At 36.5% G+C, this 144,179-nt stretch overlaps 6 protein-coding genes and 1 long non-coding RNA gene across 11 annotated transcripts; 3 read left to right on the top strand and 4 right to left on the bottom strand.

The window, feature by feature from the left end:
• Nucleotides 1-6,496: 6,496 nt before the first annotated feature.
• LOC109087378 (glutaredoxin domain-containing cysteine-rich protein 2) lies at nucleotides 6,497-13,055 on the bottom strand. Its single transcript, XM_042764466.1, has 3 exons — nucleotides 12,700-13,055; nucleotides 9,551-9,715; nucleotides 6,497-7,738 (listed from the first exon to the last, which is right to left on the bottom strand). Exons 1-3 carry the CDS (start codon nucleotides 13,021-13,023, stop codon nucleotides 7,487-7,489), a joined length of 741 nt encoding a protein of 246 aa, XP_042620400.1. The 5' UTR covers nucleotides 13,024-13,055; the 3' UTR covers nucleotides 6,497-7,486.
• A 19,064-nt stretch (nucleotides 13,056-32,119) lies between these two features.
• LOC109105920 (PLAC8-like protein 1) lies at nucleotides 32,120-40,157 on the bottom strand. 5 transcript variants are annotated; one of them, XM_042764387.1, is made up of 5 exons: nucleotides 39,867-40,157; nucleotides 39,430-39,478; nucleotides 39,092-39,296; nucleotides 34,344-34,480; nucleotides 32,120-32,803 (listed from the first exon to the last, which is right to left on the bottom strand). In XM_042764387.1, the coding sequence occupies exons 3-5, from the start codon at nucleotides 39,264-39,266 to the stop codon at nucleotides 32,672-32,674; spliced, it is 444 nt and encodes a 147-aa protein (XP_042620321.1). In that variant the 5' UTR covers nucleotides 39,267-39,296; nucleotides 39,430-39,478; nucleotides 39,867-40,157; the 3' UTR covers nucleotides 32,120-32,671. The 5 variants fall into 5 exon arrangements, with proteins under 5 accessions (XP_042620321.1, XP_042620320.1, XP_042620317.1 ...); XM_042764386.1 differs by having other exon boundaries at nucleotides 39,430-39,585; XM_042764383.1 differs by having other exon boundaries at nucleotides 39,092-39,270; nucleotides 39,867-40,156.
• Nucleotides 40,158-40,614: 457 nt separating this feature from the next.
• On the bottom strand, nucleotides 40,615-67,527 carry LOC109087311 (leucine--tRNA ligase, cytoplasmic-like). The gene is made up of 31 exons (XM_042764389.1): nucleotides 67,388-67,527; nucleotides 66,661-66,782; nucleotides 66,493-66,580; nucleotides 66,338-66,418; nucleotides 66,126-66,263; nucleotides 65,843-66,004; nucleotides 65,613-65,725; nucleotides 64,857-64,920; nucleotides 64,716-64,783; nucleotides 64,361-64,586; nucleotides 63,409-63,496; nucleotides 62,898-62,974; nucleotides 62,683-62,736; nucleotides 61,790-61,930; nucleotides 61,496-61,573; nucleotides 60,084-60,232; nucleotides 59,902-59,984; nucleotides 59,446-59,584; nucleotides 56,400-56,612; nucleotides 56,037-56,094; nucleotides 55,472-55,535; nucleotides 55,053-55,236; nucleotides 54,135-54,225; nucleotides 53,745-53,885; nucleotides 50,926-51,066; nucleotides 45,516-45,626; nucleotides 45,008-45,118; nucleotides 44,267-44,371; nucleotides 43,631-43,726; nucleotides 42,305-42,437; nucleotides 40,615-42,196 (listed from the first exon to the last, which is right to left on the bottom strand). The coding sequence occupies exons 1-31, from the start codon at nucleotides 67,391-67,393 to the stop codon at nucleotides 41,991-41,993; spliced, it is 3,531 nt and encodes a 1,176-aa protein (XP_042620323.1). The 5' UTR covers nucleotides 67,394-67,527; the 3' UTR covers nucleotides 40,615-41,990.
• Nucleotides 67,528-68,579: 1,052 nt separating this feature from the next.
• On the top strand, nucleotides 68,580-85,021 carry LOC109087316 (RNA-binding protein 27-like). Its single transcript, XM_042764467.1, has 19 exons — nucleotides 68,580-68,803; nucleotides 69,371-69,489; nucleotides 69,685-69,803; nucleotides 70,193-70,272; nucleotides 70,768-70,967; nucleotides 73,323-73,628; nucleotides 74,934-75,155; nucleotides 76,809-76,955; nucleotides 77,042-77,183; nucleotides 77,274-77,427; nucleotides 77,602-77,805; nucleotides 78,019-78,161; nucleotides 79,152-79,278; nucleotides 79,403-79,477; nucleotides 80,074-80,241; nucleotides 80,419-80,523; nucleotides 84,515-84,712; nucleotides 84,807-84,890; nucleotides 84,986-85,021. The coding sequence occupies exons 1-19, from the start codon at nucleotides 68,745-68,747 to the stop codon at nucleotides 85,019-85,021; spliced, it is 2,688 nt and encodes an 895-aa protein (XP_042620401.1). The 5' UTR covers nucleotides 68,580-68,744.
• Nucleotides 85,022-85,054: 33 nt separating this feature from the next.
• LOC122134632 lies at nucleotides 85,055-87,338 on the top strand. Its single transcript, XR_006160873.1, has 2 exons — nucleotides 85,055-85,135; nucleotides 85,289-87,338. It is a non-coding gene; the product is annotated as an uncharacterized LOC122134632 (long non-coding RNA).
• A 28,039-nt stretch (nucleotides 87,339-115,377) lies between these two features.
• On the top strand, nucleotides 115,378-117,940 carry pou4f3 (POU class 4 homeobox 3). The gene is made up of 2 exons (XM_019123711.2): nucleotides 115,378-115,642; nucleotides 115,925-117,940. Exons 1-2 carry the CDS (start codon nucleotides 115,547-115,549, stop codon nucleotides 116,825-116,827), a joined length of 999 nt encoding a protein of 332 aa, XP_018979256.2. The 5' UTR covers nucleotides 115,378-115,546; the 3' UTR covers nucleotides 116,828-117,940.
• A 5,074-nt stretch (nucleotides 117,941-123,014) lies between these two features.
• On the bottom strand, nucleotides 123,015-124,413 carry LOC122146204. Its single transcript, XM_042764468.1, has 6 exons — nucleotides 124,394-124,413; nucleotides 123,958-124,156; nucleotides 123,703-123,843; nucleotides 123,542-123,586; nucleotides 123,225-123,356; nucleotides 123,015-123,135 (listed from the first exon to the last, which is right to left on the bottom strand). The coding sequence occupies exons 1-6, from the start codon at nucleotides 124,411-124,413 to the stop codon at nucleotides 123,034-123,036; spliced, it is 639 nt and encodes a 212-aa protein (XP_042620402.1). The 3' UTR covers nucleotides 123,015-123,033.
• Nucleotides 124,414-144,179: the final 19,766 nt, after the last annotated feature.

Raw genomic sequence — 144,179 nt, forward strand, 5'->3', positions numbered from 1 at the left:
CCCTGTTATTTCCCCATGTTATTTAGATTACTTAAACCAGCGGACAAGAAAAACAACCCGCGGCACAGTGTTAAAGTAGCCCAATTTGACAACACTGCCCCCAGCGTTTAGTTGGGAATTTCCAAGGTATGAAAGTGAAATTAAAGAAAAGAAAATGACAGCTACAGTCGCCGGCGCCTACACCAGATCTAGTTGCCAATCTACTAAATGCCTTTTTCAAGGCACTCTTTTGCAGGGTTTTGTGCGCAATTTCAAATATTGCAACTATGAGTGGCTAACAGCTAGCACCGAGCACAACAAGTTATTTGGCCATGTTTGCTTTTGAATACGAGTAAAGGGACATGGAATGACAGACGCACAGACTTTATTTACAAGTGACAGGTGAGTGCTTTATTATTTGACAGGAATTTAATCATGCACATTGTTATGGAGGTGTACATGCTGTGTTGATAATACTGTGGCGTGGTGTGTGGATGTCCAGCATTTGTACAGTTTTGCTGCTGTGGGCGGTCGTCATTTTAGAGTGACATGAATGTTCATAGTGACCCATGTATTGGTGGATTACTTTTACTGATCCATGTAGGGAAATTCAGCTGTCAATGAATTCAATGATCAGCTGTCATTGTTGTTGAGAGCCTGTGTGTGGCATAATATGTGAATTATTTGCATATGACTGCGTTAGCTTTTACAGAGATGTGTAAGATAGATGTGTAAGGGTATGTAGCCTAGGTTACAGTTGCTTACTGAAGGCCCTGACTGAAATACCCTGGTACGCTACTGCACATATACGTCTATATATTTTAGTATTGAATATAAAATTACAAACATTATGGAATATAACTATTATATTTATTGCCAGATGTTTGAATATCAAAAGTGCCAATTGCTTATGTATTGTTCAATATTTTGTAATTTTAACACAATATATTGTTCTGTATATTTTCAATATTAACATTTACATTGTCATTTTGCAGATGCTTTTATCCAAAGTGACTTACATTTGGGGGATACATAAAGTGATTCATCTTAAAAAGGGCAAACAGACACTGAAAGTGCTAATAATACCAAGTTGTAGGCATTGCTCAAATAAGTACAAGCTAGAAAGAAAAGGAATAAATGAAGAGAGAGACTTTTTTTTTACGATGAATTCAAGCAGCTTTGAAAGAGATGAGTTTCCAGCTGTCGCTTGAAAATTGTCAGGGATTCAGCATTCCAGATAGGGGTGTAAGATCATTTCACCAGCCAGAAATGGTGAACGAGAATGTTCTGGAAAGTGATTTTGAGCCTCTATGTGATGGTGCCATGAGGCGTAGCTCACTAGTGGATCTCAGACTTCTGGAGGGGATGTAGATTTGCGGTAGTGATTGGAAGTAGGCTGGTGCTGAACCTGTGGCTGTTCTATATGCAAGCATCAATGGCTTGAACTCGATGCGAGCTGCAACCGGTAGCCAGTGGAAGGAGATAAAGAGAGGTGTAACATGGGCTCCTTTGGGCTCGTTGCAGACCAGTCGTGCCCCTGCATTCTGGATCATTTGTAGAGGTTTTATTGTGCTTGATGGAAGTCAAGCAAGAAGAGCATTGCAGTAGTCCAGCCTAGAAATGACAAGGGCCTGGACAAGAATTTGTGCAGCACACTCCATTAGAAACGGCCTGATCTTTCTGATGTTGTGCAATGCAAACCTGCAAGATCAAGCAATGTGGTCTTTGAAGGTCAGCTGATCATCAGAGATAACACCAAGATTTCTGACCCAAGTTGATGGTCTAATTGTAGAAGAACCTAGCTGGATGGTGAAATCATGCTGTAGAGTTAGAGTGGAAGGGAAGACAAGAAGCTCAGTCTTTGCCAGGTTGAGCTGTAGGTGATATTCTTTCATCCATGCCGAGATGCCAGGCAGCCTGAGAGCCGTGCAGGTACTGTTGGATCATCGGGTTGAAATGAAAGATAGAGTTGTGTGTCATCAGCATAGCAGTGGGTGCCTGTGTGATGGGACCCAGTGATGTTGTGTATATGGAGAAGAGGAGGGGTCTGAGAACTAATCCTTGAGGAACTCCAGTGACCAGTAGATGTGCTTTGGATACTTCCCCTCCCCAAACCACCCCGAAAGACCTACCAGTGAGATAGGATTCAGCCCAGCGAAGTGGAATCCCTGTGATTCCCAGTGATGAGAGGGCAGACAGGAGGATCTGATGATTGACAGTGTCAAAAGCAGCAGATAGATCCAGCAGAATAAGAACTGATGATTTGGAATCAGCTTTTGCAAGCCACAGTGCTTCCGTGACTGACAGTTTGTTGTTCTGTGAAAGAAACAATGATACCTGGTTGAAAACAACTCTTTTGAGGGTTTTCATTATGAATGGAAGGAGAGAGACAGGTCTGTAGCTATCTATAAGTGAAGTTTTTTATGTAGTGTGTAATGTAAATAAGAATTTATTTTATTTTGTTTTTGTGGAAGGGAGTCTAACCAGTTAACCACTTTAAACAGCATAGAACAGCTGCCAAATTCCAAATCCACCACCTAGAAAGCAGGTGGTTTTAGCCGAATTTCAGCACTATTAAAGCAATTGTCTTTTTCACCAAAACGAGAACAGCTGATTAGTTGTGGAGAAGAGTGTTGGTAATTACACTTGGTGGAGAGATAGCTTTTGTTATCTGACATGTAAACGTCATCAAACTTAGAGCCAACCAAAAAAAAAAAAAAATCAATGTTTGCTCTTAAATTGCTGCCCACCAAATTTCGGATCATGCCCCAAACCCTCAGTTTGATCAATCTTCACATATAACAGAAAATAGAGTTTTGAAAAATACTTTGAAGTTTTTTTTTTTTTTTTTTTTTCATTTTCAGAAGTGTCATATTCATGTTGATGGGGTCTAAAAGGGGTGGATTTTGGGGGGTTCTTAAACAACCCGTTCTTAAACAACATGTACTGTACAAATAATCTTTCTGTCAAAAAACCAAGATCTGTCTCATTCTACACAAACCTGAGTGAAACACTAAAATAACACATTAATGATATTTGTTGGTGTTCCATTTAGTCGTTTGACTATTTACAATATTACAAAAGTGAGACATGGAGCATTTCACTTGATGAACAGTTATTATTGTTTTTTGATAATAGTCAAATTTTATGATCTACACATTTAACAGAGAGCTGCTGTTCAACTCTGCAGTTCTGTGACCAGTTCACCTCCAATATTTCCTTAAAATGCTTTCCTATAATGAACAACATGATGTCTCATCTAGGGAGTACTAGACCGGAGGCGTTTAACCAACAAAACAACCACCACACACATCTGACCACCTCTACCCTGTCAAGCACACACAATTAAGCAGAAATTGAAGTACTGTAGCATCTCTGATCCTTGACACAGCATGACTTTCTGACATCACAGAGACCTGTCAAAACATTAGCCGCAGTCTCGCTCACCCCCGCTCCAGACTGTTGACATTCTGTACACTCCGCTGCTGCCTAACTAGACAAAGTTTGGCTTGGATGGTTTGAGAAAATCCACTTCTTCAAAGCAAAGAGCAACCTGACAGCCTTATGTTCATCTCTCTCTCTCTTTGTTTTTTGTGTGTGGGGGAAGAATGATGTTGAACAAACTTAGCGTTTCATTGACATGTTGACTGCTTTTGATATGAAAGGTGGAATTTCAAGAGATTTGTTTATCTGAAGATGGTAGATTTCAGCAGGAAGCTGAAATGCTATGGGTCTAATGCTTTCCATTCAATTCAGAAAGTCGATTTTTCCTACAGTGCACTGGGATGTTATTTTAACTACTGGGTAAATCCATTGCAATTTTGTTTCCCTATAGGCCTTTATCATCTGCTGAGCAATCAAACTACCTCATGAAATGTGAATACAAAGGACAAATATCTCAAATCTGGCTTTACATGAAATATAGCAAACATTGATGTGTTTTGACTAAACTACAAAACTGGAGTTAGCAAGATCCTACAGTATCCTGCAGAATCCTAGCCCCCCTTGTGCAAAAGAAGTGAACTTAACTGTATTGAATGTGGACAAATTTTAAAAGTATATATAAAAAAATAAAAATAAAAACTTATAGATAATACACTAATAAAATAAAAGGCCACTTAAGTATACAGTACTTGAAAAGAGTACACATTCATGACTATGTTTCTCAACACACTAAATTACACTTTTCATAAGTGTGTGTAAAAATGTGCATTAAAAATATAACATGAAAATAACAATTGAAATCAATGTATTTTAATAATCTTGTCATGCTTTTAAGTACACATATTTTGATGTTGACTAACATACGAAACCACAGTATTTGATTATAATTTTAACTGTAGTGTATCATTTAATAGTACATTACTATATTTTAAATGTATTAAATTCAAACTTCAACATTACAAATGTGCGATAACAAATATATTTAAATACATACAATTTTCTGTAACACTTTATTTTATGGTGTCTTTGTTACACGTTACATGTACTAACTATTATAATAACCATTAATTATGCATAATTACATGCAAGTAACCGTATTCCTAACCCTTCCTAATTGCATGTAGTTAATTAATATTACTCAGTACCTAAATGTATAATTACACTGTATCAAGGAAATCTTAAAATAAAGCGTAACCCAATTTTAAATATGACAAGTATATTTTAGTTTACAATAAATGTTTGTCAGTACATTTGACACTTAAGTTCAACTGATTGCATTTAGTATAAATGTAAACTATAATAAATTGTCATTTAATTGTAAATAACATGCATTTAAGTGTTCACACTTAAGTATATCCTTTTACAGGTTATTACGTCCATAATAACTACTCTTTTTAAAGTATGCTAAAGTGTACTTCTTTCTCAAAAGGACACCTTTCACAATGTCAGATCAAAATGTTGCACCCAGTTTAGAAATCTTGTTCTAGTTAACAGTTATTCTTAAACAGTTAGTGTTATGCTTTAGGCTAAACTAGTAGGCTAAACTGTTAGCTTTCTAACTGAAAACACACACACACACACACACACACACACACACACACACACACACACACACACACACAAACAACTTTTTCAGTTTTTAAATGCAGTGGTTGCACAACACTGGCACTGGGTATGTTTCACAGTATTTTGACTTTAAGTTTCTAAGAATAAAAGTTGCTTTTAGAAAATCAAATACTTAATAAAAATACAAAATAAACACTATTAAATTGAGTCAGGCTCTGAAACTTTATGACATTGATTTCTCATTCTGGAAGCTTGCACTGGAAGCCCTTACATCCATCATGTCAGAAAAACAGTTTTTACAGAATGGAAGAATAACTCTAGGTTTGCCTGTGCACTGCTCAATAGAGTAGCCAAATAATTTAGGCCAATTATGAATATCTTCTTTAAGCCAAAATAATACAATTAGTTGTCTGGTCATTTCGTGCGGGTTTTACCAGTTTTTGGCATATGGCATTGATGCTTAGACGAGCCAAAATGCAGTCCCCATTACCAGTGCTTTCATTTAAATTCATTGGACCCAGTACAACATTTTTATGGATAGGGCTAATGAATAGATTATACCCTAGAGAACCTAAGTGGGACCCCTGGCTGTCCCCTCACAGATAATAGGGTGGTATGGACTCTGCCTGTTACCTTGCATGTATAATGTGAGAATATGAAAAAAACATCATCTAAGTTTGAAAAATAAATAAATAAATAAATCCATATTTTTGTCATGAGTTTCAGACTGCCTGGCTAACTAAAGATGTGTATTTATTGCAAATTATGTAAAATAGTTTTAGCACAGACTCAGAATTTACAAGCAACCTGCATGTCACCCACACTGAAACAACAGAAGTAGCATTCTTGTAATCTGAAAAGATTTATTAAAAAGCTCGTCCTGCAAGCTCCAATGCAGCTTTATTCAATGATGTGAAATCTGCCAATATCTGTGTTGTTATTAGAATTGAAGGTCAGAACCTTTATTGATTAGGGCTCTGTGCTGTGCAGCATGAAATCTCTCTCAAAAACAAAAGCTGAAACCTTTGAAACCATTTCAGATTTAATAGCAATACGAAACAATAATGGCCCTCAAGTAATATTGCATTTTTTTTTTTTTTTTTTTTTTTTTTGAATGTTCAGTTAATTTTAATTTGTATACCAAGAAATCTTACATTGAAATTAGTTCTAGGAGTTACTGAAATTAAGTTTAATTATGCATGACAAATCAAAGAGATGTGCAGTTTAGTACTATAAAATGCATTATAAACCTTGATATCAATTCAATCTTTTGCAGTATTGCCTTTATAAAACTAGCAGGCTTTGTAAAGACAACAATGACCACAGTATGAACAAGACGTGTTCTTAATCAGTTTACAGCAAAGCCTTTAATTGCTTTATATGGAAAAATGGCAAGCTGTGATACAAACACACACCAGCAATGCATGGTCATGACTGTTCCATTTATGTTTCTGCATTTGAAACATATGTAACATATATGTGTTTTTGGGTGATTCTTCAACAAGGGAGACTTTTGACTAAGGTTTGGTAATTACACTTAACAAAGCTACTATTTGATCATGACGTGATACATTTTGGAAATTCAATTTTTCTTTTAAAAGCTTGGAGTGATAGTTACAGTATATCTTATTGTGTGTGTGTACATGAATATCAAATTAATTTAAACTACTAATTTAGGAAAATTTGGAAAAGAGGCACATTTCCATTTTTTTCCCTTCAAAATCAGGGTTACAGAAAATTTACACTCATTGAAGAATCATCCCTTTGTAAAAATAATAATAAATAAAATAGGTTATATATATTATAGTAGTTATACTGTATACTGTAGCTTGAGTTATAGTTTTGTTTATGGGCGGCCTTTTCCTCCACTAAATAAAAATATAAAAATGTAATTATGACTTTTTATCTCACAATTACGTTACAAACTTGAAATTGCGAGTTATAAAGTCAGAATTATAAGATATAAAGATGCAATTACCTTATTTATTTATTTTTTCAGAGGCGGAAACAAGCAATTCTGACTTTATTTCTCAGAATTGTGAGTTTGTATCTCGCAATTCTGAGAAAAAGGTCAAGAACTGCAAGATGTCAACTCGAAATTGTGTGGAAAAAAATCAGAATTAAGATTAAAAAATTTAAATTACCTTTTTTATTCAGTGGGGGAAACAAGCTTCCATGTTTAATTTGTTCATATCGAAAAAAATATCCATGTCAGTATCATTTGCAATGTATATCTCTCATAAAGCAATGAACAACTCTCTCTCTCTCCATTCCTCAGGTGTTCCTTTCCTCTCTTTGAGATTCCAGTTCCTTCCTGATTTCATATCAACTGTTAACTGGTTGTCTGGTGAATCTGTATTAACTTTCATCGCAGTACTTTCCAGCAGCACATTCCGCCCTCAAGCGCTCATATTTAAGCACTAATCCGAAATGCACTTTCGTTCACACCTCAGAGGGTCTGATCTCCATCCGACACAGCTTGACAGCAGTAGATGTGTTAGTGTGTGCAGGACTGGCAGCGCTGTAGGCCGTGGGGGTTGCATGCTGGACAGCGCAGCTCTCTGATTGACTCGTTGAAGCGGTTGGCCAGCATGGACAGTTTGCTGCCATGACAGAGTGAGCACGGCGCACAACCTGAACCTCCGCACTGTCCACAGGAGCCTGCTTCCTGCTGCACAAACAAAACAAGTAAACAAACAGAAAACAAGCATGGTGCACAAGCAAGCAAAATGATGAAGCCAAGTGCACACTACAAGCCTGCAGCTTGTTGCCCCTTCATGTTTTAAAGGTAAAGTTCACCCAAATATGAAAATTCGCACATCATTTATTCACCCAAATGTTCCAAACCTGTTTGTATTTCCTTCCTCTGTGGAACACAAAAGAAAATATTTTGAAGAACCCTGGGGCTCAAATAATATTGGACCCAATTCACCCTTCACCAGGAACTTGATTGACAGGAAATCTGACCAATCATAACAGTGAATCTGCAATTTTGTCTGACAAACAATCCAGAGTAGATTATTGTTGATGGATTTGAACTTGAAAAATGGTGTGTTGACGTCTTTCCATGGTTGAAACAAGACACCTTCTGAGGTTCTTTCATGTTTATTTTGTGCTATAACTAGTAAAAAGGAAGAGATGATCGGTTCATGTGCCACTTGAACTGAGGAGCTATAGTGATTTTTTTTTGTTTGTTTGTTTGTTTGTTTTTTTGATGATCAACTTTTACGATCTGTCACAATTGACCCTTGTGTCTGAAGGGTCAATTAACTGCCATTGTATAAAAAAAAAAAAATAAATAAATAAACTTTTGTGAAAGGCACACAGGTTTGGATAGACTCATTTTGTGTACTATTTAATTTTGCAAAAATAAGTGTGCTTAATTGTATTGAATGTGCACTTGCAGTGTACTTTAATTCTTAAAAATATATGTTTAAAAAACTGTACTCACAGAAATAATATAATTGAAATTAAATTAGTCTTAAGTGTACTTAAAGACTTATCTAATCTAACCTAATCTAATAATGCCTAGTTGTGTAATTACATCTACATTAAATTACATGACTTACAGGTCTCAATATACTGTAGTACTTTAAATGCATGAATACAAATGTGAGAAATATGTTGAGTCCTACTTAAGTGGGTCAAAAAAGCAACAAAGGTTCAGAAAGTTCAACTAATTGCATTTGATAAAATTTCCAGATCCACTTCATCATATTAAGTGTCTTTAACTACTATGTACTTACATTTAAATTAATCATCCTATGTGTAATGTACTTATTGTGTACATATTTATTTTAAAATATACTTGTATTTAAAAATACATCTTTGTATTTGTAATTTCTGTAATTACATCTGTAATTACACACTGCTGACCCTACCCCTACATCATGAACACAATAGATACATTGTAAGTTTTATTTTTATTTGTTTTTGTATGTTACTATATATTTATTTATTTTTAAGTAAGTACGTAGTCGTTAAAGAAACCTCATAGAAAGTTGGAACACATTTTTATTTAACTGTAAATAATGCAATTAATTTTCAGAAAATATTACATTCGGTTTGCACATTTTATACTATATTATTTACTAAAGTATGCTAAAGTGCATGCTATAGAGTCATTATCATATACTCTTTTTGTATGATCAGTTACAGTTTGAAGAGAATCCTGCTGGCAAATTAGTTAAAATGACTTAATCTTTTGACTTTATTATATAGCTGAATAACAGAAACAGTTGGAGAAAACTCTATTGGTTCATTGAGTACTGAGGTTTATTACCACTTGATTCTGGTCTTAATGTACATTATTATATAGCTGAATAACAGAAACAGTTGGAGAAAACTCTATTGGTTCATAAAGAGTCATTAATGGGTTTCAGCAGTGTCTTAATATGCAAATGTTTTGTAAAAGACAAAAATAGATCAGAAAGATTGATTTGGACAAAGAGGTAAACGATTTTTTTTTTTTAAACAATTTCTGAAAATGAAATGTACAGTATACAAGTATGATTCATGGTCATAGTTCATTTATTTTCAGTGGTGTACCTTCAGAAATTGCGTCTGGTCTGCTCCCTTTGCTCCGGGACTCCCGTCCTGGTGAACTTTCTTTCCTGTCCTGGCTGCGGTGAGGACTCCTTCCAGATTCTCCTCTTCTGTGAGGAGCTCGAATAATCTTCAGGTTGCTGGTGTAGATAACAATCTTTCCAAAATCTAACACTGGTGCCTATATGAACAAACACAGAATCGCTATTATACTATTATACAGAATCGCATATAGTCTTTGATATGGTACTCCAAGACATGGTACTTGAATATGGTAGCCATTCAGTACCAAAATGCAATGGTATTCTCACAGTAGCATGTACCCCACATTACTATTTCATAGAATTTAGTGCAGTCTCATACGGTTCATGGATTCATAGCATTTGTCGCTATGTAATTACACATATATATAATACTAATGAACTTACTGTGTTATTATTTTGTATATCTGCTTTTAAAATCATATTTTTTTCACTTAGATTTTTGGGGTGTCTTTGAATTCAGCTCTCTGTAGGTTGATCATTTTCATTTGCATCAAACAATGTGGCATCTTTTAGTTCCTAACACGTTACAAGGTCCATATCAGAATAGATATCCAGCATGATATTTTTCATCATTGAGATCTGATGTGTTTTCAAAGTGTTCCATTAATTTGACCAATGTATATATTGCGATATATCATTATCGTGAATTTGTGATGATTACATAGAGCAAAATATGATATTGTGGCAGCCCTACTGCAGTTACATAATTGTATTACATTATGTTAAATAACTTTGTTATATCTTAGGTAAAACTATGTAAAATGTTACTCGTATTTACTCTGGATCTATTTAATGGAATTTTTAAGTCTTTTAAGGACAGGATGAGTCAAGAGAAAAAGGAAATCACTGGGGCAAGAGATGTGAAACAGGATTAGGACATGACTCGGGTCAGACTGAAACCTACATCCCCATGAGTCAAATGTCCTTTTTGCGTCACGAGCCTGTGCGTTACCCACTGTACCATGGCTGGCTTTTAAAATTCTGAGACACTCATAGATTTGATTAGATTAAATGTCGGGGATCTGATGATGAAAAATGTGATAAATATCCTGTCCATTTTTTTTTTTTTTTTGACATGCTGATATGCAAAACGGAGGATCTTTGACAGTTTAGTCTTTCAGCAGCATGTCACAGGTGACATTTTAATGAAAATGTAAGCTTAATACAACACAAAGAAGCAAATTAGCCTTCAATCTTATTTAAAGTTTATGTTTGTTCAGTCTATATATTTGAGTGATGTTCTTTTCTTTTTCAGATTTGAGGCAGAGAAACACAACACAGTTCACAATGGAACAGAAAACTGAGAATTTCTATGCGGATGAGATATAATTGCATGCCTATGTTTAGAAGCTGTGTTGGAGTGTGGGTCTATTATTAGATCCGGGAACTATGAATTAGTAACAGTGAGGCATGAAAACTGAGACTTCATAAATATCACTGTGACCGCGGACTAAGACAAAAGAGAAAATCTGGCAAGAAATGTTTTGTTTTTCAATGCCAGAAAAAAAAACCTAATGAGGAGGACAATAAGGAATCCTTACAAAACACACATTGTGTTTCGCCTACAACAAATGACCGTTTTCTAAACTTCGCCCACCTTAGCTACTTTTGCAAGATTTGCAAAATGTCCCACAGGAATGAAATGATGATTACTGTGAACAGGGCAATTTCCATTTCTGTGTGCTCATAAAATGGGGAAAAAATTAATAGATACGTGGGCTGGAATGATGTTTGACACTGCAAAGCATTATCAAATATAATGAAACATTTATGCAGTAAATGATAAAAGCAGCAGACACTGTGAATCTGAATCAAGGCAAACACTTATCAGTCAACTGAAAAAAAAAAAAAAAAGCGTCTTTTGAAAGTGATGATATCATTAGTGAAGAGAACATCAGTAATAACTGATTGTTCAGTCACATTTTTAAGGTTCTGATTGGTTTATAGGACTAAAGTCTCTTTAAGGCAAGTCATTTCAATGGGGAAACATCAAATTCTCCAAAACTCGTGGCCAAGCTTATGAATAAATTACCTATCTGATATCACCATGGAAATCTAAAGGTAGCTGCAGTGATGCGATGACTTTGCCAATTAGCGATTGGCTCTTCCCACTGCGGAGGCGGGCACATTGCACTTTCTTCCGTTCATAAGTAATTAGGAGTGCACCGTCTTGGTATATCTGAAGTCTTTTATAGGGGTTTGTTATGATGGTCTAGATGGTTGCTAGCGTGTTCTTGGTGGTTGCTACATGATTGCTGACTCGCTCAAGTCAAAAAAGCCCCAAACCATATGCTATTCAGATCTCTAGATATGACTCACATCCCACCTTCAGTGTAAGTTTATGGAATTATTATATTATATGTCTCCCAGGCAAGAATTAGAGAAGCAGCAATTGCAGTGTTGCGCAATAAGAGCTATTTGAGGTTTTGTTCATATCCGTAATGGGAACAGAGGTAGGTTACAAAAATGTAATACTTAGCTGGTGGGTTGTGACAAGCTGAGGGGGGGGGGGGTAATTTATAAATACCATTGCACTTTTTGGGGCATTTTGCAGGCTGAATTAACCTTGAATTGTTAATAAAAAGCTCAGATTATCTGATGTGAGTTTATAGACTGACCTTGACAGGCCTCTGTATGATATAATTTAATTGAATTTATTATTTTTTTTATTTCATTTGATATTACATTTATTTTATTTTTCAGCATATTTCTGCATGTTGGATGCACCAAATGACTTTTTGTTTGGAACACGTGGCTTTAGATTTTTTTTCTTTTCTTTTTTTTTCAAATATTAATAAGCAGATGGTAGTTTTTATTATTTTAATGAATACTATTATAATACAAGACTATGCCAAAATATGTAGAAAAGTTTTCTTTTTTAGAATGTTAGTGTTTTTATGCTTTTTTTTTCTTCCTCCTTACATATAAGGACAGTTTGAAATTAAAAATATATGTCACAGAAGAGGCTTACTTTAGTCAATGTAAGTACTGTATGAATGTATGTACCATGTTGATCTTTTTAATGTTTTTTTTTTTTTTTTTTTTTTTTTTTTTTTTTTTAATAAGTACCAAAGTTCAGACCAATGAGAGCAATCTAGCTTTCAGTGCAGTGTGTTCTTACTTTATTATCCCCTTCTGGAAGATCTCCACACGCCAGGGAGTTGCATCCCGTCACTCCTCGATAGACGTTTATTCTCTGAGCGATCAGGCCTGTTGGAGGGTACAAACTCTGGTCCTGCATGTCTTCTAAGCCACACAGATGTCCCATCTCCATCTTGGTGTGGATGAAGCTGTGAGGGTACTGCTCCTCTGGACTGTCCAGCTCCTGTCCATCTTCATACACGTGCTTCAGCACCCGGCCACTATACGACGAGGCCAGCTTGAACCTCACCTTCCTGGGCTTGCCCTCGATCAAGCTGTCTGATTGCATCTGAAGCTCCTCCATGGTCTCTTGCGGCTGAAATTCCCAATGGTCTTGTAAAGAACAGGAAGAACTCTAGAAGAGAAGTATTGAGGAGAGACTCAGTCAGTCCAGCTGCTTTCCATAGCCCTGATGAATTATTGAGCAGGGGATCTTGTGTTCAACGGGAGAGTTGGAAATTGAGACCTCACACTTTCATCAAATAATGATGGTTGAAGGAGAGAAGCAGGTGTGCCTCTGTATTGCTAATGCATTAATGAATGTCAATTCCTTACTATTACTATTACTATTACTATTATGCTGAGTGTTGTTATGGGTGCACTCAGTATTTTTCCCCCTAATTGTAAAGATTGAAATAAAAGGTACTATATGTACTTGAATGTATATGTGTGTGTGTGTGTGTGTGTGTGTGTGTGTGTGTGTGTGTGTGTGTGTGTGTGTGTGTGTGTGTGTGTGTGTGTGTGTGTGTGTGTGTGTGTGTGTGTGTGTGTGTGTGTGAAATGAAGTCAATATCTCTTTTATTTTAAATGCCAGTTGTTGGGTCATGAGGACAGACTTGTAGAGATCACAGATGAATGCTACTCATGCTATGTCATGTTTTCAAAGTTTGATTCATTCTAGTGATTTGGTTCATCCTAAATGCTCATCTTTCCTACACTCCTATAGCTGCGTCCCAAATGAGACACTATACACTATGTACTTATGCACTAATGCACATTCATAACCAGAGTCTGAAAGCCCCTCCCCTCCACTAATTTAAGCTGTGACAGTAGAGTGTATGGAGTATCCATCATTTGCTGGGTATAGTCCACTTTTTTACATTTTAGTGTGAACATACTACTTGCACTATTTATACTACAAAATGACATAGAATAGTGCTGAAGTATGCAAACTGGGACATACTTTATGTGAGTCTGATTCATTCTAGTGAATTGGTTCATTCAGAAATCACAAAAAAAAAAAAAAAAAATCTTGATTCCCTGTACTATGTATTATATTTTCAGCTTCTTTTTTTTTATAAATTAAGTTGTTTTGCTGTATTTAAAATAAATTTCCTTGTTCAATTTTGATACAGGCACCCTAAGATATAGGTTTTACTTTTAGTTTCAAATTTCAAATTATGATTAGCTTGAACAGTGTAATAAATTAATTGTGCCAAAAATTGTTTCTACAATATAACTGATGTAACTGATTTTTTTTCTTTCTTTCTTTCTCTTTTCTTTTTTTAAGGACTGATTGATGACTTAAATTGTTAAATTGCTATAAATACACTCTGTATTTAAATAAATAAATAAATAAATAAATAAAATAAAAATACATTTAAAAAGTAGATTAAAAAGTTATGTACAAAATATTTCCAAGAAATGACAATAAAAAGTTGCTATTAAGCAATTGTATAATAAGATTCTTTTTTTTTTCTGTAATGATTGATTGACTAATTAATTGATTGATTTATATTTATTTATTTATTTATTTATTCATTATACGGAAATCTCTTAACATTTATTATGATGACAGGAGAATAAAACTCACACACTAAAACTCAAAAACAAATCAACAAAGTTATGATTATACAGTGCAGACTATCTTGGAATTGAAATTAGTTTACAACAGATTAGTCACATTCCTAAACACATTTGATGGTATTTTTTTAATAGTTAAATGCTATTAGCATCTTTTCTGTTTCTTTCTGGGCAGCTTGCAGTGTGTAAAACAGCAGAAATCCCTGAGATCAGCCAGCAGGGAGCCATTTTCCTGAGACAGAACCTAACAAATGGCTGACATTAACCCTTGTGCATTCCAACATCCATCTTGCAATTATCCCCCTAGTTGACTGTTATTGCATTCTAACCAACTGCTAAGATGGTTTGCCTCTTTTTCCTCCTTATATTCATATCTGCTATTACTATGAAATCATTCATGTGAGAAATTGTTTTGTGTGCCTCTCAGTAAAAGACTCATTGAAGGTGTCAAGTCTCCAACTAGGCTGTACTAAATGATTATTAATCTGCATGCGTGCTTGTTTTCAGCTGTCACTAGAGACTGTATTTTTCTGTGGGGTACCGCCATTGGGACATCATTTTTCTGAGTGCTTTAGATGTTGTCTTAATGATGCCTCTGATGATATGTCATCAGTTCCTTATTTTCCAGATGGTCATAAAAGCACACGCCGCTGGGCAAAAATATGTGATGGCATAACCTTTCATCTCAGGAAAAGAGTTAATTATTTTCGATGCAAGCTAGAGTATCTGGTATTGATGGAGTGTCATGCAGTGTTTGTTTATAATGGACTCTATGAATTTAAAGTGTGCATGAGCTCTCAACAGTCTATTTATCTGGAATCGGTTAATGAAAACTACAGTGGCTGCAATTTTCTGATCATTTAAATCATGCTTAAAAAATGTCGGAATGTCATTACACTCAGATACACAGTAGCAAACCTATTAACTTCTGCAAACAAATGCTGCAAGAGCTTCTCAGGACTAAACACTTTTCTGAGCCATTTTGCAATGACTTTTAAGCAACTTGTGTGGCTGTGAGAGTAACCACAGGTGTAGATCATCACACACTCTCAGAAATAAAGGTTCAAAAGCTGTCACCGGGGCGGTACCTTTTCAAAAGGTACATTTTTGTACCTAAAGGGTTTATTTTGGTACCTTAAAGGAAACATATTAGTACCTAAAGTGTACATATTAGAATCTAATAGGAACAAAAGTGTACTTTTACAAAAGGTATTGCCCCAGTGACAGCTTTTGTACCTTTATTTCTGAGAGTGCATTAATTCATTTTGAAAATGGCACTAATGTTTGCCAAACCACACATTTTGAATTAATTTTACAGTATATCTATTGATTTAGTTGATTTTAAATATTAGTTTTCCTGTGTTACAAAATGGTTATTACAGAATTATTGAGTCAATATGTAATACATAAAGTGTGCAAAGTGTTCATAAATTTATGTTTGGTCCAAACATTGGGAATTTTGCTAGAAATCAGAGTGACAGTATTATTCTGTTCTACAGGCTGATGCATTACACATCACAGGTGATTTGTTTGAAGGTGGCATGTGTGCTCACACCATCCAACAAACCAGAGGCGGCTGTTAACTCTGCTCTGCCTGCAGTGATGAAGAATACAAAGCAGCTGCAAGAGATACAAAATATTCATGACTCTGTCAGAGTAAACTGAGATGGTACACTGTGATTTTGTACTGGTAATCACAGGGGTTGAGATGTGTTTAAAGTATAAAGTTTAATGTTTCACTGTATACATTTGAATGATTGAAAGTATCATGACTTTTCTATTAATGTGCATTAAAGGGATACATCAGCATAGCGCCATTTTGGCGAATCTGAGCTGAAAGCAGGCAGTGTATGCTCTTCTAAGCTAAGCTGATGTGGAGTGACACAGAGAAGACAAATTGTTGAATAAAGTCGTTATTTTTGTTTTATCTGCATGAAAAAAGTATTGTCGTCGCTTCATAATGTTACAGTTGAATCAATGATGGCAGATGGACTATTCTGTCGATAAATTTCATACTTTTCTGGACCTTGACACTTTTACTTACTTGGCAGTCAATGAGACAGTCAAAAGCTTCCGGTTTTCATCCAAAATATATTAAATTGTGTTCCGAAGACGAATTAAGCTTTTAGGGGTTTGGAACGACATGGGGGTAAGTGAATAATGACAAAATTTTCATTTTGGGGTGAAGTATCCCTTTAACAAATCTGTAATGTTTGTTAATGACCTATTAAAAATGTCAAGGAGGTCAGTGCCACTTTTTTTTTTTTTTATTATTATTTTTATTATTATTATTATTATTATTATTATTATTATTATTATTATTATTATTATTCAAGCACTACCAGATGTCTGTTCTGATTTTTATTTTTATTTTTTTAATGGCATGATTAAATATTTCAGCAATTTAAAAAATAAATAAATTAACTTATGGAGTTGCTGCATAACAAAATGAAATAAATAAATAAATAAAACTTTAAAGTAATTACAGATCTCAGAACTTGGATGAATTATTATCAAAAACATATTTGTGAATCCAGACCATGTTAAATTATAATTTTAATTTCAAGTGTCTGACTGATATGTATATTTTATTAGGAGATGAAATTGCCATCCTGCAAGTCTTTTCCTCTCAATTCACAATTCATTAACTTGAGGAAATCCTCTTGAAGAGGGATCACATTATTTTTTTAATTTTTCATTTTTTCCTTAGCTCACCCCTGCTCAGGAAGAACCCTGCAGCTTTTGTGTTAACTGAACAGTCCAATAGCTTTTGGTAAAAATAAATAAATAAATAAAGCTTGAGTGTGCACAATGGTCTTCAACCTCTGAACTGTCTTCCTTTGCCCTGGTTTTTCTGTAACATTCACAACACCTTAATGCTCCGGCCTTATAGCACCACTGCACCTGCAGCGAGCTGGCTGTGACTGAATGGATAATGGCAGGTCAGCTGCCAACGTTAGACTTCGTCAGAACGAATCCCGGTCTGCCACAAGTTTGTGACTCTGTGAGATCACAATGCTTGGCTGCTCTTGGGCAACCAAGCATTTACACATACTGTAGCAGTTTGGTTATTCCCCTCAATACCTCGCTAGTCCATTATGGGAATGTGGCCCATCAGCCCATCCATTTGGCATTCTTCCCCTAAACAAGCAGATTTACTTCTCTGCCTCATGTGTTTCCTGAGATAAGAATAAAGACACGGGGAATCTGCTTAATGACATTCAGATTAGTACAGTGTGCCAGGTTAGGCAATTACAAACGGTCAAACGGTCGTCGCTAGAGCTTTTAGCTATAACAGTGTAACAGAGAGTGGCCAAATTTTTTTGAGGTGGCCTCAAGGTGAAGCCGGAGACAACAGGAATGTAGAATAGAATAGAATAGAATAGAATAGAATAGAATAGAATAGAATAGAATAGAATCTTGATTATAAATGGATAGTTTCAACTGTAAATTCAGACTGGATGAGCCAATCAGTTGCTGCGTTACTTGGAAACCGTAAACAGCCCAGAATTAGGCCAATGAGCTGTATTACATGGCAGAATAAATTTATTAATAAAATTGTTAATTGATACAACATAACTTTATGTAACTGTATTGTTGCAGCTGCCATTTTATAAAAGCAATCAGCCACTCGCATTTTATTATTATTTCAGTTTAGAACCTGTACTTGTGGTAAAACCCATACTTTTGGTAAAAATTTATCATTCAATTTTTTTTTTTCATTACAGATTTTTGCAAAATAAATTGTAACAAAGCAATGAGCCACCAACAAGTTAGGATTGAATCCCAAAAAAAAAAAAAAAAAAAAAAAAAAAAAACTTTATTGTGAGGCATTATAAACTCTACACTAATAAGTGCCAGTAAAAGATGAAACTGAGCCTACTGTTTATGAGGTTTAAGGTTCAGAAAAACACATTCTTTTCCACATACTGTACATTATTGTTGCACCTTTAAGCCCCGCCTTTCTGAAATGCATTGATTTTTACAAAGCTCATCGTTCTGAAAAGTGAGGTGTACGCTAATTGGCCAGCTATCCAGTGTGTTGTGATTGGCTGAATACCTCAAGCATGTGACGGAAATGTTACGCCCCTTACCATACTGTGATGCCATCTCCCGGTACGACGAGACAAAACCAATAAAACCCATTATAAATGAGGCATTTGTTGCATCCAGTGGGGACATAATTACTGATTATTATGACTTATTCTGTATCTTTACGCTTTGCGTTGCATATCGCACCACGTAAACATAAAACCATGTCAGCATTTGTGATCTGAGAAACAACAAGCAACAAGTGCTACTCTACACTGCTCAAAGCTCGCGTTTGAATCATCAGTGGCAAATTCTTTACATATGAAAACTTACTAACATGCTCTGAGTCAGAAGCACCAGACTGTCCTTGCAAAGTTGGAACTACCCCACTTTATAAAAACAGCCTTTGTGCACAGAAACACAACAGGAAACAGTCCTTGTTTAAACAAGGCGTTTTAGGAGGGCGTGGACGAGTCTAAACTTTTATAAAGAATATCAATTTGGGTTTGAGACTTTAGTCTTTGCAACTTTAGGGATTTTATCTATGCACGAACAGCTTGTAACACTCCAAAGAGAAAGGAAATGTTTAAATTGCATCATATGACCCCTTTAAGGCTAAGCATATCCCATCACTCATCATGTTCAGGAACACAGGTGCCCCAAAATTGCAAGATGTCATTGAATTGGTGCAGAGATGAATATATATATATATATGTGTGTGTGTGTGTGTGTGTGTGTGTGTGTGTGTGTGTGTGTGTGTGTAAAACATACCACAGTGAATAAGGTTAGGCATCTGTATCTATTATATTTAGATAGTATGAGTATATTTAGAAATATGTACAGGATGAGCAGATGAGAAAATGTGTTGTCATTGCACAAAATTAGAAATTTTAAAAGCATTCCACTATGTGTTCAACACGGCAGGAGCCAGGGAATGAGAGGAAAAAAGATTTTTGTGTAACACTTAAGGTTACATTATTTAATGTTAATGTATGAACTAACATGAACAAACAATGAACAATGCATTTATTACAGTATTTACTAATCTTTCTTAATCTTAGTTAATGAAAATACAGTAAAATCTGTAGAAGTATTGTTCATTCTTAGTGCATGCTAAATAAAGTATTTGGTAACACTTTATTTTAGGGTATCTTAGCTAGTTGCTTATAAGCATGCTCATTACTAGAATATTAGCCATTAATTAGTAGTAATTACGCACATATTAATGCCTTATTCTACATGATCTTATTCTACATCCCTAATCCTGCTCAATACCTAAACTTAACAGGTACCTTACTAACTAATAATAAGCAGCAAATTAGAAATTTATTGAAGGAAAAGTCGTAGTTAATAGTGAATAAGAATTATAATTTGTTCCCTATTCTAAAGTGTTACCATGTTAACTAATGAACTTTATTGTAAAGTGGTACAATAGAAGTGTTACAATAGACCTTGTGCTGTAGACCTTAAAGTTCAAAAGTTAATAGCAGAAACATGAGCGCAAATTTGGCCTTTTGCTTGCACTAGAGAGTTTGAGTTAAAGACTCAAGAAAATTTGCTGTAGTGAATAATGAGACTGTCCTCTATGTGTGTGCCAAATTTCAAAATTTTCATAACTTATTTTTCATAACACAAGTTTTTCTATAAGATATAAAAGATTCATATCAGTACACTAAATCATTTGTAAAATGCACGATCAAAATGGCTTACATAAGAAAATTGGGTATTGTTTGATTCCGTATCCTGCTATGAATCTAACTAGATCAATCTTATGATTTTTGATCAAATTGTTCTGAAATTATAAACAAAAATGTATTTTATTTTCTATATTTTGACCAGTAGGTGGCACTGTACTGAAACTACTCATGTGCCCTCAGGTCTTGCTTGGTAACACGTACCAAGTTTGGTCATAATCTGCTAAAGCTTTGCGAATATATAGCTTCATGTGCATTTTTTGTCAAAATTTTCATCAAATTTATTAGCTCACTTTATGAAAATGGTTTGGTCTATCGGAAATCTTTTGATAAATTTTTGCCAGCATTGTCTGAAGAGCTAGGCCAATTTTAGTGAAAATCTGACTAAAATTTTAATTTTGGTATGCGCTAAAGTGCTTGAGATAGAGACTACAAATTTTCTATGGTTAGTATTGAGACTGTCCTCTATCTGTGTGCCAAATTTCATAACTGTCCCGCAGTCAGTTGTATGGGCTGCCATAGACTTCCAGAGCAGAACTCTCCTAATAAAACTATTAACAATGCCATTCAGGACCTTTTATGCCAATTCTTATATATATAAATAAATATATAGAATGAAATATGTGTCCCATCGAGTAGTCAAAAGTTATACACACCTTAATTGAAAAGTGGATTAAAAAAAATATAAAAATAAATAAAATCCACATTCACATAGTAAGCACAGTAAAAAATAAATAAATAAATAAATAAATAAATAAATAAATAAATAAAATTCTAAGACAGGATTACATATTAAAAAGAAATCAATGCATATCAGCCCAAACAGGCCTTCGTCATGGGGTTATACACACCTACTTGAACTCCTGGTCCAAATACTTAGTTGAAAGACCACAAGTTTGGGTACAGGGACTCATTGATAGTGGCAGCACCTAAAATATTCAACAAAGAAATAAACTTGCTCTGTGAGTTATTCATTAATAGTATCTGACCGACAGTCAGAAAGAATATTTGATTTGTAGTAGTCCTTTGTAGAAAACATTGCTTTGTAGTAGGGCGTCCCTAGCCAACAAAATCATGTCTCAAGCATTTGTGAGACTATCAGCTTATGGTATAGCATTTATCCTGAAAGAGGTCTATACCTGGCAATTGGTTCAGACGGCTATGCTTATTAAAAGCACGGGTGTCGCCTACACACTGCGTGCTCATTGGTTGCTACCCATGTTGTAGAGACGTCCTGCAGTGCCGGGTCTGGAAAGGCTAAAGATGGAGACTGCGATGGGGAGAAAAGCACATTTACACACTGGCAAGGACTAGTGCATCACGCTGAATTATTCACAAGCGTCTGGCTCACACAGATGGAGAGGGTTTTGTAGAAAAGTGCTCTGGACGATACAGTTGAAAGTCTTGAGTGGCAGAGATGCTGAATGTTAGAGTTAAGTGCTGATGTGGGAGCACTGTGGCTTCATGCCGGATTATGTTTGGGGTCAAAATGAAGATAGCAGAAAGTGATCCAAAAAAGCATATTATTTTGGAATATGCAGCGTTTATTTATGCATGTGTGTGTTTACCTGGTATTTCCTACATTATAAGGACAAAATGTCCCCACGAGGATTGTAATAAGAGTGATTTGACATTTTTGGTTATAAATCTAAAATAGCAGAAAGTTTTGTGTGTCAAGTAGAAGACTGACAGAAAAGTTGTCTTGTTACTCTGAATGATTAAGCAACTTGGGAACAAAAATGCCATTTATTTTTATGACTTTTCAGCTGTTTGTTAATTAGCTGTATAAAGCAAGTATTATTAAGTAGTATTAAGCTTACTATTCTCAAATGAGTATTATACGGTAACACTTTAGTATAGGGACCAATTCTCACTATTAACTAGTTGCTTATTAGCATGCCTATAATTAACACATTGAAACAAAAATCATGGTTTGTCAGTTGCGAAAAATGAACCTTAAAATTTCACTATTATGCCTATAGAACTTACTTGTCATATTTATTTTTTAAGCATTTAGAATTTTTGCCTGATAGACAGATACATTCACAAGAAATCAAGTATATTTAAACGGATGACAAAGGAGTGGCAGTGAATTCAGAATTTTTTTCTGAATTTTTTCTGAATTTACTTATTTGCTTGCTTGTTTGTTTTAATTAGACCACGTCCAATATATGGATGCCTGAGCTACAGCCAAAATATTTAAATGCAAAAAAAAAAAAAAGCATAAAAGATTTTTCAATTTAAAAAAATATATATATGATTGTTAGGTTTCAGAAACTGGACATTTTGGTTATCAGTCTTTCTGGAACATGCTTTTTAAGATGAAAGCAGTTCTTTTAAATTGTAGTAATATTATTAATTTTTTGGTGACTTTTATGCGTAATGCACCTCAGCACACAGTTACCCCACTCTGTAACATTATATAGTCTTCTACTTTGTGACTTGCTTCTGTTCCTAAATGATTCCACTTGCCAATAACACCACTTACAGTTGACTGTGGAATATCTAGCATGAAAATCTCACAAACTGAGTTATTGCAAAGATGGCATGTTTGTAAATGCAGACCTCATGGCTAGGTGCTTCATTTTATATACAATATGTAGTGTGTGTAAAGTTCGGAATGTTCTTTTAAAATAATAAAACTCAGACAAACCATCTAGCAACATGCTTAAAACAACACCAGCTCTCTTAGAAAGGCCTGACCTGCTCAACAGCTAGCTACAAATATAATAAATGCATTTATTTTGGCTGTTGTTGGAGAGTGTATTTCTTTATTCTTTTAAAGGAAACAAGCAGAATGACAAAAGGTTAATGCATTGTTACTTTTGGCATGTTTGATATAGTGAGACTAAAAGCCCCCCCAAAAGTAATTACTGAACTTTTCTTTGTAGAATGGTTTAGATACATCACACAGGCACTAAAAAGGGTCGGTTTCATGAGATTTATTTTAAAACAGCATGACAAGTTATTTGCATTTTCGAAAAGCAGCCGTTGATTTTAATCATATTCTTCAAATGACTTTGAAAAGTTTTCTGAAAATAGCATTTACACTGCATCCTAATAACAAACCAGAAAGTGAAAAGAGCAGAAAGAACAGGTACTTTTTTGGCCTAAACTTTGAATATTTACTACAGAGAAGTATGCTTATAGGTTGTTACAGATTTAGGGCAGGTGTGTCTTGACTTTGGTCAGCAGTTATACAGTTTGTTTGGTCAGTTTTGGGGTTCCTTTGGCTTGTCTCACAACGATCGCAGCCTAATAAGGACCTGACAGGGGACTAGGGCTTTAAATTTACCAGACTAAATTGCTAAATGAGACTAACGAGAAGCACCTGGAAATGATTAACAAACCAATAAAAGGCAATGAAAAGAAAAGTACAAAATGAAAGACATTATAAAACAAGCACATGACCAAACCCCCGGAAACCATTGCAGTAATTACAGTACAGTATGAGAACAGTAACTGAAAAAGGGAGAGGTTATCTAAACGCTAGAATAGATGTGGACCTACAGAATTTATGTTATTCTTTCTTTATATTCTTTCATGAGGTGATTGTTTTATATAACCCCTTTGTATTATTATTTTGGAATACTGGACAGTTTGAGGCAGGTATAAGGTGGTTGATTCCCTTCTTCATTTATTCATTGATTTGTTCACTTATTTACCTATTAATTTTCTTATTTATTTTTATTGTAACACTTTAGTATAGGGACCGATTCTCACTATTAGCATGCCTATTATTAACATATTATATGTTTATTAGTACATATAATGCACATGATATGCTTGACTATATTCTACATCCCTAATCTTACCCAATACCTAAACTTAACAACTACCTTACTAACTAATAAGCAGCAAATTAGGAGTTTATTGAGGCAAAAGTCATAGTTAATGGTTTGTTAATAGTGAGAGTTGGACCTTAATAAAGTATGAAAATCTGTTAAAAAGTGTTTAGTGTGTTAATATTGACATTGGTGACAGATTGGATGATTTTTCATGCACTGGATTCACATTTACACTAAAAAAAGCACTAGACCTGAATTAACCACAGTGGAAATGTATTCATGCAGGCAGGGACATTGCAGAATTTGCATTATATTGTTACCAACTAAGAGCAGAAATCAACACATAAGCATGTGTAACTTTTAAAGGAGATACAACTGCTCAAATCTGATGTATTTTATTGAAAATGCTATTTGTAGTCTGGAGAGGACAAAGTGTGTTTCTCTTGCTTTTTCAGGCCATGGATGGTTGAGCAGTTCTGTAATGCATTATACTGCATATAAGAGGGTGAGATGTTGCAGAACTCTATCTTGAACCTGACAAAATACTGTACACAGTGCTTAAAACACTATTTTACCTCTACAGCAGCAACAGTGGTCTTCCAGCAAATGCACATTTTTATAGTCCATACACTCTCATGGACTCTCTCTCTTTTTCTCTCTCTTGCTCTCTCTCTCTCTCTCTCTCAAGTGTGGACTACAAAGGACTAAGAGTGCCATTTGGGATAAGGCCCATGTTTGTATGCTTGGTTAGGCTATTACATAAGTTTACACAGTTTACATGAGAATTCCTTACTTTAAACAGCAAATAGTGTCTGATATTTGGCAGTTAGTGACCTAATTAGGTGTTTTTTTAGGCTGTTGTTGGTGGTTGCCAAGGAATTGATGTTTTTTTTGTATGGTTAATCAAAGTGGTTTTATTCAGTTGTTCTGGAGGTTAGTAGAGACTCCAATAAATTGAAACCTGAAATTGGGGTGTCTGAGAAAAGAGAGCAAAATGTCCAGTGTCGGGGTGCCTCCAGGAACAGGGTTGGGAACCACTGATCTAATTAACTCCCTCTTGCATTTCTCTAGTAGTATGTTGTTACTATTGCTTATGCTTCAAGTTAATGATTTGAACAAACTCTTAACCTCATTCAGTCCTGTTACATAACTCAAAGTGCAGCGTTTGTGCTGCAGACATGGGGAATACATCACACTGTGCAGACTTGTTGAGGAATGTACAGTTAGACTTTTTTGCCTTAAAAAATCCCATAGGCTAAAGCCAAAAGTACATTTGCTTATGCGCACAGTTGAGCACAGCTTTTCAAAGTATACCCCATTTGACAGCGGGTGCGGACACAGGTTATGAGTGATAAAAATGTCTTTATACTCCTTTAAAATAGAGCTGTGGATGACTTTTAATCTATTCACCCATGCATTTGTCAGTGTGGGCACTCTTGCTATCTTCAGTAGTTTGTTTAGAGATGGTCTTACTATTGAGAGATGCGAGGGTCTGTACTTACCATTGGAGAAAGCATAAGGGTCGACTTGGATCACGTGTGTGTTGATAACCAATCACATTAGAACCTTATTGTCACTGAATTTCAGTCAGTCAGTTGTGCGACAGTAGATCACCATTTATGGATGCCATAGGAATGAATGAGAAGTGCATAAACTGAATTCTATCTGTCGCAAAAAGTGTAAACTCTAAAAACAGTTTAATCTAAAACTACTGTTTAGTGTAAAACATGTTGAAGACTAGCTGACAGGCTGTCAGTTCATTAAAATGATAAGCTGTGTCCTCACAAAAGCTGTTTAGCCAATGGTTAGGCATAAGACGTGACCAGCCAAATGCGCAGAGATGGTATGCGTAGGTGCATCGGCATACTTCCATGTTCATAACATCATCCCAGTTAGTGTTTTTGAGGACTTGTCTCAAACATCAGAGGTGGAAAATGTCAAATTTTCAAGCAATGGTTTCTGTCATCTTCTAGGTCTCGCACGCATAGGTCCCATCGGCACCACGATTGTGGCCAGGAGCCGCAGTTTAATCTGCAGAGTGAGTGAAGGCGAGTTCCAGATTGGACAAAGTCATTGGCACATGACAGATGCCTTGTCGATGCGGCAGATGAGGGAGTTAACACTGCCCAAATAAGAGAAGTTTGCAACTTCCTCCACTTGTTTTCCATCGATTGTAACCGGTACTCTTGAGTTTACATAACTGATGTGAATGACTTTGGTATTTTGTCCACTAATTCAGAGTCCAGCGCTGGCCACTTGATTTTCTAGGGCCATAGTGAGATCTCATAGGACAGTTTGTGTCGGGCTGAGAACAACGATAACAAGGAAGATGTTGTCAACTGTGCAAGGTATGCTGATGTGTAGATGGTCGATGGAGTGACGGGCAACGAAGTCAATGATGAAGAGGGATAACAACGGCGAAAGCACGAAAGCTTGTTGTACGCCAGTTTTAATCATGAAATCAGGTACCCCTTCTTCCATCTGTACATAGCAGCGAGAGCCTTGGTTAAGGTTGCAAAAGATGTAAACAAATGGAGATGGAATTCTGTAAGCCCGGGTTATCTTTCATAGTGTTTCTCTGTGAAAGGCTTTGACAAAGTCGATAAAGTTTAGTGAGATCCACTGTTGGTATTCCAGCAATTGTTCAATCACTTGTCGCAGAACAAAAATCTGCTCAGTGCAGGATCGTCCACTTCGAAAGCCCACTTGTTGATCTCTAAGGCAGGCATTGACAGCTCTTTATAATTGATATTCGCCTGAAATGTCATGTAAGTTTATGTAACAGAACAATGTGTTTAAAGAGCGTTAACAATAATATAAAAAAAATCTAGGTATATTCATCCCAGGGATGATGTTCTACACCATTGTACGTCAACGTTGTAGTCATGTCGCTGAAAATTTTGTAATTACTGTCTCAATGTGTAGTGATCCAGGGTCGTTACCAGTGCCTGGATTCGTGTACACGATATGGGAGCTTATTGAGACCCTCAGAACATTTTAACGACAGCATTGTAACACTCTGACATCCACCCACAACACCCTAAAGCATCATGGGCTTCTGTTTGGACAAGCACTCTTTTGCTTACTCATCTCTTGCTCTAAAGTTTTGTCTTAGCCCTGCTCTCTCTCCCTCTTGAGGTTCTTATACACACCATGTTTCTCCATACCTTGCTGAATGGTGTTTTCTTTTTTTTATTATTCTAACTGTACTCCTTTTCATTCACTTCACTGTCAGTTTTATCACATTCTCTCTCTGTCTGTCTTTTTTGCTAACCCATTTCTGTTTTCACATCAGTGCTGGAGAGCTGATTGACGGCCACTAGCTCATGTCTCAGGACCTTCTATTGTACCCTGACTCTCATGTCATCTGTAAAATATTTTCATTTCTCTCGTATGCACCCCTAAAGCATCGCCCTATTTTGAGTCCAGTGCGCTTTCAGGGTTATGCCTTGCAATTTTTTTACGAGGCTTAGACAAGTGTTGTGTGCAGTTCAGAGAACTACTTCCAGGAGAGAGTTAATAATGTCACTCTGCATTTCATTACTGTCTCTCTTTTTAATGCGTATTATGTGCTGTGGCCATGGGATTTAATAGGCTGTGCTTATCGTAGCATATTATAAGTCATTTCCAGGGAAAGTAGCTCGAGCCTTGAAAACCTACCAGGGTGATATGAATGTTCCTTGACCTTTACAGTTAACTTCAGCCTCTGTCTATAAGGACTTGAAAAATCCTAAAAGTCCCCATTTCACTTTAGAGGGATGTTCCACCTTGATGTTTGGAACATATCGTATAGAGAAGCAACTGATATCCGCTGAAATATTCACTGGATCACCCACGGTGCGAGAATTGAGATACTGGGTTGATGTCACGTTGAGGAAACTTCAAAGCAAGTCTTGCTTTCACATGAGAGGAGAGCTTCAAAAGGACCACCGACCTGTAAGGAGATTCCTCTTGTCAGCCAGTCTTAAAGGTGGATGATATGATAAGCTCACCTCTTCAATACTGTGTGAACCCTTAAATAAATTTGACATATACTGTATTTTAAAGAGCTCATATCACACATTTGTTTACCATGGTTTTTCATGACCATTTTCATTACTTTTTTATTTTGCAGCTGTGCCTTTAGAATTGATCCTCCACTAGAATAACATTGTGATAGTCACAAAACATGCTATATGCTAAAATGTGCATATAAACCTTTAAGATCAGACTAAAAATGCAGAGCAGTAGGTGCTACACAGCAGGAAAAGCACAATGTTATGATAGAGTTTTCTTACATTTTACTATTAGTTTGTCTGTTTAGGAAAAGTAGCATCATCTATTCTTCCTTACATTAAAAAATTAACTAAATGAATGAAATTAACTCATCTGACATCTAAATGTGTTCACATCACATCAAATCACAGGTCTAGGTAGTAAGCAGTGCTTCTTTAGTCGCTGCTGGAGGATGCCGTATAACTAAAAAAGACACAAACGTCATTTTACTCTACTGGCAGAGAAAATATACATTTTTGCAAGCAACATAAAAATTGCATGTATTACATCATATTACTGCAGATATTTTAGGGCTTATATTCGTGTCAAATCTCGGGGTTGGATAGGATCTACATACGTTCTTTCAAGTCATATACACACACATACAAATATATATTAAGCACATTTCATTACAACATGTTCTGTTGTACTGTATACTACATATGGAAAAATTTTGTAGATTACCTGGTTACTCTGTGCATACAGAAAATGTGTGTAGCATGCTCAGTATACAGTATATCCTACATACTGCATAATTAATTAATAAAGCCACATAAACAAGTCACAGAAGATTTATATTATTTTCACTGTTCAGTGTAAACACTTTATGTATTGTACTGAGCACATTATAGTGCTGAACCCAGATTCCTTGTGTTAAGTGGCTGAGAAATATTAGCTGTCTCCTGTTTCCCCATTTGTGTGTGTGTGTGTATGTTTCCTCATGATCTATTATATCCTATCATTGTTTGTCTTGTTCCGTCACTAACCACTGGGGGTTTTTCTTTCAGCGCTCTATTTTCAGTGAGCTTGATGCATAGCGTCCAAAGGAAGGTCACTATGGCACTGTGATGCAGAGAAATAATACCCATAATTCATCTCACAAGTACATCAGCTGCAACTTCATTTTCCTAGAATACTGGAGCTGATCTAGTTAAGAAAATTATCAGGCACAAAAATGAAAACAAACGGTTAATATCGTACAGTGTTTAAGATATGAGAAGCTTTCACGGCAGCTTCACTGGGCTTTATCGGAAATCATTCCTTATCAAGATGAGCAGTGAAGAGACAGCACTGGGGGACAGCTCACAGAGACAACATCCTTATCACTGATGACCTTGACTGAATACAAGTACCTAACTGGTTTGTCTTAGGGCTCTAAACAAATAAACTTTTTCATTATAAAATAAAAGCAAAACAACATATTTTATTTTATTCTGTGGAAGATTTTATTTGTCCTTACAATGGAAGTCAACAGGGTCCAAAGTTGTTTTGGAACTAGATTTTAATAATGACTTCATTGGTTAGACAAACCGCTAGTTCAACCACAACCTCACTTCAATGATATTACATCACAAGTGAAATGTCCAGTGCGCTAAAAGCATGACCAGTTTTCACATTCAAACAGATGAATGTGAATTTGGCAACATTTTATTATGTTGCTTGTTGTCTGGACATGAAATGTCCAGTGAGGGGTACTAAAAGGTTAATGCTGTATTGCATTTAAAATAACATACCACCTACTCCAAACCCTATCTTAAACCTAACTGATAGTGTTAAAAGCAAACATGAGATAAAAAGCACATTTGCTAAAGCAATCACATAATTTTAGCTTGCTGTTTGATTTACAGGATCTATAGCTCAACAAAAGGTCTTCTGAGCAAGTTTACTATGTCAGAAAATAATTGGTCATAATGTATTAGTTCACAGTAACTGTATTTTAAGGACCATTTCTCACTAATAACTACTTTGCATATTACTAGCACATTGGTTGTTTAGTACTTATAAAGCACATATTAATGCCTTATTCTGCATGACCATATTTTAGATCTAATTCTACCCCATACCTAACTTACCAACTACCTTACTAACTAAACTATTAATAAGCAACAAATTGACTGATCCTTCAACGTCTCATTCTGCAGTGACACTACACATCTATGCTGAACATGATAAAATGATATTTTGTATTTTTTGCTGAACAGATCCAAGCTTCGGGCACTCAAACATCTAGCTGGCCGTCCATCAGCTGCATGCTGGACTGGATGGGATGGTTCCGCCTCAGGTGCCCGAGCTGTTGCTGTGGATGGGGCTGTTACCACGGGACACGTGGCTGCTAAGGAGATACACACACATAAACACTGAGAGACATCACAACATCTCTCTGGGGAACATGCTCCATAAAGTGCCACAGATGCTCGTAGATCCTTATTCTGATTTTAATCAGAATAAAACGAGCATGTCTGCCATATTTATATATTTTAATGGAAGATTTTAACCACTACTACAATGAAATGAAGAGCACATAAGGTGTGTAATTGATGCGATACTAAAAAATTTTTATTTGGCAAATGTGTCTCTATAGTACAGTAAAGGGGAAAAAAAAATATTTTAATGTGGTCTTTGTATTAATGTTGATTTGATATGTATTTTATATGGTTTTCATACTCAAGAAGTTTAAATTTAATCACCCATCTGAGTATACCGAGATACAAAGTAATCTTTTAATTATTAATTACTAAAAATAATGTTTTTGTGAATTCACACCACATATCATATTAGAGCAAACTTGCCTAGTCATACCAGAAAAAAAAGGAAAGAAAAGATAAAGATAAAGAGATAAAGATATGCTAGCTTTAATTTGATGGACAAACGGTTTTTCAAATTTTAATAATTAGTGCAGTTTTGTTTAATGTATTTTGTTATACTAATATTAACAATAATACAAGATTATTCCAAACAAATTTTTCCCCTCAAGAATTTCATACTTTTAATTGGGCTTTTTTACATTATGACTGATTTATGACTTGATGCCTCCACAAAACATATCAATGACTTTGAATTGAAAAAAAAAAAAGAAGAAAAAAAAAACCCCGGTTATTATAGAGAGTGTGTATTCAACTCATTATATGTATGAATACCATTTAAAAAAAATCTTTAACCCAGTTCCACTAAATAAGACAAAAATCATTAAACTTGAAAGAAACATCTCTTTAATTTAATACAAATTTTATATTTCATGATCGGATGTGAGCTTAACAGCATTCAAGAAAAATAAAACGTGATTAAATCTCCTTATTCCAAAAAGCCGCATATAGGATCTCAATGATTTTTGAGAAAAAAAAAATTCTGCTCCTGTCCTCATTTTTCACTTTTCTGGTTTTGTATCTGCAGTGCTTAAGGCTCCGGTGGCCTCATGTCCCCCAGGGGCCTCACAGAAAACCCTTGACGGCAACCATACACCTGTCGTCTTCCACACGGACACACACTCTCGCTTTACTTCACCCGAGGACAGTGTGTGTGACAACAGTGCCCTCTACAGAAATGCACACACACACACTTTTTGGACCAGGAGAACAGGGAGAATCCAGGGTTTTTAGATGACATACAATCCTTGAAAACCAAATTATATATAGGGGAGGTTGCTAGACTTTTTTTTTTTTTTTTTTTACTGCAGTGAATATGTCTCCAAGTAGACACATATCTTAAAGTCTTGGTTGTGAGGGATGGAATGGTAAAGAAACAGTGTAGATCTGTGTGGATGGATAGATAGTTACTGAAATATTGCCCTTGTGACAACTAGCCCCAAATGTTTTGACATTTACAAGTATAAGCATTTTAGAAAACAATTTACTGCTTTTTACATTTAATCTTTTTTTTTGTTGTATATTAATAATGTTAATATTTATAATGTTCTAAATTATGCATATATTATATAATGTAATATATGTAATGTATATATGTATGTATGTATGTGTATATATATGTGTATGTGTGTGTGTGTGTGTGTGTGTGTGTGTGTGTATACATATATATAATAAATGAAAACATAAATATAAATCACAATCTTTAATATAATTCTAAAATGTCAAATTTAATGGCAGCATGCATCATTTATTTATTGTTTATCCCAGGCTGATCATTTGCACTGCATTGCATATAAAGTGTTTCTTATTCTTATAACACACCTTTATTTTAGATAAAATGAGAGATGAGATGTCACATCAGTTTTGACCGACTTTGAAATACAATTAAAAAAGTGACACAATCCAGGCTGAATTCATGTAGCGAAACCTATGTATATGTACCATGAGAGAGCAATCTGAAATCAAAGCATACACAGTCCCAGAAGCCATCAGAAACCTCTTCTCCACTCATCCGTCTCTCCACCCATCTGTCACTCCATCTCTCCGTCAGTTTGAAATGTCAGCGGCATCAATCTTCAAGCAGAGAGTCACTGATATGTCTAACCCTGCGTGAAGTTCAGGACCCCGCGTAATAAACATCCTGACAGCTGAGACGGCCCTTCAGTCTTTTAGCATTGCCAAAAACATGGATGAGAAGAAAATCTGAGCTGTGCACACACACAGACACACACAGTGTCTCAGGAGCTCTCCAGTGCGGTAGAAACGGTGTAGATCTGTGTCTTCAGTCTCTTCTTCATCTCTCTGATCATCTGACAGAGGGCCAGAGGGTAGCAGCAATACACCGCAGTCCAGTCCTCACACACACTGCCCTAGAGACACACACAGGACACTCTAATGTATTCTTAATGTAATATAGCCAGAGTTTGTAGATTTCTAAGCAAGGATATGTTTCCCTGATATTGATTTAACACCCCCACCTAAGTCAAGGAATCTAGTTTAAGGAATCTTCATCTAACTGTCAAAACTGGATGTGTGTTACTTCTTAGCACGAGAAGCTTATGACAAGATAAATCTCTACACCTTAAGGAAATATTGTAAAACAGGTCACCATAATCCACTGTTCAGCGGAAACTCCAGGCTACAGGAATATCTGACTTGAGTTGTTGGTTCTTGCACTAAGGTGAATTTTTTGGCATGCACATCCATCATAGATTGAGCGTAGCTGGCACATTCCCAGGAAACGTTGCCATTTATGCTAATGCTCATTTTATGCTGTTTTACTTAAAAAAAAAATAATAATAATAATAATTTAATTAATTTGAAAAGGTTACTGCTAGCACTACATTATTGTGTGTGTGTGTGTGTGTGTGTGTGTATACTGTATATATTCAAGGTTTTATTAAAAAAATGTTACGAGGTTGAAGGTCCGTACAAAAACGCAAAAATTAATATTCGTCTGAACTATTAAATATTGCTACTTGATACCACACAGCATTATTATTAACTAAAACTAAAACCTTTAAATAAACAAACCAGTGTTACTTTAATCAATCAACTTTAACTGAAATAAACTATATATATATATATATATATATATATATATATATATATATATATATAAACTATTTCAGCTAGTTGCCATGGAAACATTTCTCATTTCTGTTTAACTTGAAGTATTAAAGAACTAAAATAATAATAAAAAACTTTATTACACATTTAAAACACACATTCGATTTCTAAAATCAAAGTGAAAACAGAAAAAAATAATAAATGAAATGAAATCAAATTCAAAATATTAACGAAAAATATGAAAGTATATCAATTATACTAAAATAACACTGAACGCACAGACTACTCCGGGTCAATGTCTACAAAAAAGTTAAACTAGTTATGATTGATTATTTATATTTCCCTTTTTGAGCTGATTCGCTACAAAGGATATAAAGTATCACTATTATATTATTTTATACACTCTATTAATTATTAAATTAAATATATAAACATTTTTAAATAGGGGGGAAATGTCATTGCATAAAGTTGAACAGAATGTGTAGGAACAAAGCCAAATTTTCCCTTTTTATATATGATTAAAGCATTTATATAAATATATAAATAAAAACTCCATAGGCAGTGAGAGCACGGTATATTAATTATAATAAAAGTAAAATGATGACGAATGAGGACATGCATGCATAAGATTTGTTACATACATTAGTGTGCACAAAAAAAAAAAAAAAAAAAAAAAAACACACACTAAAAAAAAAAAAAAAAAATTTTGGTAGTATTAAAATAACAATTTTTTTTCTTTTAGATTTTTGATTGAAATTGAATTTTTTATAAAAGACTATTGATATTATCCAACCACTTTTTCTTTTTTTTTTTTTTCTCCAGTTACTGCTGAATCCTTACCCTGATTTTAAAGCGCTCGCGGATGCCCACCCTCATGGCGAACGTGGAGCCAGGCAGCAGAGGCAGACACATGCATTCTCCGTACTGATGAGCCAGACTCAGGTCCAAACAGCACGGCACAAACGCCCCCATCAGAACTGCACAGAACAAACAAGGGTTGGGATCTGTAGCATGAGCTTATCTGCAATTAGTTTAACACTGCTTATATTGATTGACTACAAAAAAAGGATTCAATTCTGATAAATATGGCTTTGAAAGTTAAATCAATGTCCTTGGAAAAAGCTGAATTTTGTGTAATGCCCATGTTTACTTTAAATTAATGGAAAATCATTAACAATTTATAATTATTAAGGAATGTCATTAACTTTTAATGACAACGGTGAAACGGTGCACAATCACTGGATTAGGAAAACAACCGTAATTACTTTATGCTTCTAATGAATAGTAATACATGGTGGAGTACTAAGCCACTGTACAGCTGTAATTAAAAAGAAAATGATTTGTGTGTAATTTATGTGGTTAAGTAATTTATGTGATTTGTTAAGTATTTCATCTGAGGAAGCAGGATACTCTGTATCTTTTGAATAATTTTATTCATGGTTAACTGTGACAAACTACAGTAATACAATACAAAATCAAAGTATTTAAGGACATATTTTATAATTAACAATGCAATCAAGAAATGTAATAAAATAAGAGCAGCACTTCAGTTTAGGGACCAATTCTCAGTATTAACTAGTTGCTTATTAGCATGCATTTACTAGCATATTGACTGTATATTCATTACCTATTAAGAGCATATTCTGCATAACCATATTTTAGATACCTTAATCCTAATTCTTTATATTATTTATTGTTAAGAATATATTAATGAATATTTATAAGCAGCACATTAGATATTTATTATATATATATGTGTGTGTGTGTGTGTGTGTGTGTGTGTGTGTGTGTGTGTGTGTGTGTGTGTGTGTGTGTGTGTGTGTGTGTGTGTGTGTGTGTGTGTATGTATATTCGTTTTTTTTTTTTTTTTTTTGTCATAGTTAATAGTAAGAATTCAAACCCAAACTAAAGTTTGAGCATTATGGGTTTTATACTCAGGAATTTGTTTTCGATATTTTTACACACTACCAAAATTTGATTGCTATGGAGGGCCAAATTACTCAAAATTAAATAATTAAATAAATGTTGAAATATATAAATAAATTGTGAAACACATAATGAAATAATTAAATACATAAATGAATGCATAAATGCCGAAATAAATAAATATTCATTCATTCATTAATTCATTCATTCATTTATTTATGTATTTATGTTTAATTATGTATTTATTTATTCATTTATTAATTAATTTATTTCCTCCCTCCACATTTCATTTTTAGGGTTACAGTTGTGGGCACGTCACTCAGTGGGCAGCGTCACCTTTCAAACTCGATTTTCTTTGGTCTTTCTAATTTAGGCACATTTTCCTTGTTTTTCACATCATGAGCTATGCCTCTAGTTTTATTAATTTAAACAGGCCTTTTAAGTTTTGGCAAAAACTCGCAGAAGTGATGTGTTTTCATGCTTTTTATTTGTGCATATGGTGATTGTGAAACATGAAATGTGTTATTTTTCATGTTGATCAGGTCAGTTTTGATCAAGAACAATACTGCCGCCTCTACTGTGAATACTCTGAGGGCGCTGAAAAAAAGTGCGCTGCTTACGCTCTGTTTACTCTTGCAGTTAATTATTATTTATTTATTTCTGCATTTATTTATGTGTTTAAATATTTCTTTATGCATTTAACAATTTATTTATATATTTCAACATTTATTTAATTTTGAGTAATTTGGCTCTTCATAGATGGCAAGGGCCCTCGAGATATAGATATAGATATATATATATGTGTATTTTTTTAGAGAGAGAGTGAGTGTGTATGTGAGTTTATAGATAGAGAGAGAGAGAGAGAGAGAGAGGAAGAGAGAGATGTGAATTGTAGATAGATAGATAGATAGATAGATAGATAGATAGATAGATAGATAGATAGATAGATAGATAGATAGATAGATAGATAGATAGATAGATAGATAGATAGATTGATTTATCCTAAGAGACAAAGATTCAGTGTGCAATTTGTGTGCAATTTGTCAATTAAGTTCAGTCTCACTTACTGGTAGAGAGGCAGAGGCTTCATGGACAGACTTATAATAAATAAGCTGCTGCGTTAGATTTTCTGAGGCTATAAATATATTAGTCCTGGAGTTCCAGGCCAGTTTCATTATTTTGATATAGGAGAAAATATATATATATATATATATATATATATATATATATATATATATATATATATATATATATATATATATATATGTATATATATATATATATATATATATATATATGTGTGTATATATATATATATATATATATATATATATATATATATATATATATATATATATATATATATATATATGTGTGTATATATATATGTGTATATATATATTTATATATATATATATATATATATATATATATATATATATATATATATATATATAATTTAGTTTTCTCCATTACCAACACTGAAACAAAGGAAAAGTTATTGTTCGAATTACTGTCTTAAAAATGATGGAAGTCTGTTTTTTTTTCTGCCTAAATAAAAGAATGCAACTTCATATTTCGACTTTATATCTTGCATCTGTGTCTTAGTTTCTCACAATTGCCAGCTTATACCTCTCACAATTTACTAAGAGCTTATGTCAGCGCAAACAACACTTTTGGCATTAACAATCTACTGTCAGGATTTACTAAAGACAAGAAGTGAAAAATTTGTAATAAAAAGGCATGAACAGTTTTTTTTCTGGCTGACCTCATTGCTTATGCATTTGTAGGTGTTTCCCTTTCAGACACAAAATTTATTAGAAGAGAGTATTTAAATGAATCATTGCAAGGTTTGTGGTAGCCAGTTTACTGGTATTTGTATGATTTGTATGAGTCTGTTGTTAATAAATTACCCGTACCTTATCATCATTGGATTATCATTTGCACATTGTCAGTAGATCAACCATTGAACCTTTCACTTCCATCCGTGCTTATGGGATTGTGGCCTCACACTAATTTGCCCTGTGAATTGTGCCCTTTATCTCAAAATGCTACTTTATGTCATTATGTCAATGTGACTGTATTTTGCAAAATGTCTTCAAATTTTGCAGTTGAGACTTTGCATGTCGTAGTTGCAACATTAAGACCCTCAATGAGGATTTACATCTTGCAGCATCTACTATATCTCAAAACTTTGAACTTTGTTTCTTGCAAATTAATTTCAATTTAAATTTAGTCATTTAGCAGACACCCAAGGTACTTACAAATGAGGACAATAGAAGCAATCAAAACCAATCATAGATCAGTATGTAAGTGCTGTGACATTTCTCGGTTAATCTAAAGCAAGGTTTTTTATGTAATAAATAAAAAGAAAACAAGTAGTTACAATAAAAATAGAATAGAGAGCGCAAGTGTTAGAGGGTCAAGTTTTTTCTAGTAAATAAAAAGAAAACAAGTAGAATAGAAATCGAATACAGAGTGCTTTTGTTAGAGGGTCAAGTGTAGATGGAAGAGATGTGTTTTTAGCCATTTCTTGAAGATGGCTAAGGACTCGAATTGAAGGCTGCTCGAATTGAGTTGGGCAGGTCATTCCACCAGGAGGGAACAGTTAAGGTAATAGTCTGTGAAAGTAATTTTGTGCCTCTTTGGGATGGCACTTCTATGCGCTGTTCACTTGCATGAAAGCATACTTAGGACTCTCCCTGTTTTGACTTTCTATCTCAGAATGTTAATGCAAGTCAATGCAATTTTAACTCCTAAATGACTAAGTCTTGTAGATGCAACTGACAATATTGCTTTATATCTCACAATGTGTCTGTTTTTCATAATTGCAAACCTAAATCTCTTCCAATTTTTACCTTATATCTAACAAAGTTACCTCATTGTTAGATATAAGGTCCTGCAAAGTTAGTTGTGACTTTTTAACTCACAATGTGACTGTTTTTTTTTTTTTATATATTGCAACTTTATAACTTTCAACTGTGACTTTGTTTCTTGCAATTGCAAACTTATATCTCTCCCAATTTTGACTTTGAATAAAAAAATCTGACTTCATAGCTTGCGAAGTGAGTTTAAGTCGTTTAAGTCAGCTGAGGCTCTGTTGCTCATAGTTGGCACTTTGAGTCTTGCAGCTGCGACTGACAATATTGCTTTATATCTCGCAATGTGGCTGTTTTTCATAATTGTATATTCCGATTTTTACTTTATATCTCACAATGTTACATCATGTCACAATACAACTTTGAGTCCCGCAAAGTGAGTTTTAGTCTTGCAGTTGGGACTTCTTAACTCTCAGTGTGACTGGTTTGCTTAATTGCGACTGTGACTTTGATTCTCGTAATTGCAAACTTGTTTCTCCCAATTCTGACTTCAAAATTTCACAATGTGACTTCATATATTGCCAGTTGAATTTGTCGTGCAGTTTTGACTTTTTTCATAGTTGTGACTTCTTTATTCAAGTCACTGGTTCTCACAATTGCAACCTTATATCTCTCCCAGTTTTTGATTTTAAACCTAAAGGTTGCTTTATACGTCACAATGCGACTTCGTATCTTGAAAAGTGAGTTTAAATGTTGTATTTGCAACTTTGTTCCTTGATGCATTAACTTGTAACTCATAATATGACTTTATATCTCATAATGGCATTATCAATGCTCTCTTACATGTGCTGGTGTCACCACACACGTCAAACAGTCCTGTGCTCCAGTCTCCTCCTGTTTGAGTGATAGTGGTCACTGTTGTCGTGGTCACTCCGAGGCCAGGTTGAGTCAGAACAGGAAGTTCCATCTCATTACCTGTTGGTTTTGCTTCAATATCTTTTGCACCAGACCCGTCCATTTGGCTTTTAAGGTGATACACAAAAAGCAGCTTCAGAACAAATACGCAGACATACAATCGTATAAAAAGGTAAGTAAAAAGGAAGTCCTTACATGACCTGAAAGTTTTGACAGTATTGTGACATTAAACAAATGAAATGCATACTAATGAGGTGAACACTTACATGGTGAATGTCAAAATGGCTCAGAACAATCCCTCACGATGACAACAGACTAAAGGAAAAGACAGTGGTGAGTTTCCTATGGTGACAGTGGTGTGTTCTTTCTGATAGCCGCTTGGCCAAGAAGCCCTGACAGAAAGCTGCTGTGAGCTGATAAGCCTTCATACACACACACGACACACAGGAGAGCCCCACACAAATTAAAACACCTCTCAAGTGCATTCAAATACTAACTCAAGTCAAAAACAGAAATGTATTACACACAACAGCAGATATAATTCAGAATTCCTCTCAAATACAATTTTACAACATACAATCAAGCACTTTTGGGACTGCAGGCCTACTTACATGTATCCCACTGGTTTGTGCAACTCACACACACACAACAATATTAAACAAAAGCTTGCAAATGACACCTCAAGCACGCAACAAGAGCTTACCAGTGATGCAGCCTTAGTGTGATGTGACAATGCAGAATTGCACGTTCTCTTGAGGTTAATGTCTCAAATCACTTCCTTTTGCACCGCAGCTAACGCACATCAAACTGGGTCACATCCACTAATGAAACATTGCATGTAGCTGTCATATGTAGAACGGCTCACTTATATGTTTGTCACCCAAGTCTGCACAAATGCATGCAAGCGTCCATCTGAACGTGTTTCTTTGTGGCTGATCTCGTCTCCACTTGCATCCGACTGTAAAAATGAGCTGTCTTCATATCTGCTATGGCCTGCTTGGCTGGAAAATAGATATATCCCTCATAGTGCTTCCTAGTTGGCACATTTTCAGTGCTATTTGTGTCTGAACTTTTTTTTTTTAAACATATGACCTTACCTTAGTGTCAAAATACCATAGCTATAACAACCAATATTGGGAGACTATCGATTAGTTATCATCCAATATGGTTTTATCAAAGTAACCAATAGTTATTTATCATTATTAACCCTAAAGAAAAGTTTTTTTTTTCTTTTTAATCCAAAATACACTAAAACATTAATTTTGTGAAATATAAAAAAAATGTTATAAATATTTTTTCCTCCTTGGTTGTGGGAACACTGCACATCAAATCCTGCATAAAAAAACATAAATTTCAAATATATTTTCAAAAGCCTGGCGATAACTCAGAAAACATTTCATGTCTGATTGAACGCTGTACACTACACCATAGTGAGATGCATCGAAGAAGCATTAGCAATGCATACATTTATTTATTATTTTTTTTTGCATACATGCATACATACATATTGTTCCTTTGATGCAATGATTAATTTTCAGTAGCATTATTCCAGTGTCACACGATTCTTCAGAAATCATTCTAATATGCCAATTTGCTGCTCATTTTTTTTTTTTTTGCATTCATTTATTTGAAATTGAGATACTTTGATATTATTTGTTCAAATTAATGCATCCATGCAGAATAAAAGTATTCATTTCTTAATAATAATAATAAAAAACACCTACCAGATCCAACTCATAAATTAACAGAGGGGAAAGAAAAAAAAAACCTTGCAGTAAAAATTTTGTTGTTATAACACAGAGAAAGTAAGTCTTTCTTAATGTCACTGTCACAAACAAGTAGTTACAAGTAGTTAAGATATGCATAACAGGTTGACAAGAAAGTGCTGGGACAAAGAAACATTCTATATTTTATCATAAAGTACATGAAACAGAAAAAAAATACTTATTTTGAATTCAATTTAAAAGAAAAAAGTTGTTAATTTTGTTTTTCTGTTGTTGTTGGTAGCATTTGTTTTTACCTATATTCTTAGAAATATAAACAAAGTGTAACAGTGATGAATAAATGGCTAGCTATTTAATTCAAGTGATAGTTTATTATATCTAAATAATACTGAGATTAACTTCAGTATGTGGCATTTTTCTTATTAATTATATCAGCACCAAGTAATGAGGATGAAAATGCCAGCAATTCTCGATAATGATCCAGATTGGCATTTATGTAGTTAAAAAAAAAAAAAAGGAAACGAATATAAATTTCACTTGCATTAATTTATTAAGTGTTTACTGAATACATATCATTTTACAGGGGGAAGTAAGGAAGAAAACAAAGCTTCCTTTTAAGGTTTTACAGTGAAAAGACAACATCCTGAATTGGACTACTGTAGCTGTATGCAAACTATTTAAAACAACGGACGGATTTTAAAAATAAATTCAAGTGAAAACCAATAGACTGTTATAAACATTTTGAAAGTACGATAAGACCCTCAAATGTCACATTTCCACCAATTATGAATATTTCCAATGCCATGTATGTGTATGAATGGAGTATACAGTACTCTTTTACTACTTAAAAAGCTAGAAAATGGATAGAAATATATCATGGATGTTATACAGACACTGCAGACCCTTAAACAGAACGCTTACCAAATGCAGAGAGAGGAGTTCACTTGATGCACTGAGACTAAATGGCAGATAAATTAAGCAGTCAATATCATCAACACTGTTTGCAGATGTATGTCAACATAATTATATGGGGGGAGCGGCAAAAAAACAAAAAAACAAAACTTGTAACAAAAAAATAAAAAACTACTTGTACGTCTCAGATATCACTGGACCAGGTATAGTAAAGTGTCCCCGATGTCCATTTTCAGGCCGTTATCACTCATATGAACTTTGTTTTCTTGCAGGTTGATGTGGAAGACTGAACTGTTTGAGATGGGCATCTTACCCTCCTCTTCCTTCCCCAAAACTGGGATTCTCCGAGGTCCAAGGAGTGGGTCCTCGAAACGCATCAGCTTCACTTTGGATAAATCTACAAATTTTACACCAGCATGCATTTGGATACTTCAGTTATACATTCAAATGTGTTTTTTAGCTTGTAACAGCTTCAACAGCTAAAATAAACTCAAGTAATCTTTACCCTTGATGCCTCTGTTGACGCGGGATAGTCTGCGGATGATGCTGTCTTTGCTGTCTCCCTGTCGGATGTCAATCCTGGTGGAGAACAGACCGTTGGCTGGCTGAGGGTTCACCAGTGACACTAACACTCCAGGCTACGGGAGAAACAGACGTCACAGCTGAAGATGATGCTACATCATACTGATCATGAGACATGGTTTATGAGACACTTTCTGCCTCATACACAAGATTCCCCAAACCATCTGACCAATATATTTTTAGTGGTCCATTATTATTAGATATAATTAATATAAAATACAGATTTACATTTGTAAAAAGCACAACCTATATAGGCTGTCCTTTTGACAAATATAAATCATATTATATGTAATATCTATAAATTCAACAAGTATGCATTGCAATTGATCAAATGTATTATTACTACTACTACTACTATTATTATTATTATTTTAAACTCAACTGTTTTCAGTTTAAATACAATTTGCTATATATATATATATATATATATATATATATATATATATATATATATAGAAAACTTTTATTTTAAGTTGTAATAATATTTCACAATATTACTGTTTTTTCTGTATTTTTTGATCAAATAAATGCAGGCTTGATGAGCAGATGAGACTTCTTTCAAAAACATTAAAAATAGTAATGTTTCCAAACGTTTGACCTGTACTGTTAAAATAATTTTCTTAAAATAAACATATACATACACACACATATATATATATATATATATATATATATATATATATATATATATATATATATATATATATATATATATATACACATATAAATACATATACATACATATACATACACATACATATATATACATACACATACATATATACATTAATATACATATATTATATATATTATATATTATATATATATACACATACATACATATACATATATACACATACATACATATATATATATACACACACACATTTCCATGTCTTTCTAGGTCTGGATATCACAATTTAAAAATTCTTTAATATTTCCATATTAAAGAATATTTTTTTCTCTCTCCTTGGTTGTGGGAACACTGCATATCAAATCCTGCATAAAAAACATATCATATTTCAAATATATTTCCAAAAGCCTGCCGATAACTCAGAAAACATTTCATGTCTGATTGAACGCTGTACACTACACCATAGTGAGATGCATCGAAGAAGCATTAGCAATGCGCAGCATGCTTCTAAAACGAGTCTGCCTCGAGCTGCATGCAGCACAGGCCAGACCAACCATTAAAAAACAGAAGCAATAGATGGTGCAGCAGCTATGACAGGGCCTCTCTCATCATCACCTCGCATCTGAAGACACAGAACGGTTTCCCAGGGCAACAGTCCTCCTTCACTTTGTCATCCGCTTCTGAGGCGAACACAACGTCTGTCTGATCCAGCTGATGGAGGAGAGGGAAGGAATGACACCGGTTATCATTTAGCTATTGACTGAAACATCTAACAAAGAGATCAGACCAAGAGTCAGCTAATAATAGTGCTTTCAGCACCGCGGCTTGGTAATTACAAAAGAAAAATGGCTTAAATGAGAAGGAAAAAAAGAAACCTTTGCAATGCATTTTAGAGTAAAACACAATATTCAAATGAAAATAATCGGCTTGGTTTGAAGCTGTTGCTTTATTTTATTCAGCAGGAATTTTGGGGGCTGTGATATTATTGGATGATATCTGTCCTGCTCACATGGCTTTGAATTAAATCAACAGAAATGAAAAGTTGTTTAGGATGCACAAAACATTTGAGTTATTTTTCTTGATAGTATTGTGTACTGATGAGTCATGCACAATAAGACCAGGGATATGATTTAAGCCATACACAGTCAATTTTGATTGAGTTACAAAAGTTAGGGTCTTTCTTGTTTTCTGTCCTTTGGTTTCGTAGAACTGAACATTTAGTAATCTTTTCAAGTAGTTGTGCGCTATTACCTCAAGTGAATTAGTCAAATAAACGATGTTCTCCAGTAGCACAGCACACTCGTCAAACTCCAGCTCTAGATCAAGAACCCTGGGCCCGTTTTTCTCTAGGTTGTCCTGGAAACACACCGCAAGAGAGAAACAGCACCAATTTAAATGCATATAAATGACACATTTCATTCTATAATATTGCAAGCAATTCAACTAACACCTAAAAAAATAAAATAAAATACATGTATTATTTATTTATATACTTTGCATTGCTGAAATCCACTCTTCAGTGTGACAAAAATCAGAAACCATTTGAATATGCTGATTTAGGGCTCAAGAAACAGTTCTTATTATCATTAATTTTGAAAATAGTTGCGTTGCTTAATATTTTTTATAGAAACACACATGCAGTATACATTTAAAAAATATTTACATGTATATATATATATATATATATATATATATATATATATATATATATATATATATATATATATATATATATATATATATATAAACATAAAATTTTTCTTAAATATATACATGAATGTGGGTGTATTTATATAATAAATAAATATACACAATACACACACATATATATTATATACACAAAAACCTTTTATTTTTGACACGATTACTAACGATTAATTGTTGCACAGCACTATGCTATTGTGAACACAGCCTTTGTTGATGCTTTGACCATGCTCTTAAATCTAAGACCCAGTTTTTACAAGATCGTATTGAAGGACCAAACTCTTCTACCTTTATCATGGCTACAAAGGGCATCACTCTCTTCATGTATTTCTTCAGCTCCGGCATGGCACCCAGCTCCATGGCGATGACCTTATTGTCAGGAAGAGCTCCATTGTTGCTCTAGAAATGACAATGGAAAAGAATTGCTGTTTGATTGACAGCCTATCAAAACTTAACACTCCGAATTCAAAAATGACATTCCGAGTAGTGCCAGAGAAATGTACCAATTGCTTTCTGTTATGAAAACTTTGTGTATTGAACAAACGAAACGCAATTGAATCTGGACTTTATTGTTAATTTGAACCTTTAATAACATAGTTATGTATGAAACGACAGGTGTATTTTACAGCATTAGTTAATAGAATGTTGCACTTAAAAAAAATATATATATATATAATAATAAAAATAATAATATCAAAATGAAATTGGTATCAACAAATCGATTCATGAAATATGTGTCAAGCCCTATTAAATTTTCTACACTTTGATGTGAGAGACGTGATTAGGGTGTTTATACCTTGTAATGTTTGCCCAGCAGAGAGAGGGCGCTGTGCTGCCACGGCGGGTAAGTCTTTGCTACGTAGATGGTGCAGTGTGTGGGCTTAGCTGGTGGTTTGTTGTCTCCCTTCTGTGAAAGACAAAGGAAAGCAAAACTTAAAACTAGAAATAAGATGGTGTAAGTGCAGTGACATTATAAAGTATTATTTTTAATGTAAAGAATTTGAAACACTAAACATTTGAGGTTGTGATATATTAATGTATTCCTAATTATATATTATATTATATTATTATATAATTGTATATTGTTATTATCACTACTGCTGCTACATAAGAAATATTGACTGGACTGGAGAAAGCAAATTAAACTTTTTTTTTTTTATTCTCCAAGAGTTCATTAAAATGTTAAACTTATTTAATTTCATAATGTACAAAGTGTACTATTATTCTATAAATGTAATTTTTTTTTATATACATAAGATGGTAGTGATATACTATTATTATTATATAATAATAATAATTATATAATAATAATAATAATAATAATAATAATAATAATAATAATATTTTCAGATTTTATATTTTCATTTTCATTTTATTTTTATTATTTTATTTTGAAAATGTTTTCAAAATATACTTTATCTATGAAGGTTACTCTGCTATTAACCATTTATTTACTATTTTGAATTTTTACATAAATGTGTAGTCATATATTATTTTTACTATTATTATTACTACAACTACTACTACTGCATAAAATCTTGACATCTTTTCCCCAGAGCTTATAAAATATTTGAACTTATTCTATTTTATAAAATAAGTTTTTAAAAGTATACTTTAAATCTATGAATTTAACGCTAGCCTTATTTTTATATCCAGTTTTATATTCTTATTTTTATATCCAGTTACAACCAGTACAGTTTCCCTTCACAGTCTAAAACCTTCTAAAACACATCAGCACAACAACTCCTTATTCAAAGCGACATCCATTACCACACGGTCCCAACAACAGGACTGAGAAAAGCCTTGACTCATAACGCTTACATAAGCCTCAGCATACTGTAGGTAGAAATAGACTGCAGGGAAACCGTCCCATGATAAAAGCGAGGGATAATGCACTACTCTTCTGTCAGGGGAGGTCTGGGACAGCACTGAACTCACACTACATGACAGCTGTCGACTTGCTTCATTCTTAATGTCAATTATGTTTGGGGGGGTTGAGCTGCATGCTGGACTGCTGGGGTCTGGAGGTGCAAGATATCTGTCTAATAGATTAATGCTACAAGGATTTTATGAACAATGCTACTAATTTCAATTCCAACCCCAACGTGTAGCTACCATAAAGTAACCTAACACTAGTTGCTATGCAACCATGCATTCAATCCAAGAAATTAGCCACTGACCTTTCCTGAGTGCAAAGTGTGGTGAATTCTCACCATAGAGATAAAAAGTTTGAATCGTTAAATTGTGTATTATTATCATAATTATTATAAATATAGCTGCAAGCAGCAATTGCAGGACCAAGCACAACAGTGCAGATATGCTGCGACTTCCACACTACTAAAAGAGTCACCAGAAATATGATTTTGGAATAAACATTTCAACAAAAATAGGCAGAAAAAAATCGCCAATTTCTGCCACTAGGAGGTGCAGTTCCTAAAGTTCAAAGGGACCCTAAAGACTTGACACAATATGCTGATGACCAGACCGTCATTGAGCGTCTGTCAGCACAGTTTTTGCTATTGACTTTACGGCTGATTAAACATGTTGAAATGTCGTCGGCGCAGTCATGAGAGATTACTGTGATTGGCTATTCGGTGAAAATAAGCAAACGATGACACTTGTCAATAAGTTAATATGGCATTTTAGGGCTGGGCAATAAAACGATAATGATAATTATTGCGACATAATTTTCCTCGATAAAACAATATGAAGAGTTTGATTAATGTTTTCTATAATATTTATGCGCCAAAAGTGTAACGAAAGACCACTAATCATTTGAGCCGTGCCAAACAGACCATTAATCCACTCGGCTCAAAGCAGCTCAGCTCACTCAGAGATTGTCTTACTATTGGGAGATGAGAGGGTCTGTAGTATTTAATATTGGAGAAAGTGTAACGGTCAACTTGGATCACGTGTGCTTTAATAACCAATCACATTACAGCCTTGACGTCATTGTATTTCAGTCAGAGTTGTGCACCATTTACGGATAACATAGAAATGAATGAGAAGTATCGTACGTAGAATCCCACCTCACGCAAAAAGTCATGACATCTCGTACAAAACGACATTGTTTTTTTTGTTTTTTTTCTGCAAACTCTTAAAATAGTTAAATCCAAAAGTAATGCTTAGTGATTAGCCAATAGGCTGTTGATTCATTAAATGATAAGACGTTTCCTCTAAAAAGCTGTTTATTCAGTGTAGTGAAGCCTCTCCTCCATTGACATCCATCCATCCATTCAAAAAAAAAAAAAAGAGGCCTCTGGTCTCCTTTCCGTTAACATTAGCCATTACACTTTTTTTGGTAAAGGTTGCAGGCTTTGTCTCACAAGATCAGATGTGTTACTCGCTGATGAGTGAGTCTTGGTCATGCCATCACTAAACAGCGCTGTGAGATCCAGTGTGAAGCGCTTGAATTCAGCGAAGAACACAAATGACAGTGATTTAAACTAGGTTAAAGGCAGATGAAACAGCGCTGACAAACAGGAGAAACACTGTGTGCAACAATAAAGTCGGAAGGCTTTTCAATCTACAAATCAACATCATTTACCATGGATTTACTGTAGTAACACTAACTGCAAAATGTTACCGTGTCGGAAATGTGGGATATTCATATCGAATTTTGTTTTATTAACGTATACATGCATTAAATGTTTTAAAGGAGTAATGGAATATAATTACAGTATTTTTTTTTATGTGATTAAGCTATAATGTTTGTGTATTTAAACTAAATCTATGTAGATTACCGTTTTTCACACAAATACCTAGAAACCATACAGTTACATTTTTACCATGGTATTGAGGTGCCATATGTGTGGGTTTTAACTGTGGTTATCATGATCTAAATGTATGCTACTATGGAAGACCTATGGTTCATTTTAATAAACTCAGTCGGAATAATTAAACTTCACCATTTAAAAATAAGGTTGTCAGGATATATATATATATATATATATATATATATATATATATATATATCAAGCCACTACCACTGTCAACTCAAGCTATTGTCAAATGTGCATTTCTAAGAAACAAAATGTAATATCATTATTGATATGAACATTTTTATTGTGATAATTTTATTTGGTCATATCGCCCAGCCCTATGGCACTTACTCTTCTCGTTTCACATCTTCATCTTATATAAGAATTCCAATGCGTATATCCGCAGTCCTAGTTTTGGTTTCCCTTCTTGAATGATGAATTGAGACTACTTCCATCTGCTGGAATGGAGAATTATTACTGCTCACGCAGGCCGAGAATGTACATGCTAACTGCCATTTGGCTGTAGCTTTTGTTTGTTTAAGCACAACTTTTTGGTCCAGACACAGATGACGTGAGGTGACAACACGCAGTGGTAGTTTTACCCTGTTGTTAAGAACATTTTAAAGCTGTCACTGGGGCAGTATGTTTGTACCAAAAGGGTTCATTTTGGTACCTTAAAGGTACATATTAGTACTTAAAGTGTACATATTAGAACCTAATAGGAACAAAAGCGTACCTTTTGAAAAGGTACAGCCCCAGTGACAGCTTTTGTACCTTTATTTCTGAGAGTGTAGAGTGATGAGGGTAGGGTTGAGAAATAAATTTATGCATCGCGAATTGAGAAACAATTCAGCATTGCTTATTTGACTTTCCGAATGCATCGCAGTTCTTTCTCGAGTCGATTCAGATCTTAGTTTTGAACAGCAGATAGCACTGCATGCTTTAGAAACAGCCGTACTCTGGTGTTTCCAAATCTTTACACACACTTGAACCCAAAATAATCATTCATAAAATTTGAAAAGGTTGAAGCGAATTACAAGGGTGTTCACAGTGGGCTGTTTATATTAGGGATGCACAATATTATTGGAAAGATATCAGAATCAGCCGATAATGGCTTAAAATGTAAACATTGGCATCAGCCCGATATGAAAAATTATGCCAATTTGCCTTGCCGATAAAACGAATAGCTCACATGTGCTCAGGGTGTGCTAGTGGTAAGATCACGTCAGCAGTGTGGTCATTTATTAAGCGAACATTTGCCTGAATGATGATTAGATTCACTGTTTTGGATCGCTGCATTTAATTTAAAAATGCACATACGGAATAAAGCGTCCGGTGTGCTGTAGGTGCAGTAGCAGCGGCAACAGCCTCCCCCAGGTCCTAATGCCCGTCCAGTAAGGCGTTTTCTTTACTTAGGGGGCGGTGTTGGCCTACTTGTAATAAAATGAAAGTAAAATAAACTGAATAGCATTAAGATTGAGTTTCTGATTAAATAAAGCAGTAATTAATGCCATAAAACAAAGTATGGTTTGATTTAAAGGTCAGAAGCTATAGCTTACATGAATAAAAATCAAACATGACACTTGTAAATGAAATAATTTTATATAAATATGTATTCATTAAAGTGTAATATGCTTTTTTTTTTCCAAAAAGATTATGAAAACCTAAATAAGGACCTCTAAAAGATTTTAAAAGTTTTTACAACTCTTTTGCTTTAGACTACCTACAAATGTTAAATCTTCAAAAAAAAATGTATGGCTTATGTAATGTTATCACTGCATTTATCCGAGAAAAAAATGCAGTTGCTTTATAGTTATTTTCAGCTTTCAGTGTACTCTCATTATAAAAGAACTTCATTAAATGTTTATTTAATTCTAACAAATACATTGTTTGTTTAAAAATAACCAAAATTAAAAATCATTTGTTTATAATCTTTGCTCAGGAGAGACCTGAAAATATACCGGAAATATATCAGTATCGGCATTGGCCAAAAAGAGTATCGACATATCAGATATCGGCAAAAATCCAATATCATGCTTCCCTAGTTTACATTAATCTTTTGTCATAAAAGCATTCTGAGCCGAGGAGAAATTTTATTACGCAGTCAAATGCACAAGCGCTCTTCAGTGCTCTTCTTCATGAGCATTTGAGTGTGCGGATACAAAAAATAGATCAGAGCGTCATCTGCAGTTAAAATCTATTATTAGAAACGATTCCAGAGAGAATCACGATGCATTCAGAAGACCTCAGAATCAATCCACGATTCGATTCTCCATCAATTTATCATCTCAGCCCTAGATGAGGGCAAAACCCAGAAACAAGTTAGCATTTTAGCACTTTCATTCCATCTTCCTGAAGACAATGTTTTATTTTAAATTGGGATTTTGGTCTGCCAATTAAATTTAGACATATTTCAAAATTCATAAAAGTGTGGTTAGTCCATACCTTGGCCTTGGCCGGTTGTGTGTAAGCTTTCAGGCGAAGACGGAGGTCATGGGCAGTGTCCATCAAATACTGTGAGGATCGAATCAAGATCTCATCCACTGGACCGGCTGTAGGCCAGCGAGCCTTCATTATAGAACTGCTCTGTATGGACAGAAAATAAAGTGATTTGTTAGAAAGATTTGTTTTTCGGTTTCTACTAAATAAAAAATAAAAAAATTGGAAAACAAATAAAGGATCATGTTTAGTCAGCCAGTTGTTATTAGCTATTTAACACTAGAACTACCAAGGCAGTAATTTTGACTGTTTTTAAATTTTGAAATGTAATAACTTTGTTGAAATAAAACCCATATAACTATAATACCCTGACATTTCCTAAATGTGTGTATATTTTATCATAACATTGTTATTTCATTAAAGTGCCCCATTATGTCATTTTTATGGTTCCTAATATTGTTTTGGGAGTCTCATATAGGATTCCATGCTTGCAAGATCAAAAAATGATTTAGTTTTTTCAAAATATGCATTTAATATCACCTACTTTTCCAGCAATTCTCAAACCATTAGTTCGAAGTAGTTCAAAGATTCAGTCTCTCTAAACCCCTCCTTTCCGTGAGCCTGCTCTGCTCTGATTGGTCAGATGGCCTAGTCTGTTGTGATTGGATAACGGCATACACCGCGTTTCGGAAAAGATATGTCTATTTCGATAGTTCTGTATTTTGAATGCTCTATAGAAAATATAAACATCTATTATTTATCATACTTTCAGGTTGTGATTCAGCGGAGCAGCTGGTCCAAATAAACAGCATACTGATCTATCTTTCAACAGCAAGTGTTTTGTGAATCCCGTGTTGTTCACGGCTGGCCAACGTAGAACATAGGCACGCATCATGCAAATGTGTTATCTCGTAACGTGTAGCCGTCACGGAAGTGGGATTCGAATAACTAACAACTCATCTAAGCTGTACAGAGTCCATTCTTTATTTTGGAAGGCAATAACTTTATCGTGCACTTTCAGCTTTACAACTTTGCAGATTGTTTACATTCGCATACGGCTATATTACACACTGCATGAAAGGTAATATTGGAAAAGGCATAATGGGGGCACTTTAAAATTACAAAACACAAAAGCGTTCTGAGTATTTCTACCTTGAATGGCCAAGCGGTCAAATTGACTGTTAGCATTACAGATGGAGAATAATTTCTGCGTTTGCGACTTTTTCCTACGACTGAAGATGCATGTCACGGTTGCCTAGCAACTTTTGTTCTAGTTGTTTTTATATTCTATTGTAAAATTCCTGTTCGTAAAAAAGCCGGATGGACACCTCCAAGTCGACACGAGCTGTCATTCAATCTGCCATGGTTCCAGGTATGTTAGGCTGGAAGACTATAATAGCCTACTTCAATGTTATGACAAAATATCCATAATAATAATAATAATAGCTATTATTATTTTTATGCTAGTGTAATGCTATAGCTAAGGCATATAGGCTAATTTTAGCCCCAATAAGACTGATATTGTGAAATAAAATATACTTTTTTATTTTACTAATATTATTAACCATACTATCATAACAGATCCATTTATTCATGGATCACGATTTTAGTGGTGGCTGCATAAAATTGTTTCTGATTCATGTGATCCAAACATTCCATATAACTCCAGAACGTTGTAAAGTACAAAAGTAAAAATGTATTGAAACAAGATGTATGTAATCACTTCCGAAATTCACAAGATGTTTTATCTACAGAAATATTCTGCTTCAGTTCATACTTGTTGGCATTTAAACTTTCAAATACAACACGTACACAAACTTTTGCTTGCCGGACACAAAGCGAGGCACGCACATTCAGGAGCGGTCTACGTAGCTCTTACACAATTAAATATTACAAAAAATATCGTATTTTTTAGGGTGATTACATCATAAAATATGACCATAGACATTCAAATCTTCATTATAAAACCCCAAAAGAAGCTTCGAACGTAAGTATGATATCACAAAAATGGCATTCAGTTCAGTCTAGTGTGAACGGTCAGAATGACCGCTATGGCCATTCTAGTAGTTATAGAATTCCAGTAGTTCCAGTGTTAAAGGTATATAATCTTCGAGCATTGAAATAAAAAATAAAAAATTAAAATTGTGTGGACAAAACATAATAATGCAAGAACGGATATACCACGGATGCAATTTTAGTCTAAATAAAGTATAATATCTGACCCTGGACCACAAAACCAGTCATAAGTGTAAATTTTTTTTTAAATTGAGATTTATATATTATTTATTCAAGCTGAATAAATAAGCTTTCCATTGATGTATGGTTTGTTAGGATAGAACAATATTTGGCTGAGAAACAACTTTTTGAAAATTTGGAATCTGAGGGTGCAAAAATATGTAAATATTGAGAAAATGGCCTTTAAAGTTGTCCAAATGAAGCCCTTAACAATGCATTTCACTAATGAGAATACATTTTTGATATATTTATGGTCGTAAATTTACAAAAAATCTTCATGGAACATAGTCTACTTAATATCCTAATGATTTTTTGCATAAAAAGAAAAATCGATAATTTTGACCCATACAATGTATTTTTGACTACTGCTACAAATTTACCCGTGCTACTTATGACTGGTTTTGTGCTCCGGTTTAGGATTTGTGCCTTTGAAACAAACAACTGGAAAACCAAGGTGTACTGTATATGTGTGGAGAATGCGATTTACTGTAATTCCTCAATAGTATGATTGGCTGTGAAATGTTATGGTTTATGAGTAAGCAGGCAATTCCTGAGTGGAAACCTGTCCTTCAGCGTAGAGGGGGTCTCACCTTCCCCAGCAGGGACCAGGTGTGTTCACACAGGTGGGGGCAGATGGGAGCCAGCAGGAGTGTCTGGTTCTCGATAAACTGGAACACAAGATCCCTGTGCATGCCCTCGATGGCCAACTCCCTGTATTTATCCTTGGCGGCTCAAAATATCAAGAACTTGTTGTTATACACAGCCTCGCTGCCATAGTTTACACTGCTGAAAATGTCCTGACATATCATGGATTGACACATGCAGTACATGCACTCTCTTAAAATAACGTGATGTGTTACTGTTCTTTTTAATTAATATTACTAATGTAAATATAATCGCTCCATATGACTCCACCCCACAATTATTTAGCTAACGGATGTTGATGTGAAGGATGGTGAATTTAATTGTCTATGCATTACCTGGAACTCAAAGAAACCGCTCTTCAATGCCTCTTTGTACATCATTCTCTCAAAGTGCTGCTCTGTTTTAATGATGCTGGAATTCATTTCACTGCAGACAGACATAGATAATCAGGTGGAAATAAATAAATTAATAAAAATAAAGATTAAAACCATGCCTTAATTTTGCAGTTAGGAATGAATGAATGATTGAATTAATATTCTAATTAATTAATATACACTACTGTTCCAAAAGTTTGTGGTCGGCAAGACTTTTTTTTTAAATGTTTTATAAGAAGCTCACCAAGGTTTTATTTATTTAATAAAAAAGTACAGCAAAAACAGCTTTAAGAGCCGTTTTCTTTTTGATTATATTTTAAAATGTAATTTATTCCAGTGATGGCAAAGCTGAATTTTCAGCATCATTACTCCAGTCTTCAGTGTCACATGATCCTTCAGAAATCATTCTAATATGCTGATTTGCTGCTCAAGAAACATTTCTTATTATTATCAGTGTTGAAAACAGTTGTGTTTGAAAAGTTGAAAACAATGCTACTTAATATTTCATAGAAACAATACATTTTTTTGTTTTGTTTTTCAGGATTAATGGAAAGTTCAAAAGAACAGCATTTATTTGAAACATAAATCTTTTGTAAAATGATAACTGTCCTTACTGTTACTTTTGATTAATCTGTCATTCTGAATGAAAGCATTCATTATTTTCATTTTACTGAACCCAAACGTTTGAATGGTAGTGTACCTATTCCCATTTTATTTTCTTTATTTATTTCTTTGTTTTTTTTTCTCTACTTAACAGATCACTTCTATTATTGTTATTATACCACAATATAATAAATTCACTATATTGCTGAATAGAAACAAGTGAATTTTACATGAATGCCTTTTTTGTTTCACACTTCTGTCAGCACTTTGTGTTACCTAATAAATACTCTGTCATTAAACGTGTCCGCTGGTCCGGTCCTCAGGTTGTTCTGATTGGCGATCATCTCTTTCACCCACTCCACCCAGGTAAAGAGACGCAATATTCCCGCATCTGCCATGGCCTCGACGAAGTTAGCATCCTCCACCGTATCCCCAGCATCAGCCAGAGCCAAACGCATACCTACGATACAGACACACAGACAAGGTTGGCAAGGGTTTAATGAGGTTTATGGCTTTCACATTCATAATTCTTCATTACAGGTCACAGAAAAAAAGACATATCTTTTATATGCATACATATAACATTTATATGACTTTACATGCATAGGTCTTAAACCTGCTCCTGCTGCAGTAAGAGTTTGACTGCATGTAAAGTGTTTGGCCTTCAAATGAGCCAGTATTTAGGGAGGACTTACCATCTGCTGAAAACTTGGCAATGGCTTGACTCAAAGTGAGAAAGTTGCCAGTGGATTTGGACATCTGGTGGGTATAGACACCTAATTAGACGACTGAAGAGGACCAACCACAACATGTATGTTCATAAATACAGAGGAACAAACTATTTTGTTATTTGAATGCCACCGCAAAAAACAAAAAAAAACAAAAAAAAAAACCCTGACATTTAGTAATGTTTCCTTGTCAACTAACTGAAATAAAATAAGTTTAATCACTAAAATTACTAAAACTAAAATTAAAGGCAAAAAGAAATATTTAAAACAACAACAAAAGGACATAACATTACTAAAACTTAAATTAAACCAAAGGCTGAAAATATAAAATATATGCTAGATCAAAATGTTAATAAATACTATTATAGTATGGTAATTTATGGACTTTTTGTTAAAGAGATTTGTAAAGATATTGGTAAATATGTGGTCTTCACAATTAAACTCCAGCACAATTATTGTACTGTAGCTAAGGTTAGAGCAAACTCAGCACGTCTTTCCTAACATGAAAGACAGAAGAGGAATATCATCTTACCTTTTCAGAGTTTAGCAAAAGATGACCATTGGCACGTACTGCTTTTGGCCATTTGCCACTATCATGAAAAAAATAAATAAATAAATGAATAAAAATAGCAAAAAGTTTGAAAATGTGTAGCAATGCAAATATCCATCAGGGTGACAGATTGAAATTAAACACCTATATTACTACTAGAATATTACTTTCTCTTCCCTGGTTGATGTAGAAAAAAAAAAAAAAAAAAAAAGACATTAAATTAAGAAGTAATATTTGTGATGAAGGAATTACAACAATGGGCGGGGGGGGGGGGGCTGTGATGAAGAAGAAAAATGTACTTTTTATTGCAATACATTAATTTTTGTAATATAAACTGCAGTGTACCGGTCATCGGGCCACATGGCCACATGATTGTAGAGGTAATAGGAGAGGTGGTTTGGCACCAGATCTTTCCCTGATACTCTCACATCTACAGGGTACCAGAACTCAAACTCCCTCCTGAGCTTCTGCAGCTTCTCCTTAGGGATGTCCGTCTTTGGGAAAGGTGTTGTTTTGAAGAAGATGTAATCCCACACCTCCCTCGTCATCTGCTCGGCTCTAATGGGAGGAAATGTGTTTCTGTATCACTTTTTTTTTGAGGATTACTATTTTTATTCAAGTAATAATAAACATGTGTGGCAGTATATTCAGATGGTTAGTAATGACATTTCTCATGTTATTTTTGTTCAGTGAGTCTGACACATTTTATGTAAGCTTTATATTTTAATTCTTACAAAATGTCTAGCATATTTTCCATGATATATTTGCTGGATTCTTTATCCGAACACTGCGGGGTTGTAAAAATGCAAGCAGATATTACGGTACACGTAAATTTGACTTTTATTACTTGTTAAATTCATTTTAAATTAAATATATTACCTGTTATCTATGTTCTAAAAATCAAATTAAGAAACAAAGTCCATTTGTAAAATGTACTTTTTAATTATTTTACTATATAGAGTCCTGCAATGATGGTGCACAAAAACTATGATTATGTTTTGCTCACAAATGAGCAACTTTTAATAATTTTGTAAATTAAATATAATCGGTAGCAGAAAAAAAAAAAGCTAAACAGACTATAAACAAAACACACCACAGTCACATGACTTCAACGTCACCACCATTAAACATTTCCTAATTAGAATAGTTTGCATGAGTATTATTATATACACAATGAGGTTGTTAAACTGGAATATAGGAGTTTTCCTGTTTGGTGTGATGCAGTTTAATGTCCCTGACCACCAAAGTAGTCCCATTTAGCCACCTGCTAGCAACCTCCTTTTTAAGTCAACAAAAAACAAAAATATCTTGAGCTCATCTTCACCATAGATGTTATTTCAGGCATTTAATCAAAAACCATTAAAAAAAAAAAAAAAAAAAAAAAAACACTGACTTCAGAATAATGGTTCCAAAAGTGCTTAAATGCTTATTTTTGGGTTTTGGCCTACAAAAATCTCTCATCCCTCCAGCACTCTATTTAATCTTTAAAGTGATTGAGTGTTAAGTGTTATGGTGGTTAAATTTTGGGTGTTAAGTTTATTAAATGGGCTGCCCACAAAGAAGTAGGGGTGGGCAATATAAAAACATTATTTAAAAAAAGTGATTTTAAGGCGTTGAAGTAAGAATTGGAAGTGATAATTTTGATTTTTGTGTATTGTAAGTGTTGTGGGTGTGTGTGAATGTGGTGGTTGTTGATTTTATTTTTGTTTTTTTACAGGCCTTGACTGGTTAAATACACACACTTGTATGTGTCCAAATGAGATGAGAAGGAAAACACATGTCAGTGTTTCCCACAGGAATTTTGTGAGACTTGTAGCGGCAGGCGATGTCACATATTAATTAGCATATTTATGACGTCATTGCATCAGGTTTGCGTTCAGACAAGTCTTGCCACTTCGGATCTGTTCTACTCTATGAACTGTCACATACTGTATACAACTGAATGCCCAAAAAAGCTGTTCCCATTTCCTTTTTTCTGTTGTCATACATAAAACAAGTATAAATAGTGACTAAACACAACCCATTGATACTACATGTTAACCAGGAGTCACTCTCAATTTACTCCTTAAATCCTGATTTATAATCGCAACATCATCTGATAAAAATCAACATACATCTACACTAAAGAGCGGCTGTATCTGGTGGTTTTGGCTATATTACTTTTTTTGCCTCAAGCAGTGCACTGCCTGCATCTGAGTAACAAACTATGTGCATATTAACATATAACATATTTATAAGCCCAAACAGTAAGCGTCAGGTGCTTAGGAATGCTTTTTTGTACTCATTTATTGACGAGTCTACTGCAGTACAGCCAAGTGAATGCATAGCTTCTCTGCCGCTCACTGCACAGAACAGACGCTGAGTGAGGGGACGCTGCTCCGGGAGAGTCAGACCTCACGCTCGCGGGGCAGTACTGGCGAAATCCTCCAACTGAACCATAGCTAAGGTTTATCCAAAAAAGTCACTAGGTTTGCCAGTATGTACCTTTTATGGAAAAAGCCGCTAAAAGGGTCTGGAAGTTGCTAAATATAGTGCTAAAGTCACACTCGTGTGTGTGAGACGCTGGAGCTGATGGCAGGTGGCGGTGGATATTTGTGAGGGTCAATGTGGATAAATCAATGTATGGGAAACCCTGCATGTGTAACAGTATATTGGATCCAGGAAGCTATTAAAGTGACAGCAGTCTAATATTCCTGCTGTCTGTCATTAATGTTCATCAAACAACAAAAGAGAGAAACTCTCACTGCTCTTGTCTAGATCACTTTTGTAACTTTAATAAGAATAAATATATACTTAATTTACACAGTGAAGAATATGCAGTGTTTTTATTCATTTGATTATACAATGCATGTAACATTTCTTATTTATTTGTTCTACTGTAGTTTATTTTTGTCCTATTTCTTTCTAATTAGCTTTTTATTATTTAATTGCTGACTGTTTACTTTTCCCTGAGTGAGCTTTTTTTGTTAGTTCATTTTAATTTAGGCTTGTATTTGTTTTTGTTTTTTGTAATACTGACACTGGTGACAAGAATTATGAAATTTCTATGGTATCAAATTTTGATATCAAAGACCTTATTTAAAGCAAAAATAACTTTAGTAATATATATCATTACTGTGAAATAAAATTACTCACATTGTGACATAACATTTAAACCAAACCCTATAAAGGAGGACTCCAGATTCCAAACAATCATTTCAAAATCTTTTACGTTTACATTCTAATGTTTTTCTATCAATCACCTTTCCTCATTCTCCTGTTTAACTGATATTCATCCTACAAAACTTTGCATTATGTAAATTTGGTAATTAGAATTGTCTTGTTTATTCTATAATTCACATCGTTTTGCATTTTTTAACTGTCCTACTTTTTCTGGAAACGCAAGTAATACCTGATTCCCAATGGCGAGGGTCCCTGTCCGTTGAGGACCCCTCCCTGGAGGAGATGTGCCACGGTGTAGTAAGCCATATAGATGGTGGAGTCCGACAGGGACTCAATGAGCCATTGTTCATCCCATGGCAACCGGGTTCCTATGGGAACCAAACACATAAAAGAAGTCCAAAATCAAAGGTTCTCTCTAAGGAATAAAATGAAAATTGCTGATGGTATCGCTGAGTGGTTTGGAGGCAAGGGAGGAGCGAGGAATAAGAGTATTACAAAAGAAATATAGATGGGCCTTGTCCTTACAAAACCACTTTGATTAAGATAAGCTTCACACAAAGGCGGCCATCTGAGGTGATTTCAAATGGATGCATGCAAAGAAAACTATTACAAGCAATTTATTTCAAAAGAAAAATCCAACAGCTGGCAACAAAGCTTCAGTGACACACAGACAAGCCGGTCTTACCTAGCCCATACGATCTGGAGCAGGCATGTTCCTGAAGCCAAGCCAATGTTGCTTCAAAGTTCTTCCTGGTTTCATCACAGAACCTGAAGAGCAAAGCATACAGTCAGTATTCATGCATTCATACAGCCTCTCTAGTAATAACAGAAGCATTTAATTTGATTCAAGATTGAAATTGATTATACATCATGCGTTTTGAGATAAAAAAAAGTATGTAGCATCTGTATGAGAGTGTTTTCTGCACTGACCATTGATCACACAATGCCACAACACACTCGTCTGCAGAACGAGATAACACCTGCTTCTCCGGCTCCATGTAAATCATCGCCTCACCCTAACAAAAGAAATAAAATAGGGTTAGACTTTTTTTTTGATACCTTATGAATAAAAAAAGAAAAATGATTCGCAACTCTTTTTTTTTTATTTTATTTTTTTGACATGACATACAGCCAAGTACGGTGACCCATACTCAGAATTCGTGCTCTGCATTCCACCCATCCAAGTGCACACACAAAGCAGTCAACACACACACACACACCGTGAACACACACCCGGAGCAGTGCTGCGGCACCTGGGGAGCAGTTGGGGGTTCGGTGCCTTGCTCAAGGGCCCAAGACTCTCTAACCACTAGGCCACGACTTCATAAATGTTCAATCATAAACCCTACAAAGCCGACTCTATCATATATATTACACAAATGTCTAAGGCCTCTAAATGATTAAGTCAAAAACCTGTTGTACACAATCTACTTATTTAGCAAGTAAAAGTACTTTTAGTATAATTTTAAAAACATCCACCTGCAGGTTGTGATACAGGTTGTGTCTTTTTCAAATCAATAATGATTTTTTATAAAGTGTATAAACAATGAACAAAAACTATTTTATTGTTATAGCAATGTTTTAAGAAAAAGCAACTTAGGTTTACTTGATTATCCAAAGACAATTGTTAAAAAAAAAAAAATCATGTTTTTGTACATTTATTTGTACGCTCATCTCTCAATCATTGTTGTACTGCATTATATTTTTTGCCCCCACATTAAAATCTACAGAACTTTGATTTAAAAAAAAAAAAAAAAAAAACTTAGCATTTAAATACCATATTACAAAGATATAATTGGGAAATGTAGAGTGACAAGTAAAAAAAAAAACAAAAAAAAAATGTAGAAACTGGTTTTAACCAATATATTTTCCTATATTTAAGCATTTTTCCTTAATTTGATATCGGTTTTGTAAAACTGAACTGTAAATGGATTACAAATCTATATTTCTCTAAGTCTCTAAATTCATTTTCTTATACCCTGGGCTCCTGTAAAATTCATAAGGACTCATCAAAAAACATTTACTATTTATTTCACTAATAATTATAATTTATGTACTAAAAGAATTTGCAATGCTACAATCAGAATGTCACCTTATTTTTTTTGCCATATTTCATGTCAGCTCAGTTTGGGCCCCTGAATGATACTGGGGTGTTTTTTCTTTTTTTTTTCTTGAGTATGAGGTCCATATTGTCCTATGATGTGGGCCATTTAAACTGTTTAATTTAAAACAAGTTCTGACTATTATTTCATGTCATGTATTACATATGGTCCACCAACCTTCTCCACCATCATCTTCTGAATGGGCTTCTTAACATCCTGGACCTTCTGTCCCTTGAAACCCTCCACTAACATGATCTGGCAAAACAAAGCTCAGTAAAGTTGTTCAGATCTTCACATGTAGGAATAAGCTGTCATGTAACAGATATCTAAAGCAAACACACAGTACTCCAACCACCAACTTTAGCATCTAATACAAGCATATTTCATGAAGTGTCCCTATATGCATTCATCTATGGTACTACTGTATATTAGATGAACTGAAGTGATGTTGGTGTTCACAGATTGTCTTACCCCCTCGTAAAAGCCCTTGAGGTAGACCTTCTCTTTGGCCTCAGCCAGTTTCTCTCTGTCATTCTGGCTTTGGATCTTCAGTTCATCACAAACCAGAGGAGCCGACAGGTTTCCATAACCTGGAATCTCAATGATGGGTACCTGGTGGAACAGAAAACCACAAACCACTTCAGACACACAGAATCTAGGATGTTTTAAAAAATAACTCAATCCATGAAGTAATCTGACAGGCACAGCAAGGCAAGCTGTCAGTTGACCAAAGTTGTTGATAGCTAATGCACTAGCTTACACTGCAAACCCAGACTTGATGGCTATGAAGGCAAATAAATTATAGCCACTTTCTTGAAACAGTGTGGTAATCTGTGTTTTCTAATCTATTTTAGACCGCAACATTAATAATTGTAATAATTATATATATAAAAAAGCAAATGTAATGTCTTTACTGATTTGATTGCTACTTTCCCAATAATGCAAAATTGAAAGTAATTTTTAAAAACTAATTTTAAATAATAATAATTAAAAAAATTAAACAAATGATTAGATTTATAAAAAGTTGATAGGCTCCCTTGTAATTTATGCTCTCTAAATGAAAACATTAGACTTTGTCAACTTATTTTGCACACTGTTAATATCAATGTCGCTGCTGTTGTTGGACCAGCATGCCATGGTTTTATTTATTAGTCAGAAAAATCACATTACATTTAGAATTACATTTTTTCCCCAAACTGTGCAGCTCTACTCAACAGTATGGAAGTACTGCAGTACATGTATTGTTAATACTCATTTTAACATTACATATATTAATAAATAGTATTTATTATTAAATGCAGCCTTGGAACTCTCTCAAACCGCCACTGGGCTTTTCTCATAGTTGAGCCTTGGATGGGTCTTACCGGCTCAAACGGTAGAACCATATAATCTTGAATTCCATACTTCTCTCTCAAAGCCTAAAAAAAAAAAAAGAAAAAAAGAAAACACATTAAGGCATTTTTGTATCAGGAACTACATCTGAACATTATCTGAACTACAGTTATTTCTCTGGGAATTTCCTCATTGAAGAAAGTAAATCTAGAAAAGAAAATTACATGCCATAAAGCAAGTACAACACCTGTTTCTTTTTAATATCCCTCAGAGCAGCGATGTCATCAGGAGCATCTGACGGAACACTGGTGACGACTCCAGTTCCTGTGATGACAAATTAGATTTCAACAAACTCCATAATAAGGTAACTTACTTGAAATGCTCCACCTCACATTTTTTGCAAAAACAACATTTTTTCCCACAATCAGACAACCAGTGATCAATATTGACATTTCTGACATATCACTTTGGGGACGTCCCTTTCGGGATGAAAACAGGAGGCCAGGGTATAAGGAAAAGAATTAGGTGAGGAGCAGTTTGTGTTTGGAGTAATGCGGTCGATGCAGCCTCAGGGAACATCCATTATGGACATTTCCATATTCCATTTCTCCTGGCTTCACTGTACTCCGCAATGAGTAACGCCGCTTTCAGTTTGGCTATTAAAAGCATGCAGCATTGCCCTGCGGCCCGTTGAGAGATGCGTCTCGTCTGTGCAGGGGTAATGTGATGCGACGATACTGCGGGCTGCTGTCGGGTACCTTTGTCTTCTTTAATGGTGAGCATTGGCAGGGCATAAATGGTCTTGTATGAGGTGAGGGGGGCACTCAATGCACAGCCGAGGATGTCCTGAAAAAGAAGAGGGAGTGAGTCTGTGAAGAAGCAGTCAGTGTGCATAAACTTGATTCAGTTTGTGAATTAAATCGTGTAATTTCACCAAAAGTACTGAAAATACTTGTCATAGGTTTGGTACAACACGCATTGCATTGTCAAGATTAAAATTATGATCTTTTTTTGTAGTTAACACATTCTTTTTTTATATATAAAATAATAAAATTAAATGTAAAGAGTTAAAAGTAGTGTTATTTTATAATTAGTGCTGTCAATTGATTAATTGCGATTAATCACATCCAAAATAAAAGTTTTGTTTACATAATATATGTGTGTTCTTATTTTTTATATATAAATACACACACATACAATTTTGAAATTATTTCCGTCTATATTTATATTCATATAATTTATATTATAATAAATATATTTAATATATAAACATAACATTTTTTTAAAATATATATATGCATTTGTGTGCATTTATATATATATATATATCTATATATATATATCTATATATATATATATATATATATATATATATATATATATATATATATTTATATTTATATATCTATATATATATATATATATATATATATATATATATATATATATATATATTTATATATATACATAATAAATATACACAGAAAACATACATATATTATGTAAATAAAAACTTTTATTTTGGATGCGATTAATCGCAATTCATTGTTTGACAGCACTATTTATAATACACCAGAAAAATAGAAACTGAATATAATAACATGAAACAAATCACACTTTCACTGAGTGAACGTTATAAAAATGTTACATTTCACCTCCAAATGAAAGAATAAATAAATACACAAACATAGAGTGAATAAAGACACAAACCTGGCCCATGATGTTCATGATGACAGGAACCACTCCGTTCTCTTTGGTGAAGCCCTGGTAGGACATGTTCCTGGCTGACCGCTGCGTGCTGATGAACAGCTCACCGCTGGCCGTCTCAAATATAATGTACTTCAAATCTGGACGAATCCAGCAATTTGTCTGACCAAACATGGTTTCAGGCCTCAGAGTCGCAGCCACCAGAAAAACATTCTTGCCTTTAAGGCCACTGTAAACAGTTAGAAAACAAAAACAGAGGTCAAACAAAATGACTTACAAATACCATGTTCCCAGCATGACATTTTTTAGAGTACACGAAGATGACAACTATTCAGTATCACATTATTAGGAATTCTACCTCAGTTTTGCTGGGTAAGGTTCCACAATCTTCATTTTAATCAGGGTGTACTCTTGAGGCCCAACTCCCTGCGACACAGAACATTACTAAAGATACAAACAACAATTTACAGCATGAAAGGAATTTCTTAATTAAAACCACCTCTCCTGTCTGTCGGTCATGGTCCATGCAGGGCTGACCATCTTTGGGAGAGTAAATGGTGTACCTGTAAGAGCAAGAAAGGTTTCATTTTAAAACGAAACATTTTAGAATTTAAAAATAAAACAATGATAACAAAATAAATGTAATTAAAAAAAGTTACAATTATTAAATAAGTTAACAGATAAAGTTGAATATGTTTAAGTAGATATGTCTGAGAAGTGTAGGTTACTTAAAAAAAAAAAAAAAAAAAAAAAAAGTAAGGTTTTAAATGGTCTTTATAAAAAATGTAAGCGTTTTGTAAATTTGTGCAGACACCAATAACCACGGTGGAAGCTCTGGCTGATAATTAATTAACTGACCAAAATTTTTAAAAAAGGTAATATGAACAGAAACGTTCAACGCAAGTTTGTAAATTCTTACAATAAATATAAAATAACGGAGAATGTTCACCTGATGTTAGTATTTGGTTATTCTTTTTTGGAACCAAATAATTATGTTCTAAGAACTTTTTTTTTTTTCAAACATAAAAAAATATTCCCATAATGTTGCATGAAAAGTATTTTTTTTTTTGGAGACAACCTAAAAATGACTTGCATAAACCATCTCATTTTAGGTGTCATTTTTGATGATAATGTGTCGTGTGTGCAGAACTCTGCTTTTCTCTGATGATGTCTTACATTTCTGGAAAGATTATTGAACTTTGTGTTGTAACTATTGACTAATATGTAAAAATGTATTTCAATATTGTTACCATCCCTTTTCCCAAACTTGATCTTTTTTCTCTCTTTCAGAGTGATGTACTGCCACCTCACAAAAGAGTCGTAGAAAGGGTTAACATCGGTCGTGATGAAGGAACGACGCCAGTCAGCCTGCAACATTAGTAAGAAAAACTTCATTTACAGACACAAGTGTCAAATCATTTGCTTTAAATTCCAAACTGCAAAGTAACGGCCAGAATAACTCATCTTCAGGTGAACTTTCACTACCTTTAAACCCATTTTCTTCAGGTCTTCTACAGCGAGAGGAGGGAAATATTCCAGCCAATGTTCAGCATCAGCAAACTTGACGATTTCTTCGTCCCGCAGCCCCAGAGACTTCATGATGTCCCACTGGAACTTGGCGCTTCCAGACTTTGCTACAGCTTTGCTCTGCCAATGACATCACAATGACTTCATTAGCTGTAATTATTAGATGTTAATCATGGATCAAGTCCAGTCAAGTTCAGTCCTACAACCTCTCGGTTCTCTTTTCCTCATAGCACACATTTACCTTCTTGCCCTTTGACTTGTCCTTGATGATGACCTCGTCGGTGATCTTCTTCTGCTCTTCCTCCTCTTCCTCTTCCTCAGGGAATTGCGGCGGGTTTCCATACAGCTCCATTTCTCTCTTCAGCTTGTCTGCACATGCCTGTTACACATAAAACACATTTGTGGATGACGATCGTGTACAGATCTGAGGCGCAGAACTTTAAATCTACTCACTTTGATGGGCATCCCAGTGCAGTGAAGTCCGAATGGGAAAAGACACTGCTTTCCTTTCAGCCGCTGGTAACCCACTGCAAACTACAGGACATTGGAGATTTTAGCTGAATCATAAATGATATGAAAGGTCTTCTTGAACTGGATTTGGGACTCACCTCACACTTCGACAGGCAGAACGTATGTCCAAGGTGAAGTCTCCCATTCATGTATGGGTAAGGAAACGTAACAAAGTACTTGTTCTCACTGGGTAAATGGATAAGAATACATAATTAGTCATCAACACGGTGTGTACAGCGTCAGAAAGTATATTAAAACAGGCTCACTTTGTATTTTCCTCAGAGGTGGCTGGAGCATCAGTCTCGAAAATCTTCTCCTGCTCCCATTTCTGCTGAACCTCCTCCTCGATCTTCCTCAAGAAGTCAAGTTTCGCTGTTCCTTTGCGTTCCTGGAATGACACACGACCCCAGATCAAAATATTAAGAGCCGCTGTGATCAGTTCATTAAACTTGCATATACAAAATATTAAAATAAACATATTTATCTATAGAATTTCAGCAAAGCATCATTAATATATTACCATACTACATATTGGGTATATTAGATATTCGTAGATTAAAATTATATGTAATTAGTACATCAACAACAAAACTTTCAGTTACGAAAATGGTGCATTTGATAAACTATGTACTGGGACTTGTGTCTAGATCAGAACAGCAGCTCCTCTGATTGATTGACAGCTGTCAGCTTCATTCATATCACTCTGCCAACTTCATCCAACTTGCAAGAAAGTGAGTTAATAACGTTATTGAGTTCGTTCACTGTGTGACTCGAACGGTTGTTCCTACTTTTCGTTCAGGACTCAAAGAACATACGGGTAACTGAACAAGGGACACATTCGCATGGAGCTAGCAGCTACAGATAAGCCATGCTGCTCAATGGACCGGTTTATTTCATTTTTTGTTGTTTGAGATCATGAAGCAGGCAGTACTCTAAAGCGCATGAAGTAAAGAAGGTAAATCATTAAAACGGCTTAGTATAAGTTAAATTTACCGTCATTCTGATCTATATGCTGTAACTTCAGCAGGATTTGTTGAAGAGTGAAACCCACGCACACTCGGCTGATGACGCCGCACGGAAACGTCGCCGCCGGATGACGCGTTGTATCATGGGTAATGGAGTTCGTAGGGCCACAGTCTCTCTCTCTCTCTCTCTCTCTCTCTCTCTCTCTCTCTCTCTCTCTCTCTCTCTCTCTCTCTCTCTCTCTCTCGTTAATAATTTTTTATTAATATTTCGATTAACATCAACATACTGTTAAAGCATACTGACAACTGGACTTAACAGTGAGTAAAAACAATCAAAATATACACACAGAGAGGGATTTAGAGTATAAAAATTATTTAAAAATAAATAAATAAATAAATAAATAAATAAATGAAAGTAAAATATTTAATAATAATAGAAAGTAAAAATTTATTTTATTGATATTGTAATTTAATTTAATATTGATAATAATAATAATAATAATAATAATAATAATAATAATAATAATAATAATAATAATAATAATAATAATAATAATACATTTCGTTTTGACTCGAGTGAAGGGATTGGGAAAAATCATCTAAACCTTGAGTCTCTGTTTACAGATGACTCAGTAATCTTATTCAAAATCTGATATGTTTTAACTGTTTTGTTGTTTGTTTGTTTTTAATTTACATGGGAAATCAGCTTTACTGGTATGTATATCAGTGCACATATCTATGCAGTTATGTATATCTATGCACAGTACAGTACACTTCCCCGGTTAACTGATCACTTGTAGAAGTCATAGCACAACTATACCCAAAAAGCCACAGTAATAATAATAATTTTATAATTTAATTTTTAATTTGCCATATTGTTGTTGGTGGTTCGTGTATTTTTTTTTCTTTTATTTTCTTTTTTTTCTCAGAAATATTACGAACATCCAAACATCAAACAGTCTAACTCTGATGTAAAACTCTCAAGAATAAAATTACTTACAGTATATAATAAATGAGACAACAGAAAGGTAAAATAAAATGAATGAAATATAAAATATAATAGTTGGAATGGAAGGGGTTGTTTTGTGTTTTTGTAGAATAAATTACAACATTAAACATTTTTACATTTCTGTCATTTTCTATTTTTTTATGCATTTAGAGCTGGGGTAACCAAGTTATGAGTAATAGTAAGTTAAAGCAGCTCTGTGATTGGCTGCCGTCGATGCGTTGTGACGTTGCGTCATGACGTTGCTCAGAACCTCCAGCAGCTCGACCGACGTGCTAGTGACTACACAGAAGGCCCAGAGCGTGTTTTTAGACGATGCTAGAAGGAGTTACGCGTAAACACCCAGCCTTTTATCAGTATTAATCAGCTGCGCGCCAGGATGATTATAGAAAATGTCGAAGCTCTGAAATCCTGGCTGTCTAAACTTCTTGAGCCCATGTAAGTGATGAACAGTGACATCTGAAACAGTGACGCTAACTGGCGCCGCTAACATGCTAACAGCTTAGCTGGATTTCAAACCACTTACGCGCGCAGCGAATAGTTATCGTTTCCTTTGATTTGGCGTTTAAATGACAGTTCAATTTTGTTGTATTCATACATAAGGTCATAATGTTTAGAATTGTAACACGCCTTCCAGTTAGAAACAATGTAGCTGGAAGCTAAGCTAAGAGGGTCTGCTGGCTGAGTGGGGTGGTCTTCAAAACAGCCTGAGAGTTTTCATAGACTGGGCCAAAACAGGATCAGGGCACAAGTTATTTTAGTTTTAAAGCCTTGGCATGTGTCAACAGCAGGCAGACAGTTTATTTTTGAAGTCAGTAGTGTGTTTGGTGGTTGTTGTATTAGCTGACAACTTGTCATGTGTTTGATTTCTGTGCATCCTGGTAGTAAACATCACGTATATTGTGAATTGTTGTTGTAGAAGACCTGCATTGAGACACTTGACTTTAATTAGACAGGAGACTTCTTGTGTCTTGCATGTCTGGATTAACCTGAGATCTTTTACAGATGTGAAGCTGACCCATCTGCATTGGCAAACTACGTCGTGGCGTTAGTGAAGAAGGATAAACCAGAGAAAGAGCTCCGAGCGTTGTGTGCGGATCAGCTGGACGTATTCCTTCAGAAAGGTATCAGTAAAATTCCTCACGCAGCTGTTTATTTCAAATGTAGAAACTTGTGAATAGCTATGCACACAAGTATGCAGTAATTTGTGAATTCAGGCCCTTTGTGTTTAATCTCTCGTCGAATATGAATGATCTAAAAAGATTATCATGCGCTTTGGCTGTTTGCTGAATTGATTCATTGTTCTCTTCTTTTCACAGAGACTACGGGGTTTGTCGATAAACTCTTTGAATGTCTAACCACCAAAAATTATTTGGGAAATCCAGCTGCTAAAGAAGAGAGTAAAATCCCAGTGCAGAAGCTTGAGGAGAAGGAAGAGGTAATATTAAATGACAGCATAGGATATTTCTTGTTGCTTATAATCCTGTGAAATGTAAACAGTATTATTACACAGCCCTGTATACGAAGTTGGGTACATAAGCGTATTCAAATTATACTGTATAAGCGTTATATACTATATAGCAACTGCTTGATTGTTTATATAATAAAAATGTAAATGTGTAGTATCGCCCAGCACTGATTGGCTAGATGCAACTATAAGGCATGATGATGTTATGACATTATAAACATTAGCATCATGATTTTCTGTAAAAACAATGTGTATGGTTAAGGGCGCATACAAATAAAACTGACTCATGGTGCACTACACTCCCCAGTAGATAAATAAATAAACTGTGTTGTTATTAACGCATTTACATTTGTTTTCAGACTAGTCATGTTGAAGATGATAGGGATAACAGAAGAAGAAGAAGCCCATTAAGGAATCGTCCTGACCTCAATGAATCAAGGTTGGTCTTGTGTACATATAAAGGTTACAGTTGTTTTTTATTCTTCAGAGTCACATGATCCTTCAGAAATCATTCTAATATGAGGATTTGCTGCTCAAGAAACATTTCTTATTATCAATGTTGAAAAGAGTTATATATATATATATATATATATATATATATATATTTATTTATTTTTTTATTTTTTTTCAGGATTCTTTGATGAATAGAAAGTTGAGATCAGCAGTATTTAAAAGAGAAATTATTTTCTGTCTTCACTGTCACCTTTGAATTTAATCAATATAATGTATCCTTACTCATTGAAAGAATTCATTTCTTCTTCAAAAAAATAAAACTCCTTTTGAGTCCAAGCATGGTACCTCAGATTATTCCACAGAACTTTCATGATATGTGTTCAAAACCCTTTCACACTGGACATGTGGCAGTCAGATCTGTCCAGTATATATCAATCAGACACATCTCAGTAACACGCAGTATCTTTATGTCTGAACTCAGGGCTAGAGATGACCGCAGGAGAGACGACCGTAAGCGGCGGGAACTGGACCGTCACGGAAAGAGCGGAGGAGAATCATACCGAGACCGACATGAGCGGCGAGGAGGAAGCTCGCGGGGGAGAAGCTACAGTCGAAGCAGGAGTCGTAGCCGCAGTGGCAGCCGTGGAAAGAGCCGAGAAAGAGAGCACAATCAGAGGAGAGGTGAGGACCGTCCCAAATCACTCTGTCACTTTACTCTTCCCTAAACTTCAGTTCATTTGTGTGCAATAGAGTGCTTAGAAATGTATTTAATTTCAATGGGGAATTGTTCCTTAATATGATGCTCATTTTTTTGGGCCAGATCTACTATTTAATTTTTAAACACATAAATAAATGAAATTCACACATGGAAGAACTAAGTGGATGTGTTGTTGAATGTTTCAAAGTATTGTTGGTTGTTGTTGTTGTTTGTTGTTTTGTTTTATCTTTTATAAAGTGCACACACACAGCAGTGAACACACACACACCCGGAGCAGTGGGCAGACATTTATGCTGCGGGGCCCGGGGAGCAGTTAGGGGTTCGGTGCCTTGCTCGAGGGCACCTCAATCATGGTATTTTCTGCACAGACAATTTTCTGCTGGGCCGAGACTTGAACTCACAACCTTTGGATTACGAGTCCGACTCTCTAACCATTAGGCCACAACTTTCCCCTAGGGGTGTGTGTTATTGACGATAACGATAATTAGGCGATATTTTGCTGAGTGTGTTATTGTGCTGGTATCTTAAGGACTAATGTGGACAGCTGACTCCTGAAGTTTTTGATATTCTTCATGTTCTGTGTGGTGGTCAGTTCACACTGATAGAAATTAATCTTTTCCAGTAGGTTTAAATTGATTTTTACCTTTTAATGTGCATTTTTACCTTTATAAAGCCATTTTTCTAAAAGTGTGCATTATCATTTGAGTCAAATTCTTAAATTTAATCAGTCAATTAGAATAATCAGACATTTGGGCTGTTACCAAGCAAATGAAATCAGTATCAAAAAAATTCAGCTTTGCAGTGCAGAGGAAACACAGACACTGTCTGAAGTGGCATTTAGATGGTTTTACACACTCTTTAATGCAGGACATGAATGCGTTTAACCTGCAATTACAAATCCATAAATAATGTTTTGATATATTAAACATAAAACATTGAATAATGTAATTTGAAATTATTGAAATAATAAAAAAGAAACTTTAAATGTGAAATTAAAACCGGCAGTAGGTGGCCGCAAGTCATTGCGATTGAACCCAAATCATTTAAACAGTTGATTCATTCAGAAATGAAACACCGTCATGTTGCTCAGAGATGCGAAACAGTGCTGTGGCTTTTGTTAGGAGCAAAAACAGGCAATATGATGTCTTAAACTCACTGCATGGTTGTAATTCTCTGAACTCTTTCCCTGCCACTGATGAGTTATCTCGTCATTCAGAAGACAACGCTTCCACGCCATTGACGAGTTTTTACGGCTTTTCATGTTTTCACTGTTATACATTCGGGGGCGCTATTACACATCTTCTGAATGAGTACAAAACCTTCTGAACAAAAACACACAAACAGGACGGAAAAACTATCGATTTCTTATGTAAACAGATGCATATGATAAATAATGCGATCATCAGCAATAGCAGCATATAAATGAAAACTGCATAATGTTATAGAGGGAAATGTTTATCCAGGAAGTGGTACTGTATATGGCTGTCCAAGCTTTGGAGGTGTTGATGGAAGCGATTTACTGGATTTATGCTTTGATAATCATACTGAATATTGTCCAGATGTAGTTTCTGATAAAAATGTGATTTTCTCTAATTTTGCTCAAAAATATACATTTTTATGAAACCTAGTTGATTAAAAAAAGAATGCTTTAGGTAAGAATAAAACTGATTTTTTTTTTTTTTTTTTTTTTTTTTTTTTTTTTTTTTTTTTTTGGTGTATTGCATATTCAAATATTCATACAGCAAAATATACTGTAGGCCATCAAAGTTTAGTGAAAATCATCAAAATCGCTGGTGGTGGCTCTTTTTTTTTTTTTTTTTTTTTTTTTTTTTTTTTTTTTTTTTTTTTTTTTTTTTTTTTTCGCAGTCAACATATATCACACACCCCAGTAAGAACTTAAATATACATCTTTTATAATAAGCATAATTTAGAATTTTGTTTTTTATTTGGAATAAAAATGTCAGGGTGGTGTAATTGTCCTATTATCATAAAAAAAAAAAATTTTGAAACGAAAAGTACATACTTTGGCATAATCCTTTGTTATTATGTCTTAGGAAACAAAACTGCATATTAATATTTAAAACAAATTTGAGCAATTTTTGAGGAGGAATATAGAGAGAACACCTGAAGAGCTTCATGGATTTGAGGCTTTGTTCCTATAAAATGTGTGGTTATTATTATATAATATAAAATATAAAATGCTTGTAAGCAAGCAGAAATACTTGACAGTTATGCCGCTTGAGTTATTAAACTTATTTTTCCAAAATTTCTTTCTTTGCAAACAAATAAGTCTCTATTTTAAATGTGCTTTATTTCAGCAGAGCACAGATCTAAATTTGAGCAGGAGCGGAAGGACACAGAGCCTTACATCCCATCCTCTGCCCACATGGGTAACCCACACCACCAGCAGACCCATCCACCCCCCCTGCTCCCTCTGCCCCTGCCTCAGCACCAGTTCCCCTCCTCAGGGAGCCCCGCCGTCCCCAACGCCGTAACCGTGGTAGCACCGGCTCACCTGCCCGACAGCACTACAGAGAGCTGGTCCACATACTTCACCAACCACACAGACGGCAAGACGTTCAACAAGAGCAGCACGCTTAAACATCGCTGCAGAGACTACGACGGTAAGTCACATGTTTGGTGTGATTATGGCGCTTGAGTGACTTTGCCCTGACTTTTCTAATCGGTGTTATTAAAATTTGCTTTTGGTAAAGCTGAAATATATGATGAATTTTTGATGAAAAACTTCAATGAAAATTAGAACTTAAATTACTATAATGACAATTGAAATAAAAATAAATCTGAATAGAAAAAAAAGTTTTATGTGTGTCTTTTTATTTATAAAATTAAATATAAATTATAAAATTAAAGCTAAATAGAAAAAAAAATACAAAAAACTAATATGTCTGTCTGTCTATCTCTCTGTCTCTCAATCATTGTGTTGGATAACAAAATAGCAAACTAATGTCACACTTATGAGCTTTTTCTTCAACTAGTATTGCAGTGATTTTTTTATTTTATTTTTCACACCAGGAACACAGCAGAACACACTGGTGTTCTAGAATAACCACAAGTGTAGTTCATCACATTAAATACAAACATGTTCCACTAATCTTTGACAACCAGAAAGTCTACAAAAAAACATTTTTACTTGGTTAAAATAATAGATTTACTGTTCAAAATGAAGGCAAAATGCTCTAAGTATGTTAAAACCAAACAAACATTATGGGGAAATTTTTTTTCTTAAATGTGAACTAGTTTGATATTTTCATAAATAAGGTCACTGGATATCTCAAATCTAGGTCCAGTTATGTATAACACATCAGAAACACTGATGTGTCTTGATGCTCTCTAAGGACACATTTTACTCTTCAGGGTGTCTGTTTCTAAAGCATCACTAATGACTGTGGTGTAGCAGGCTCACTGCATGGCCTTCTGGGAGCGGTGTTAAACCGGCAGTGTTTATATTTACTACCCTGTCTTTCTGGAGCAAGAGTATTTCTCACACTGCTGGGAGTAGCAGGAGAATTTCCACAGGGGTTCCTGAAGAATGAATGGTTAGCTCGATTAGCTCTGATTTTATTAAACAAGCTGTGATTTGACACGTTGATTTGACCATCTGTGTCTTTCAACAAGCACACATAATGTTTTTTTGCTAGTGCATTTTTTAGTTTCAAGAAATCAAATACATGTTTATGGTAAAGGTGAGGTGGAGCCCATTAAGAATACTGTTGTAACATACTGTATGGAACGACGTGATGATCCATACAGCACTGTTTACATGGAGCAAACTCCACAGAAGAATGACCACAAGTTCATCCACCTTGACAAGCGTTTGTATAAAAGGCTCAAATGTAAAAACCGTCAGGCTTTGTGTTTTTGCTGTTGTGATATTATTGATTTTAATGTGTGCTGCTTTTTGTTGGCAGAGAAAGGATTTTGCATACGAGGCGATCTCTGTCCGTTTGACCACGGTAATGACCCTCTGATCGTGGATGACGTCACGCTTCCTACCATGATCCCGTTTCCACCCCCACCAGGCCTGCCCCGGATGCCCATGCCGCCTATGACAGAACCTCCTCCTCGCATGCCCATGCCGCTGCGCCCTCCCCACGGACAGCCTCCGCCTCCAGGCATCTACCCCATGCCAGGTAAGTGTCGCTTTAATTTCAGCATGCTAGACTAGTCTTTTCCTCAGTTAAGTTAAAAAAAAAAAAGAGTAAATAATTGTATAATCTTTGCTTATTTGCTTTATCATTATCAATTTAGCAATATGTTTATTATATAATATTTTTTTCGTTTGATTTAATTGATTTTAAAGTCTTGGTAAAAGAAAATGTCGTGCAATTATAATTTTTTTCTTTATTTTAATTGATATTCAAATCTTACGCTATGCATCACAGTATTTTCCAGAAAATAAGTTGCATCTTAATACAAATTTGCACAAGGTCACACAGATAAGTCGCATCACTGCATTAGTCAAATTTTATTGTTTAATTCAGAATAATGTACAACAACCGTGAATAAAAACAAAACATTTACAAACATTGAAAATACTATAAATCACATATTTTAGTTTTCCCCAATCTACAACAAATCCTTTGAATTTAACAGTATTCTTAAAAAAAACAGGAGTGGAAAATATAAAAGTGTAAACTGTAAAACAAACATAAATTATAGTGGCTTGCATTATATGCAACATTTATTATAAACGCCAAGCCTAAACAAATTTATTTAAAGTGAAATTGATACCACCTGCATGTGGGAAATGCACTTTACATGTTTTGCATTTTTGACATTAACTATATTATACAAGGCACTTTGGAATTTAAGATGCAACATGTTTCAGATTATTAAAAAATGTTACTTACATTCTGGCTAATACAGTAAATGCATTTGTTAATTGTTAAAATGTAGCAAAATCTTGAACTCTAATCTTGAGTGACTTTATATTAACAGCATGTCCTTAAGTGTAGTTCAGTTTGCCCTTGTCTTGTTTTAGGACCTCCTCTAATCCCAGCTCCTGGGATAGACACTCCACCCCACTCCAGAACCAGCAGAACCTCTTCCCCTTTGGCCCTGCCTGGAGTGGGCCCTCCTCCTCCACTACCACCACCACCTCCTTCCTCTTCTTCCTCCACTTCTGCCTCTCTCCACCCTCAGTACACTCTCTCTGAATGTAAGCCACTGCGCTTGTCTGTTCTCAGCTTGAGCGGTGGTGCTTCTAGAGCTTACTGTTATTACTTAAGTGTTTTTTTAAAGGGGTCAAAAATATTTTTTTTTAATTATCAGCATCTCTGACATTTTAAGTGGACTTCACGGAAGGAAGTATGACCCCTTTAAAGAAAAATGAGCCTCTTTCTGTTGGTGGTGGTTCTGGTCTTGTGTGTACTTTAATTCACTTGAATCAGGGATATTTTTTCCTGAAGGCTGCAGTAACAGATTCTGACCATGTAGTTGTGCTGTTGTTGCATTTTACTTTTGCAGCTTTTTGAGCTTTTTTTCTCTGTTATTTAAAGGGATAGTTCACCTTCAGTTGCTGGTCCCCATTGACTTGCATAGTGTTTTTTCCATACTATGGAGGTCAATAGGGACCAGCAACTAAAGGTGAACTGTCCCTTTAAAACTGAAAAACAATTTTAAATAAAGAAAATTGAGACAGTGCTTGCAAACACATTTGGTCTTGCTTTAATTAAATAAAGGGAAATAAACTACACGTTTTGTTAGCAGTGTCTATTATTATTATTTTATTTCCCTGCATGCAGTGCATATGTTTTAACATGAGTGTCTTGTGTCTCATACAGACAGCTATGACCCTGAGGCCTATAACCCAGAGTCTCCGGGACTGACTGGGCCAGGCAGAGCTCAGTACCGCCATTTCATCCCTCGCATCCAGACGCAGAGACCCAATCTCATCGGCCTCACCTCTGGGGATGGACAAAACTCCAGAGGTATTTGCTTGTGTATTGCATTTTAAGTTTTAAACTCGTTCACAATGGCAGCATGTAACTGAACTTTGGTTTATTTGTGTTTTTAGCGGCTAACATAGTAATCCAGACAGAGCCAGCTGTCACGAGTGTGTCGAGTGGCGAGGTGAGGTACAGCTCTGAGCAGGAGAACAGGAAGAGATGTCTGCCATCTACAGACGGACCACAGGCCAAAAAACCCTGGATGGAAAAGTGAGTGATGAGTGAGCTGAGATCTGTATCCTTAGACACGGATTCTAATGTACACTTTTGTGGTGTAATGGAGTGTTTTCTGTTTTACAGACAAAATTTCAATAACCAGCATAAACCCACCTTCCCGAAAAAGAACCATTATGTAAACACCAAACTAGAGGTCCGCAAAATCCCCCGGGAGCTCAACAACATCACCAAACTCAATGAGCACTTCAGCAAGTTTGGAACGATAGTCAACATTCAGGTGCACATTCTATATAGATTAACTTGGATATCAACTGCATGCATTCTCAAAAAAAATCCTTTTTAATTTAATGTATGTCATTGTGGTCATCTAATGCTTTTGTTACACAGATCACCTACTGTTGTAGTAATTGTGCCGATTCTGAAGTAAAACTGTGTCCTGTGATTTCTACAGGTGGTGTTTGGGGGCGACCCTGAGGCGGCACTGATCCAGTATACAGCTAATGATGAGGCTCGGAGGGCCATCTCCAGCACCGAAGCCGTTCTGAATAACCGCTTCATCAGAGTGTACTGGCATAGAGAGGCCACATCTAACTCACAGGAACAGGGACCCAGTCAGAGCACAAACCCTGGACAACAGCATCCCACAACACACAAGGTCTGTCAGAAGTGTGTGAGAAAATTCAAACTAGAATGTGTAGTAAATTATATTCCTATATTTCATTGTGTTCTAATATTTGGAAACAGACTCTTTCCTGGTCAGCCCTCATTGAAACATTTGTGTCAGTTTAAGAGTACACCCAAAAATTATTAATTAGTGTCATGGATTTGTTTGTCTACATTCCTTGACTGAAATTAGTTTTGTTCACAGGTCATTAATAAGCAGCACACAGCAGGATCTTACGTGCTGAATAATAAAACCTTCCCTAAACAGCAGACTGCCACAGGAGCCGCAGGCACAACGGGCGCCACGGGTGGCACTGAACCTACCAGCCCAAGCCAGGAAGCTTCAGTGGTAAAGAAAGCACATGAATGTTTGCACACATCTGACTGAGAAAATACATGCTAGAATGTGACATTCTAAAAAGTTCTTATCATAAAGAGCATTTTAATTTCTTCCCGAGGGTCAACTAATAGTTTTATGTGTATATACACTTCTGAAAGCATGGTATAATTAAGTTTTTTTTTTTTTTTTTTTTTTTTTTTTGTCAGAAGTATCTTATGCTCATCAAGGCCACATTTATTTGATCAAAAATACAGTAAAAACAGTAATATTGTGATTTTTTTATTAGAATTTAAAATGTTATTTATTCCTGTGATACCAAAATTAAATTTTCAGCATCATTGCTCCAGTCTTCGGAGTCATATGATCCTTTATAAATCATTCTAATATGCTGATTTGCTGCTCAAGTATTAGCAATTATTACTGGTGCTGCACAGTTATTAATGAGGAACTATTTTATTTATCAATGTTGAAATTAGTTTTTGCTATTTAGTAATTTTGTAGAAACCATGAAACCTTTTTTTAGGATTCTTTGATTAGAATGTTCAGGAAGAAGAAGAGCATATGAAATAGAAATAAGATTTCTAGAAATCTTATATGAAATATAAATCTTTTGTAACATTATAAATGCTTGGATAAAAATTTCATTTCTGAATCAAACTATTAGATTTTCCCCCACCTCCAAATTTTTTCATGGTTGTGTATGATTTTCACAAATTTTTTTTTTTTTTTTTTTTACCTAACAAATGTTCCTTGAGCAGCAAATCAGCATATTAGAATGATTTCTGAAGGATCATGGGACACTAAAGACTGGAGTAATGATGCTGAAAATTTTCATCGCAGGAATTAATTACTTTTTAATAAATGTGAATATATATTTAATATTTTATATATATATATATATATATATATATATATATATATATATATATATATATATATATATATATATATATAGTGTTCATAATCAGTCAACACTTACTGTGATTTCTCTGTTAAACGGGTTTGACACCACCTTCAAGTTTAGCTAAGGGTCTGTTCTCACGCACGGTGTTGAAAACCGCATCAAAATCAATGGGAAAAACGGCCAAAGCACTGGAAGCTCAGGAGGTTTTGAAAAAGAAGCAGGTGAGTATTTCCTTTCTCCTTCTCATCTCTGTAAGCTGATAGCAGCAGCTCCACCTGCTTGGATTGCACAGTCTGGATTGTACTTATGAGTGAGCTAATGTGACCTCTGACCTCTGGCCTTCAGGAGGCGCTGAAACTGCAGCAAGACATGAGGAAGAAGAAACAAGAAATGCTTGAAAAACAGATCGAATGTCAGAAGGTAGGAAGAATAACAAAACATATTTTTATATACAAAAAGCTAAAGTCTTGAATGAACCTACACATTTATTAATGTATTTATTTTTTCTTATTTTTTAATTTTTTATTATTATTACTGTAATTACACATTTTAGAGTAATGTTGAATGTTTTACGGCCGATAGTTGGCAGTTGTACTATCTGGCTAGTAAGTGTCGAAGACATTTTTTTTGACAGTGCTTAGAATGTGATATTCATGTCTTATTTGCTGTTTACTTCGTGAAAAAAAGAAAAGAAAAAAAAAACACTTTAATAGGATTGAATCAGTAAGTAACAGATTCAAGAAGTTTTTCTGTAATCTTCCCCTAAATTTATTAATTCTCAAATTATTTATTTCTAATAATTTTAGTAAATAATATATTAAATAGATATATGCGACATTGGCTTTATATTGGGTGTTGGACACCCTGATTTAATGGGTGAATCAAAACTGGGGACCCAGCAATAAATGTGTTGTCCTGATCCAGTTTTAGTTGAATGAATCTAATGCACAGTAACTGTACTAGAGGTTTCGTACATCCTGTTTGATGGAACTCTAAACCTGAAACATCTTCGGCAGGTGTTGATAAACCGCCTGGAAAAGAACAGAGGGATGAAGCCAGAGGAGAGAGCCAACATCATGAAGACTCTCAAAGAACTGACAGAAAAGATCTCTCAGCTGAAGAATGAGATCAGCCCCACCTCACACGCTACTGCCAACACCACACAAACAAAGTCAAAAACAGATGTAAGACAACTCTTATAGACCTGGTGTTACTGCTGAAAGAAGCTTCTGATGGCATAGCACAGATCATACTGTCTGATATCTGATTTTAGCCAGAACTTGGAATCTGTAGTTGCATAGATTGCCACCTTAGTTTTATAAGATCTTACTGAATTTAAGTCTAACTATTATTTCATCTGGGCACAGAAAGAGTTGCTTGATGCAGAGTTGGACTTCCATAAGAAGCTGACGTCAGGAGAAGACACCACAGACCTGAAGAGGAGGTTGGGTCAGTTGCAGGTGGAGGTAAGTGTCCACTGTGACCTGTGACATCTGATAAGGGTTTTTCAGTGGTCGATGCCGATATACAGTGAGAAAAAAAAAAGAAGAAATTATAATTTGTGGGAAGAAAATGAAGCCTGTTATAGTGCCATTAAAACGCTGCTATTAGAAGGTGTTGTGCATTTATAGTTTATTATAGAACAATAGAAATCATATAGTTACTTTTAACTGTGTTAGTGATGCATGGTTTTACCTGTGGTTATCATGATCTACAAATGTGTGATACTAGCGGTGGATAACTTTAATAAGATTAGAGTCCTAACTCTGTCAGTAAGAATATTTACATTTTAGCCTATACAAAAAATAGTTTGCTACAATGCTGCTACTGTCAACTCAAGCCACTTTCAAATGTGCAATTCCATAAGACAAAATATGTATTATTAATAATTATTAGGGCTGTCAGTTTAATGTGTTAACTTAATTACATATTTAAAAAAAAAAAAAAAAAAACGTGATTCAAATATTTTAACGCAATTAACACACTGGTCTCGCCCCAAAACATGTATGTCATCTTACATTTCCTACAGTTGACTGTTGACAAATATGATGCAGGGCAACAACTCCATAAATGCAGGTTGGCCCTAAAATTCAAGATATTGGTGGAAAAATGCCCCTGTATGTGTTTTTGTCTCATATTTATATCATACGATAAGCGATATCACACAAGCAGGGAGAGCGATATCACGAGTGCTGTTTGTCCCGAATATCACGAGTTTAAATGTGATTTTATACAACAGTTCAGTAAATAATAAGTTGATATTGTGTTATATTTTAAATAGGGCTGTCAAATGATTAATCACGATTAATCACATCCAAAATAAAAGTTTTGTTTACATAATATATGTATGTGTACAGGGTATATTTATTATGTATATATAAATACACACACATAAATTATATATTTAGAAAATATTAACATGTATATACATTTATATATTTATATTCTTATATTTTATATTATATATAAATATATTTAATATATAAACATAACATATTCTTCTTAAATATATACATGCATGTGTGTGTATTTATATATACATAATAAATATACACAGTATGCACACATATATTATGTAAACAAAACTTTTATTTTGGATGTGATTAATTGTGATTAATCATTTGACAGCCCTAATTTTAAAGTCAATATTATTTGTTTTTGCTAAGTTTTGCTAAGTAATTACCTTTAAAGCCGTAGCAGAATTGTTGTGCGTCTCCAAGCAACACCGCAGTGTTTAGTTCCTAAATGAATCCGCGTTTTGAACGAATGGTGTGAATCAATAATTCACATTTACCACTACAAGACATTTACCGCCACCTGCTGGCAGATTTTGTTTCTTGTTTCGAGTATAATGTAATTATTAAAGGGATACTGCACCCCAAAATTTAAATTTTGTCATTAATCACTTACCCCCATGTCGTTCCAAACCCGTAAAAGCTTTGTTCATCTTCGGGAAACACAATTTAAGATTTTAAATTGTCCCATAGACTGCCAAGTAAATAACAGTGTCAAGGTCTAGGAAAGGAATGAAAGTCGTCTTCAAAATACTCCATCTGCCATCAGACATCTCATGCCTCCCGGTTTTCATCCAAAATATCTTTAATAGCTTTTACGGGTTTGGAACGACATGGGGATAAGTGATTAATGACAAAATTTTCATTTTGGGGTGGAGTATCCCTTTAATAATAATAAAAATAATAAAATTAAAGGGATAGTTCACCATTTTTTTTTTTTTTTTTTTAATTCTCTCATGTCATTTCAAACCTTTCTTTTGTGGAACATAGAAGGTATTTTGAAGACTGCTGGTAACAAAGCTGTTTTGGTTACCAGTGACTTTAATTGTATGAACAAACAATACTGAGATGTTTCTCAAATTATCTTCTTTTACGTTCCCTAGTTTGTTAGACCATTGTAGCCTTTTTGTTGAATCATATAAATATTTTTAAAGCTACAATTTGTAATGTCTAATTGATACTTTTCTAATTTAACACATAAATAGCTTTAAAAAATATTTTATGGGTATTTTCACAATCAAATTTAATTTGCAATTAATTGCGATTAATTAGAGTAATTAATCGAAACATTGTGTAATTAGATTAAAAAAAATATATCGACTGACAGCCCTAATAATTATTGAAGATCTTCCAGCGTGCTCTCTCTGCCGAATCTCTTTATCCATTAAGCATGTTTTATTAGATTGAGCTGGTTTTAACTCTTTGAGAAACCTAAAAAAAAAAAGATAGATTTTATGCCACATACAGTTTTGTAGTTTTTAGCAAACATAAATTATAATTTGCTATACCATACTTTGCCATACTTGTTTTTTTTTTTTTCCCTAAACATAAGAGACAGATGTGCACACCCAGAGCCAGCATAATCCATTTCACTCAAACACAGTCTCACTCTCGGTCCTAACATAAGCGTTCCTAAAACAAGAGTGACAACAGAAACAGCACTGCTGGCACTGGGCTTAAATTAGCTGGTGTGAAATATGCATGTTATTACACTTCATCTCCTGCACATTTAACTCTGAGCACTTCCCAAACCCCAAGGACCCATCCCTAAACAACACACATCCCTCTCTGCATGCTGATGCTTCTCATTCCATTAAAGTTTGATCGGCTCCCATGTAAGGAATGAGCGAAAGATCGAGGGAAGACAATTAATGGAAGAGAGCGAACAGAAGAAACTGCACTAGCTGAAAGACTGTTCAGTCAGGGCATGAAAGAAAAATGACCAGCATTTGGTGTGGCTTTTGTCTCTCTGTGGATTATCATTTTTTAAGTTGCAGTCAGGGTAAAGTTAGGTAAGTTTCAAAGTCTAGTATTTTTTGGAAGTTTAGAAGCTCTCACTACACCATTCCCATACTTCCATAGCTTTGTTTACCTTGTTCTTTTGAAATGTGAACAAAAGTAATAATATAAATAGAGCAGAGAGTTGTGTGTATGTGTGTGTATATATACATACAAACATACATAAAAATGTATTTAGATTAAGTGTATATACAGGGTTCCTGTGCGTCTCAAAAAGTCTCAGTTGACCCTTCCACAAATTAAGGCATAAAAGAGATGGAGCAGAAGGTCTTAAACTCTTGAAGTCATGGCATTAAATATTGCATTCACTGCAAAAATCTATATTTTCCTCAGTATTTTTGTCTTGTTTTTCAATACAAATATCTGAGCACCTTTAAATCAAGAATCATTTACTTGAGATGAAAAATGAAGAAATTAAGTCTCGTTTTCCAAGAAATTGAACAAAATAAAGTGAGTTATGGCTTAAAACGAGAAAAATCTGTCAATGGGTATGAAAACGTGTTTCTCCTTTGAATTTGATTTTTCTGAATCCATTGGCAGATATTTGTTCTGGATTTAATCAAACTCGCTTCATTTTGATCGTTTGCTCAAAAAAAAAAAAAAAAATTGATTTGAGTAAATGTATCTTGATTAATGAATCTTTAGACATTTGCATTGGAAAACAAGACAAAAATACTGAAGGACAGTTTGATGAGACTGTACAGTAAAAATTACCATTTTCTGTGTCTTAAAAAAGGTGTTTAAAAGTCTTACATTCACTTTCATAAAACCTGCCGAAACCCATGTATTCATATATAGTTGTTTTACAATTGTTCACTTTTATACCATGTTTATATATAATGTTACACCTGGCTCAAAGATGTAACATTAAGGGAGACGACACGGTGGAATAACTTAAAACATAATATTTATTACATTACAATATAACCAAAAACAACAATCACAAAGTCTGGAGGACTATCAGTAATATCAATCAGTATGAAAAGCAGGTGAATGGAGTGAAGTGTGGTCAGCGCTAGTGAGTGGATGCAAAACATAATGCTACAAAATTGGAGAGCGGCTCTATCTCATGATATTATTACTTTACATTTTTTTTTTGTCATAAGTTTTGTTAACACATTCACCCTCTATTAAAATGGCATAGGCAACACGGTTGGGATTGATCTCGGCTGGGCGGGGCAAGCCACCAGCAGCACCAAGTCGAGGCCGCGGGAGGGGCCGAGGGCGGAGCCTGAGGGGGCGTGGAGGAGGCAATCACATGGTAGTAGACCACCGGCCTCGAGCCCTCACTATTATTGGCTTCACACAGGAAGAGAAGGAGGAGCTCATGCCGCATTTCGTGGTAAGACTTGAGTTTAAATAGTGCGGGATTGTATCTTAATTTGTATATATTTGTATATCACTAAATTTATGATCAACCCTTATGACTTGTATAGAAATTTGGCGAGATTGAGGAGCTTCGTGACCATGATGCTACCAGTGTTGTGATGACCTTCAAAAGTCGTAGTGAAGCGGAAAACGTACTGTGGCTTTTTTTATGTTATAAACTTAAACATTATTATATGATGTTGTTTAGATTTAAAAGTACTTATTTATTTTTTTTTTTTTTTTTTAGTATATTTATGCTGTGATAGAAGGGTTGAAGTTCTAAGGTTGTTTTTTTGGTTTCTTATTGTATTGGTTTAAATCTCCATCCGTGTCCACTGAACCAGAAGAGGAAGAGTCAAAGGAAGAGGTCAACGCTGCAGGAATTCATGTAATGACGGTAATTAGACAGCCAGAATACATGTAATGATGTTGTATTTTAAAAATATAATAAGCAGTGTTATATACTGAATGTGTAAGTAAAATGTTATTACTTTGTTTATACTGCATGTTTTTTTCTTAAATATGTTTATATCTTTACTCGTACTTTTAGGAGCCAGTCAGCCCCTTTCTGCTTCCAGAGGAAGAGGAAGAAGATGATGACGAAGACGATGAATATGAGAGTCGCTCATGGAGGCGATGAGGAATGGGGAACGGCACCACTTTTTGTTCAGGAGCTCTCGTTTTTAGTTTCTGTTTGTGAATTCTAATTTAAGTATATTTGATTGAATAAGACAAAGAGTCTTTTTTTAAGACGGTTTTTCAGTGTTTTGAGAAGTGGAAAAAATGAAACGGCTAATGGCATTCTCCATACGGGAGACGTCTGTGGGGACTTGCAGTGTTTCTGTCACTCTGAAATCTCTGCATTATATATCAAACTCTCACTTTTGCTGAGAGTGAACGCAAAATGTCTCAACTAGGAAACATTTTGTTTCACTGTGCATGACCAGATATCAGTAACTCACAACATTTGTGACTACTGTGAATTTTTTTTGTTTTTGTTTTTTTTACCTAAATTTTTTTGCCCATTTTCCCAGTTCAGGGTATAATTTAACATGAAACTTCATCTGCACTTTGTGCCACTTTGGCCTGTGGTAGATATTTTCCCAGTGGACACACTCATTTGGCATCATTCCCATTAAAGTCATTTCTTTCCGTTGTTAAAAAACAATACGCCCTAATGATGTAAAACTCTCTCAGAACACTTTTGTATCTGCTCTCTAAAGTTCAGCCAATATATATCCCCATTATTTTTCCTTCTTCTCAAGATTAATGTGCCACTTCCTGTAAATATAGACTCTATATGTGGCATACTTTATTTTGGTCAGTGTGTCCAACTGTTCATATTTATTTCTCACATCTATGTGATGTTCCAAAACCCAAAAAGAATTTTGGATGAGGGTCAGAGAAAATTGTTAATTGAGGTAACATATGAACAGAGGTGTTGTGAATGTATTCAGAATTGATTTACACTTCATTTACGCCTTATATCGTCAGTGTGCAGCTGACGTTTTATGAGTTTTTTTGTGTATATTTTGTAAATGGTTGCAGTAGTAATGACTGTTCTCCTCATTATTTTAGCCGTTAGAATGAATGAATCACTGATCGAATCACATTCATGACTCTTAGAGGCTTACTTAAGTGACCATGTGACTTAAACTAAACATCATGCGTTTTTTTTTTTTTTTTTAATGCAATCTTTTATGATTACACCATACTTTGAAGATATTTTTTTTTTTTTTTTGTCATATTTGATTCTCCACTCGTTTCAAAAGCCTGGTCCTCCAGAAATAGGTATAAAAAAAGTACCGTTTCTGTAACCTTAAATATTATCCAATAGCATGCTGGCATCTGTATGCGTGTGTTCATTTGGAAAAAAAGAAAATATATGTATGAATGCATATATATTTTTTTAATAATCATATTTACATACTTTGCTAAAACAATTAAGATATAAGTTTATACTTCCTTTTAATGAAGGACCAGTGTAAAACTTTGAGACTTTATATATACTGTTGATGTGACATTTAATAGCACGTTAATATGCCGTTTGAATCCAAACATTCAGTGATATACCTGTTTGTCCCACTCTTTCCGATTGATTGTACAATATGTTCTCAATATCCACAATGGTTCAGTTTCTCAGTAACTCATATAAGGTCTGGCAGGTCTTAATGTTGGTTTTGTACATGAGTCTAATAGGAGGACTCGGGGACTGTGTGTGAATTTAAAGAATGGATTTTGATCATTTGTACAATAGTTTTACTACACCACATTAGTACAATGTCATACATTTAGCATAAATAGATTTTGACTTTATTACTGTTTGTAAATTGAAAAATCTATGGATGTATTTTTCAGTTCTTTGTTTGTAAAATGGATTTCTAACAGCTGCATGTTTGCTAATCAATAAAGATATTGGAATGGGGGTGAGCAAGAGGAATATAAAGAAAAAAGATTAAGTTCCAATTGGCCTAAAATAAAATGATTTGCAACAAACAAAAAAGAAAAGAAAAAGAGAAACCTCAGCTAAAAGAGAAAAAGACAGAAAAAAATGAGAAAAATTCCATGATCCATTCCAATAATTATTCCCCTCTGAAAAAGTTGTCATGTATTTTTTTATTTTATTTTGTGTGCTCTGAGTAAATGATTATGCTATATTTAAAAAAAAAAAATTATAGGATGCTACTTTATATTTAGTGTTTTTATGAAGGTCTTAAGATGTTGGAACTCTATAACTCGAAATATATTTTATTATAGTAATTATTAATGTTAATTATTTGCAAATACTCTCTTAAAGATAAAGGTGCTTCACGATGCCATAGAATAACCTTTTTGTCTAAATGGCTCCATTAAGAACCTTTAACATCTGAAGAACCTATCTGTTTCACAAAAGGTTCTTTGTGGCGAAAGAAGGTTCTTCAGATTATAAAAAGGTAAGAAAGAGATGGTTCTTTAAAGAACCTTTGACTGAATGGTTCTTTGTGGAACCAAAAATGGTTCTTCTATGGCATCGCTGTGAAGAACCTTTTGAAGCACCTTTATTTTTAAGAGTGTAGGGGAGACCAGGGCTAGTTGCCAGTAGATGCGTAGCTTAAAGCATGCATACATACTTTCATTACATTTACATTTATGCCTTTAGCAGATGCTTTTATCTATATTGACTTACAAAAGAGGAATAAAACAATTAATCAAAGAGCCAGCGCAATGCCAGATTTATGAGACGACTAGATTAGGAAACCAGCTAGAGGTGTGTCTTCAGCAGTTTCTAGAAAGATGTGATGGACAGCAGTTCCATTTCCAGTTCCAGCAGTTATTGAGGCAAGGGAAAAACAAGATTCTTATTCAGTGACCTTAGCTGGCGGGATGCGTTTGTAGTAGTGCGTTGAGGTAGAGAGGAGATGTTCCAGTGGTGGTCCTGATAGCAAGCATCAGAACTTTAAATTTGACATGGGTACTGTTTGGCTGATTGAAGACTAGGCAATCAACTGCAAAGGCTTAGTCAAGTTGGTTGGAAAGCCTGCCCATAGAGCATTACAGTAGTCCAGTCTTTAAATCAGGGTTAGGGTTAGTAGTTGTAACTGTAACATATTTTGACTGGAAGGGTCTGATTTTCATGTTAGTGTTATACATCCCACTTGCACAATGATATTGTGGTCAACTGATGGGTTTGCAGGAATAACAAGTAGCTTTGTCTTTGCAAGTCTGAGCTGCAGATGATGCTTCATCCAAGCAGAGATGTCTGAAAGGAAGGGGGAGATATGGCTAAGACAGTGTGATCATCAGGTTTAAATAAAGGATGGAGCTGCATATCATCTGCAAAGCAGTGGTAGGAGAAACCATGTGCCTTTATGATCGTGCCCAGTGAGGATGTGTAAATGGAGAAAAGAAAAGGAGCAAACACTGAACCTTGAGGCGCCCCTGTGGTTAGCTGATGTGACTTAGACACCCTTCCTCTCCATGGGACTTTGGAAGATCTGCAAATGAGGTATGACTGAAACCGCCAAGAGGATCTGGTAGTTAACAGTGTTAAAGACAGCAGAAAGGTCCAGCAGAATAAGAACAGATGATTTGGAGCCAGCCAAAGATTTTCAGCAATGGTCAACTGTGTCTGTTTTTGAAGCCAGACTGGTTGTTGTCACGTAGGTTGTTCTGTGAAGGAAAACCTGAGAGCTGATTGAACACAACTCTTTTAACCATTTTAGACAGAAAAGGCAAAAGAGAGACTGGTCTGTAATTTCCAGCTGCTGTGGGGTTAAAGTGTTTGTTTTATGAAAAGTGGGGTTACCTGCGCCTGCTTAAAACTGGTTTGAAATCTTTCACTAATGAAGTATGTTGATGATGTGGATAGCAATATTGGTTAGATCTTCTAAAGTAAGTGGGAGGAGACAGGGTATAAGGGACATGTTGCTGGATGGCTGGCAAAGAGAAATTTGGAGAACTCATTCTCCATAAGGAGAGAGAAGTAAGAGAATAATGGAATGTGGTGAGTTAGAGGACGTAGAGTGAGGGCAGAGAAGAGTCTATGGATATCAGAGGTGTTGCTGATTTTGTTTTGGTAGTAGTCTTGGCAGCTGAAACACTAAAGCCCCCTTCCTCAAATCTTGCCCTGGAGGTCCAATGTGCTGCAGAGTTTAGCTCCAACCCTGACCAAAGTCACCTGCCTGTGATTTTCTAATGATATCATCATTGTGCAAGTGGGATGTAGAGTTAAACTCTAAACCTAATCAGGGTTTCTGCAGGAAAGTGGATCCCGAGGACCAGATTTGAGGATCCCTCCACTAGAGGATAAAGAGGACAGGAGAGAATGGCACTTTCTCAGGTCAGCAGTGTTTAGATTTGTGGCATTTCCTCTCAGCAGCTTAATTGCCATTATAACAGTGATGTATCGGATGTATTGGATCTCAATGAACGAAATATTAAAATCTTTACTTACAAATATTGTGTAATTCATACAGCCTTAACATGCCTGTATACACTCCTGACAATGTCTAGGCATGGTCCTGATGAGATGGTGGATGATGTCCTGAGGTGGGTAGTAACGAGTTACATTTACTTCGTTACATTTACTTGAGTAATTTTTTTGGTTAACTAATACTTTTGGAGTATATTTAAAGATGGGTACTTTTACTTTTACTTGAGTAAATTTTTTTTGGGGGAGGGGGGTCTGTACTTTCACTTCGTTACTGTGGGCGACGCTCCTCTCGTTACTTTATCTCTAATGCAATATAAGTTATAAATGCTTCAGTTTATTACAAACGCGCCGTCTACTTTTCTCTGGGCAATGAGCGATGCTCATTCGCGAATGATTCATTCTTTTGAGTCAATTCTGTTCAAAGGCTTGATCAAACCAGTTGGCTTACCAGTGAATTGGTTCGTGAATCACTTTGAATGATTCGTTCAGTTCCCGCTGCGCGCACTGAGCGTCTGAAGCGGTTCACTCAGAGTTAACGTGGCTTTGGATCTGCACTGAATTGAAAGCAAATCTGCAAAGGCTATTGTTTGCTTGCGATGAAGATCTTTATTAGATGAACACCTCGTGTGCTGTCTACGGTTCAACAGGTATAACTTAGGCTACACTCGATTACAGTACACGATACCACTATGACATTAGTTTGTTGTAGGCCTAGGTGTAACTTATAACAGAGGCGTCATGCCCATTCACGTGCCCCCTCAGATTTTAGAGCCAAGTGGATTTTGAATGCAGCTTCCAAAAGACAAAAAATAAATAAATAAATAAATATTGGCTGATTAATATCAGATCTGCGTTCGCTGGCTGGCGCTGAGCCAGAGACAGACGCGTTTTTACAGCACTGCACATTATAACCAATCACACAAGATTCTGTTGAGCTTATGAATGCAATGGGCAATCAAAGGTGTACCGATGAGTCATCGCTAAAATGCCGGTGCTTCCTTCACTCGCTCGCTGACTGAATATCTCTTTCTGGCGAATTCTCTCAACAGAAACAACAAAGTGCAGATGTGTGTACGAATCTGTAAATAAGATCTTGATATCACAGTGTTAACAGTTTCAGTGATTTTTAATTGGGAGTTTTTGAGAGTGATGGCACTCTAGACTGTCAGTGAAAATGTTCTTTGATAATGTAAATGTTCTTTGCTCTCTTTCTGTACAATGAAAGATTAGTAGCCTAACTTACAACGTTTTTTATATCACATTAACTTTCAATGTTATATTCACATTTAATATAAAGATATGAAATATAAGAATATGTTATGGCATGACACCCATATCTGTTACTTAAGTAAACAGACAGGTTTTTATGCATATTTAATAGATTACATTATAAGGCTACTTTGACCATCGCATATTATCTAACATAATCTATGAAGGTGAGAATCAAATTTTATCTATATATCCAAATAAGAATAGACTATAGATATTCAGTATATGACCCAAAGTAACTAGTAACTAACTACTTGAGTAGTTTTTTTTATCCGATACTTTTTTACTCTTACTCAAGTAACTATTCAGACTAGTACTTTTAGTTTTACTTGAGTAAATATCTCTATAAGTACTTTTACTTTTACTTGAGTACAATTTTTGGGTTCTCTACCCACCTCTGATGATGTCCTGGAGGATCTCCTGCCTCAGGGCATCAGTGACCTCTAGTGTGGAGTCTGTTGGTGGCTTCCTTTAATACAACCTCCCAGAGGTTCTCAATTGGATTCAGGTCTGAGGAACATAAGGGATCAGTCAATATTATCCCTTCATCATCCAGAAACTCCCTACAAATGCTGGCCACATGAGGCCAGTCGTTGTCATGGAACCCAGGTCCTACTGCACCAGTGTATGTTCTGATAGTAGTAGTGAGGGTACTGCTGGCTAGCACATGGAGAGTTTGACCCTCTTTTGCCTTCAGTACTGCCTTAATTCCTTGGAGAGATGGCAACCTAGTCGAGCTCCTGCAATAATTGTTTAATTATCATTTTAAGCCCCTGCTAGCTTGGTAAACGGGCTGATTTCTTGTGCAAGAATGAGTCTGGAAGATTATTTTGCAAAACCGTCCAGTACTAAGTCCAAGAAATCTAAAAAAAAAATCGACAAAAACAAGGGTGGTTGAGGACCAACAAGCCAACATGGAGGCCTCCACACCTGCTGATGAAGCGGAGCTGAATCTGTTACTAGCAATGGAAAAGATGACTGAAAACATTATGTGCACTATAGATGCTAAAATTTGCTCAGTATTGTAAGCAATTCATGATCAAACAGCTCAACTTCAGATGATGAATCAGCGCATCAGCGAAGGGAGAATCGCTGCTGTAGAGACCTTAACCACCACCATGGATGTGAAGCAGGCAGGCTTAGAAAAACCGGTGAGCAAGCTGGCTGATCATGTCGACAACCTGGAGAACCAAGGATGCAGATGTAACATTAGAATCATTGGTTTACCTGAGGACAACAGAGGGCACAGATCCTGTTAAATTCCTTGAGAGGTGGATTCCAGTCTATTAACCTATGCCTACAAAAGCTGGGAGCATCAAGTTGGATCGGGCTCACCATTTGCTAGTGCCGAAACCAGGTCTGAATCAGCACCCTAGAACGTTGATCTTGAAGTTTCACAACTTCGTGGACAAGCAGTTAATTATACATACAGCACAACATGTTGGAGATTGAAAATAAGTCAAAGCACTTCTATACCCGGCAACACTCATGGTGGTGATCTACGGTAAAGCAAAGAAATTGAGCAGCCCAGAGGAAGCAACTGCATTTGTGGAATGTGGACAATATCATGGTGGGTTATGTTGTAATTACAGAAGACAGTGAGTCATGTTAAACAGCCCAATGTTACAAATGTTCTTCTCGTAGTCAAGGTAATTGTTAGACTGGACTAGGATTTAAATCTGATTGAGGACAGGAGCGTTTTGAGTTGGAATAGCCTTATCTGTGTTGTCTTTATTTGTTTGAAATGTAACTCATTTGAGGATATATTTAAGTTTGGGATTGTGTTCCCTGATGGGTTAAGTAAAAGGATTTATCCCAATGTTTTTTTTTGATATTGTTTGTTTTTTGGAAGCTTGGTTTATTTAATACCTTTTGTTTTCATTTTTATTTATTTATTCTTTCTCTTAAACTGCTCAGTAATTCATCTAGATCTTGGTTTAAAGGTTGTGAAATCCTTGGCTCAATTCTATATAATATGTTATAATTAATAACTGTATGAAAATATGCACCTTCAATGTCAAGGGGCTCCATAGTCCCATAAAACGTAAAAAAAATAAATAAATACTTTATCTTCGAAAAGAAAAGATTGACATTGGATTTTTGTAAGAAGCTCACCAAGATAATACAGAACAAGGTGGCTTTGAGCAGGTAGTTTTTTTCATCCTTTTCATTTCATCTTAATTGTATTTTGAACCCTGATATGGAAAGATTTCCTCATAAAATATCCCCACTTTCTCCACAAGCGAATCTTTAAAAGCAATATGCAGAGACCTGGGTTTTGGATGTTTGGAGATTTCTGTCACGGTTGGTAAACCGTGATCTCTGGGGTGTTGGCACTTTGTGGTGAAGTCTGTGTGTTTCGCGTCTGCACTGATTAGTGGTGTGGGCGTCTCCGTTAATTGTCATCAGCAACAGCTGTCACTCATTACTCATTCCCTTTATATTGGCTTGTCTCACGTCTTGTGTTTGTGAGATCGTTGTTTCATGTCGCTTACCCTGTTTGTTTGGCTTCAGTGTTGTCTGCGTTGGATGTTCGTGTTTTCCCGGAACCTCATCCACTCTACGCACTTCCACTCAGCTACAAATACTTACCTTCGGCTCTATTCCCCGCAGTTCCTGTGCCATCCTCTCCTGCTGCCTTCTCACCGTCATCATCCGGATTCCTCACCACCTCACCACCATCTTGGATTTTTTGTCTTCCCAGCATCATTGTCTTTTCCCTGTTTGTTTATTTATTTTCATTAAAGAACCATAACTCGCTATTGTTTCCAGTCCTTCCTTCACCCAGCCGTCACAGAACGATCTCACCTACATGGAAGCAGCGAGCACCAACACACTCACGGACTTTATGCATCACAGTGTGAAACGTATGGATCAGCAGCAGGAGAGCATCTCGAACACCGGACGCGCTGTCCAAGCGCTGGTGGCACAGGTGTCCGAGCTCACCCAGCAGATCCATCAGCTCACCTCTCCCACTGTGCCCATCGCACCGCCTGCGCTGCCCGTCCCCCGGGAGACCCCCCAGGATCATTTCCGGCCAGAGCCGAGACTTCCGGTGCCTGAAAACTACTCCGGTGAGCCAGCCTTTTGCAGAACTTTCTTGAATAAGTGTTCTATGCATTTCGCTTTGCAGCCCCGCACCTTCGCCACCGAGGAATCCAAAGTGGCGTTTACGCTCACGTTACTGTCGGGCAAGGCAGCCCTATGGGGGACGGCGGTGTGGGAGAATCAACATCCGTGCTGTGCCTCGTTCCACGCCCTCTCTGAGGAGTTAGATTTTAAGTTCATGTCTGATTTATTTTGTGTTTTTTTTTGTGAAGTACATACATACAGAGAATCGAAATTGCGTTACTCTCAGTCTCCGGTGCATACAGATAACATTAACATTAAAGCCTAAAAAAATAACTAGATCAAATATAAAATGTAGATACAATTATACAATAAGGGATTTATAAAATATAAAAGACATATAATAAAAATACAAGTTAAAAATAAAGTTAAATAAAGCAGCGCAAGGTAAATGACAGATATAGTGCAAATCAATGAAGTGAACAACAGTGCAGTTAAAAGATTTTTAGTGCAAAAAAATCACTTATTAAAAATATCTTAAGTCTGATTAAAGTGACAAGTGACAAGTGACCAAGAGCAGTTATTTAACTGACTGATGAGGTAGTTCCATGCCGAATGAGGTAGTGAGCGGTGAGTGAGCAGACCAATGCTGCACAAGTGACTCGTGCATGTCATCATATAATTAGTGTGTGTGTGTGTGTGTGGGGGGGGGGGGGGGGGTTCATAGTTCAGTGGTGCCTGGGGAAGAAGAGGGGGGGGGGGGCAGGTTCGGGATGGAGTTCAGCTTCCTGACAGCCTGGTGGATGAAGCTGTCCTTCAGTCTGCTGGTCCTGGCCTGGAGACTCCGCAGTCTCCTCCCTGATGGTAGCAGGCTGAAGAAGCTGTGTGATGGGTGAGTGGGATCACCTGTGATGCAGAGGGCTTTGCGGGTGAGACGTGTTCCATAAATGTCCTGGAGGGAGGGTAGAGAGGCACCAATGATCTTCTCAGCTGCTCTCACTATGCGTTGTAGAGTCTTTCGGCAGGACGCGTTGCAGGCGCCATACCACACAGTGATGCAGCTCGTCAGGATGCTCTCGATGGTGCCTCTGTAGAATGTGTACATGATGGGGGGTGGGGCTCTGGCTCTCCTCAGTTTGCGGAGGAAGTAGAGACGCTGCTGTGTTTTCTTGGCCAGTGCTGCAGTGTTGTCTGTCCAGGAGAGGTCCTCTGTGATGTGCACACCCAGGAACTTGGTGCTGCTCACTCTCTCCACAGTCGCACCGTTGATGGTCAGAGGAACGTGCTGAGTGTGTGCTCTCCTGAAGTCTACAACAATCTCCTTCGTCTTCTCCACGTTCAGAGAGAGATTGTTGTCACTGCACCACCCGGCCAGGCGGCTCACCTCGCTCCTGTAGTTTGTCTCATCTCTGTTGCTAATGAGACCCACCACAGTCGTGTCATCCGCAAACTTAATGAAGAGGTTGGAGCTGTGTGACGGTGTGCAGTCATGGGTCAGCAGAGTGAAGAGGAGGGGGCTCAGCACACATCCTTGGGGGGCCCCAGTGTTCAGTGTGATGGTGCTGGATGTGTTGCTGCCGACCCGTACTGCCTGAGGTCTTCCAGTCAGAAAGTCCAACAGCCAGTTGCACAGCGAAGTGTTGAGCCCCAGCTCGACCAGTTTGTGAATGAGCTGTTGAGGGATGATTGTGTTGAATGCTGAACTGAAGTCTATGAACAGCATTCTGACATAAGAGTCCTTTTTTTTTCCAGATGGGTGAGTGCTGAGTGGACGGCAGTGGAGATGGCATCATCGGTCGACCGGTTGGACCGATATGCAAACTGGAATGGGTCCAGGGAGGGGGGGAGGGCAGACTTGATGTGGTGCATGACTAGCCGTTCAAAGCACTTCATGAGGATGGGGGTAAGTGCAACAGGACGGTAGTCATTGAAGCAGGATGGAGATGGCTTCTTCGGGACTGGGATGATAGTGGTAGTTTTAAAGCATGTGGGAATAACAGCCTGACTCAGTGAGATGTTAAAAATGTCTGTGAAGACATCAGTGAGTTTCTGCTGCACAGTCTTTCAGTACACGCCCAGGGATGTTGTCAGGACCCGGAGCTTTGCGGGCATTGATCCTGCTGAAGGATCTCCTCACACTGTCAGGGGTCAGAGTCATCACCTGGTCACTGGGAGGAGGTGGAGTCTTCTGTGCAGTGGTGCTGTTTTGTTGCTCAAAGCGAGCGAAGAAGGTGTTCAGCTCGTTCAGCAGAGAGAGTTGTTGTTGTCACAGGTCCGTGGTGGGGGCTTGTAGTCCGTAATGGTCTGTATCCCCTGCCACAGGCTCCTAGTGTCTCTACTGTTACTGAATTGGTGAGCTATCCTCCTGGAGTGCTGTCTCTTAGCCTCTCTGATGCCGCGGGACAGGTTGGTCCTGGCTGTTCTCAGGCCCACCTCATCTCCAGCTCTGAAGGCAGCATTCCGTGTCTTCAGGAGTCTGTAGACCTCCCCAGTCATCCATGGCTTCTGGTTGGCCCGGACAGTGATAGTTTTTGTGATCGTTACATCATCAATACACTTATTGATGTAGGCAGTAACAGTCTCTGAGTACTCCTGGAGGTCAGTGGTGTTATTGCATGTGGCAGCCTGTTTAAACATGTCCCAGTCAGTTGTGTTGAAGCAGTCCTGAAGAATCTCTGATGATCCTTCTGGCCACACTTTAATCTGTTTGTAAACTGGTTTGGCGACTTTAATGAGTGGTCTGTATGCAGGCATTAGCATAACAGTGATGTGATCTGAGGCTCCGAGGTGGGGGAGGGGGAGGGCTTTGTAAGCTCCTCTCTGTGTGGTGTAAACAAAGTCCAAAATGTTATTACCTCGTGTTGGAAAGTTGATGTGCTGGTGTATTTTTGGAAACACACTCTTAAGGTCAGCATGGTTGAAATCCCCAGCTATGATGAGAAAAGCATCCGGGTGTGCTGTCTGCTGCTCACTGATGTGTTGGTACAGTTCATTAAGTGCGTCGTTCCTGTTGCTGGTGATGTTGAATGGGGGAATGTACACTGAAATGAGCAGTATAGCAGTATATTCCCTCGGCAGATAGAACGGCCGGCACTTAATAATCATAAACTCCACCAGGGTTGAGCAGTGTTTGCTGATCACAACAGTATCGCGGCACCACGCGTCATTGATGTAAACACAAAGCCCGCCGCCGCGGGTTTTTCCTCCCGCGACGAGAGCTCTGTCCGCTCGATAGCACGTCAGCTGGTCGAGCTGAATAGCGCCATCTGGAACGCTGTTGCTGAGCCATGTTTCCGTGAACACAAAAACACAACAGTCTCTTACAGTCCTCTGAGTTGAGCGTAGTAAACGAATGTAGTCCAGTTTATTGTCCAACGAGCGTACGTTAGCCAGTACGATGGTGGGGACAGATGGCTTGTGTGGGTTAGCCGTTAGCCTAGCCCGGATACCTCCGCGCTTCCCCCCTCTTCTGCTTCCTCTCACGCCGCTTGTGGCGCCTCCGCTGCGGGCGAGATGCAGTAGTGGGGGTCGATGATGGTGAAGGCCTCCGTAGCAGATCGAGATCCCGCAGCTGTTCCGCTTGCGCGGAGTTTAACTGTAAAAATGCGGTTCTGCCGACATCGAGCAGAAACTCGCGACTGTATTTGCGCTTACAGACAGGTAGACGTGACGACAACGTGCAAAAACACTGCGACTCACAAGACAAAAAACACGAAAACACCGTTCTGTCGGGACAGAGAGAAGCCGCTGCGTGTGGCCGCTGCGTGTGTACTCTTCCTCCGAGATGAGGAGGGTTTTCGATCGAGCCGCGGCCGGCAGGGAGGCCGCTCACCAGCTCTCAGACCTTCGTCAAGGCACGTCATCTGTCACGGATTACTCCATCGAATTCCGCACCCTGGCGGCCGCGTGCCAGTGGAACGAGGCGGCGCAGTGGGATCGATTCCTGCATGGGTTATCCGACCGTGTTCTAAAGGAGATCTATCTCCTCGAGCTGCCCCCCACACTAAATGGATTAATCGACTTGGCCTTACGTGTTGATGCCCGGATTAATCGCCTGGGTCGCCAGTCCAGTCCTACACGTCATACCATCTCTCCAGCTAGGGGGCGCTCGAGTCGAGTCGAGAGAACGCGGTCGGTCCCATCGACGACTACGAGCCCATGCAGGTAGGTAGAGCTCGGCTGTCCCGGAGGGGGAGGGAACGGCGGAGATCCCAAGGACTATGTTTATACTGTGGAGGCTCAGAACGGCGGAGATCCCAAGGACTATGGGTAAAAGAGCCAGCCCGGTAGTAAACTTGAGGCTACTATCGGGTGGGATCTCCGCTGGGAAGTCCTCAACAACATCATCGACCCTCCTTCCGGTGAAACTGCGGTGGAGGAATCACTCTCATGAATGTCACGCCCTTCTGGACTCCGGAGCTGAAGGTAATTTCATCGATTCTTCCCTGGCACATCACCTGAACATTCCTGTCCTGCCTGTGTCTCTCCCCATCCACGTCACCGCACTCAACGGCCAGGACCTGCCGCACGTCACACACCACACAGAACCCATCACACTACTCACTTCTGGCAATCATCGCGAGACCATATCCTTTTTCCTCATGGACTCCCCTGTTGCTCCTATTGTGTTAGGTCACCCCTGGTTAACCAAACATAATCCACGAGTGGAATGGGGTTCCAACACAGTCACATTGTGGAGTGAAAGTTTGTCATGAGTCTTGTCTGGTTTCTGCTTGTCCTGTTGTCCCTGTTTTCTGTCTTTCAGAAGGGAGAACATGGTGTTGCCAAACGTGCCCGTAGAGTACCTGGACCTGAAGGAAGTGTTCAGTAAGTCCCGTGCTGCTACTCTTCCTCCGCATCGTCCCTACGACTGTGCCATAGATTTAGTGTCAGGTAAATCTCCGCCTAAAGGCAAGTTATACTCCCTTTCTATTCCTGAGAGGGAGGCCATGGAGAAATACATTTCTGATTCCTTAGCATCTGGGTTCATCCGTCCTTCCTCTTCTCCAGCGGGGGCGGGATTCTTTTTTGTGGGTAAGAAGGATGGTTCTCTGCGACCTTGCATTGATTACCGAGAGCTGAACAACATCACGATAAAGAACACCTATCCTTTACCACTCATGTCTTCAGCTTTCGAGAGGTTGCAGGGAGCGTCCGTATTCACAAAATTGGATTTATGTAATGCTTATCATTTGGTCCGCATCAGGAAGGGGGATGAATGGAAAAACCGCCTTTAATACCCCTAGAGGGCACTTTGAATACTTGGTGATGCCGTTCGGGCTCTTCTCCTACTCGCCCGGGGTTTTCCAAGCACTCGTTAATGACGTGTTGAGAGATATGGTAGATCAGTTTATATATGTTAACCTGGATGACATACTGATTTTTTCTTCATCTCTCCAGGAACATGTTCAACACGTCAGACGAGTGCTCCAAAGGTTACTTGAGAATGGGCTTTTTGTCAAGGCGGAGAAATGCGTATTCCATGCACAGTCTGTTCCCTTCCTAGGATATATCGTCTCGTCCGAGGGAATACGTATGGACCCTGACAAGGTTAAGGCTGTGATAGATTGGCCATCTCCAGATTCCCGTAAGGCCCTACAGCGGTTTCTGGGGTTCACCAATTTCTATCGGCGTTTCATTCGCAATTTCAGCCAACTAGCCTCACCTCTGACAGCCTTGACCTCTCCCCAGTACTCCGTTCAGGTGGTCGGACGCAGCTGAGACTGCGTTCGCTAACCTCAAAAGCCGCTTCGTTTCGGCTCCCATCCTGGTGGCCCCTGATCCCACACGGCAGTTCGTGGTGGAGGTCGACGCGTCAGAGGTGGGGGACTCCCGAGTGTATTTTACCTGAGAAGTTAGTGGTCTCAGCACTCGTATGGGAGGTCGAGTCGAAGGTCAAGACGGCCTTGCAAGGGGGTAACGCCTCCGTCCGGTTTGCCCACCGAACCGGTTTATTTGTGCCGGAGGAGTTAAGGTCTGAAGTCATTCAGTGGGGTCACTGCTCTAACGTGGCTTGTCACCCAGGGATAAGTTGAACTAATGGGTTGGTTAAACAACGATTCTGGTGGCCACGTATGGCTCGTGACGTCCGTGATTTTGTGTTGGCTTGCTCAGTTTGCACCAGTGGTAAGTCATCTAACTGACCTCCTGATGGGCTCCTTCAACCGCTGTCTGTCCCTTCGAGACCCTGGTCCCACATCGCTCTAGATTTTGTTACCGCCCTCCCGCCCTCTAATGGCATGATGGTCGTTTTGACCGTAGTGGACCGGTTCTCGAAGTCGGCACATTTCATTCCCTTGCCCAAATTACCGACAGCCAAGGAGACAGCGGTCACTGTCCTAGATCACGTCTTTCGGCTTCATGGCCTCCCGGTAGATGTGGTCTCTGACAGGGGATCTCAATTTATATCCAGATTTTGGAAAGAGTTTTGTAAATTGCTAGGAGCGTCAGTTAGCTTGTCTTCGGGTTATCATCCCCAGAGCAACGGACAGTCTGAGCGAGCCAAACAAGATTTAGAGAGGACGTTGCGATGTTTGGTCTCCAAGAATCCTTCTTCCTGGAAGAATGGTGGAGTACGCTCACAATTCGTTACCAGTGTCAGCCACGGGCCTTTCTCCGTTCCAATGCAGTTTAGGTTACCAGCCACCAGTTTTTCCCAGTCTGGAATCTGAAGGTCCCCTCCGCTCACGCGTTTGTCCAGAGGTGCCACCGCACCTGGACCAGAGCCCGCGAGACTCTGCTCTGGATGAGGGAGCGCACTAAGGCCAAGGCTGATCGCCACCGGTCAAAGTCCTCCCGTTTACGTCGTGGGTCAAAAAGTGTGGCTTTCTACCAGTAACATTCCTCTGCGTTCCGTTTCTAATAAATTAGCTCCCAAATTTATTGGCCCGTTTACTATCACCAAGATCATTAGTCCGGTGACAGTCCGCCTCAAACTACCTCCAGCGTACAGGAGGATACACCCTGCCTTTCATGTGTCCAAAATTAAACCTGTGTTTTATGCACGTATTAATCCGCCTACTCCGGTTCCCCCGCCGCCGCGTCTCGTAGATGGGGAACCGACTTATTTGGTTAATCGTATTCTGGACTCGAGACGGTGGGGACGAGGGATTCCAGTACCTGGTGGACTGGGAAGGTTACGGTCCGGAGGAGAGGAGTTGGGTACCTGCTAGGGACATATTGGATCACTCCCTTATTGATGAATACAATCAGCAGGTAGGCCCTTCTGGGAACTCCAAGAGGACATATTGGAGGGGGGGGGGGTTGGGTGTCACGGTTGGTAAACCGTGATCTCTGGGTGTTGGCACTTTGTGGTGAAGTCTGTGTTTCGCGTCTGCACTGATTAGTTTGTGGGCGTCTCCGTTAATTGTCATCAGCAACAGCTGTCACTCATTACTCATTCCCTTTATATTGGCTTGTCTCACGTCTTGTGTTGTGAGATCGTTGTTTCATGTCGCGTACCCTGTTTGTTGGCTTCAGTGTTGTCTGCGTTGGATGTTCGTGTTTTCCTGGAACCTCATCCACTCTACGCACTTCCACTCAGCCACAAAATACTTACCTTCGGCTCTATTCCCCGCAGTTCCTGTGCCATCCTCTCCTGCTGCCTTCTCACCGTCATCATCCGGATTCCTCACCACCTCACCACCATCTTGGATTTTTGTCTTCCCAGCATCATTGTCTTTTCCCTGTTTGTTTATTTTCATTAAAGAACCATAACTCGCTTTTGTTTCCAGTCCTTCCTTCACCCAGCCGTCACAATTTCTCCACCCCTTGGGTAAGGAATTTACTTTCTTTTCAGCCCCCAATAGGTATCATATGAGAATAGATTATTTTTTTATTCCCAGGACTTTACTCAACTCTATAACTGACAGTAATATCAGAAAAAATAGTTATATCGGAATAATGCTCGTGTTACTTTAACTGTAAATTGAAAGGGGATCTAGAGAGATTAGAAACTGAAGATTAAATTCTACGATTCTGAAAGACCACACACTTGCATCTCATTTTAGAAATGAGCTTCGATTCTTTTTTGAGACAAATCAGAAATCCACAGATGATCCTTCTCTTTTGTGGGGGACCTGTAAGGCCTACAGTGCTGCCCACTAATATTGGCACCCTTGGTAAATATGAGCAAAGGCGGCAGTGAAAATAAATCTGAATTGTTTATCCTTTTGATCTTTCATTCAAAAAATTTACAAAATTCTAACCTTTCCTTAAAGTAAAACAATGGAAAGTGGGGGAAACTCACATTATGAAATAAATGTTATATATATATTTGTGTGTTTGTTTTTGTGATTCTTGGAGAGTCTTTGGCCACTCAAATTCTCCTCCACACCATGCATTAGGATGATATAGACACACATAATTATTGCCCTGATGGCTGAAATTGAGATTTTTTTTTTTTAATGCTTTAGGTCTTTTCCTACAGCCACTTTCTATTTTGTGAAGCTCAACAATCTTGTTCTGCACATCAGAACTATATTCTTTGGTTTTACTCCTTGTGATGGATGATTAAGGGAATTTGGCCTTTGTGTTCCTCATATTTATAATTCTGAGGAACAGTAAGTCATGGCTGGACAATTTCTTGTTCATAATCACCCTGGTGTGATTAAAAAAACAAACAAACAAACAAACAAAAATGAATAGGAATATACTTCAGAGATATTTTACTCATAAGAATTTCTAGGGGTGCCAATAATGGTAGCCAACATGCATTGGAGAAAAAAAATGTATTTCATAATGTGAGTTTCCCCCCAGTTTCGATTGTTTTACTTCAATGAAAGTTTAGAATTTTGTTAATTTTTTTTTTTTTTTTTTTTTTTGAATGAAAGATAAAAAAGATAAATGATGCAGGTTTATTTTCACTGAAGGTTTATGCAGTGAGTTTTATAAAGAGTTTAAGGATGTGTTGCTTGATCCATTACTTGAGATGTTTTATGATTATTTTTCCGGTAAAGACCTGCCTCGAACCCTGCAAGATGCAAACATTTCACTTTCACTGGGGGAAGCCTCCAGACTCCTGCTCGTCATAAAGGCCTATATCTTTGTTAAATTAAATTAAATCTTTGTTAAATGTCGATCTTAAACTGCTGCCCAAAAGTTTGGCTGTTCGCTTGGAATACATATTACCGTCAATTATTAAAGAGGATCAAATGGGCTTCATAAAAGGATGCAGTTCTTGTAATAATATTAGACGTTTTTTTAACATAATACAAGTGTTCAAGCAAAAAAGATGATGGTCTCATTCTTTCCTTAGATGCTGAAAAGGCCTTTGATCAGATAGAATGGCCTTATTTATTTGCAGTTTTGACTAAATTTGGGTTAGGGGATAAATTTGTAGAATGGATCAAAATATTATATGATCATCCACAAGCAGCAGTTATTACCTATGGGCTTAGATCAGATAGCTTCATTACATATAGAGGGACCTGGCAAGGCTGACCGCTGTTGCCTCTCCTTTTTGCGATAGCTTTAGAACCATTGGCGGAAGCCATCACAGTTTCCACTTCTATTCAAGATTTGGTAATAAGTACCACACAGCATAAAATAAGTCTTTATGCTGATGATGTTTTATTATTTATTACATCATCTGAGACATCAATGCCTCCTCTCGTTAATGTTATTAGATTATTTAGCTCATTTTCTGGATACAAAATTAACTTTAATAAATCAGAAGCCATGCCTCTTGGCAGCCTTACTGATATGCCAAATACCATACCTTTTTTTTCCTTTCAAATGGTCCCCAAATGGCTTTAGATACCTGGGGATTTTTGTGACCCCTAACTTTAATCAAATATACAAAAATAACTTTACACCCCTATTTGATAAAATAAAACAGGACCTTGATCTTTGGAATTCCTTTTCTGTCTCATGGATGGGCCAAATTTCTTTATTTAAGATGAACATACTGCTTAGGTTGTTTTATCCCATTCAGGTGATTCCAGTAGTTTTCACCAAAAGGGTCCTGCAAGATTTAAATGGATGGTTGAGCTCTTTCATATGGAACAAGAGCCAACCAATGCTAAAGATGTCAGTTCTACAGCTACCTGGGTTGAAAGGCGGCTTGGACCTACCTAATATTAGGATATACCAGCTCTGTGCCCATCTGAGGTTCATGTCTGATTGGATAGCAAAAGAGGTCTCCTCTGTATGGTTAGATATTGAAACAAATTTGTCCGGATACCCACTACAAGACCTGTTGTTCTTTAAAAGTTTTAAAACCATTAAAGAAATTTTAATCACAGTACTAACCCCATTATTTTAAATAGACCCAGCGCATGGCATTTGGTTAGGTGTCTGGAGGGTAGATCTAAGGTCACCTCTGTATTATCCCCAATTTTACATAATCCCAAATTTCAACCAGGTATGGTGGATGCAAACTTCAAGTCTAGGTATGACAAGGGTGTGGTGAGGCTCAAAGACTTGTTTACTGATGGTAACCTAATGTCATTTCAACAGATTGTGGATTAATACAATTTTATTCAAAGCAGCACACCATTAAATTAAAATTTGTAAATATATTCAGTTGAGAAATTATTGTTTCAAACATCTGGGAAATTTTAGATTAATCTTTTTTATAATTCCTTATGTGATCGAACAGGCACAGACACTGAGAATTCGGAAATTATGGGAAGGGGAGTTGTCAGTTCCAATTGATGAAGATATCTGGGACAAAGTTTGGGAAAATGCTTATATGTTGTTTGATACAGAATTATTGGAATAACATACTTCATGAAATGCAAAAGATTCTATGTAAAAACCTGGAACTTGACCCCTTGTCACTGTTATTGGGCTTGCCTAGTGATAATTTAAATTCTGTGGCTAATAGAAGACTTTTGGGAAGGGGAGTTGTCAGTTCCAATTGATGAAGATATCTGGGACAAAGTTTGGGAAAATGCTTAAACAATATCAATCTGTAATCATATAAAAGTAATTCATCTGAATATTTTACATAGATTGCATATACCCCACAATCGTATACATGTTTTTTTTTTAAATTCCTTTTCCCCATTTTGCCTTAAATGCAAGACCGAAATTGGCACATTGACTCACTGTTTATGGCCATGCTGTTTGATACAGAATTATTGGAATAACATACTTCATGAAATGCAAAAGATTCTATGTAAAAACCTGGAACTTGACCCCTTGTCACTGTTATTGGGCTTGCCTAGTGAAAATTTAAATTCTGTGGCTAATAGAAGACTTTTCAATATTATGACTCTTGCAGCACGGAAAACGCTCCGGTTACTAACGTAACCTCAGTTCCCTGAGATAAGGGAACGAGTGTTGTGTATGGGGTAAGCTCCTGTTTACTCTGTTACTGAAGCCTGATTTGTTCACATTTGTGTAGCTGCACAAACCAGTCGCGCTTTAGCCCACCAGCAAAGGGCGGCGCCGGTGTTTTTATAAGTCGACTCACAGAGCCATTTCATCAGAATTTCGACTGAAGCGACAGTCAGCGATTCTTATGCAGCTTATAGCACGGCAAGTGACACAACGCTTATTCCCTTATCTCAAGGAACCGAGTTTATGTCAGTAACTGGAGCATTCCCTTTCGAGCATTCACTTCACGTTGTGTATGGGCAATAAATTCCAATCATGCCGTGCTATGAGGAGAAGCAGACTAAGTCGCTCTGCGAGCCAAAATGAACATGAGCAACATGAGCCAACTTCGAGCATAGCTGAGGACTTTGGATATAGCTATTTCCGCCATAGGGAGAAATAAGCAGTTTAAGCTGATAAAATCCATGCCTGGAGAGCAGGGACATCTAGGCTGTAGAATCTGGCAAACGTGGACGGTGACGACCACCCGGCAGCCGCGCATATCTCACCAATAGAGATTCCACTGGACCAAGCCCAGGAGGAGGCCATTCTTCTAGTGGAGTGGACCCTCCCACCTATGGGGCATTGCAAACCTTCTGAGGCATAAGTCACGGCTATAGCCTCAATTATCCAGCGTGATAGTCTTTGCTTTGTAACCGGCAGCCCATTAGAGCGGCCTCCCAAGCAAACAAAAAGCTGCTCCAACTGTCTGAACAGACTGGAACATTCAAGATATATTCTCGAGGCCCTGATGTGGTAGAGAACACTGGGACCCTGCTCACCATCTGCAGTGGGGAGAGTTAGAAGAGTAATTCTTAGTTGAGAGCACCTTTGTTAGTTGAGAGTACCTTCGGAATATATCAATGTCTAGACTTGAGGATTACTTTACAGTCGCTGGGCCCAAACTCCAGACAGAAAGCACTGATTGACAGTGCTTGTAAGTCACCCACTTGAAGGCGTAAAGGCGTCTTGTAGACAGTGCTCTAGCCTCTAAAATGGTATCACTCACTCTCGCTGGGAGCTGCATAAGCTCCTGTCGAGGCTCCATACATGAAGGCTCCACAGCTCTGGCTGGGGATGCCAAATTATGCTTTTTGCCTGTGAGAGAAGATCTTGTCTCAGTGGTATTGGCCATGGGGCTGCTACTGAGAGCTGCACTAACTCGGGGAACCAATCCTGGCAGGGCTATCAGGGGGAAAGTGTACAGGCCAGCACTGGGCAATCATGGGCCAGAGCATCTCACTGTATCGAGAAATAAGTTGGGCAGTAAGAGATGTCTTCTGAGGTGAAGCGGTCTACCTCTGCCTTCCCAAAGACAGACCAGATTTCTTGAACCGTATGAGGATATAGGGTCCATTCTCCTGAAGCCACATTGCCTCTGGACAGCATGTCTGCACCATGATTTAGACTGCCCAGCATGTGAACCACTCTTAGAGAAAAGAGTTCTGTGCCCAGAATACAGAATACAGCCTGTAAAGGGAATGAGACCTCAGACCGCATTGGCGATTGATTTACGCTACCACTGTCGTGTTGTCCAAATGGACCAGGACATGGTGCCCATGTATGGCCGGCAGGAAGGTTTTCAGGGACAGAAAAACAGGTAGGGGATATGGTGAGTTTGTATGGAGGGAATGTTGTTTTTCTGGGAAGGAAAAGGAGGATGGATTGAGATCCATTTGGGGTGACTAACCTGAGTTGGAAGCATCTGTCATAACCACCTTCCTCTTGGAGGTCAGTTCCAACAGTACGCCTGACTGAAACAGGCATAAAGTTGTCCAAGGGGCCACAGCTTTGATACAGCGATGGTTTGCCTTGATATAAAATGTTCCACACATTCCAGCATGACCCAAGCCCACATCTGGGCAGAGTCCAAAATCATCCCCAGAAAGACCACTGGCTGTCTGGGTGACAAATGACTCTTCAGAAGGTTGATATTCAACCCAAGGCACTCAAAGTGGCTGAGTAACAGTGCTCTGTAAGCGACTAATTACCGTTCTGATTTGGCCAGGATCAGCCAGTCATAGAGGTAGTGGAGTATGCAGATTCCCATCTGCCTCAGAGGGGAAAGAGCCGCGTTTATGCACTTCGTAAAAGTGTGAGGGGCCAGAGACAGTCCAAATGGTAGGACTATATATTGATAGGCCACTCCCTCGAATGAATCTCAAGATCTCAAGAATCTCAAGAATCTGTGATGTGGGACTATGTGGATGAGATCCAGAATTGGTCTCAGCCCACCATCTTTTTTGGGAATGAGGAAGTAGCGGCTGTAATAGCCTGACTCACTTTCGTTGTAGATACTATTTCTATAGCACCTTTTGCACTTTGTGTCGCAGAATGGTGTAAATGAACAAAAAGCATACAAACTGTTCAGAATGTGAGATCCAGAATTGCCTAAACCGAAGTGTGAATAATACCACTGAAACGAGGTGGTCTGCGAGCAAACTGAAGCGAGTAGCCTGAGTGGATGGGGCTTTCTGGTGGCTAGTGGCTGCAGCACCAGAGCACTTCAGGAGGAAGTGACGCAGCGCTTGCAACATCTTCTGAGCCTCTGAGAAGCGCTGTGCAAACCCAACCACAGCAGGGCCAAAGAGGCCCTTTGGCAAGACCGGACAATCAAGGAAGGCCATCTTCTCGGCGTCCCTTATTTCAGCGAGGTTCAGCCAAAGGTGGCGCTCCAAAACCACCAGACTAGCCATGGTCCTGTGCGCTGCTCTTTGAAAGCATCCTGATATTGGGCAGACTCGTCCATATCACGGAGAAGTTTGGCCTGAAACACTTGTAGGACTGCCATCATATGCAGTGCTGATCAGGCCTGACCAGCTGCTGCATACGCCCTGTTTGCCAGAGCCGAAGTGGTCCTGCAGGGCTTCGAGGGATGCGCTGCATAGGCCTTTAATCCAAGGGCGGACGGCGGACACAAGTGAGCAGCTACCGCTTCCTCCAGAGGGGGAAGCATGGTATAGCCTTTTACCTCAGTGCCGTCAACGGTGGACATTTGCAACAACACTAGCTGGAAATTTGCTCTAATTTGCTCTAATAAAGCGCCGGATGGCCACAGGGGAGATTCGTCCTCTGCAGGGGCTCTTCGACGGCGTTGAGCGGGTTGAGCTTCTTTCTCTTTCTTCGGCTTCTTGCAGAGTCAGCAAAGAGATAATCCTCGTCGCTAAAGGAGAAGATTCTAATGAAATGGCACTGCGAGCAGACTTATATACACGTCGGCTCCACCGGGCTAAAGCGTCATTGGTTTGTGCAGCTACACAAATGTGAACAAATCAGTCTTCGGTAACAGAGTAAACAGAAGTTTACCCCATACACAACGTGAAGTGAACGTTCGAAAGGGAAACATTCTTTTGCACTGGATTATTGACAAACCCCTTCTGTGAAAGGATGCCAAAAAGTGTTAATGGAACTGATACCACTGGAATATCTCACATGCCTAATCCACTCTAAGACAGCCTCTTTTTTTTCATAAAACATGGGAGCCATTTTGTAATTGTTTGGATTGTACTGATGAGCATTCTGTATTTCCATAATATGATGTAATTGTAGTTTGAAATGTCTGAGCCTTTTTTTTTTGTATCTATATATTAAGATGTTCTTAATTATTGTTTTTGAGTTCTGTTTTATTTTTAAAAAAATTGATGATTTGAATTTTGTGACAGTCATTATCCTGCTGAAACTAGTCATCACAAAATGGGTACACTGTGGCCATAAACTTAGGGATACGGTCAGCAAAAATACTCAGGTAGGCTGTGGTGTTTACATGATTTTCAACCTTCGATACAAGACAGGATCCAGGCTTTCATGTTGTTTATACCAAAATATTACTCTGCCGTCCAAATGTCTCAGCAGAAATCAAGACTCGTCAGACCAAGCAAACTTTTAACAATCTTCTACTGTCCAATTTTGGTGAGTCCATGCAAATTGTAGCCTCAGTTTCCTGTTCTTAGTTGACAGCAGTGGCACCCAGTGTGGTCTTCTGCTGCTGACTCCCATCTGTGTGTCAGAAATGTTTTTCTGCAGACTTCGGTTGTAACAAGTGGCTATTTGAGTTACTGATTTGAGTTGAATCCTACAGAAGGCAGGGTTCTACAATATTTCTAGGGTTTATTGATGCCTCCAAGGCATTTGACAGGGTAAATAATCATAAAGCTTTTTACTAAACTCAAGCTTAGGGGTGTGCCTGGGTGCATCATACGTATCCTGGTTTACTGGTATGCCCAACAACATATGCAAGGGTTAAATGGGAAACAGCCTATCCTCACCCTTCAGTGTAGGCAATGGAGTATGGCAGGGGGGACTTCTGTCTCCCACCTTGTTCAAACCTATACATGGACAGCCTGTCGAAACAGTTGGGGAAGTGTAAGACAGGTTGTCTGATAGGGAACACTCTGTTAAACCATCTGATGTATGCAGATGATTTGGCTATTATGTCCCCCAGCACTGTTGGGTTCCAGCAGCTGTTAGATATATGCTCTGAGTATGGGGTTGAGTTTGATGTAAAGTACAATGCAAAAAAGAGTGTTGTATTGATATGTAGGACCAAGGAGGATCAGAAGCTGCATTTTCCTACGTTTTACCTGTCAGGGCAATCCCTCTTTGTATCTTATTGTACGAAATATCTTGGGCACATCATCACTGACAGGTTGGAAGATGATGCAGATATGTATAGGCAGAGACAAATGTTGTATGTTCAAGCAAACATGTTAGTCCGGAAATTCCATCACTGTTCTGATGATGTGAAGGGGAGATTGTTTCGTGCATACTGCACCCCTATGTATGCAGCCCCATTGTGGGTCAACTACAAAAAAGGAGACCATGCGCCAAACTTCAGGTAGCATATAATGACTGCCTGAGGATACTGCTAGAAAAGCCCAGGAGTAGCAGTGCAAGTAAGCTCTTTTGTGACTCGGGGCTAAGCACTTTACAGGCTCTCTTGAGGAACCTAATGTTTAAGTTCATGTCTCGACGTGATGAGTCTCCAAAACTGTATTATAATGATGCTCACAAGCCCTAGGTGCAGCTCGGCTAGATATCAGTCATATTTGTGGAAACATTGGTATGGGTGCCTGTTAAGACTCTCATGAATCAAAGTATGTTTTTATGTGTTTATGTATCTATTCCTTCTGTTATGTTGTTGGTCTTGTTGTTGGGTCTAGAGCCTGTAATAAAGTTTATATATATTACTGTTGTCTTTCTATCAGCTCAAAACAGTTCAGTCTGAACTTTAGCAGATCATGTTTACCATGTCTATATGTGTGAATGCATTGAGTTGCTGCCATGTGATTGGCTGATTACATATTTGCATTAACTAGCAGCTGAAAAGGAATAGAAGTTGGCTAATCTTAGTGAAAGCAATTTGTGTGTGTGTGTGTGTGTGTGTGTGTGTGTGTTCACATTATTATCATTATCATAATTATTATTAACTTATAATTATTAATTATTAACTTACTATTCCTCTTGATACAACTCTAAAGACTACTTCAAATTACTGTTCTGTTATAGTGTGCAAAACATTTTGCCTATACTAATAACTAAATAACTTTTTTTTAAAATGTATTATTTAATTTACTGTTTGAGCTATAAATTCATGTTGCTAAATATATGCATTATATTACACATTTATTATGTTTTTATTTAACCTGTTGTAAAAACCTTTTATTATTATTATTATTATTATTATTACAGCCAATGTTCGACATCAAACTGGAGATGAACTGGAGTAGGAACATACTAATGAAAAAGTTAATTTGATATTCACTTGTGTGTAATTTATGATTATTAAATATAATAAACCATAATATATATTCAAAATAAAATGAAGAAGCAGAAATCTGAGGGATTTTCAATAGGCAATTATGCAAAGAAAAGGAGCAGAGCTGATAGATGGCTGATTCTACACAGCAAAATCACAGTCATATTCCGATTTGTAGGATATTGCAAGATTCTAAATAATTAAAAGATGTTTCTTTCAGCTTCCGGCTGGCTGCTGCTCATAACATTGGGTTTTGTGGCCTTATATTTGTGCAACATATCCCACCCATCTTACCCAAACTTTCAACACAGTGTAAAAGTTAATTTGGCTTCAGTGGCTTTGACATATTCAAATGCTTATGAATAATGCACAGCCATCCCTTACTTTGGGAAGCCAAGTGAAAAACACTCAGAGTCGATTTGATTTAATGCAAGCAGTGTTGATTGCCCCATGGGACGGCACGTCAACCACCAGCTTTACCCACTCGTCATTCTCTCATCCTTTGCTGCTGGAGCGACAAGCACTCAGAGCATGCTTGGAGCCTGGATACGAAAGGAAATGGATGGAGCAAACATACCAACGGCGACGCCGAGGTCGTTCCGTGGATCAGAGCTATTATACCTGCGGAAGAGCAAACTCCTGTCACATCTCACCAAAACCAAATCAATAAAACATGTCACCTGAAATCAGTGCCATGTTGTTGCTGGCTGATGACAAGCCCACAAATACCATCGCAACCCTTAAATAATGGATCTGTTTTTTAGATGACAATGGGAGGTTTTGAGATGATGTGGGCAGATGCACAGCTATCAGAGTGAGAGACTTGTGAAGTCACAGTGAGGTTGATCTTTCCATGCATGCAATGTGAGACCTGATGCTACAGAAGCATCAGTCAGGTGGTTTGGCTGTCAAGGCCCAGTGACACATGGTCACCATTCAACCCGTCTGATAATGTGTTTGTTTAGTTTGTCTGCTGTACATGTCATCACGACCTGATTGTTCCTTTTAACGCAGAAGAATTTGTTTCAGTTTTTAAAAACAGTTACTTATTTTTACTCCACACATCCTTTCCTTTCCTTTCCTTTCCTTTCCTTTCCTTTCCTTTCCTTTCCTTTCCTTTTCTTTTTTTTTAATTTAGTTTCTTTTTTTTTCTTCTCTCTTCCTTTTCCTTTCCTTTCTTTTCCTTTTCTTTCCTTTTTTGTTCTTTTGTTTACTTTAAGGATATAAAATGTTTTGTTTTTGTGTGAATGAAGTGTCAAGTAAATGCCCTTCAAGATGATAAAAAGAAAAACATCTGTAGACATGTAATTTTTGTATTCAGGGTGGTTATGCATATCAATTAAAAATAACCAGTGTTGGGTGTAACGCATTACAAGTAACTCAAGTTATGTAATCAGATTACATTTTTTAACTAGTAAATTAACACATCACATTTTAATTTACAAGAAAAAAAGTTACTTTTTCAACAGGATTCGTTACTTTTTAGCTAGTAATACAATATTGTAATGCACTCCAGTTACTTTCCTCAACATTGGAAATAATGTTAAAAAGTAATTAAATACTAACAATTTATTTTCTTTAATTATTACTTTTAAATGTACTAATCATTTTTACTAATAGCATTAATCTTTGAATAGTTATTATACAACAATTTAGTTTTATTCATAAAACAAAAAATTACCTGGATGATTTACTACAAGCGGTGCGATTCTGAAGAGCTCACTTTACTTTCCCATGAGGTCATGGGGAGGATTTGTGAATGACTGAAGAGATGCAACTGAGGCTGGTATAGGTCACATGACAATGACAGTATGAGGAATGAAGTATTTCTGAATTATATACTACACACATGGTGCTTCATAAAACATGCTTTTTTAAGGGGACCTAGCGATTTCGGTGCAGCCACTGTCTGTATGAATAAGTCACTGAATCATTTACTCAACCAATTTGTTTACAAAAACACAATTGTGCTGTGACTTTGTTTGGAATTATTTTTGTTGACAAAATGTTTCTATTGTAAAATTTTTTTTAATTACTTAATATTAACTTGTTTATGTACCCAATGTATAAAAGCAATATTAGATAAACAAATTACATGGAAAACTGAATATATTCGTCATTTGACCATGTGTGTCATGTCATCCATACAAAGTGAAAAGTAGCTCCAGCTTTTGTGAAGCTTAAAGTTTGTTGTCACAATAAAGGAGAAAGATGATCCATTGACCCATTACTATCAATTTATATGTTCTTGTCATGTTTGTTTATATTGCTAGCCATATTTTAAAAAGATACTTTTTTTTAAAGATAGGTAAAATGGTATGTACATTTTATTTTTTCTTTTGTAAGTAACTTTTGAAAGTAACTTTTGACCATGACTGTTAAAACCCACAAAAAAGTAGCACAATAAACAAAACATACAATATATTTTGATGTTCAACTCAAGATTTCACTCACAGTACGGAAAAGTAAGCGTTCATGTAAATCAAGATGGACCGATGAGCTATGAATGGGGCAATTTTAGGTTATGCTTGTAAAATATTCATGAGTTGAAACTTTATCTTGAGAAGGATAGGGACGTGACTTTATGATAAAAGGTATCATAAACAAGATTAGGGAATATCATGACACAGTTGGCACAACAAGACTGTTTACAATTTTGCCAAGACTTAAAAAAAGTACACATTGTTAATCTGCGTAATGAATGAGAAAATGCCAGAGAGGTAATGGATGCCCGCCACATAGCGGATAAATAATTGAGCGTCTGGGGGAACAGGAGAGGTGGATGGGATCGTATGGTGCATCTGTGTCACTGCATTGCCTGGCTTCTCTTTCTGCAGCCAGCAGCATGGTCACCACGTCAACCAGCCATGGAGGGAGAACAGGTGTTTACTTCCAGTTACCAACAGCAATGCCATTCTTTTATTGGCCAAACTACTTTGAGTTGGAGGAGTTTTGCTAGGGAGGTTCAGTAGTGTTCAAATAAAATGTTCCATTACTCTAAAATTGATGTATATTGTGTATCTGTTATAATATAATGACTTTGTTTTGCTAGTTCAACTCTTGTGTATGATTACTTCTAATATAGAGTTACAAATCATTCATTTGACTTTGGTACCAAAGGACAAAAGTTGGTGAATCTGTACATTTAATAGAGCTGTCAAAGTGTTTTTGAGGGCTTACTTGTTAGCAGGTTAGGTGAGAGCAACTCTGTCAGTGAAGATTGGGGGTCAGCCAAGGTGAAAGTTTGTGCCATTCATTGTGAGCCTCAGCTTTCCTCCCAAGTTAATATGGGTGATCAGTATTTTCCAAGGAGATTTCCTGTAAAAATAGATTTTTTTAAGGACAAAAAAAAAAAAAAAAAAAAAACTTACTTTTATTGATACCCTTAACATTTTGCACAGCACGAGGCACTGCATATTTTTAATCATCTACAATAATTGGATAATAAGGTATAAATGGACTTAGTAATAGTGAAAATATAGAAAAGCGTTCTTTGATTACACATTTGATGTATTCCTTGCACTAACTGTGAGATAATATAGTTCTGGATATATTGACTAGCCTATACGAATTCAAAAATTATCCAATTATTATGTAGCCTATTATGTAGGACTCTTAATACCACCTTCATTTTTATATATAATTGACATAATTTGTAGAATATAATTAAAACAAACATGATTTTTCATTTTGGCACTTTTTTTATATATTAATATAATTAACGCATTTAACAATATTATTGATTATTATTATTTTAAAAAAAAAATATTAGTGTGTTTTTCGATATGAAAATATAATGAATTATTATTAAACTAAAATCAGCAATATCATTATATTATAAATTTAACATTTAAGAAATTAATATGAAATTGAAATGACAATATTAATTTCAAATAGTATATATATTCTATATATATATATATATATATATATATATATATATATAGATATATTATATATATATTATATTATTATTATTATTATTATTATTATTATTATTATAATCAATAATTGTTAAGTGTCATGTATTATTTAAATGTAGCACTTTAGGTTTAGTTTATTCCCTATTAACTAAAAGTTTCCCCTCAATAAACTCCTGCCTACTGCTCACTGAATCTGATAGTAAGTAATATCAATTAAGTTCTGCAATATGATCATGCAAAAAAAGGCTTCTTTTTTTAACAGTGTAGTTAATAGTGAATAGTGTTACTCATTTAAAACAATCACTTCGCTGATGAAGTGTATAGTATTGAAATACTGCCAAATATTTTTGTCCTGTGGTGAAGTATGCTTGTGGGACAGACCACTTATAAGTTGAATAAAGGAGCAGGTGGAGGCGGGAGGGCGGTGTGAGGTTGGAGGTGGTGGGGGGAGAGCCCTGGAGGCGCTGCCAATGGAAACAGCACACACGAGGAGCGTCGAGCCAGAGCGCCGCGTCGCCTCCATGTCAGGTCCACTCACCTGCAAGGTGCGCAACGAAGATGATGGCCATGAACGGCAAGCAGCACTTCTCCATGCACCCTGCGCTGCACCCGAGCTCCGAGGGCATGCGGCGGATGTGCCTGCCTGCCCCGCAGGTACGTCTCACGCTAAACTCCTCGTATATTGTCTTCGTTCTGTCACTTTGAGGTGTTTTGAGCTGCTCCAGCATCCATCCATCCCACCCTTCCCAGCCTCTCCTTTCTATCCTCTGAGCTCACGCGCTCTCTCTCTCTCCCCCACATGCCTATCCAAGCAAAGCTGCTGCTTTCATATTAATTTTTATGACCTGTGCTTTGAGGAGGGTGCTTGGGAATGTTCTTTAATCCGGAGTTGACATAATTCCCCACTGACTTCCATATGCGTGCTCTTGCTTGCAGCTCCAGGGCAATATATTCAGCGGCTTTGATGAGAGTCTGCTGGCCCGCGCTGAAGCTCTGGCGGCGGCTGACATCGCGTCTCACGGCAAAAGTCACCCTTTCAAGACGGACGTCACCTACCATACCATGAGCAGCGTGCCCTGCACCTCCTCCTCGTCCACGGTGCCCATATCCCACCCTTCATCCAACCTGCCCTCGCACCATCACCACCACCACCTCAGCCACCAGACCCTGGAGGGAGATCTGCTCGACCACATTTCCTCGAGTTTATCGGTCAGCGGCATGGGTGCGCCGCCGGATCCGTCGGTGATGACCACTCAAGCCCACCAGCACCATCTGCAAATGGGTCACTTGCATCAAGCCATGGCCATGGGCCACCCGCACACCCTGTCGGTCCACAACGGGATGGCGTGCATCAACGACGTGGAGTCCGATCCCAGAGAGCTGGAGGCGTTCGCGGAGAGGTTCAAGCAGCGGAGGATAAAGCTCGGAGTGACCCAGGCGGATGTGGGCTCTGCCCTGGCCAACCTGAAGATCCCGGGGGTCGGCTCGCTGAGCCAAAGCACCATCTGCAGGTTCGAGTCCCTAACCCTGTCCCACAACAACATGATCGCTCTCAAACCCGTCCTCCAAGCCTGGCTGGAGGAGGCCGAAGCGGCTTACCGGGAGAAGAACGGAAAACCGGAGCTTTTTAACGGGAACGAGAGGAAACGAAAGCGCACGTCCATCGCGGCTCCCGAGAAGCGATCGCTCGAGGCGTATTTCGCCATCCAGCCGCGACCGTCGTCGGAGAAAATCGCGGCAATCGCAGAGAAGCTGGATCTAAAGAAGAACGTGGTTCGGGTTTGGTTTTGTAATCAGCGGCAAAAACAGAAAAGGATGAAATATTCGGCAGTGCACTAGTGCTGGTAGAGCAAAGTAGACATTTTAGGAACACCACAGGGATCAAAATCTTTTCTTTTAATCTTTAGAAGCCTATAAAGATTCCAAGTACATTTCATATCTCCTCCAAATGATGGGACCCGTGTGCGCATTATTCCAGGAGTTCTGTACCCCTAATAAAGGCTTGACCTCTCTCATAACGAAGTCAAATGGTCTTAAAAAATATGCATTTGCACATTTTCAGTAACGACAAAAGTTAGAATTAAAGTTCATTAAGTCGTGGCGTGTGTGCCTGAGGTAACCATAGCAACACGACTTGCTCGAGCACTTTCAGTGAGCTTTAATATCGAAATTTGCATAAAACAATAAGGCAAAAAGTGGCGCAAAAATTATTTTGGTTTGCGCGAGATCGACAAACCTCAAACGATTGTCTTGAAAGTTGCTGAAGGAGTTTTTCTCAAACCACCTAAGACCGAATTATTCGCACACTGTAATACCATTTAAAAAATAAAAAATAAAAAAAGATTAATTTATATTACAGTGTTCATGTTACTTTGTATTTGTACGAGCAAGTAACACTCGTGTACTCGTGTAGCACTTAATGTGTAATTATTTTAGCTGATTGTGGTTACACAATGTTATGGGTTTAAAATAATTACAACAACATGCACTGTGTAACATGGACATCGTAATGTAAATTATTATTAACTCTTTAACAAAACAGATATTAGTCTACATTACGAAGCAATACTGCTAAAACCTTTAAAAAGCTCTCATTTGAAATGATAAAACTTTAATTACATGTCCAGGAGAACAGCTAACTACTAAAACTTTGTTTCAGTATTATCACACGTGGAAATATATTTTGAAGTGTGTACGTGTGTTTTTGGTATTTAAAAATGTATATTAATTTGCGCACAAGGTCTACCTTATGTTACTATCACATGAAATGTAATTTGAAATATGTGTACTAGCGTTTGTAATAATCGTTTGAATGTCTTGTCAGATGTGAATGCAATATGAATATTCTCACAAACTGGCACGAATATTTCGTGAACGATCATCAGTTGAAGTGATACTAATATGCAAATCCTGGTGATGTAATGAAGAATGCTGCTATTTGATTTGCATTAATGTAGCCACTGCAAACACTCTCACGTTTAAACTTCACTTTACAAAATGTGTGACTTGTATACTGTTATTTAATAAATTGTTGATTTTTTTCAAAGCCTTTTTGGGAGTTTTATTTATGTGTGTTATTGTTTTAATTACACATGAGAAGAGGACACCAATGTGTGTTATTCCCATTTAGAAAAATCTCAGAAATAAAATATGTATACAAATATATATACAGTATGCACTTGGTTGCACAGTTTTCATCTCACATAAATTATGTCAAGAAAGCTACTCGCATAAAAATCATTGTAATATCATTAATTTTTAAAAATGGTGTTGTTTTATTAATTTGCTTCTTGAGCTCAATTGTGATTAAACATTAATAAAATAAACAGACTAATCACCACCTCTATTAATTTAAAGAAAATTTATAGAGAGAACAAAAAGAAAAAAAAATCAAGCTAACTATAAGCGGGTTTTCCTCTTTTCTAATTCGGGTTGCCAGATTGTTTAAGCAGACACCGCTGAATAATAAATGTCTGTCACGGCTTTGTGCAGAGGGGTTTGAAATTATTAAGTAATGACGATGCAATATTAATTGTATATTGGTATAAAACAGGCAGAGAGCTGAAGGGAGAGTTGTTAGTCAGGAAACGCTTCGCACAGGCTCAAGGGAAGGAGTTCAGGACGATGCTCAGGTAAAACGATGTGCCTCACTTCACTGTCAGGTTTCAAGAAGTAATTGTGAAGGTCTGTTACAGATGATGTTGTTATACATTTACGTATTATTCTAGACAAAAATAAAGGTAGCCTATATGATATTTTGAAAAAGTTAGATAAAAAGGCAAAAAGGTTCAAAGTGATAACATGTTTCCCGTTAATCAAATTCGCTTGACTCGAGCGTTGTACTTTTTAGAGCCGAACAGTTCGCATGGAATAACTATTCTTTTTTTTCTTCTTCTTCTTTTTCAAGGTTAATGTGCTTAAATGTTTTTTTGCTTGATATCTTTAAGTGCTTAAATGTTTTAGCCTAATTATTTTCCTCTACGTTCCTCTACGAATATTACGTGAATTAAAATAATGAAATATAGCTGTAACTATATAGTTAATCTCGGTTCTGTTTCGTTCTATTCTATTCTATTCTATTCTATTCTATTCTATTCTATTCTATTCTATTCTATCGTGTGTGTGTGTGTGTGCAATAACTGGGTATTTTAATCATTGGGCTATTAGCATAACGACGATGTTGCCAAAATTCCTATTATAATGTATGAAATACTACGTTTTTATGCATAATAATAAGTTCTAACGCTAAATTTATTAGGGTTCTCTCTCTCTCTCTCTTGCGTTTTCTTTAACGCACGAAAGAAATGGCAGTTTAAGCGATTAAGATAATGTAACGACTAATTATAGTCCTAGTAATTGTACGGATTGTTATTTTTTTCAGCCTGAATTATAATCATTCCTAATTGCCGAGAAGGATCATCGGTCCAAATTGAAGTTGTTAAACTAATGGGATAATGAAGAAGGGTTACATTCATTAGAGAAGGCAGAGCATTAATAATTAAGAACAACTTTTTATATCATAACCCCCAAACAATGGTGTAAACCAATCTAAGTTGAGCACAGAGCAGGGGCATGTGGCCAGTGGTGGAGACTAAATTATTGATGATCTATTGAAAGGTAGAGACCTATAGGCAGTAACTCGTGTCACAAGGAACATCAATGTGCTGCCTCAATTTAGGCTTAAGTTTTCATCACCCTTTCTCCAATCCAAAAATTCTAATATGGAATAATTGGAATCAATGAAATACTCATCTCATACTAATCATCTAAAAACATATCTTCATTCTTTTTTGATAGGCTATTGGATAGCCCTTCAGTCCTCATAAGCCAAATGAAATAAACTCTATTATAATACTGAAAGATTCCGATTAATTTCCTTATTTTATGTCCTACAAATGCCTTTTTATTTTTGGCCATGTTAACTAACTATAACCTAATTCAGAAGGAATAATGTATTTTCTGATTATGGAAATTATTTGTCTTAGCTACAATAGCCTAAATAGCTTATAGCTATTTAAAAATAAAATAAAATAAACAAAAACGATTTTACAGAATGCTTTGGAAATTTCACAAAGATCTTATAATTAGAAAATGGACACAAAACAAAACAAACAAACCAAAATCCTTTGACTTAAAGAAAAGAGAATGGATGAATCATATTTTAATGTTCACGTTCAAAGCTCTCTTTTAACCAACTCCTAATAGAGTAAAAATGGCTATTTAAAGGATTACCTTTAATATTAGGCTACAATAGCTACTTGAGAACTCGCGGTTGCCGGAGTCATGCGTGTCTGAGAGAGAAAAGTGAATTCGTGTTTTTATTTCAGGGCAAAGAAGATCTGACAGAATGAGGGTGGAGACCATGCAACCATCGGCTGTCTCCTGGAAGATGTGGCGCACCCCCCTCTCCCTCTGCGGCACGAGCGGCTGTTCTTGCGCCGACACTCCGGCTCTGAGAACGAGAACAGAGTTAAGACACCGGCGCTTCAATTATTCATACAGCGCCGGCAGCAACACATGAGAATGCAGCCAATGCGGAGGCAGACAGCGAGCCCGGTGTGCTTTATTAGTCCGTTCCCATCATCATCACACGCCAAGCCACCTCAGGCATTTGCCCGCGGTGTCTCAAAGCGATAACTCACGGGGTTATCCGAGGGGATACTGTTACCGGGAAACTTGAGGCTGTCCTTCAAAGGTGAATTTTGGGCGTGTCTTAAACCGACTACGTTGTGTTAGTAGTCTTTACTCGAATGTCTACACCGTCTTATGACAATGCCTAACTAACTATTTTATATTTTGGCGTAGGCCCTATTGGTGGATAATTTTTCGTAGCTACCTTTTACGGTCGCTGTGATTTGGCCAAGTAAGACATGTTCCTGGATCAACATTAGTCCAGAAATAAAGAGTAAACTCAATTCCTAACCCTGAACATAACCCTACCCATGATTTATTCCTAAAACGTTTTACGGTCTGCTTTTGCCACACTGTCAGTTAGACTAACGGTGGACCTGTAAGTAGCCTAATATTGTTATGAATTTGTAAATAAATAAATACATAAATAACACTTGAATTCAATTCCATTTAGTCTCAGTTGGGTTATTTTGATTAGGTTAAAATAACTAAAAATACAGCTGACACAATAAAAACGTGATAACAGAATAATAAAAAAAAAACATGACTTACAACTATTTGAAAATCTGGAATCTGAGGGTGCCAAAAAATCTAAATAAAGTACAAATGAAGTTCTTAGCAATGCATTTTACTAATCAAAAAATAAGTTTTGATATGTTTATGGTAGGAAATTGACAAAATATATTAATGGAACATGTTAACTTTACTTAATATTCTAATAATTTTTGGCATGAACAAATTATAAATTTGACCCATACAATATATAATTGGCTATTGCTACAAATATACATGTGCTAGCTAGAACTTATATATATATATATATATATATATATCTTGACAAAAAGTAAAATAGCATTACCCCTATCAGATTTCAATGCTGAAAATATCACGGGCAAAGTCAAGGGAAGATTTTAAAACTCTAGTTCACATTTTAATGAAGACCAGAAATAAAGGCTGAGAAAAAAATTAATAAATAAATTTCTACAAAATGCTCTGAAGTACAAGAAGTGACAAAGAGAAACTCTTTTTAGTACAGTTAATAAAATCATACTATACTGGTGAGGAGTCTGCATTAAAATACCCAGTATGCAAAGACACTTGTTTTTAACCAGAGAAGAGTAAGTCGAGGCTATGTGACACCAGAAAACTGTAATAGAGTTGACCCTGTGGCTGATAGGCATGGGTATCTGATCATTCGCACCCCTTTAAAAGCATGCAGGATTGTGGGACATGTGCACACTTGGCTCTTGAATTGCCTTTGAATAATACATGCACCAATGCAGTGTGGATATATCACTCCACGTCTTCTCATGAGCTCCCACTATGGGGCCCTACATGTCACTGTTAAAAGCAGAAGAGAAAGCAGCAGACTCAGACGTGTATTAAATAGAAGCTGAAAGACAATTTCAATGTTGTTGACATGGTTGCCAAATGTTTTGAGGCCACTAAGACCATATACATATCTATGACTAAGACTTCTTCCTAAAAGTAGTGCAACTGGTAGAGCACCGTGCTAGTAACACTCAGGTCATGGGTTTGATTCCCAAAGAACACAATGATAAAATGTTTAAGCTGAATTAACTGTGAATTAATGAAACAGGAGCTGCATGAAGCCTATAGAGATATCAAGTATGATTGAGAAAGCAATTTGTTGTTTTCAGTCTCCCTTTGTTATTATTATTATCATTATTAGAATCTGATCAAGTCGTATCAGAGCCTCTGTGATCCACTTAACACAATGTATATGGCCTCTGAAACACAGACATCTCATTCAAGAAAAAATACACATCTTTTATTAGCAGTGAACACATCATAAAATATTAAACAATAAATCTAGGATTAATACTCTGACTATTAACCAGTGTGGCTTGTATAGGGTTCTTGTGGACTACAGATCATATGATAAATATAAAGATCACAGATAATATAACTCTGGTCACAATGATTGCCTTTCACAATTTTTATAATTTTGCATAATTGTTCATCACTGTCATCATTTTGCATGGATACAATATAAAGTCACACAATATAAAACGTAAAGAATCTAAAAATATAAAGCACACAAAAAAGTATAGACAGTGTAAATCTTAAGTGTGTAATGCTCAATGAATTATTTTTTTATTCAGTGCATGTAATATAGTTCACATTTTTAAACCAGTGAAATACTGCATTAAAGCTGTACTTTATGAAAAAAAAAAAACATCAGAACATATTTAAGAATGAAATCAATATATTTATGCAAAATTCCATCAGGTACAAAATGATATACTGCAACAAAGTAAATTAAATAATACATTCATAAACACACACACACACACACACACACACACACACACACACACACACACACACACACACACACACACACACACACACACACACACACACACAAAGGGTCCCTTCATAAATTAATTTTACTTGGGTTGGTGATATGCAATCTTAGCACATGTCAAGAGTTTTTCCAAGGAATCAAGGAGAAGGATTTCTTGGTCTTCATCAGCAGGTTTACAGGTTTTCTGAAATAAAGTAAATGTCAGGGTTATTCTACTCAAATAGGACAGTGTTATCATATAGAGAAAACGTCAAGTTCCAGAGTTCAACTTACCACATGGTGCTTGTTATACATGTTTAAATTCCTCATTAGTTTCTTGTCAATACGGAAATTGTCAAATTTGGCATCAGACAGCCCAGAAACCTCCTTTTTCAGTTCATGCTCAGCCTGGCAGAAAAACACACCCTGCAAAGATATTGAAATCACAGGTAACACCAGTGCTTGAGTCCTCTGAATTTGATTGTCAGATTTGATTTGATTATCAGAAATGGAAAAAGATCTGAACATAGTCAAGCTTGTAAGCTTAATATGCTGCAGTAGTTATTGTACTAGTGCTGCGAGACAATAAAATTCTATGTGTATCATCTCACCCTACAGCCATTCATTGGCAGTTCTGTCAGGAAGATTTCATTTTCCTAGAAATAACAGGCAAAATGAATATTGCAATTACATTCTGCTCTGTATATTAACACAGACAGTTTTGGCTTTCTATAATTACTATACTAGTTCCCATCCTTTAGTTAAATCTTACCTTGGTATCATTTGAAAAACTTTTCACTTCTCTGTTCAGCTCATCAATAAGCTCTCCCAATAAGATCTTTTCTCCAAAAAAGTTGCAGTGTTCTTGAGGAGTCTTATCACTTATTGCAACTTTCAGTAAGATTTTCTTTTCCTAGAAATAACAGGTTAAATTAATATTGCAATCATATTCCACATATTAAAGTGGACGGTTTAGGCTTACTATAGTACTACAGCCTATTAGTTACTAAACTTTACTTAATCTTACCTCAGCCTCCTTTGAGACATTTTTTATTGCTTTGTCCAGCTCATCATCAAGCTCACCTGGGAAAGTCTTATTGCTTATTGCACCTTTTTGTAAGATCTTTTCCTCCGAGAAATAACAGGTAAAATTAATGAGCAGAATATGATTGCAATATTCAAGTAGGCAGTTTAGGCTTACTATAGTTACCCTAGTAATTACTACACTTTAGTTAAATATTACCTCTGTTTCCTTTGAGACATTTTTCATTGACGTGTCCAGCTCATCAAGTTCTTTCGGTAAAGTGATATCGCATTTTGCATTTTTTGGTAAGATTGTTTTCTTCTAGAAATATCAGGTAAAATGAACATTACAATCACATTTTGGTCTGTATATTAAAGTATAGACAATTTTAGCTTACTACAGTTACTATACTAGTTACTATCCTTTAGTTAAATCTTACCTTGGTCTCCTTTGTGACATTTTTCATGGTCATGTTCAGCTTATCATCAAGCTCTGCCGATACAGTTGTTTCGCTGAGATTTGCAGGAATCCTGGGGGCGAATATAGTGAAAGTGAGCATCAACTTCATCTTTTTGTCTGTCTGCTTGGGTTTCTCAAGACTTTGGTTGTTTGAAGACCACCTGATTCCACCGCTGCTGAATGCTGTATACATATACTCTCAAAAAGACAAGACTTAGTTACCAAGCTTCCTTTTTACATAATTTGCAAAAGTGCACTCACTGAATATCTTAATTAAGTGGTTGATAAATTTTGAAATCATATTGTCCTAATTTCCTGGAACTGACATTTACAAACTGATTATAAAAAAAGATCATAATGATTTTTGGGTAACAGGCCTCTAGATGGGGTGTTGAAGGCTACATCTTCACTATGTTTGCTTGTGCAAATAAGTTGCAGTACTGCAAAATCAAATGATCAATACTGATAGCTTCTGCAGCAAATCTGCATGTGTTTGTACTTGCAGTTGCGTGAATACACTGGAGATGCATTAGTCTCACAGATGACGGCACCAAATGACCGATGATGAATAACTTTTGAAATCAAATTTTAAGATGTTAGTTGGAAACTTGAATGTAAAAAAACAATTTTAAAACCATACATAAGACAAGTAATCCTTCTAATGACACACTGGTGAGTCTCACAGTGGCTTGAAAAAATTGGACAGTCAAGTCGCGTTTAAAATGCATGTGTTATTGAAATTCATTGCAGAAATATGATCAAACCAAATGACATCTTTTTTTCAAAAATAATTTCTGAGGCATTTTTATATTACTTAAACTAATTTTTAAAATGAACTTTAAAATAAATACAACTAGGTTTGATCTTTTGATATATTATCTGAAGCCATCGTACGTTTTTTTAAATATTAAAATTGAGCTGGAAAAATTATGTTAATATCAGTGATTAACATTTGCTGATTAATGCATTAAAATAACAAAATTAACACAACATCTGTTTTTCACTTCCTGAGGTAAACAAAAATAAGGACCTACAACTATAAAGTGGTAATGGTTAAAGGAGACACTGCTTTGGACGTGTGGATGCTGCAGTGCTGGACAAAAGGTCAAGAAGCCACTACATCAGACGTGCGCTACATGCATCATGTGTTTCTCTCTAAAAATGTATCATATATTTATGCGCACTCACCACTTCACTGAAAGGTTCTGTTCGGTCACTTCACAGAAATACTGCACAAAATGTGTACTGTAAAACATCAGACCATATTTAAGATCGAAAAATTATATTTATGCAAATTTATTTCAGGTACAAAATCCCATCCTGCTACAGACAATGTAAACAAAATAATACTCTCAAAAAGAAAAAAAAAATCATTTTGATCCTTCATAAATTAATTTTACTTGGGTTGGCGATATGCACTCTTAGCACATGTCAAGAGTTTTTCCAAGAATTCATGGATAAGGATTTCTTGGTCTTTATCAGCAGGTTTGCAGGTTTTCTGAAATAAAGTAAATGTCATGGTTATTCTACTCAAATAGGACAGTGGTATCATACAGAGAAAACATCAAGTTCCAGAGTTCAACTTACCAAATGGCGCTTGTTATATGCGTTTAAATTTCTCATTAGTTTCTTGTCATTACGGAAATGCTCAAATTTGGCACCAGACAGCCCAGAAACCTTCTCTTTCAGTTCATGCTCAGCCTGGCAGAAAAACTCACCCTGCAAAGATATTGAAATCACAAGTTACACCAGGGCTTGAGTCCTCCGAATTAGATTGTTAGCATTAAAAAAAAACCTGACAGAAATGTAAAATTCACAGCAGGAAAATATTCTGTGCTTCAGCCTCAAATGTTACCACATAGGAGAGCAACAAAAGTGAACAAACCCAATAAAGCACTTAAAAGACACCCAAATATTAATATACTATCTTATTATTCTAAGGAGTGAATAAAAATCTGTGTATCATCTCACCTTACAGCCATTAATTTTCGGTTCTGCCAGGAAGATTTCCTAGAAATAACAGATAAAATGAATATATTAACATTTAGAGTTTTGGCTTACTATTGTTACTATACTAGGTTCTATCCTTTAGTTAAACCTTACCTTGTCCTGCTTTAGAAAACTTTTCACTTCTCTGACCAGCTCATCAATAAGCGCTCCCAATAATTTCTTATCGCGGTTTTCCACAGCAGTGCTGGAGACCAAGACAGCGAAAGCGAGCAGTAGTATAGTCTTCATCTTGTCTGTCTGCTTGGGTTTCTCAAGACTTTGGTTGTCTAAATCCAGATGTACCTGATTCCACTACTGCTGAATGCTGTGTATATATACTCTCAGAAAGGCAAGACTTGGCTACCAAGCTTCTTTTTTGCATCATAAGCTAAGCTTCGTTCATTGGCTGATAACGGCTCACTGAATATCTTGATTGAGATGTGGTTGATAATTTGAACGATCATAATGATTTTGGGTAACAGGCCTCTAGATGGGGTGCTGAAGGCACATCTTCACTGTGTTTGCTTGTGCAAATACGTTTCAGTACTGCAAAATCAAACGATCAATACTGATAGCTTCTGCAGCAAATCTGCATGTGTTTGTTCTTGCAGTTGCATCGATACTCTAGAGAAACTTAAATGTTAAAGCTAATTTTAGAAGAATATATATGGCAAGTATTCCCTCTGATGACTCATGGGTGAGTCTCATAAAATTCACACTTAATGTATGTGTGGATTTCATACCTTAAAAATGATCAAACTAAATAACATCTTTTCAGAGTCATTTTTATTACCTAAACTATTTTTTTAATACTGAATTTATTTTTGCCCTCATGTCCTAGCAGAATAACAACCGCTGTAGTTCATCTCTTTAACTATGGACATGTTCCACGAACATCTGATACTAGACATTAATTAAAAAAAGACAATCTTTAAATAATTCCTCACATTATATGTATCTGCAAAACACTAGATTATTTCTTTAAAATAAATGTAACTTGGGTTGATCTTTTGATATATTATGTGAAGATGTTTTTTACAACATTTTTAAAGTATCTAATTTAGGATTGGGAAATTAATTAAATTAATATTTGCTGTTTAAATTAATGCATTAAATAATAATAATAATAATAATAATAATAATAATAATAATAATGCAATTAACAAAGCATCTGTTTTTGCACATCCTAAAGTAGCTAGGTGTTTCCCCCAAATTATAGAATTATTATATGATGTGTTTGGTGCAGAGCTGAGCAGAATTAGAATCAGAATTAATTTTTTAATGTACATATATTTCTGAAAGAACTAAATGAACAAGGCGGCCAACATACACTTTTAGTAGGCTGGTGCAGGGAGGCTGATAAGCCTTGTTTAGATCATGCTTAACAACTGTCCAAGAACTGAACTTTGATTCCGTCACCTCTGTAGACTAACAGTCTTTCTTCCCTCATCTGATCTGATGCATCAGTGCAGGTAGGAGTTCAGAGTGTTAATGTTACACTTGGTGATCTCTGAGCACTGGTCCTGGTTCTTCCTGATCCTGTAGAAATGCTCTCTGTCTAGGTTGGTGGTGGGCTCATCCAGAGCCAGAATCCCACAGTTCAGACAAAAGGTCTCAGCCAGAGCCAACCGTATTATGAGAGAGACAAGGACCTGCAGACAAACACGCAGTAAACCAAAGATCACAAACATTTTATTGGAATTAATAAAAATAGACTGCTTTGCTTTTATTTTGCAGTTACACACTCCGATCTACTAAAAATTTGATCTATCAACCAATAAAACCATGAGGCAGGTGTGGTTTGACTAACAGAAGTGTCAGCATCCTCTTCACATCTCCAAAATCTAATGACAAATTTGTCAACAGAAAATGTGTGTGTACTGCATAGATAATGTTTTCATTAACCTCTTAACTGTCACCCGTCCCCTCTTGTGGGACGCCTAAGTTTACGTCACTATATTACAATTAAATCTAATCTAATCATGACAAACTATATATCGTTGGAAAGGTCTAAGACTCCTAAATAGATATTTTACTAATGTTTTTTGTTAAAAATTATGAAGGGAAAGTAATAGATTAATTTATGACAAGAGTGCACCTCAAAAGTCTACATCATAACAGGAGGTCTGATTATGCATGTAGTGGCTTTTTGACCTTTTGTCCAGCACTGCACCGTCCACGCATGTCCAAAGCAGTGTCTCCTTTGACCATTACCACTCTATAGTTATATGTCCTTCTTTTCAGGCCAGCGGAGGTGTTCTCATCCACATCAGAGCGTATCTCCACATACTCGATGTCTGTGAGAGATCAGGAGACGTGTAAACAACAATATATTTGTGTTTAAAGAATGAATCATGGGATATATGAAGTCAAGCACCAATCATGGCAGACCTTGTCCTCTGTATTCTCAGCATGGGATTTTTTTTTCAAACTGTAATAACGCTGAAATGCCTAAATTCACTTAAAATAATTCTGTCATTTAATCTGACTGATAAGAGTTTATAGTATTTTATAATTATTAATAATTCATATTAATAATTAATAAATAATGCAATAAATAAAGCAATACAACAACAAGATGCATAGCTGAACATATGAACCAGTCGTGTCTAGCAAACATGTTAGCAAGGAAAAAACAAACAAAAAAAAAACCTTCCTGTTAATCTATCGCTGTTTCCTTATTTATTTGTTTTTCCATATATAATTAGTTTATCCTATGCGTGTATGTTTTCAAAATAATACAGTGGCAATAAAAGCAAATGAAGAATGATTTAACTGATTTATTAGATCTATCTGTTAGAGTACTAAATCTGAGAAACTTGTAAAACGCTGTTTTGACCGTAAGACGTTTTTATAAAAAAAACAATTTATTAGAACTGATATTAGATGAAATCTTGCAGCTAAGCATGGTGTGTCCTATCAGATTGCAACACTTCCTCTACTCTGCACAAGCAGCGATGATGGTATCATGGTGAGAAGAACGGGTCAACAGGTTTAATGTCAGACGCAGGATCAGTACTACATCAGAAGAAAACTGCTTCACCAGGCTGCACTCAATCAGAAGCCTAGAAAGCAGAGTTCTTTGGACAGCTGTCCATGTACAGTGTCTGTCTGAAGCACACAGCTGTAGAGAATTTGATAAGTGACGTCATCCTGATTCTCAGACAATCAATCTTTGAAGCACCTATATCTGGCAAGCAGTTATAGAGACTATAGGTTTGGTTTGGCTTTGATGAACCATTGGTTGACCATTATATGTTTTTAAATGGTCAGAGAAGATACCTAGAAGATATGTGACCCTGGACCACAAAACCAGTCTTAAGGGTCAATTTTTCAAAATTGAGATTTATACATCCTGAAAGCTAAATAAATAAGCTTTCCGTATGGTTTGTTAGGATATGACAATATTTGCAATCTGAAATCTGGAATCTGAGGGTGCAAAAAAATCAAAATATTGATAAAATTGCCTTTAAAGATTTCCTAGTGAAGTTCTTAGCAATGCATATTACTAATCAAAAATTAAGTTTCAATAAATTTACAGTAGGAAATTTACAAAATATTTTCATGGAACATGATCTTTATTTAATATCCTAATGATTTTTGGCATAAAGAAATATCAATAATTTTGACCCATACAATGAATTCGTGGCTATTGCTACAAATATTTCCCAGCGACTTAAAACTGTTTTGTGGTCCAGGGTCACATATTTTGGAATGCTTGAATATTCAGAATCCTAAATCCAACTATCCATTTCAGAAGGAAGGAATGTTTCTGTGTATTCCCCGTCTAATGCCAGGGTCGGTGAGGACCAGAACCAACCAGACTAGCTTACCCAGACCAACCAGTGCCAATGTGCAGTGTAGTTCTGCGTTTAAGTTCTACAAACATTTATACAGTTTGTAATTTCCTTAATATTTAATTCTTTATTGCATACAAATTGTGAATAAAAACAGAATGCAATGATGTGGAAGTTTCAAAATGCAATATTTTATTCAGAATACAACATAGATGACATATCAAATGTTTAAACTGAGAAAATGTATCATTTTAAGGGAAAAATAAGTTAAATTTGAAATTTCATGACCAACACATCTCAAAAAAGTTGTGACAAGGCCATGTTTACCACTGTGTGGCATCTCCTCTTCTTTTTATAACAGTCTGCAAATGTCTGGGGACTGAGGAGACAAGTTGCTCAAGTTTAGGAATAGGGATGTAGTCCCATTCTTGTCTAATACAGGCTTCTAGTTGCTCAACTGTCTTAGGTCTTCTTTGTAGCATCTTCCACTTTATGATGCACTAAATGTTTTCTATGGGTGAAAGATCTGGACTGCAGGCTGGCCATTTCAGTACCCATTGCTTAATTCACTAGCCATATTGTTAGTTCTAGGTGGCCATCGATCTTGTTTTCCATCAAACACCGTATTAAAGTCACCACCCCAAATTACTTCAGCAGAGAAGAATTCTGAATGTAAATGATTAATATGGCCTTCAATATCTTGAAATATTAACTCTTTTTTATTATTATTATTGGTGGCATATATATTTATAATAATAGTTTTAACTTGGTTTATATCAATACGTAGAGCAATCCAATGACCTTGATCATCTGTTTTGTGACTTAAAACTTTCTCTGAAAACCTGTCCTTTAAAATGGCGACACCTGCTGTTCTATTCGAGGTACCAAAAGAGAACCAAATGTCACAACCCCACTGATTCTTCCAAAAAAAGCATGAGAGGTATTCCTTCAGAAATGGAGAAGACAGAAAGCTGCAGAGGCAGAGATTTGCAGCAGTAGGTCTGTGTTAGTTTTACTCTTTTATCAAACATTTCTGCTGTTATATTTTGCACAGCATTTGTTGTTTCTTAAACTTTTGCACTGTCCAAATACACAATGCAAGTGTTTACAGAGATTTTTTTTTTAGTTTCAACTTTGCATTTTAAATTATATTTCTAAATGTCTGTTCATTAGTCCCTATTACAGATGACAGTTTAATTTGTGGTGCTTGTAATTAAATGATAAAAAGCAGTTGCAAATGATGTACAAAGTAAATATACTTTTTCTGTGCACCAATAAAATGTCCAACACTTTGTTTTACTACCAAATTATTCTTAATATCTAATTATTATTATTAATTTTTCACATACATTGGAAAGGTTTCCGTGACCTCTCGTGAGATTTCGGCAAAAAGTCTCACGATTTATTCCAAAACATGATGCATGATGGGATACACTAAGCGTTGAATAGCGCTCCGGAGCTGTATTGGAGACTGAGTGGGTTTAGTGTGCATTACGGACACTGCACTTTGGCATTATTAAGACCGGGGACAGTCACATACACACGCTCTCAAGTGGCCAAGACCACAAGTGTGGGTATTTGGACAGGGTCAAAGTCTTAAAAATCCCCCATTAGTAAGAACCCTAAACACAGTCGCACAGCAAAGTCTTGATAATTCAGTAATTCAGTTAAACACTTGTATGATATTGTACACGCCCCTGTACAGTCTCATCTGACACTATCACAGTATTGCTAAATCAGTCGCGCTCTTCTTGGAAAGCAGTCAGATGCCCCAAACAGTCAGAAAGTTTTTATTGTCCATTGGCTTCTTAATAAATTACTTCAAATAGGCCCCAACAGTTCATGCTCCAAATGTACATAATATCTCTCTGCACCTTGTAATTTAGCTGTTTCCACAAGTGGAAATGCTAGTTTGATGTGTCACGTGATACAGTATATCAAATCTTTGATTAATTTGTCAGAACCAATCCTGTTAGCATGTAATCACTTTTAAAATAATTCATATGAATATAACTTGCTATTAATGACTTGCTTTTAATAATGGATGCATTTAACATTTAATTATACAGCATCTTTACAGATACAGGTCTAAAAAAAAAACTAAAAAAAAAAAAAACCATAGTAATGTATAAGTTTCATGTAATGTAATAATATTTCCTTTCTTTCTGTCGTACAGGATTGCTTGCAGATAACGCTGTCCTTCTCCATCATGCACAAGGACTCACCTCTTTAACTCTTTACCCCCCCCCACACAGAAATGGTCTCTGGATCAGTGTGTAGACTTTGCAGTGGTTTGATTTTTGCAGAAGATGGAAGTTTATAATGAATACACTTTGACCTTCCAGCAGCCCATATACTGTATACAGAACCAGTAATGAAAAAAATGAGAAAGTTAAAAATAGATTTTTTTCATATTGATAAAGCATTGTGTTCTCTTTTTCAAGCTTCATACAGTAAACTTTACTTGGTGTCTTCCTAATGCTTTTATCATAAAAAGCATCAGTTCTCATCAGGAGTTTTAGTAAAGGACATATTCATGCACAGCCATCCTCTAGTTCCAGTCATGAAGCATTCATGATGCTACTGTCAAAGGTATATTTCTGCATTTTTATGTAGCAGGTGTTTGTTTCCTGAACACTTTCTCTGTCTTCCATTGTTCGGACAATCAGTGTTTATTTGATGCTCTGCTGATAGAGTTTTATAGATGATATTGCACACTTGACATGCATGTCTTCATGGTGTTATTTTGTGAGTTTGAAACATTTACATTATGTGTTGTATCACTTTTTGGTCAATTAAATTTTTAAGAAAATGTATCTTTTTCCAGTGTTCTCTGAAAGACATGTACTGTATTTACTGTTTTGTTTTTTAATAAAAGCATTTGCATACTGAAAATAGTTAACGTTTACCTTTTTATTCTTCATAGTGGCAAAAATGAGCTTGGGGACAGAGGATGCAGTGCAGTAATTTGGGCACTTTGTCTTTAAATGAGTTTGACATATCAATAAATACTGGGAAATGCTTACAAAACTATGCATGTTCATTATGCTTTATTTATTTAATTATTATTTCAGTTTTTATTCAAATGGTAGAGCATGGCAAATCACAGAAACACTAAAGTGAATAATTTTAAACTTTAAAACACAATGTAATTTACAATGTAAATGTTAGAAGCACTGTCAAAAAAGACCATAAATGGAGAAGGAAGTGTGACGCCGCTGCTCAGCTGGAATGTCATTGGCTGTGAATTTCCCTGGTCACGCAGGACTGTCTGTGGTTGGACTATCTTTTAACCTATATTTAACAGCGCATCATGTTACAAAAGTATGTTTTGCTGCTATTATCACATTAGTAATATATTATGTCAACAATTAAGTGTTGCTATGTTGAGAAAAATGACCTCTTTAGCAAGATCCTAACCCTAACCCTAAGCATAACTTCAATGAACTACAAATAACAGTGCCAGGTTTTCCCTTTCCATAGATAGAACGACAGAGGCTTATGGGTAATGTAGTTTAAAACTTTTTATTAAGTAAATGAAATAATATATTTAATGGAAAACTGGATATCTAAATATGTTCATTGTGAAACCTCTATGATATATTTGAGAGGCAGGCTGAAAGTTGGTATTTTACAATGAGCAATATTTAAAATGCCTTTATGCCACCTTTCCATTTATTTCTGAAAACTGTGACCAACATTATTTTACCAGCATGGCATAAGTAGTAATCCTGCCAATTTTCACGTTGATATGTTTATTGGACTCTGATTTACAGCCATTTGAAATGTGCAGTTTTTGGCTCTTCCAGGGGGTGCTACTGGGCCCCTGGGGGTAGAAGGGCAGTAAAACCTACATATATGTATTCTTTTCATCATGGACAACAAACTGAGTTGAGGCACATTTATATCTGACAGTTTTCACAGTCCACCCTTTTCTATTCTTATAAGGCTAGTATAGCTTTTGACAGGACATTGTGAGGCCATCTGATGAAACATGGAAAAATAAGACAGAAATGCTTTAATAATAAAAATAATAGATTATTTCTTTGATTTTTGAAGTAAACGGCAATAAATATAAGGGATGAACCTCCAACAACTTGCCATTATCTATTCCCAGCTTTTAAGCAGTAATCAAGGACAATTTATACACATTGTGATACTTCACTATTATACAGGAAGGTAGAGGTAGTAACAGTACATCCGTCTAGTTGCAAATTGTAATCTACGAGATTCTGTGCAATGTTTTTGGTCCAATAAGTAATATCTCTGTCTTATCTGAATTTAATAGGAGAAAATTATTGGTCATTTAATCTTTTACATTTTTAACACACTCTGTTAGCTTAGATAATTTAGAAGTTTCATCTGGTCCCGTTGAGATATATAGTTGAGTATCATCAGCATAACAGTGGAAACTAATCCCGTCTTTTCTAATAATAATACCAAGGGGTAACATGTATATTGAAAATAGCAGAGGACCTAGGACAGATCCTTGTGTCACTCCATATTTTGCTGGTGATAAATGAAATGACTCCCCATTTAAATAAACAAAGTGGTAGCGATCGGACAGGTAGGATCTAAACCATCTTAAAGCCTGCCCTTGAATACCTGTATAGTTTTGTAATCGAGTATGTCATGATCTTTGGTGTCGAATGCAGCACTAAGATCAAGTAAAACTAGCAATGAGATGCAGCCTTGGTCTGACGCAAGAAGCAATTCATTTGTAATTTTAACAAGTGCAGTTTCTGTGTTATGGTGGGGCCTGAAACCCCACCAACTCTTTCAGTAATTTAGTGGGTACAGGATCTAATAAACATGTTGTTGGTTTAGATGCAGTGATAAGTTTATCTAGCTCTTCCTGTCCTATAGTTGTAAAGCACTGCAGTTTATCTTTGGGTGCAACGAATGAAGCTGAAGTATTAGACGCTGTAGAATCTACATTTGTTATTGTATTTCTGATGTTATCTATTTTATCAGTGAAGAAATTCATAAAGTCATTACTATTTAACTGTGAGGGAATATTTAGATCGGGTGGCGTCTGGTTATTTGTTAATCTAGCCACTGTGCTAACTAAAAACCTTTTATTGTTTTGGTTATTTTCTATGAGTTTGTGGATATGCTCGGCCCTGGCAGTTTTTAGAGCCTGTCTATAGCAAGACATACTGTTTTTCCACGCAATTCTAAAAACTTCCAAGTTAGTTTTTCTCCATTTGCGCTCAAGACTGCATTTTTCTTTCTTGAGAGAGTGGGTATTACTGTTGTACCATGGCACAGTACGTTTTTCTCTAACCTTTTTCAGTTTGATGGGGCCAACAGCTTCTAATGTATTAGAGATAACTGCCCATGTTGCCAGTCATTTCATCTAGTTCATGTGTATTTATGGGTACACAGAGCAGTTGAGGTAAGTCAGGCAGGTTATTTGCGAATCTGTCTTTGGTGGCTGGAACAATAGTTCTGCCTATACGATAACGCAAAGCCATATAGTTAATATCATTAATACGCAGAATGGACGATACAAGGAAATGGTAAGTTACATCATCACTTTGAGGTACGATATCTATATCAGTAAGATCAATTCCATGCGATCTAATTAAATCTAGCGTATCATTAAAACGATGAGTGGGCCCGGTGACATTTTGGTTAAAATCTTGAAAATTATCGCTTTATCAATGGTAACCAATAGCTCTGAGAGGAAATCTGGAAATTCTTTTAGGAATTCTGTATTCAGCCCTGGTGGTCTAAACACAGTAGCCAGAGCAAGAGATATAATAGATTTCTTTTGCATATCTGACAGTGTAACATTAAGCAGAAGTATGTTGAATGAGTTAAACCTGTATCCTGTTTTCTGGGTAACACTGAGAATATCACTATATATTGTTGCAACACCTCCGCCACGACCAGTCTGACGGGGCTCATGCTTTAACAGAAGTTTGATGGAGTAGACTCATTTAGACCAATATAATCATTTGGTTTTAGCCAGGTTTCAGTCAAGAAGAGTACATCAAAACTATTATCTGTGATCATTTCATATACAATAACTGCTTTGTTGATCATTCCTGCTACATTCTCAGTTATCCCTCAAGTGTTTGTACAATAAAGCCCATGGCACCATCTTGTAATGCAAAATAATTCATCTTGTAACTCCCTTTATTTCACCAAAAATTGGCATATTTGTTACTAAATATATACAGTAGTAACTTTCTGGTGTATTGATGTATGATGTATTTACCAAGAATTTTCAATACACAATATTCACCGTATTCGTTTTATTAAAGCATAGACTATAAAGTTGATAAAGTAGCATCAAGACAAATAAGATTCAAGGAAAATAATAATGGATCATCAAAAATTCATTAACATCATATATTAATCAGTTCACACAAATGAGTGATGAAATGTCCTTAAAAATAACACAATCCCATCCAGTCCACTGTGATACAGATCATGTGATACATATAAGACATTTGATACTGTTTCAGAAAATAATGATTCCTTATCATCACATCTAAACTGGTTTCATTTCTCCATCATGATCTTCTTCTCTCGTGTCTGGAAACAGTTTGTGGTTGATATCCAGCACTGATGTGGTGTAGCTTTATCTCAGCCAGAGGATCTCTCAGTGCTAACGTCACATTTTCAGACAGTTCCCAGACCTGGTCAAAGTAAAACAAAAAACACAAAAAATTCAGATGAAGTTGTTTAATGGACAGTCAGCTCAGCTTATGTTCTGCGGGATTTATCAGAGTGAGCAACTATGACCCTTGAAGTACTGTACACATACCATTCTTCAAGCTGTTTTAGGACCTTTTGAGAAGCTTTTTCTTTGAAGACAATTTACAACATCCACTTCTTTCATTCCTGTCAAGAGCATCATTTGGTCAAACCCCTCATTTGGCTGATGAGATCATTTATACAAAATAAAACTGACAGAGTAACAGAGGCAAAATACTTGCTCATGAGACCCCCATTAGCATGTGTAGTTCTCAGAGACTCTAGAATTCATCTATGTGTCTTTTTCCTCTAGAATCTTTCTCCAAAGTTCATGACTTCTCTCACAAATGTGTTTTAGTCTGTGCTTCAAACCAATCAACTATCAATCCACAATTTATAACACAACATTTACAAAACAATGAAATAATGTAAATTGGTGTTTATATCAACTAAACCACTTTTATAAGAATTGTTTGATTTTTTTTAATTGGTGTAATATGTTTTTTTTATTTTATTGTGTTAAAATTTTTTGCTTTCACACTTTGCTAAAATGCTATAATTGTAATAGCTGTATCCAAAAAAAAATAAAAAAAAAAATAAAACACATTAGAAAGAATAATCACGGCTGAACAGTCCTGTGAGAGATCATCATAAAGTGCTGTATAACACAGAACTGCTTCAATACACACGCACCAGAGGACTTGCACAGCTTTCTATCTTCATTTGGGCGCAAGATGGCCATCTTCATTCCTCATCCTGAACAAAGAATTTCCTTGGTCTTCCTTCTCTTCTGTAAAACAAGAAAATCTCTCCTTACTCTGTGTGCAATTAATATTGCTCCTTAAACATATAATTAAATTAATTTAAAATAAGATTCAGACCAGAGAATTTGATGAGTGAATGTTGATTCAAAGAAATTCTAAAAACATTTACCTGGGAAGGGCTGATCATGGCAAGATTCGCTGAGACTCAGTAATAGCTCTTTTAGTTTTTAGGAAGGTTTGTGGGGGCTGGCTCTTAAAAGATCTGTTGAGCTCGATATTGTAGACCTGAAAAAGTAGGACAGCGTTATCTGCAAGCAATCCTGTACGACAGAAAGAAAGGAAATATTATTACATTACATGAAACTTATACATTACTGTGGGTTTTTTTTTTTTAGATCATAAGAGCAGCCTCTGTAAAGATGCTGTATAATTAAATGTTAAATGCATCCACTATTAAAAGCAAGTCATTAATAGCAAGCTATATTCATATGAATTATTTTAAAAGTGATTACATGCTAACAGGACTGGTTCTGACAAATTAATCAAAGATTTGATATACTGTATCACGTGACACATCAAACTAGCATTTCCACGATAAACTACGAGGTGCAGAGAGATATTATGTACAGTTGGAACATGAACTGATGGGGCCTATTTGAAGTAATTTATGAAGAAGCCAATGGACAATAAAAACTTTCTGACTGTTTGGGGCATCTGACTGCTTTCCAAGAAGAGTGCGACTGATTTAGCAATACTGTGATAGTGTCAGATGAGACTGTACAGGGGCTTGTATAATATCATACAAGTGTTTAACTGAATTACTGAATTATCAAGACTTTGCTGTGCGACTGTGTTTAGGGTTCTTACTAATGGGGCTGTAGGAGCCAAAATATGTGTAAAAAGGTGATGTTATTCTCATTTTGACCACTTAGTGGCGCTGTGAACCTTCCAGAGATTTTAGTGTATATCTGTTGCCTTCCTACTGTTGTAGGTAGGTGCTTGACCCGGAAGAGCAAAAGGATGGAGTCTGATGGAGTTTGCAGAAAACAGTTTGATTTCATTTTTTTTTTTTTTTTTTTTGATGAATTTTCAAAATTTGTGTATAGTGAGAAAGATAGCATTTTTCATGATTTTGGCATGCAATTATTAAATAATGATACAGTAAAATGATATGAAAATGACCACAGTGGTACATGGGGACATGTAGAACAAAAGTCTGGTGAAGTTTTCAGAAAACATTTTGATTTTGTTTTTATATGAATTTTCAAATATGACTGTATAGTGAAAAAGCTATCATTTTCCATGATTTTGGCATGCAATTATTAAAGAATGATACAGTAAAAAAAAATTATGAAAATCACCACAGTGGTATGTATGGACATGTACAACAAAAACTATTTATTTTAAATTTTTTGTTTATTTTGTTCTTTATTTTGTCATGCAATTATTAAATAATGAAACAGTGAAATGATATGAAAACAGTTTGGTTTTCTGCAAACTCCACCAGATTCTTTCTACATCTCCCCAGGCACCAGTGTGGGGATTGTCATCTTTACTGTATCATTTTTTAATAATTGCTTACCAAAGTCCTGACCGATGCTATTGACCTCGCTATATCCACATACAAACAAACCTTTAGACTTTTATTTACTTTTGGCTGGCTTTGGGATATCCATGAGGTTTGGATATTGACTGTGTATTTGACATAATTTTTGGATTAACAAAGGTTTTGGTAATTCTCATCCTGCCTTGTGTGTGCGGTTTCTCCTTCTTGACCCACAACATGAACATGTCATGACTTACAGATGAATGTTTACAAATATTTATATGTTAATTTCAATAAACATTTATGTAGCCTGTTCCAGTTTAATATTTTATCTGGTCTTCCAGATACAACTTACATTGTGGTGATGTACTATAATATGTCCATATAACTGTACTTTTCCATTATCACTAATTTTATGCTATTGTCACTATCCAGCAAGATCATCACGGTCACAAAGGTATTACTGTTATAGTATAGTATAGAGCTGTAGTCAAGTCCAGCTTTGTCGAGTCCAAGACAAGTCCAAGACCAGGACTAGTCGAGACCGAGTCAAGGCCGAGTCCAAAGAGGTTCGAGTCCAAGTCAAGTCCAGGCCCAAAAGTTTTGAGTCCAAGTCCAGACCGAGTCCAAATGAGAGAGGAAAAAAAGGATCCTCTTCAAGACCACATACTTAACTATAGATAATGTATGTGATGCGAGAGACAGCATATCTCCTATTCTAAGAAAATAATTTTACATTATTATTTGTAATGATCAAAAAGCATGTGCAAAGTAACGACTCTGTAAGACAGGGGTCTCCAAACTAGATCCTGGAGGGACAATGCCCTGCAGAGTTTAGCTCCAACTGGCTTTAACACGCCTATCTGGAAGTTTCTAGTGTGTCTAGTAAGAACTTGATTAGCTGGTTCAAGTGTGCTTAATTAGGGTTGGAGCTAAACTCTAGGAACACTGGCCCTCTAGGACCGAGTTTGGAGCTGTAGGGTCATATTATTTTTTTATGTACTTTATTTACATATTATTTACTTTATAATGCTGCTGGTTGCTGACATCATGTCATTTATTAGCAGAGCTACTGCAAGGGATTTTTAGTGTTGTAAATCCATTTATTCTTTGCTGAAACTTCTGCGTCTTCATGGAGAGCAGGTCATGGCTTAGCAACGGCAGACGCTACTGGAGCGCAAGCATAGAGCGCAGGCTACAGAGTGCTTTGGAAAAAAGGAGAAAGTGGCGCGCCTAGCTTTTTCCACACGTTTTCAGGTGTGACATGCAAATGTGGTTTTGTTTTGAAGGAGAAAAACTAATTTTGCTGGACTAATTTGTATATTGTGGCACATATCTTCATTATATAAGTCAATCTAGTATTCCATCCAAAATGTTCTATGGCATCTTTCTCATTTCAGAAGGATTGTCTTTATATTTTTCAGTGCAAATGTAGTGAATATTAACCCATCGTGACATTTTTTAAAAGTAATGAAAATTTATTGTACAAATTAAGTTTTAAAACATGAACTTGGAACTGAACGTGGCAGGACTATTGAGATGCAAGGCAAGGCTTCTCGCAACTCGTTATTGGACAAAAATTCAAGTGGAAATATACAAGTGCATCTCAATAAATTAGAATGTCGTGAAAAAGTTCATTCAACTCGAATTGTAAAACTTGTGTATTAAATAAATTCAATGCACACAGACTGAAGTAGTTTAAGTCTTTGGTTCTTTTAATTGTGATGATTTCGGCTCACATTTAACAAAAACCCACCAATTCACTATCTCAACAAATTAGAATACTTCATAAGACCAATAAAAAAATTAAAATAAATAAAAAACATTTTTAGTGAATTGTTGGCCTTCTGGAAAGTATGTTCATTTACTGTACATGTACTCAATACTTGGTAGGGGCTCCTTTTGCTTCAATTACTGCCTCAATTCAGCGTGGCATGGAGGTGATATGTTTGTGGCACTGCTGAGGTGGTATGGAAGCCCAGGTTTCTTTGACAGTGGCCTTCAGCTCATCTGCATTTTTTGGTCTCTTGTTTCTCATTTTCCTCTTGATAATACAGGTTTGGTGAGTTTGCTGGCCAGTCAAGTACACCAACACCATGGTCATTTAACCAACTTTTGGTGCTTTTGGCAGTGTGGGCAGGTGCCAAATCCTGCTGGAAAATGAAATCAGCATCTTCAAAAAGCTGGTCAGCAGAAGGAAGCATGAAGTGCTCCAAAATTTCTTGGTAAAGGCTATGAGCTTCTCCCCCCTTCCTCCAGACTCTAGGACCTTGGTTTCCAAATGAAATACAAAACTTGCTCTCATCTGAAAAGAGGACTTTGGACCACTGGGCAACAGTCCAGTTCTTCTTCTCCTTAGCCCAGGTAAGACGCCTCTGACGTTGTCTGTGGTTCAGGAGTGGATTAACAAGAGGAATACGACAACTGTAGCCAAATTTCTTGACACGTCTGTGTGTGGTGGCTCTTGATGCCTTGGCCCCAGCCTCAGTCCATTCCTTGTGAAGTTCACCCAAATTCTTTAATCAATTTTGCTTGACAATCCTCATAAGGCTGCGGTTCCCTCGGTTGGTTGTGCATCTTTTTCTTCTTCCACACCTTTTCCTTCCACTCAGCTTCCTGTTAACATGCTTGGATACAGCACTCTGTGAACAGCCAGCTTCTTTGGCAATGATGGCTTACCCTCTTTGTGAAAGGTGTCAATGATTGTCTTTTGGACAACTGTCAGATCAGCAGTCTTTCCCATGATTGTGTAGCCTAGTGAACCAAACTGAGAGACCATTTTGAAGGCTCAGGAAACCTTTGCAGGTGTTTTGAGTTGATTAGCTGATTGCTTTGTCACCATATTCTAATTTGTTGAGATGGTGAATTGGTGGGTTTTTGTTAAATGTGAGCTAAAATCATCACAATTAAAAGAACCAAAGACTTAAACTACTTCAGTCTGTGTGCACTGAATTTATTTAATACACAAGTTTCACAATTTCATTGAGATGCACCTGTATATACAACAGCATATAGAAGTACCAGTACAATATATATATATATATATATATATATTATATATATATATATATATGTGTGTGTGTATATATATATATATACATACAGTGCCCTCCATAAGTATTGGAACAGTAAAGACAAAATTGTTCTGTTTGCTGTGGAGTCAAGAAATCTGTGAATATGATTAAAAGATGAATATGAGACAAAACTACAGAATGTCACATTTTATTATTGGGTGATTCAACACAAAGATGTTTTACTGACTAAGAAGATCAGCACTTTTAGAGTTTCATCTCCTGATGTGAGCATAAGTATTGGAACAGTTGCCTCACAGATCTTTCTTAGTGTTCAGCTGTGTCCTGTTGCATTAATTCTTCAGATATTAACAGCAGGGAATGTGTCTTATCAGTTATATCCATTGCTTTTGCATTCTAAGTCTTGCATTCGATGAAGACACTAGAGGTGGGAATCTTAAGGCACTTAACGATTCGATCCGATTCCGATTCTGGGAGGAACGATCCGATTCCCAAAACGATTCTTAATTAATTATTACCTGTGTGACTTTCGCTCATAGCACGCGTTTGCAGAACACAAGCTGCAAGCTTCCACTCATCTGTAATGTAGTGTGCCGTAATAGTGACATACGATTCTGTTGTAATTGATGTCCATGCATCGCATGTTATTGCCACTCTGTCCGTATTACTTAGGGATTCTAAGATGTGATCTTTACACTCACTGTAGAGTGCGGGGACAGCCGTCTCACTAAAATAACGACGCGAGGGCAAAGTGTATCGTGGCTCAAGTACCTGTAACATCGTGCGAAATCCTTGGTTTTCCACAACGGAGTACGGGCGCAGATCTTTGGCAATAAAACCCGCCACTGATCGGGTAATTCGTTTTGCCTTTTCAGAATTCGGTGGAAGCTTTGCTACTTGATCCAGGGTCCTTTGATTGTAACCGGGAGTGTTCGTGATTGGAAGAGAATGCTGTTTCTCCAGCTCTGAGTGGAACCGCGTAATATGTTTTCTTCATGTTAGTCGTGTTGCCGAAATATTTGAATTTGGCGCTACAGACTTTGCACACAGTATGGCTTTTATCAACGACACCTTCAGTGTCTTCAGAAAATCCAAAAATGTTGCCACACATCCGATTTTAAATGAGATGGTGCAGGTCGTAGTTTGTCCATTTTATTTTAAACGAAGCTAATTTGCCACACATCCGATTTTAAATGAGATGGTGCAGGTCGTAGTTTGTTCATTTTATTTTTGACGGAGCTCGCATTTGAATTGAACACAGAATCGATTCAGAATTTTTGAGAATCGATTCTGGATCGTTAGATAACGAATCGCGATGCATCGATGCATCGAGCTTTTCTCCCACCACTAGAAGACACACACAAACCAGGATGAAGACGAGGAAGCAGACTCTGAAAGAAAAGCGAGCAATTTGGATGCTAAAAGAAAAGAGGAAGTCAATTAGAACTATAGGAAAAACAAAGGGCATGGACAAATCAAGGGTTTTTGATAACTACCGACGACATCAGCAACCAACGACTCCCTGATCGGCTGAGAAAAACAACAGTAGTTGATGACAGACAAATCATAAAGGCTGTGAAAATAAACCCTAAAATACATGTATGTAAAATCGCCAACAATCTCCAGAAAGCTGGGGTGATGCTCTGTCAATCTACAGTCAGCTGGACAATTTGACACAGAATTACAGAAGCTACACAGCAAGATGCAAACCTCTGATCAGCACCAAAAATACAAAGGCAAGATTCTTCACAAATGTGAGCCAGTAGAGTTTTGGAACTGAGTTGATGGACCGATGAGACAAAGATCAACCTTTATCTAAATATCACATGTTCTGAAAAAATATTAAGCAGCAGAACTGTTTCCAACTTTGATAATGAATCATCATATTAGAATGATTTCTAAAGGATCATGTGATAATGATCCTAAAAAT

This window comes from Cyprinus carpio, chromosome A9 (assembly GCF_018340385.1).
Source record: "Cyprinus carpio isolate SPL01 chromosome A9, ASM1834038v1, whole genome shotgun sequence".
NCBI lineage: Eukaryota > Metazoa > Chordata > Actinopteri > Cypriniformes > Cyprinidae > Cyprinus > Cyprinus carpio.

Excerpts from the sequence above, each read along its gene's own strand:
- LOC122146204 (XM_042764468.1), bottom strand. The coding sequence starts at position 124,413 with ATGTCACAAAGGAGACCAAG. Across the intron at positions 123,844-123,957 it reads ATGTCTCAAAGGAGGCTGAG|GAAAAGAAAATCTTACTGAA; the intron begins GTAAGATTAAGT and ends TGTTATTTCTAG. Across the intron at positions 123,587-123,702 it reads GTTTTTCAAATGATACCAAG|GAAAATGAAATCTTCCTGAC; the intron begins GTAAGATTTAAC and ends TGTTATTTCTAG.
- LOC109087311 (XM_042764389.1), bottom strand. Across the intron at positions 61,574-61,789 it reads TCAAGGGCTTTTACGAGGGG|ATCATGTTAGTGGAGGGTTT; the intron begins GTAAGACAATCT and ends TTGTTTTGCCAG. Across the intron at positions 44,372-45,007 it reads CCTTTGTAGCCATGATAAAG|GACAACCTAGAGAAAAACGG; the intron begins GTAGAAGAGTTT and ends GTGTGTTTCCAG.
- LOC109087378 (XM_042764466.1), bottom strand. The coding sequence starts at position 13,023 with ATGGAGGAGCTTCAGATGCAATCAGACAGCTTGATCGAGGGCAAGCCC. Across the intron at positions 9,716-12,699 it reads TTCCAGAAGGGGATAATAAA|GCACCAGTGTTAGATTTTGG; the intron begins GTAAGAACACAC and ends TTGTTCATATAG. Across the intron at positions 7,739-9,550 it reads GCAAAGGGAGCAGACCAGAC|TGTGCACTTGGCTTCATCAT; the intron begins GCAATTTCTGAA and ends GCAGGCTTGTAG.
- LOC109105920 (XM_042764387.1), bottom strand. The coding sequence starts at position 39,266 with ATGGACGGGTCTGGTGCAAAAGATATTGAAGCAAAACCAACAGGTAAT. Across the intron at positions 34,481-39,091 it reads GTGTGGTGACACCAGCACAT|TTCTGATGGGGGCGTTTGTG; the intron begins GTAAGAGAGCAT and ends TGTTCTGTGCAG. Across the intron at positions 32,804-34,343 it reads GCGAGCGCTTTAAAATCAGG|GGCAGTGTGTGTGAGGACTG; the intron begins GTAAGGATTCAG and ends GTGTGTCTCTAG.
- LOC109087316 (XM_042764467.1), top strand. The coding sequence starts at position 68,745 with ATGATTATAGAAAATGTCGAAGCTCTGAAATCCTGGCTGTCTAAACTT. Across the intron at positions 79,279-79,402 it reads AGGTTTTGAAAAAGAAGCAG|GAGGCGCTGAAACTGCAGCA; the intron begins GTGAGTATTTCC and ends TCTGGCCTTCAG. Across the intron at positions 80,524-84,514 it reads TGGGTCAGTTGCAGGTGGAG|GCAACACGGTTGGGATTGAT; the intron begins GTAAGTGTCCAC and ends AAAATGGCATAG.
- pou4f3 (XM_019123711.2), top strand. The coding sequence starts at position 115,547 with ATGATGGCCATGAACGGCAAGCAGCACTTCTCCATGCACCCTGCGCTG. Across the intron at positions 115,643-115,924 it reads TGTGCCTGCCTGCCCCGCAG|CTCCAGGGCAATATATTCAG; the intron begins GTACGTCTCACG and ends TCTTGCTTGCAG.